Source organism: Nymphaea colorata, chromosome 3 (assembly GCF_008831285.2).
Source record: "Nymphaea colorata isolate Beijing-Zhang1983 chromosome 3, ASM883128v2, whole genome shotgun sequence".
Classification (NCBI taxonomy): Eukaryota; Viridiplantae; Streptophyta; class Magnoliopsida; order Nymphaeales; family Nymphaeaceae; genus Nymphaea; species Nymphaea colorata.
The window spans coordinates 6822206-6965860 of record NC_045140.1 but is presented as its reverse complement, the minus strand read 5'-3'; the positions used below and the strand labels follow the sequence as shown (position 1 = coordinate 6965860).

The 143655-nt window shown below is 38.5% G+C and overlaps 8 protein-coding genes and 1 long non-coding RNA gene across 18 annotated transcripts; 2 read left to right on the top strand and 7 right to left on the bottom strand.

Moving 5' to 3' along the window:
* Nucleotides 1-329: 329 nt before the first annotated feature.
* Nucleotides 330-1689, bottom strand: LOC116250707 (uncharacterized). The gene has a single exon (XM_031624549.2). The coding sequence runs from the start codon at nucleotides 1530-1532 to the stop codon at nucleotides 564-566; it is 969 nt and encodes a 322-aa protein (XP_031480409.1). The 5' UTR covers nucleotides 1533-1689; the 3' UTR covers nucleotides 330-563.
* Nucleotides 1690-10258: 8569 nt separating this feature from the next.
* Nucleotides 10259-16879, bottom strand: LOC116250708 (probable magnesium transporter NIPA3). Of its 3 annotated transcripts, XM_031624550.2 has the most exons (10): nucleotides 16543-16879; nucleotides 16133-16442; nucleotides 15845-15901; nucleotides 14534-14624; nucleotides 14283-14443; nucleotides 13818-13945; nucleotides 13583-13720; nucleotides 12524-12616; nucleotides 10747-10922; nucleotides 10260-10602 (listed from the first exon to the last, which is right to left on the bottom strand). In XM_031624550.2, exons 2-9 carry the CDS (start codon nucleotides 16257-16259, stop codon nucleotides 10779-10781), a joined length of 939 nt encoding a protein of 312 aa, XP_031480410.1. In that variant the 5' UTR covers nucleotides 16260-16442; nucleotides 16543-16879; the 3' UTR covers nucleotides 10260-10602; nucleotides 10747-10778. The 3 variants fall into 3 exon arrangements, with proteins under 3 accessions (XP_031480412.1, XP_049932904.1, XP_031480410.1); XM_031624552.2 differs by lacking the exon at nucleotides 13583-13720 and having other exon boundaries at nucleotides 10259-10602; XM_050076947.1 differs by lacking the exon at nucleotides 16543-16879 and having other exon boundaries at nucleotides 10259-10602; nucleotides 16133-16342.
* Nucleotides 16880-46793: 29914 nt separating this feature from the next.
* On the bottom strand, nucleotides 46794-64925 carry LOC116251304 (glutamyl-tRNA(Gln) amidotransferase subunit B, chloroplastic/mitochondrial-like). 5 transcript variants are annotated; one of them, XM_050076504.1, is made up of 12 exons: nucleotides 64369-64925; nucleotides 63577-63824; nucleotides 60759-61737; nucleotides 59846-60055; nucleotides 58571-58711; nucleotides 58274-58477; nucleotides 57993-58190; nucleotides 57779-57847; nucleotides 56514-56627; nucleotides 52945-54702; nucleotides 47317-52742; nucleotides 46794-47214 (listed from the first exon to the last, which is right to left on the bottom strand). In XM_050076504.1, exons 3-9 carry the CDS (start codon nucleotides 61356-61358, stop codon nucleotides 56622-56624), a joined length of 1428 nt encoding a protein of 475 aa, XP_049932461.1. In that variant the 5' UTR covers nucleotides 61359-61737; nucleotides 63577-63824; nucleotides 64369-64925; the 3' UTR covers nucleotides 46794-47214; nucleotides 47317-52742; nucleotides 52945-54702; nucleotides 56514-56621. The 5 variants fall into 5 exon arrangements, with proteins under 5 accessions (XP_049932461.1, XP_049932463.1, XP_049932460.1 ...); XM_050076506.1 differs by lacking the exon at nucleotides 63577-63824 and having other exon boundaries at nucleotides 47317-47433; nucleotides 60759-61706; XM_050076503.1 differs by lacking the exon at nucleotides 63577-63824 and having other exon boundaries at nucleotides 52945-53901; nucleotides 56572-56627; nucleotides 60759-61706.
* Nucleotides 64926-87720: 22795 nt separating this feature from the next.
* On the bottom strand, nucleotides 87721-94076 carry LOC116249821 (endoglucanase 12-like). The gene is made up of 5 exons (XM_031623105.2): nucleotides 93608-94076; nucleotides 91306-91613; nucleotides 90538-91135; nucleotides 89651-89823; nucleotides 87721-88305 (listed from the first exon to the last, which is right to left on the bottom strand). The coding sequence occupies exons 1-5, from the start codon at nucleotides 93996-93998 to the stop codon at nucleotides 87904-87906; spliced, it is 1872 nt and encodes a 623-aa protein (XP_031478965.1). The 5' UTR covers nucleotides 93999-94076; the 3' UTR covers nucleotides 87721-87903.
* A 7152-nt stretch (nucleotides 94077-101228) lies between these two features.
* On the top strand, nucleotides 101229-107306 carry LOC116251447 (nuclear transport factor 2-like). 2 transcript variants are annotated; one of them, XM_031625730.2, is made up of 10 exons: nucleotides 101229-101558; nucleotides 101831-101887; nucleotides 102017-102154; nucleotides 102562-102865; nucleotides 102946-103181; nucleotides 103280-103451; nucleotides 103548-103672; nucleotides 103768-103833; nucleotides 105900-105966; nucleotides 106516-107306. In XM_031625730.2, the coding sequence occupies exons 2-10, from the start codon at nucleotides 101840-101842 to the stop codon at nucleotides 106803-106805; spliced, it is 1446 nt and encodes a 481-aa protein (XP_031481590.1). In that variant the 5' UTR covers nucleotides 101229-101558; nucleotides 101831-101839; the 3' UTR covers nucleotides 106806-107306. The 2 variants fall into 2 exon arrangements, with proteins under 2 accessions (XP_031481590.1, XP_031481589.1); XM_031625729.2 differs by having other exon boundaries at nucleotides 101230-101474.
* Nucleotides 107307-108829: 1523 nt separating this feature from the next.
* Nucleotides 108830-115954, top strand: LOC116250079 (uncharacterized). Of its 3 annotated transcripts, none has more exons than XM_031623454.2 (9): nucleotides 108830-109725; nucleotides 110445-110511; nucleotides 111535-111563; nucleotides 111676-111881; nucleotides 113903-114021; nucleotides 114353-114457; nucleotides 114552-114627; nucleotides 114761-114914; nucleotides 115162-115954. In XM_031623454.2, exons 1-9 carry the CDS (start codon nucleotides 109534-109536, stop codon nucleotides 115318-115320), a joined length of 1107 nt encoding a protein of 368 aa, XP_031479314.1. In that variant the 5' UTR covers nucleotides 108830-109533; the 3' UTR covers nucleotides 115321-115954. The 3 variants fall into 3 exon arrangements, with proteins under 3 accessions (XP_031479314.1, XP_031479315.1, XP_031479316.1); XM_031623455.2 differs by having other exon boundaries at nucleotides 108831-109380; nucleotides 115162-115952; XM_031623456.2 differs by having other exon boundaries at nucleotides 109583-110326; nucleotides 115162-115952.
* A 3104-nt stretch (nucleotides 115955-119058) lies between these two features.
* LOC116250078 (ninja-family protein 5) lies at nucleotides 119059-120659 on the bottom strand. Its single transcript, XM_031623453.2, has 2 exons — nucleotides 119849-120659; nucleotides 119059-119739 (listed from the first exon to the last, which is right to left on the bottom strand). Exons 1-2 carry the CDS (start codon nucleotides 120495-120497, stop codon nucleotides 119261-119263), a joined length of 1128 nt encoding a protein of 375 aa, XP_031479313.1. The 5' UTR covers nucleotides 120498-120659; the 3' UTR covers nucleotides 119059-119260.
* Nucleotides 120660-122193: 1534 nt separating this feature from the next.
* LOC116251059 (uncharacterized) lies at nucleotides 122194-127068 on the bottom strand. Its single transcript, XM_031625126.2, has 6 exons — nucleotides 126667-127068; nucleotides 124794-124993; nucleotides 124070-124210; nucleotides 123350-123430; nucleotides 122493-122632; nucleotides 122194-122358 (listed from the first exon to the last, which is right to left on the bottom strand). Exons 1-6 carry the CDS (start codon nucleotides 126896-126898, stop codon nucleotides 122313-122315), a joined length of 840 nt encoding a protein of 279 aa, XP_031480986.1. The 5' UTR covers nucleotides 126899-127068; the 3' UTR covers nucleotides 122194-122312.
* Nucleotides 127069-136156: 9088 nt separating this feature from the next.
* LOC116251390 (uncharacterized) lies at nucleotides 136157-142670 on the bottom strand. Its single transcript, XR_004171659.2, has 4 exons — nucleotides 141125-142670; nucleotides 138680-138788; nucleotides 137049-137309; nucleotides 136157-136384 (listed from the first exon to the last, which is right to left on the bottom strand). It is a non-coding gene; the product is annotated as an uncharacterized LOC116251390 (long non-coding RNA).
* Between the last annotated feature and the right edge of the window lie 985 nt (nucleotides 142671-143655).

Sequence of the window (143655 nt, the reverse complement as noted above, 5' to 3'; positions counted from 1 at the left end):
TTCATGAATCACATATTAGAAGAACCAGTAAACCTACTAAGGTTGCACATGGCTTCATTCAGTCTTCCCTTTTCTTTGTTGGTGGATATGTAATGTGGCTTGAAGCAGACTCCCACCAGTTTATATCAGAAAACCTGCTCTTCAGAGTTCGTGTACAACCTTCATCTTCTTCTTTAGTTTGAAGAGTGGCTTCAGTCTTATCTCATGAGCAATGCGTGCACCTGTAGGCTGTAGCAGTACAAGGCCTTGGAACTAATGACATCAGTTCGGCTTGGGAACATTTTTTTACCCGTTGCATTTACCAAGAGACAATTCAATTCTCAGTTCACTTTCTTTCAAATCCTTGGATTCTGCAAAATCTTGTGATGAACTTCCGTTGTACAAAAAGTTTCTAAGAGGTACAAAGACAGCTACCTCAAGCTAAAGCGCAGGAAACAGAGAGAAAGGAGGTCCTCTTCTGATTTTCCGTCTTTCCGCAACAACAGATGGAAACAATAAAGAGGAACCCAAAAAAATATACAATGTGTGGAATTCAGTAGGATTAGGAAGAAAACTATGATCTCTCATGAATTCGATTTTTTACTACTTTTAGTTTTATGTACATTTTTGAAGAGGCCAAAACCCTTGAGGGTCTTAGAAAACTTGACCAGATTGGGCTTGCTCATTCCGAGGGACATCTTCCTGGTGGAAAATTTCAGGGCACTGAGGCAGCAGAATGGGGTCTCTGGTTCATCCTCCTCCTCCTCCTCCCTCTCGTGATCCCCACCGCAAGAAGACCTCCTGCTGCTTATCCTCCCAAAGCTGTAATCAGACGCAACGCTCCTCTTGGAATCCTCTCTGCTGATGCGTCCATGGCTGACCTCCCTCTCCAAGGCCTTGACTTTGCCCTTCCCACTCTCTTCATAGACCTCCCAGAGGAGGTCCATCCCCTCCCCATTGAACTCCTCCCCTAACCCAACAAACCCATCATCCACAATGAGCTTCCCCCCCAGCGTCTCCCTCCACTTGTTCTGCTTCTCCTCGTAGAGTTTGCAGGCGAGAGTCCTCTTCCACTCCCTCACTTTCTTCATGGACTTGGTCCCAACAAGGCTCGACCCCTTCGCCTCCTCTCCCCTGTCAGCGTAAGCTTCCGGATTGTACTCAAACGCGTTGTTGCTCCAGATGTCCAGCACATCCCAGAAGGACACCTCCACTTCTCCTCCCATCTGCTCCTTGAACAACTCGGCCAGCCTCACGATGGCGCCTACCAAGAAGCAGCGGCCGGTCGGGCACGCTGGAGTCTCCACTCTCGCCGGGATATCTTGCCGGAATTTGGCGTTCTCCAGCTGTGGGGAGACGGTGAGGAGCACTAGGAGGAGGAGGGTGGTGGAGAGGAGGAGCGGGCAGAGGAAGAGGAGGAGTCTGAGGAAGCAAGGAGTGAAGAAGAGGAGGTAGGCGGAGTAGAGGGGGTTGTTGCAGACGAGGGAGACGAAGGCTCGGAAGTCGGTGAGGAGTTGGGCCTCCATGAAGGCCTTCTTGGGCTCTTCCTCCATGCCTGCAACCCCTGATTCAACATCCAAGACAGTGGTGATGATTGTTCTGCAGTATTTATCTTGTTGGTAGCCCCAAGAATCTAGAAAGAGAGAGAGAGAGATTGGGGGGGTGAAATCTTGCGTGAATAAAGGGGGAAGGGGAGAGGGTGAGGATTGAGGAAGAGGGAGGCGTGGGGATTTTCACATGCTAACCACTCGACTGCAATCGATCTACTCTGCCGTCCTTTGCCTCTACAGCTGGGACCCACGGTCTTCCTATTTCATCATTTGGACCCCACAGGAGGGGATTTCGCAACAAGGAACTTTCGCATCGTTTGTTTTGTTTGTTTTCATTTCATTGACTAAGAACAGCGTGTGGGCCCCACTTCAGAAAAAGTTCCCTGAAAAAAGGATCCAGATCTCAAGTGATTACCATAGGTTTGCAGGGATCTTAATTCATTTATAAACGAGCCAATCGGGAGTTTAAATGTTTAACTCAATTCGGCTACATAATAAACTCTAAAATAATAATGAGATCATAGTTAAACAGCAACTAAATAAGTTAAACAAGTTAAAAGAAATAAGACATGCTTAATAGAAACAAATTAAAGGAGTCAAGGTTGAGCTCGATTCGAGCTCGAGCCTATTATGGAACTCGATTCGAGTTCAAGCTCAGCTTGAGCTTGAGTTTTTTGAGTCGAGTCGAGCTCCAACTAACCCACATCCCTACTCCCAAACTACGTATTTATGGATTTTCATGCTAAATCTGCAGTTGTGAAATCCACAATTTGACTTAAGATTAGTTTTGGATCCCAAGGTCGGTGGCCATAAAACGTATGTAGCCTTAGTTAGGTTGATGTGTGCTAAGAAAACTTTTGGTGAAAAGAACTTGCACTTTTATAACACATGTTCTTGAAAATATGTGTCAAAAATGTTGTATTTTTGTTTTAGGAAGTATAGTCCGAATAAGGATGTTGTTTCTAAACTTAACAACGAAGTATTAAGCATGATTATACTTCTTTTGTAAAGCAAAAGCATGGGATTCTTTATAATAAGCGTTCTGAGAACAGAATGTTCTTATCATTCCTCACTTTATAAGCATTAAAGGGAACCAACGTGTAATGGGATTTCCTATTCATTCAACATATTCAATCAAATCCAAAGTTTCTTTGTAATTAATGAGCTTGCTCTTCCTGAGAGGTAAACCTGTGACGAGCTCCTGCGTGTGGAATCGACTCATGCTTTTTATAGCGAAGGTTGATCTTGCAGCAGAATTAACACAAGGTACGCGTTCATGTCCTCTGCCATGACCAAAATGCTCCTATCCGAAAAAGAAAACCTCTTATTACAAGGATCCAAAAAAATTCAAGGGCAATTGTTAAAAAGACAAAAGTACCCCTCATACAGTCTGGTTCTCTGTTCTCTTTCACAAGCACGGGCGAAGTCAAGGAAGGGCCTGCAGGGTCCCCTGGAGCTCTCCCCTCAAAAAATCTTTTTTAAAAAAGTTACATGTAAATTTAAAAAAAAAATCAATTGTCTTATGTAAAAATTTTGAAAAATAACATTTCGGCCCTTATTAAAATTCAGAAACTTTAATTCGCCCTCCTCATGAAAAATTTCTCAACTACCAAAGCCTTTCGGTCTTGATGCAGTTTTCTCATGTTGCTAATTCAAATGAAAATCTGTTTATTATGTGTTTCATACCACTTAATAGGAAAGCTGAAGCCTATTCATTCACTCATCATACCAACCATTCGTTTGGTGCCTTAGTGATGCATCTACTGTAGTTCAATTAGTATATGAGTGTCTCTTTTAACAACAAAGAGCAGAGCGTTGATGCTCTAGCCTATGTCCTGTTTGTTGTACCAACTCTATTCAGGAACAAATTCCAAACTCTTTGTGAGACAAATTGAAAGGAAGAAATCAAATATAAACTACCAATTTCACCAAGCATCAAGGCTTTTTTCTTGTCTAAGATATGCTATCCTTTGTCTCCACAATACTCCAGCCTTGCCTTTCTTTACACGCCTAAACGTGCCGTAGCTTCCCTTTGTCTCATCTTCCTGTAACAAATGCTCTCCCTTGATTGAAGCTACAAGATATGAAACCATGTAGCTTCTTGCCTAGAGCGTTTGGCAAGACGACATGTGAATGCCACCAAGTTGACAGAATGTGAGGTTGATGACGGGTATGCTTCGCAACCGTAAGGGGCGGCCTCAAAGGGTAATGCAGACCCATCTGACCGCCTTGGTCAAGCCAACTCAAGCTGAGTTGATGGCCGCATCCAACCTAGCAGGGGCAGAGTAAAAAATTTTTTATTAAGAGAACCAAACTATAGTTTCAAAAATTACATGTAGATTTCCTTAGTCACAAATTTAAAGGGGGCTATGGCCCCTGCTGGCCTCTCTCTCTCTCTCTCTATATATATATATATATATATATATATATATATATATATATATGTGTGTGTCCATTATGTTTGTGAGCTAACGACTAATTGGTATAGTATTCGTCATGAACATTGTCATTGGTTTTTTTTTTTCAAAAAAAAAAAAGTTGTTGCGAAGGAGACTTTTCGTAGATAATGCCAAAGAGATGCACCTCGAGTATTGATCAACTCTTAACTATTTTCAATGAACTAAATACTTTGGCAATTTAACCCTTTAATCAGCAAGGTGACTAAGCTTTTCATAGCATTAGCATTCAAAATTATTACATGTACATTAAAAACTCTAAAATGTAATTAAATATACGGTCGATGCATTTCCAATTTTAGCTTTTTTTTTGGTATTTTACAATCAGGGGTAAAATACTGAAAGACGAACCGGCAAAATAACTCGCCAAATCTTTCATGTACATAGTTTTTTTTTTTTTTGCAATATATAAATCAAGGTCAAGATCCTATTTCCCCACAAATTCTGGTTGGAAATAACACCCACAGGAATTGAGCTGAAGACCAAACGCTCACCAACCTCACTACTACGCTATGCTCCTGGAAGCAAGTTACACTTGGAGAAACCATGTTCTGTTACTTTGGGAACTAGCAGAACAGTCGCCTTGTTATGCCTTTTCCAGAAAAAATGAATCAAACATACTCACAAAATGAATCAAACATACTCACTAGAGCTCCCACTGTCCCTGCAACCCAAACATATGCCACAAGAGATCCATACTGCACATGCGGCACATTCTGTTCCTAAGAACAAGACGATATGGTTCATTTCTGGAAACGGAAATCTAAGAGACCGTTGAAGCTATATCTGCAATATTTTTTTCATTATATTGGAATTGTATGTTCCTGTTTTTTTTTTCGTAGTTTTTGTGGTCGGGATTCCTCTTCATATATTAATATTGCACCATGCACGAGATATTCGTGAACCTGTAGAGGTTGGAAGCCTAGGCTTGTGGCCTTCTCTTTTTCTTCTTTTTATAAATTTAACTGCCGTGAGAATCTTCTCCTGTGCACAAACTATTAGTTTTCTTTTTTCCGTTTCTGAACAAGATGTGAATTGGAAAGCAAAGCTTGTAGCGAACTTTCTTTTGTCTTGAGCTGTCCATATGTCACCAAAGCTCTCTCTCTCTCTCTCTCTCTCTACTGTGAAAGAAATAAAAACTACAGTCGACGTAATTTTGAAGGAAACGAAAGCTGTTGATCCTTAGCTTGTATGCAAGACTTTATTGCATGCCCCAACTTATTTATAAAAAGTGCTCCACAGTCCCAAAAGGTCTTCCTTGTTTACAGTCATTGACTTCAAACATTTTCATATTGGGTCGAACACGCTTGCAGATGTTCGGAGTCTAATATGTGTTTTGCCAGAGCAGGGAACCTCCTTTCAATTCCATGGGATGGAGCATCTCCGCGGGGGGAGATGGGCCTTGGCTTCCATCCTCTTGCCTTGCATAAGTCAAAGAACTAGTATGTTTCTGATGCCAATCATATGGTTCTAAAAAAAAAATATTTACATATTTGTGCTTTCAACTATTTCTTGATTCGTATGTATTGGTGCCCATAAAGGTATAACATTCTATTATTTAGTTCCCCTCAGCCATTGGTTTGTTAAGTAGTTTTCGCATTATGAAATGAAATGTAATGCTGCAATATTGGCTATTTAAATTTTTTCTCGTTTGATTTCATGCAATGCATGCATGCATGTTTCACTATGTAAGAGCAGATGAATGTCACCAAATCAACGACATGTAACAAATTACTACAAGTATTGGGCGCTGCGGGGGGAGAAGAGAGAGAGAGAAAAATGAAATAAATTTTTGTCTCAAAGATATTCCAAACTCCTCATTTTTCTAATTAAATTTGCACAGTTTGTAATTAGCTTATATATGGGGTTAATCAAACCCGGTGCATGGTCATTTAATTGTTTTTTACTACTAGAAAAAATGTGCTAAGATTAATTGTTTTTATGATTAGATGTGTATCAGGTAGAAAATTAATAGCTCATTTGAAACTAAAAACTTGAACAACAGTTGAGTTTTTTACTAGAATCTACTTAAATCAGAACATATTTTGTAGTGACTAAGAAACGAATATGTTTATGTAGACGGATTAAGCCAAGGTCATGCAAAAAAAAAAAAAGGTCATGCAAAAAAAAAAAAAGGTCCTTTTAGATGTTGATTTTACAATATTTACTATCTACAAGTCTCTCGCTCTCACATTTTTCTTATAGTTAGGAGACTTCTTGTCCTCAAATTTTATTAAATATTTTCATTTTATCACTTTACTCTCACATCTTTTTTATTCAAAATATCTACTATCTACCAATCTCTCTCTCTCTCTCTCACATCTCTTTTGCTGGACATGGCTGCCTGTCGAGACAACACTCTTTTCTAGAACACGTATTGCCCATTTTGTCTTCCCACGAGCATAATCGAGCCTAGTCTGCCTAGGTCAAGCTTGACTCTTTTATTTTAGCAAGTCCATTTTTTTTTTTAACTCGAACTCAATTCATTTAATAAACGAGTTGAGCTTAGGCAAGCAAGTTCGACATCGGTGAAAATCCCTACCTTTTATGTGTTTGTTTGTGAGCCATTAAGCCATGCATGCAATGACAATTTATAATATTGAATAGCAGTGCCATCTCTCTCTCTTTCTTTCTCTTAGTTAGCTCAAAAAGTATAAATGCTTTTTATTATTCTTGAGAATATTATTTTATTTATTCAGTCCTGTTGGATGTGATATTATCAGATGGCTAAAATTTAAGGTTTTGTTTATAAAACACGGCCACTATATTGACATTAACGACCATTTATGCCGATAAATTTTTAAATTATAGCACTCCAGCAACTAATCAACAGAATTGACAAGGCAATATCATGTTACTCACATTGACCGCTTCAATGAACAATGATAGGACCATAAGTAACACGAAGTATAGAATAAAAAATAAACAAAGCAGTCAAAACTATCAAAATGAACCAGCTTGCCCCCAAAACAAATCCTGCCTTCGCCAATAGATGATGGAACTCAAACCACATCTCCCTCTCTCTCTCTCTTTCCCTCTCTCTTTCTCTCATTGTGTTTTAATTTTCTACTGCAATGTCAGGTTTGAGAAGTTTTCTTTGAAATTGATGTTGAAGCTCAACTAATTTGATGGTCCGAAGTTGTGAATCTCAATTGATCTTTCGAAGCATTTATCTGGAATTTGTAATTCAATATGACTACTTTAAAACATGAGATCTTTAAAACCGAAAGAAAAAAGACAAAAAAACAAAAGTATATATATGTTGAGTTGACTGAACAAGTAGTAGAAAAACTCGAAGCACTTGATGAATCAACAAATACAAGAGAAAGCCAACACTGGAGCTTTGTTTCGACGTACAGAGTTCTTCTGTTGACACTAGCAGTTCTCCTCAATCAGCAAGGGCAGGAAAGAAGATGGCTATGAGGTCCCTGCTGCTCTTTTTGACCAGCAACATGAACAACTGCTGCATCGCTTCTATATATTGTTCACAAATGAAACAGTTTCGCTGTTTAAACAGAAACGTTGCAGTGCGAGGAGGAGGAAAAGTGGGGGTGGGGAAGAAGAATAACTGGGTAGACAGGGGCGAGGGAGGAGCAGATTCACCTCTTTGACAGCAATGAGAAGTGAAGATGGTGGCAAACACTGGCGGCGGATGCCAATGAAGGCTAATGCTCTGGCAGTTGGGCGGACTGTGCCATTGTTTGGATGAAGGGTTTGAGCGGGAGGAAAAAAGGTTCGAGGAGGATAACAACCTGAATAAGTAAAACAGAAGGAACAAAAAAAAAAGCAATAAAGGAGCAAGAAACCATATCCACTTGCCAAAGAACCTTCATAATAGTTAGAATTTCCACTCAGATAGTTTGCAATATATGATGAAAAACAAAATACTCGCCATGAAAGAAGACATTATTGCAACTGATCCAAATTTGCTACTACACGATACCTAACCATGTATGCTAAAAACATCTATAATAACAACATAATATTTCATTCCTTGTGCTGAATTTACAAGGGAAGGCCCCCACAAATGGCGATAGATTATAACAAAAGGCTCAACTAATCTATTACTTACTCTTAAGAATGACAATCTAACTTATTTTGCTTATGTCTTATGCACATCCAAGACAAATATGAGATCAATTTTGTTAGATGTTACATGTACTTGTTATTGTCTTACTAAAAAAAAATCACAACTTCATGTCTGACATGTGCCAACAACAAGCATTTATAGGCCTTCATATGTAATTAGGTTAATAAGCATGCTTGCGTTAGACACAACATGTGAAGTTGACCTTAAATCCATGAACCAGTCTTGGTTATATACAATGCCATCTTTGCCACGTCTTGCACTGAATCTTTTGCCTTGTATGTGCTGTTGAACCCGTGCTAACATTTTAGTGTTGTTTGGTTTCATTTAGAACAGATTTGACAAATTGCACCTTTGCCTTTGTTCATCAATTTTCCCTTAAACTCCTTTGATTTATGTTGTTGTGTGTTTTGATTTTGATGTGGTTTCATTGCTTCATTTTGGTTCCCTTGATAATTCCTACTATAAGGAACAAAACCTCTTTCTTGAGAAAAAGAAGATTGGCCTCCTCTGCCACTTGTATTGTTATTGAAGCTTTGTCTATATATGTAAAAAGTAGCTAGTGTTGCAACTCGATATCATCATGGTTCAAGGCTCTCAACATCTTCTGGCTTTGTAATAGTGGGACTAATTCCTTATAAGACAGTAGCAGTGGCATCGGCTTTTGATCTAATGAAAGATTTGTACTTGCTTCAAGTCAATTCGACAACATAAAAAATTCCATATGATCATTAATTGGCTTTTGTATCGCCAATTTATCATAGATGTTTTAGGATGCCTTGATGTAATCTGCCATGGCCATCTTCATCCTCTTGTGCATTTGCAGCTTCGGCATGAGACTCTCTCTCTTGTGAAGCAAATGTGTATGCTTCTTCAAACCACTTGTGTTTTCCATAGAAGGAAATTCGTTTGGGGTGAGCGTTTTGGAGATAAAACTTTCTACAATGTCAATGGATAAGGGAACTTTTGGGCAAACAAACACACACTGTGCAGAAGAAGGTGTTCATGTGGATTCCCTGATCTACCCATCGGTGCTCTGATGCCATAAGGTTGTGTTTGTCACACCGTAGATCTGAGACCCACGGTGATCTAATTGTTTTAAGATCAACACACCCCCCACCCTACTCCCCCACCCAAAAAATCCAAATCTAACCTTTAAATCTATGGTTTTGAATATATAAAATCCATGCTAACTGAGGATCTCCCAAAACACATCTTCTTATACAGCCTCAGATCTAAGATCCAAGGCTATCAAATACAACCTAAAGGATTAAGGTTCCATAAAGTCTTAAGCTAACATTCAGGGTGCAGAATGCTGCAACCTACTCTGTGTAACATTTTGATTAACTCTAATAATATGGCTCAGGTAATGACCGATTCGAGCTCCTGCTTTATATCAAAAGTACTAGAACTCAGGTATGATCCAAATAGCACAAATTACTTAAACAAAAGGGCAGGAGGTGGACCAGATTAGTACAATGAATCAAGTGGATCGGTACGTAAGTCATGAAATAGAGGGTAGTTTCCAAGCCTTCTAAAGTTCCCATCGGGTCAGAGCTGCCACTCGGACCTGTATTACAGTGCAATCAGAGCCGTTTTTAAATTTGAGTCTTTGAAAAGAAAGACCAGGAGACTCGGATCCATGTAACATTCTTGTCTGCTCCAGTTTGAATTTGAACACTCGTCCAAAAACATAGAGCTCAATGGTCAGGTCAAAATCTAGTTCACCATTCAGATTCTGTGCAGCCACGTTTCAGGATCTAAATTGCAACTGGATTGTAAGGCAGTTAGGTTTAGACAATTTTGGTCCATTTCATCAGAATCCAAATCCAATTAGATCAGACCCAATAAATCCAACATCCACCGCTTCCTTAAAATATCATAAAGAAGGGAGTTATTCATGTTAACTGCATCTGCTCATACCATTTACACCTTTATATCAGAGCATTTTATACTGAAAACATCTTTGGCTGCTTTTAAACCATTTATAAGTGATGCCCCATAAATGAATAATATGAAAGTTGACAAATAGTTTTTAAGATTGAGTTTTAGATTAATTTGAACAGTTAGGTCAATGGTTCAAATTTTATCGGACATAACTTAGATAGTTGTGTGTATGCGTGTGTAGACATGCCAAATTTGCATTCAAAGTAAACTTGAGCTGCCATTTGATCCGGAAGGGAGATGCAAAGGTAAAAGATAATAGAAAAAAAGGCGTGAATCGATTGAAACCGAACATGCTGCAGTTCTCCCAAGGTAATAGGGATAGACTTCGATGCTGGACAAGGCCAGTATATACACAATTGTATACTTGTGGTATGCCCGATTATCCTTGTACAAGAACCTCCGCATGTTCTCCATGTTCTCTCTTTATCATGTTGGCCATCAAACTGTTGCAGCAATTGATCTCGACTTGGAGCAAAAAAATGAAGGCAGATCCATGCTGGTAAGTTGGCTGTGTGCTCAGAATTTCAATTACATTATGCATCAAGAGCATCCGCATCTGCAGCTCCAACTTTGTGAGTTTCACCTGTACGTCATGAACTGACCATCACAATACTGCAATTCACGCGTGACTGTGCACATTCATGTCTGTATGGGTGCACATATGTGTGTGTGTGTATGTGAGAGAGAGAGAGAGAGAGAGAGAGAGAGAGAGAGAGAGAAGCCTCACAGAAGGTAGTTTGATATTCCAACATCAGGCTGCTATGTGGATTCCAAGATTGCTGGGCTACTAGGCACACTTTCAAGCATGTCTTTTGTTTTGTGGAGGATGAAGATTCCAGAAAGAATTGTCATAAACCCACATAAAGTTGTCGCTATCTGTGACGCTTGCTGACCTGCCCAATCCTGGATTTCAACATCAGAGAAGAGTTAAATATTTGACTCATAAGAAAAAAAAATTGATATTTTTGGACTTCATGGAGAATGTCATGCAATATCACTTCATCAGCCAAGAGCAACTAGAGTTGTGACACACATAATGTGAATCAAAAGAGTATACTCTTATCTGAGGTTTGATATGAATCATAGTTGAAACGATAAATATCGTTCTCATAGGCGTCTTCCAGCATATGAGAAAAACTTTTCATGCACAGTCTTACCACTTTAATCTACAATATTGTTTCAGAATGCGATGATACAAATTGAGGGTCTTTCTTCTGCTATTTCAACAAAAGGTAAGCTGCGTATGGACTTCGTTTTGCATAGTATACTAAACTTTATTTTCTTAGTCATTGATGATCAAACTGAAGAACAGGAAGAAAGTGGTTCAGATAACTAAAGAATTGAAAAGTTGGCCATATTGGGCTGCCAAAGCAAGAGCCTAAGCTCATTGGTTTGAGAAACCATGACATTGTTTCAAGAGAATGATCACATTACTTGTACAAGTGATGGCACAGCACCATTTGAGTCTGCAAGCAATACGTACTAATGCTGACAGTGGTAAAAGAAAAACAGATAAAAGCTGCGAAGCCATGAAGAAATGAGTTTGCTGGGGCTCAAGAAATTTCAGATATCACGTGGATGCCTGGGGAACTAAAACTATGTAATGTCCAAAATAGACAGATAAATTGATGCTCCCAGTGATTTCTATGGTTTCCAGAATATTCAAATCCCTGTATAACTGCAAGCCACTTTAATTTTCCTTTTCTTGGGTAAGTATACAGATTATGATGGAAGCCTTTGCTTAAGATCAAGTGACTCAAATTTAGCTTACAATTCCATCACTTATTCCTTAACGTCAGGTGAGAGTGAAACCAAAGTAACAGTGACAGACTACAAGCCCATGAAGAGTCAAGCCCCTGGTAAACAAGCCAAACTAAATGAGCATGGCTCTTGGGGCTTGGCAGATCTTTGCAAAGAATTGAAGTTCACAAAATGCAAGGTAGGAGCCTGAGCTAGCTTATTTACCTTGGCCTTTTGTATCGTCTAAGCTTAGAATGGAATCCTTGGACCTTGGTTAGATGGACATCGTCCAGTCAGTTCAGCTAAACATGTTCTTGCTTGTCTATGCCTATTTGAACCCTAAGTTGAACAAAAGAAGCTGAAAGCAATTTCCATTATTATAATGCATGAATTGCTAAAAGTCAGCTGATAACAAGCAGTTAATTTTATAATGAATTTAATATTCTGTCTTAATTTTCTGCTTTAGTAGCAACCTTACAGCTGGCAAGTAATGATGAAAAAGATCGACCCTCTAATGTTTTTGGATACCACAATGAGAAGACATGCCTCTTTAATATTTGATTATTCATAAGTGCTTCAACTATCTTTGTGGCATAGAGGTCTCATCCCAAAGCTGTAATTGAAGTATTGAACTCTTAAACAGGCATACAGTAAATTCTTGAAGAAAGAGACTGCTCCAAACTCATAGTAAACTTGAAAACCAGTAAAGCATTGTAACTTCAGTATACGGATTTTTGTTAAACAAGGAATTCAAATGTTGTTACCTTAAACATGATCATGCTTGCAAGGATTGTAAAAGATGTGAACATGACATAGTAGACAGGAGATACAACAGAAGTGTTGAAGACGTCCAATGCCTACACCACCACATAGTCAATAAAAACGACAAACATAAGCTGTAGTTTAGGATAAATGTACAGAGATGGTAGATGTGGTATGTCATGAACTCCCAAGATTATGAAAGCATGAAGTATATATTCTACGAATAGGAAAGCATTTAGCAACATTGTCATTTTATCTCAGGATCTTACTACGTTGCCTTTGACACTGTTTTCACTTTGTGTTATCTTGTCAATCACCTTTGATTTTTTCATAATATCTATACCAGTCAACATGTGGCCAACCAAAAAAAAACAAAAGGAAAAAAAAGAACTCCCAATTACATGAATCTATAAAGTAGTCTCCATCATAATGAAGAAGTTTCTAAATGATGGCTACAAGGGATTCAGTGGAACGTATAATCAATTCTAGATCTTCCTCAAAGATGATATTACAAGCAAAATATGCAACATGCCCATAGCATATGAAATGGAAAGACCAAAAGTTGTAAACTCTATGTCCACTACAAAGTAGTGTCTGCTGTTGTTTCAGAGAAAAATGGTAAAAATGTAGTTTTATGAGAAAATTTATACTGCTTCAAAGTAAGATGTACATCTGTAAGTAGTCCAAAAGCTGGGACGTACAGGACCATTTGTAATTCATATTGAAAAAGGGCACCAAGCATGTTATTACATCCTAGAAGAAAAATAATGCCTCCAGAGTCACTAAAGTTGCTCATCAAGATTAACTGAATCACATTGGCAAATCTTCCAGATCAACTGCCTAAGACAATTCAATCAAGTTCCTAGCTTTTAACAACTAGGATAGCGACCCCAATTGCCAGTCATAACTTGGTCAAGTATGCTGCCTAGGTGAGTGCTAGTTGTGATCTACAGTTTACATATGACAGAAGGGGCATGACTTTGAGTTCATGTTATTACTTAGAAAATAATACAAGGCCAAAAGTCACAAACAGTTCCAGGGTTCCTAGTTCCATTTTTTACCTTGTTCAAATAGTTCATCTGCAAAACAACACAGAAAGCAACAACAAGTGCGAAAAACCATGTTTGAAAATAGATGAACTGATTCATTCCTGAAAAAGATAGTTTCAAAGCAATTGCCAACGCTTTCACGCTCATGACCTACAAACAATGAACAAAGGAAGAAAAATTACTCTTTCATGTAAAATATAATATTACATACTAAAAGAAGCTGCTACATCCACTAACAAAGACTTACTGTGAGAGAACCTGTGACAGAGCAAATCCCAATGTACACAAACATGTGTGTGTGTCCATACGTAGGTGCAAGTTTGAAAATGAGAAACACATCCAACCCTATCACTACAAGAGTGTAAATGATGAAACCTGCAACAAAAATTTTCAGCCCATCAAATAGTGAACACAGCACAAAGGAGAATCTACGATCAAGTAAGTACTTAGTTACTATGACCGAATCTCCCTAAATCTCATTTATATGTATGAGAGGGGAGGAAGTAAAATTGACCATTGAAACTAAACTACATTAATAAAATTTGCATTGCTTTCTCAACAAAAAGAACATGTAAACATATGTAATTTCTCACAAACTTCTGACACAGCTGTAAATGCAGATGAATAATTATGTTTCCTTCCATACAAAATGCCATGGAACTTGGAAGTAGACAGCACTATAAATCTATAGTTTGCATCAAATTCAACTTACCAGGTTCAGTAGCAAGATACCAAACTTGCTTCACAGACTCAATCTCTTTCTCTTGTGGAGCATGTAGGACGATGGTGACAGAACCAACAACACAGAGAAGACAACCAAGGATACCAAATGTTTGAAGCCTCTCCTTCAAGACGAAATGAGCCAATACTGAACTACATGTTTAGAACTTCCATAAGACAAAAATGAAAACAGAAAAACAGAAACATTGATTTGGGAATCTAGAAATATTTTTAAAAATGCACCTGACAATAATGCTTAATGCTCCCAGGGGTGTCACAAGAATGGCAGGAGCAAATGCATAAGCAGCAAAGTTAGCTACCTCACCAACAATCACTGCACAAGAATATGAATCAGAAATCCTTCCGGTGGAAGTAGAAGAAGAACATGGAATTGGAAAGTAGGAGAAAAAGTCTTTCAAATATTCAACTTTTATGTAAATTGAGCAGTCTTGGGAATACCAGGGGATGGTTTGGTTCATAAGATTAAAACAGAAAGCACTATGCATCTGCATGTATAGAAGCCTGCCTTGTAATTTAAGGGCTTTCCTCTGTTAGATCTAAGAATGCCCCATGAGTGTTTGCAGTTCCTTAGGAAAATGCTTGCAGTGTTACCCACAGTTTCAAATTTCATTCACGTATTTGCAATAATAAAAAATCAACTATTAAAAGTATGGTGCTTTTATTGGTAGTACCATAACTTCAAGGGTATCAAATAAAATATGAGCCAAAAGTCAAAGAATATATTATGCTATTTAAGATTATAATGGAGTCCTCCATTTAGTTAAGCATAACTGTTAAGAATATTCAATTCCAAATTGCATTCTAAGTTAGACATTGTTTCTATGATACTAAACTTCTATTCATCAGGTTCACGATGTGCAAACCCTTTTTGCCAATGCCTGGCAGCTGCCAGAGTTTATTGTCCCTCAAATCTTTCCTTCCATAAGTACCTTTATACGTATCCCACTCGATGTTCACCATTTTGCAAAAATGTTTGTATGCTACAACAGTGAACTTTTCTTCCATTTCAGAGACTTTGGCTGGGTCCTTGTGAACCATCATCTAAGAGTTGCTACACCCACAGAAAGAATTAGATAACTGATGCCCGATTCTCAACGTCCTTGGAGGGTTTTGTACATGTAACTTTTAGGATCCACCTGTTTAAATCATCCACAAGGTTTTCTGCAAGCCGTCAAGAACCACCCTATAGAATTTGCAATTTTCATGTAGTGTGCAATCAGAAGGGAAAGATCTAAAAAATTAAGTATTAAGCAAATATTTTCCATCAAAAGTTCACCTAATTCAGTATCTTCTCAGACCTAAATCCAGCAAATATTTACGTGTTCTCATCAAGCAAAACGTGATAACTGCTAAAGAGAGTCGAAGTTTACGAGTCTTGAAATATGGCAACACCAAAAGGAACAGTCATCATTAAAAATTTCACTTGAAATAATAATTAAAATGTAAAGGCTTCCAAATATTCTATCCGTAGTGCCACTTAAACGTATGCATCAGCACGAAGAACATAAAAAAGAAAAGTGTTATTCTTCTTACTAGCAATCATTCCAGCCCACCACAAGGGCTCCACGAGATAAGAAAATCCTCCTGATCCTGAAACGAAGCAAAACAAAGCAATGCTTCAAACATTGTCATCCGAAGGAAGAAAAAACAACCAACACGTAAAAATGTCTACTTCAGCTCCTAGATGATCCCCATCATCCAGAAAAATCTCGTTTCTCAAATATTTAGAAGGAAAAAGAAATCGTAAACAGAGAGAACAGAAATCTTTGCAGGAGGCATGATTTCAATATCAATAGCATAAAGAAAAACAGATGCACCAACCTGCTCTGAGTCCACTAGCTCCTGCCCTTTTGAGTCCCTTTTTCTTCACTATAAAGCTGGCTCCAATAAAAAAACTCGATGATAGAGCCAAGAGCAACCCTCTTACATTATCTGCAGACAGACCCATCACGATCTTGAAGGCCTTAGCTTTTCTCCAACACAATCTCTCCGAGAAGGTAGCGAAGAGGAAAACTGTACCACCAATCCAAACTCCCTATAGAACCCAGAACCCAAAGAAAACGAGAAAAAACGGCTCCCCGCTTCCTTAAAGCACCTCAAAACAGAGCAGGATTATGACTTTCGCCCTTGACTGTATGAGTTACAAAAAAAGAAACGTTACATGGCATTGAGAGAAGGAGAGGAAATGGGTTCATTCAAGGCAAGAAATAAAGAAGAAAAGCAATACCAACCAATCAGAAATCCCTATAGAGCCTGTCGACAAAGAGAAACAAGGGTCTCCTCGCTTCCCAGAAGCACCTTTAAACCAGAAACAGGCTCGTGTATCTGACCCTCTATTGCATGAGTTAGAACATGAACCGTTTCATGGGCATGCGTGAGACGCAGAGGGATGGAGGGAAGCAGAGGAGACGGGTTTCCTCGATGCAGGGGGTGGGTTTTGTTGTTGCTCACGAGGGCATGACGTTGGAGGAAAGTGGGACATCCATGGACGCTGCATCGATGCAAGACTGTATTTCCGTTACGTGGTGGTGATTGTTTTGAGGTTGGCCTCCGAACCCTGCGGGCTCCCTACAAAAAATGAACCCATGGAACGGATTAAAAAAAAAAGGAAAAATAGCAACTACAAATCAAAACGGAAAAGGTTCTTAGAAAATCATTTGACCTGTTTGATTCGACAAGTCACACGGACCCCCACACCTACCCTTTCTTATTTCTTATTTTTTGGGCTCTGTACAGAGATCCAGTTGTCGAATCGTCTGAGCTGCACCATCTCTGCGTCTATTCCATAGTTGGCAAAGGAAAATTCGACTCGAAAAGGCCAAAAAATCTGGACACGCACCGCCAAACTCATTTTTCCATAGGAACCGAAAAGAATTAATTGAGATAATCATTTTAAAATCTTACATATATAGAGGATACAGATTGCAGACGGTGAAAAGGATTGGGAAAGAAACCACCATAATTTTCTTATACTGAAACAAGACTAGTTTTGAAAAAACATGATTTTTTTACTCCTTTTTGAAAAGCAGTATCCCCACCATGAAGAATGGAGACTTTTATATAAGAAACTTGGTCAGGGTACGAAGTCCATTTCAAATCCCAGATTTTCGTATCATATGTTTTAGATCGCTTTTGTTTGACAAATAGAGGGAAGGAAGAAGGGAGGTGTCTGGTCTGACTTAATGTTCATGAAATAAGGATTCATCACCTGGTTTAAAATTTAAAAAAAAAAATGGTGTCGAACCTTCCCATCTATGCGAACTCATGGGAAATATCAGCATGTTATTACTAGAGTGACTTTTATCTATTCAATGATGACCCTTTTACTCGGCATCGTCGGATCACTAATGCTAACTTTCATTCTCGGGCGATAGGTGGGTCTTGCAATCAAGCTCATTTTTATCTTTGCACTTAGGGGCCAATCTTCGTTCGTTCCAATGAAACATTTGCATGCTTCTATTACCTTTTGAGAGGTCCATGCCTCATAGAAACTATCTGCTTAAGACTGTCGCTTGATCGGTAGGTATAACTCTGTCAAACGGTATCTCACTCGTGGCTGGAGCCTCTCAAAAAAGGTAGCCTTCTTCGCCTTACACCTAAGCTAGGCAAGAGAAGCTTGAATTTCCTGTTGAAATTTATACTTAAAATCCTTGGCGTAAGATCTTAAAATCCCAATTTTTACTCCAAAGTAAATGTCTTTTACAATAAAGTAGGACGGGCGTGGGCTGTACCAAGTATTGCATGATTTTACTTAGATCAAAGTACTAAGTACCATCTGGTCTCTCTTGGCGTGAGATGAAAGGGCTCAAGATTGGTGACCCGTTCCTGATTCCTGGTCGCTTCAAACTTCAAATACTGTGCCTATTGGGACCAGAATTCCATGTCCCACAAATTATTAGAGTACACATTATTTATTCAACCGCTGTGAAAAGCGTGGGTTCCATGTGGGTCTTGAGCCACTACTGCAAATGGTTCGGATACACTGAGATTCGGATCCAATTCAGATCCACTTAATCAAAATCTGAAACTCTCTATTAAATCAAATCGACCCATTTGCAACCTTACTTGCATCTCTGATCAACCGTGATAAAATTTCAAAGGGCACCAGTTTGAATCATATTCAGAAAAAAAGAAACATGTGTTATGCGTGATTTGTCAATAATGGCAAGAACGGAGCTGCTACGAGTTGGAGCATAACAAAGTGAAAAAGAATGAGAGAAGAGTGAAATGAAGGGTGGCTGTTATAATGCATTATTTTGAAAAATTTAGTTTGGTATCTAAGATTGTGAACAGTTTTGGAAGTAACTGTTAGGAGGCAGGTTGAGATTTGTCAGGCTCGAGCCAGATGTAGGAGTGGGTTCGGTCGTTACAGTGGTATTAGAGCACCGTTCAACACTCATTCTTAGGATCCCATACATGTGGACTCATGTTCACTAAGGAAGGTTAATCATAATGTCCTACTTTGAAAAGTTTAAATAATCTTAGGGGACTTATAAAGGGAACCTTGTTAGGTGGTTTTCTTAACATTTTTTAAGGACAGAAACTGTTAGAGAACATGTTGGGATCCAATCGAACGAGGGGCCTGAGCCCATGTTGGAATGGACTGATCATTACGGTTGTTGGTTTCATTGGTTGTCTTAATGACTTTATATACATCGCATTATATAGGTAGGGATGGAATTATCCAAACCCAAAGAATATTCTAATTAGACAGAACAAACGAAAGAGCTATACATCAAGGCACCAATGGGCGAAGCTTGGGTAAGAACTACATAACAGAATTGTTCAGCATATTCGCCGGATTTGGGGATTGCTTCTACAGAATTCTAAAGAATTTCTCATTTTTTTTTTCAATTACTCTTCAATTTTGCTTACATGATCAGCTACAGTTCTTGGAAACTGGCTTCTGCTGCAAGGACCAATGTTAACTAAATTGACGATTTAACAACTGAAGTTATTGAAATCAGAAAAAACAGAAGCCAGATTCCAAGAACTGCAGCAAACAAGTCGTTCTTGGTAGAATCGATCGAGTGCTCTTTTGCATCCTGCTAAGTGGATCAGCTTAGAGATTCAAGTTGGGAAAGGTCGTCAGTTCGACATCTGAGGCATAAACTACAAAGAATTCACAAAAACAGGTTGCTAATACGCACCAGCTTGGGGCGCAGCTATCACAAAAATAGTTTTTAGAAGCATTGGATACCTGATTCTTTAATTATTTGATGGCTGGAATTATGGAATTAGAAATATATTTCAAAATCTTTCTGATTCTATTTTGATGTGATATTTTCAAAAATTTATTTCTTAGTTTGATGAAAAAGAAATATATTTTCACTGAGATGCATTTGATTCTTGGTGTTAGTTTGCCTCCAATTGAATCCGTTTAGCTTTTTGCCCTCGGTCAATCGTGGGATGCATCTTGCCAGCCGTTTGGTTTTGGCTTTTTGCCTCAGCCAATCATCGGCGGCCACAAATTATTTTGGAGCAGAAAAAAAAGAATGTGGACAGAAAAGTTTTAAATATATTTTCGCTTGTTTGCTCCCTCTTGAAAAATGCTGACAATATCACAATAACATATAAGAAATAGTTTTCAAATATATTGGGATGTCAACAAATCTGATCAGATCCAATATTCGACTGAACCGCATCAAGGAAATGGTTTCTGTGGTCATAGAAAAATATTTGATATTGAATTAAGAAATTACATTGGATTTGTATTTGACAAATGACATCTAATCTAATTTGGATTTTGATTTGGACTTGTATTTAAGTAATTATCGCAGCCGATTCAGACTGGATATAGTTTTAAATAAGTCTCCTAAAACTTATATCAATATATTAAGAAAGTTGTATCTTAACATATACAATGCACCTTGGATTCAGTTTAGAAGTTGGATTCAGATTTGGATGTTAATTGTAATATTGGATTCTTATTATGGATTATTTTTTTTTGCAATTAAATCTAAATTAAATTCTACACATACAAACATCCAAAGATAAAACATATATAACAAAAAGTATTTCTCATTCGAATCGAATCCATTGACATCTACAAATGTAAGTAATAGACTGTTTACATATTTCCAAAAGTTTTAAGTGTCTTTTTGTGAAAAATCTAAAATCTTAGTAAAGAAAAACCTTTTAATAAATAACGGCTAGATGTGCAGCCCCAAAAGTGTAGCCAACTGGATGGGCAGCAGGTAGTAGGCGGCGGTGCCCACACTTTTCAAATGCCACAGGGATTGGCCTTGGGATTTTTTGGGGGTTTTATATTTTTGGCAAGCAATAAAGTCCTCTCAGCACACAAAGAAGACAACCAGGTTGGCGTATTGATACAACATCTCAGCCAATATGCATTGGCCTATCTGATAAGTTGTTGTTGAATTGAAGAGGAACTTGATGGTTTTATTCATGTCTCTGTGAAGGTTCAAATTGTGTTTCCTTCTACTAATATTGAAAAAGAAAAGAGCCGTTTTTCAATAATTTTCCTCTCATGTGCCAAAATAAGCTTTCCAGCTGTAGAGTTTTCACATCATTTTTTTAATATAAGAAAGGCGAAAAATTGGGAGCTTTACTAATGTGAAAAAAGACTATTCTCATTGGGCAACTATTTTGTTAGCAAAAACTTAGTAGATTTAGCCATCAGGGAATCTTCGAGATGAAGCAGGTCCTTACTTTGGCAAATGGGGAGTTTCTGTGGTCAGAAAGTATTACGTAGATAATAAACTCTAGTTTATAAGAAAAGAAACAGAAAGGAAAAAAAGGTGATGCTTATGAATGTGGGAAAACTCATGCACTGCCTTTTTCTCCAACTCTAGACAAAGTTGATCTCCTTCCCAAATCATATCTTTCTGCATGTATGGGGGCCTGCCCTAGTGCTTAGTAAGGACACCTATTGATATTAGGTGCTACCCATAAAACGCAGTGGCTTTACATGTTAGCCCATTAGTTTGTTATGGCCGATCAACCTTCGAAATTTGCAAGGCCAAAATATAAATATTCTCAAAACAAAACAAAATATTTTCATTCAGATAGAAGAGGGGCATATACAGCCAACTCTTGAAAGTATTTGGAAAGGCGAGGGCGTTCAGTGACATAGTTCTTAGCTTCATAATCGCAAGCACAATAGATATGCTAAAAATGGAACACAAATCCATTATTGAAACTGGCCTTTGTTATAGTCGTAATCCCCAAAAAAAATGCTTCAACAACAATAAAAGAGGGCAAACCACCACAAAACTGCTAAAAACGGAATCACATGGTTGCGAGCATAAGAACGAGTGTCCAACACCACTATTGCATCAATATACGTCAAGATATATGCTAAACAATGCAGAAAATAAGAGACACCAATTTACGTGGAAAACCCCCCAATAATGGGGTAAAAAAGCACGGGCAAGAGAGATATATATTTATACTTCAAAGAAGCAATACAACTACGTTGTTCTTTTTGCAGAGAATAGCATAAATCATTCTCAAGAATGAATGCAAAAGAAAACGACAAGAAAAGAAATTACCGTATGTTATTCTTTTCTTTCCCTTGTTTTCTTCACTTTCTCTCTCTACACTTGAACTCACACGGCTGCCCAAATCCACAACCGTGCCCTTCTTCCTCTTTCCTTCTTGTCTTCCTTCTCTCCTTCTCTTCTTTGCTCTCTTCTTCTCTTACTCCTCTTGCTGTGAGCAGCCACCCAAGAAGAAAACCTTTCTTTTTCTCCCAAAAGAAAAAACGAGAGAGAGAGACGTAAGAAAGGCGCACCATCGAGTGCCCTCCTTTCTCTCGCTCGTGACGGGTCAGGTCCTCTTTTAAGGCTGGACCCGACCTAACAAACTCCCCCTCCAGCCTCAAGAGATGGAACATACCTGTAAAATGAACAAATTAATACACTGCCTTAAAGGCAGTCATTCCAACTAAGTCTCTACATATGTCATGCTTATCTTTAGGTAGAGACTTCGTCATCATATTTGCAGGATTCTTTTTTGTATGTATCTTCTCTAACTGAATCAGTTTTTGCTCAAGTACATCATGAATCTAATGATATCTGACATCAATATGTTTGGTCCTTGAGTGGAACGCTGAATTCTTCACCAAGTGTATGACGTTTTGACTATTACAATGCAACACATAGGTCATCTGACTAAGGTCTATATCATGAAGAAAACCCTTCATCCACAACAACTCTTTACAAGCTTCAGTTGCTGCAATATATTCTGCCTCTGTGATGGAAAGAGCAACACACTTCTGCAACTTGGACTACCATGATACAACTCCCCCTGTAAAAGTAAAGACATAACCAGAAAGAGACTTTCTAGAGTTCAAGTCACCTGCCATATCTGCATCAACAAATCCTTGTATCTTTGGATTAGATTCACCAAAACATAAACAGTAATTGGAAGTATGTTTAAGATACCTTAGAAACCACTTCACTGCTGCCCAATGCTCCTTGCCTGGATTTGACAAAAACCTGCTGACTACACCAACTGCATAAGCCAAGTCTGGGCGTGTGCAAACCATTACATATATAAGACTCCCTACTGCAGAGACATAGGGTACATTTTTCATTCTTTCATTCTCATCTGCTGAGGATGGACATTGCTCATTTTCCAATTTAAAATGTGTTGCTAAAGGTGTACTTACTGTTTTGGCATCTTTCATGTTGAACTTGCTAAGCACCTTCTCAATGTATTTCTCTTGTAATAACCACAACTTCTTGGCCTTCTTATCACGAAAAATCCTCATGTCTAATAATTGTTGTATTGGCCCCAAGTCTTTCATATCAAAGAAATTGCTCATATCCTTCTTCAATTGACTAATCAATTGACAGTCATGTCCAACAATAAGCATGTCATCTACATATAATAATAAGATAATGAAGTTACCTGACGAGAACTCTCTGATGTAGACACAATGATCTACAGCTGACCTGCGATACCTTTGATTTATCATAAATGCATCAAATTTCTTGCACCACTATTTAAGTGCATGTTTAAGTCCATACAAGTTCTTCTTTAACTTACAAACCATGTGTTTCTTCCTGGCAACCACAAAACCTTCTGGCTTTGTCATGTAGATTTCTTCCTATAGATCTCCATGAAGAAAAATAGTTTTTACATCTAACTGTTCTAACTCCAAGTCTAGACATGCCACCAAACCAAGTATTATCCTGATATATGACATTTTAACAACAGGAGAAAAAATTTCATCAAAATCAATACCTCTTTCCTACTTGAAACCTTTCACCACTAACCGAGTTGTGTATCTCAACTTGCCTTGACCTTCATTTTTAAGCTTGTAGACCCACTTATTCTGCAACATTTTCTTACCTTTTGGTAGCTCTACCAAATCAAAAGTGTGATTCTTATACAAAGAATTCATCTCTTCCTACATAGCTTTAATTCTGGCTCTCCACTATCTGTAAACATAATATATTTATCAGTAGAATATCTAGTAGATGGTATACGTGTTCTTTTACCTCTTTCTAATTGCTCCTCAATTGGCTCTGAATGCGAAGGAAGCTCCCCCTCCAACTCATGCTCATGATCAGTTTGAATCTCCATATGACTGCCATCTGTATACTGCTCATCTGCCTCTCTTTCTTCTTCATCTACATCTTCATCAGTCTCACCATGCTCAGATGAAAGTTCTTCAGGTTCTGCATAGGTTGGCTCATGAACATCACTAGCATTCACACCTGATTGTTTGTCACTCATGACATCTTCAATCGTCTGATCCTCTCTGAATACAACATCACGACTCCTGTAGATTTTGTCATTCTTCGGATCTCATAACCTGTAACCAAATTCATCATCTGCATAACCAAGAAATATTAAAGGAATAGCTTTATCATCTAGTTTGGTTCTATGTCCTTTTGGTACATGCATAAAAGCTTTACAACAAAAAACTCTGAGGTGATCGTACTTAACCTCTTCATCTGACCAAACTTTCTGTGAAACATCTCCATCTAGAGGCACCGAAAGAGACCTGCTTATTAAATAACTGCAGTACGCATTGCCTCTGCCCAAAAATACTTTGGCAACTTAGAGCTAGATAGCAAACTTCTAACTCTCTCAATTATAGTTCTAGTCATCCTTTCTGCAACTCCATTATGTTGTGGAGTATAGGGAATTGTCTTTTAATGTCTAATATCATGTTTTAGACAATAATCTTGTAAAGAAAATGTTATGTACTCACCACCATTATCTGTACGCAGTCTCTTCATCTTCTTACCAGTTTCGCGCTCAATCGCTGCATGAAAAGTCATAAAGATACTACTTACTTCACTTTTGCTTTTTAGTGTAAACGCCTCCACCTTTCTAGATGCATCATCAATAAATGTGACAAAATAGGATGTTCCACCTTTAGATGTTACATTTATAGGTTCACATACATCTGAATAAACTAAATCTAATACATCTTTAGTTTCAGAAGAGCGCTTTTTCTGAAAGAAAATTCGATGCAACTTACCAACCAAACAATGATCACATGGAGATATTTGTGCACCATCTGCAATTCTTCTTGATGAACAAATCGATTCCTCTTTGACTCATGTGACCTAACCTCTTGTGCCACAAGTCTGACGAAGTACCACCAGTAACTGCATTGACATCCACACTACTGATCTGAGACTTCATCCCATACAAAGAGCCAAATCTGTCACCTCTAGCCAACACAAGTGCCCATTTTGTCAGTTTCCAACCTATTTGACCAAACGAAGTACAATATCCATCTTCACTTAGTTTTCCTACAGAAAACAGATTCATCCTAAGATTTGGAATATGTCTTACATCTCTCAAAGTCAACTTGCATCATGTGCTCGTCTCAATGTAAACATCTCATATCCCAACAATCATCGAAGTGTCACTGTTGCCAATGTGAACTACTCCAAAATTACCTGCTCTATAGGATAAGAACAACTCTCTACATGGTGTGGCATGATATGATGCCCCAGTATCTAAAATCCATGTATAATCACCATTTTGAACTGTAAGACAATCATTTTCTTCAGATAAAAATAATACTACCTCATCATCTGAAGCAACTGTAGTGTACTCTTTTGACTTCACATTCTCTTGACTCTTCTTTTTCTGTTCTTTTTCTTCTTTTCATTTTCTGCAATCAATCTTCTTGTGCCCTGGAATACCACAGTGAAAGCATTTACCTGTCATCTTGGGTCTTGATTTGGACCTAGAATTTGACCTGTCATGCCATTTGTTACGGTTCTTCTGTCTGCCCCTGTCTCCCATCACTAGCACTTGTGAGCTACCAGTACCAAGAGACTTTCTCCTTGTCTCTTCATTTAGAATGTTGCTCGTTACATGCTTCATCGTAAGCACACCATCTGGAGCGAAGTTGCTCAAAGAAACAACTAAAGTCTCCCAGCTGTCGAGAAGAGAACTGAGCAATAAGAGTGCCTGTAACTCATCATCTAATATCATTTTCATGGCTGACAACTGATTGATTATGCTCTGCACTTCATTCAGATGCTCTGACATTGGTTTTCTCTCTCTAAGTTTCAAATTTACTAATTGCTGAATCAAGAAAGCCTTGTTTCCAGCTGTTTTCTTCTCGTAAAGATCATGCAACTTCTACCATAACGACTTCGCGCTCGTCTCTGCGGATACCGAATGAAAAACACAGTCATCCAACCATTGTCTGATGGTGCCAATGGTTTTCCTGTCCAATAACTTCTATTTTTCATCTGTCATATTCGCTGGCTTCTGGTTCTCAATGGGTGCATATAGGTATTTATAATACAACAAATCTTTCATTTTAGCTTTCCATATGGTCCAATTGTTCCCATTTAGAGAGACCATCCTAGTGGGGGTCGACTCCATCATTCAATAAGAATGCCCATAACCAACCTGGCGCTAACCTGTCTATGACACCATTTTGTTATAGTCGTAATCCCCAAAAAGAATGCTTCAACAACAATAAAATAGGGCAAACCACCACAAAACTACTAAAAACGGAATTACAGGGCTGCGAGCATAAGAACGAGTTTCCAACACCACTATTGTAGCAATATACGTCAAGATATATGCTAAACAATGCAGAAAATAAGAGACTAATTTACGTGGAAAAACCCCCAATAATAGCGTAAAAAACCATAGACAAGAGAGATATATATTTATACTTCAAAGAGGCAATACAACTACGTTGTTCTTCTTACAGAGAATAGCATAAATCATTCTCAAGAATGAATGCACAAGAAAACGACAAGAAAAGAAATCACCGTATGTTCTTCTTTTCTTTCCCTTGTTTTCTTCACTTTCTCTCACTACACTTGAACCCACACAGCTGCCCAAATCCACAACCGTCCTCTTCTTCCTCTTTCATTCTTGCCTTCCTTCTCTCCTTCTCTTCTTTGCTCTCTTCTTCTCCTACTCCACTTGCTGTGAGCAGCCACCCAAGAAGAAAACCCTTCTTTCTTTTTCTCCCAAAAGAGAAAACGAGAGAGAGAGAGACGTAAGAGAGGGGCACCATCGAGTGCCCTCCTTTCTCCCGGCTGTCACTTAAGTGACAGGTCGGGTCGGGTCCTCTTTTGAGGCTGGACCCGACCCAACAGCCTTGCCCTGATGAAGCATGTGGGCCTATTTACAACTGATTGGACATATGTTCTACATACAGCCACAATAAATGATTAGCAAGTCTTCTTCAGAAATATGGGAGTACGAGTCAGATGAAGTCGAAAACAATTTCTTGGGGGAGAAGGAGAAGGAATGGCCTGGGCAAGAGGTTAGAAACCAGTCAACGATTGGAGATGGTCCTCGTTCTTAGGTGGAGACTGTAGAGGTTGAAGAAAAGCCAAATTTATCAGATTGCTTCATCTCAGAAGCAATGTTGATTGATGGTAACCCTGTGGTAAAAATTAGTCCCAAGGCCCATCAGAGATGAAATGCGATGATATTCTTGCGAGTAATATTTCAAAAGGCATATGCTTGTGGCCGTCAGACAAGACTCTTTCAGTCAATGGAGAATTTAGGAAGGATGGTAGTCCCTTGGCAGATCCAACTAATTATGTGGTCAAATGAAAACACATTCAAATGAGTAGTCAAGGAGATCAACTCGTGGGAATTAATAAGGAAGTAAGAGATCTGAAGATGAGGGAATCTGGCAGACCATGAGGTGCAAGGGTGTGAGAGTTTCCTCATATAGGAGACCAAGGAACCACCATGTACTGCATAGGCCTTGTTGGCTCTTGTTTGTGGCAAGTATGGGAAGGCTACTCACCTACGGTTGTCACAAGATTGAGGCACACACCTTCCTAATGGGTGCCCCGTATGCCAAAGAGATAAAGAATCAGATCATCATATTCTTATTGAGTGTAAGGTAATTAAATACATATGAAAATGGTATGTAATGAAGTTTGCAAAGAAGCGGATTTCCTGGTCCACCATTCATTAGGAGTTTCAGTTTTGGTGGAGCAATACGGGAACATGGCTGGTTAAAAAGTCATTGACAAGTGTACTTCCATTTTATATGTTAGCAGGTTTGGTGGTGTAGAAATAATTAGAAATGACTCTCCTAAACCAATTACTCTTATAACAAGCAAACTCTGCTAGGAGGCTAGTCCCAAATGATGTGAGTTGGAGGCATCATCTCATAGGTCTCTTAACTAGAAGGAAAAGTGTGCTAATCAATGGAGAGGGATAGCAAAGAACTGGGAGAGATTGGTTATCTTAAATCTTTACCCTATCATGATGGCTGCTTCACTATTAAATGAATGGGGAGAATTTGATGGGAGAATAGGTCTCTTAACTAGAAGGAAAAGTGTGCTAATCAATGGAGAGGGATAACAGAGAACTAGGAGAGATTGGTTATCTTAAATCTTTACCCTATCATGACGGCTGTTTCACTATTAAATGAATGGGAGAATTTGATGGGAGAAATGATATGGAGTAATTTTTTCAAGCAATTTATTACATTACCAAAATTTTTGTCCAGTATGAAAAGGAGTACTCCCTAATGAAAAAAACTTGTCTAGCATTGGTTTGGATGTGTCAAAAACTAAGATATTATTTGTTAGTTAGCGAGGTCAAGATACTATCTAAGCTAAATCCTCTTAAGTACATCTTGGAACAACCCTTCTTTAATGGGCACATCACCAAATGGCAAGTTTTGTTGATGCAATATGATCTTGAATATGTATCTCAGAAGTCAAGCAAAGGACAAGTAATCGTGGTTCAGTTAGCAGACTTTCCCCAATACGATGAAATAAAAAAGAACAACGAGTTTTTGGACGATCATGTACTAATGTTTGCATTCCCCAAAAATTTTATTTTGGTTTTTGGAGTGCTCCAGAAAAATGAGGTTTTATTTTGAAAATAAAAGAGAAATGGATTTACCCGTAGGTACGAGGATCGACCGTTCCCAGCGCCTTGGTAATCAATCCAAGGGCTATGGTTATTGTTGGTGCATTTCATTTTTGCTTAAACTTCTTTTTTATTCTATATACAGTGTAGTGTTTGAGAAAATGTTGAAGATTTAATGTTTCAAATTTTTGAGAAAGTTTTGAATAATCTTTTGAGGGTATAAAACATTTTGATTTGAAAAAATTTGAATTGAAAAATCTTTAAAAATATTTGGAAAACTTTGGAGATCACTTTTGAAATCACTTTAGTGTTCTCTTAAGACTTTAAGTAGGTCTGAAATTTTGCTTTAATTTGGTTACTACCTAGTTGGAACTTCATCTCATATTGCTTAAGTTCTTTGAAAAAGTGCATGTGGTCATAAATGATGTTGAGTGAGTGTGAATACATGAATGCATTAATCTTATATGATTAAAAGAAGATAATTCATACCTACCATAACATACATATAAGGTTTTTGTTTTTAAAATTGTCATAAATATTTTTACGAAAAAAGAAAAGTTTTTGAAAATATAATGAAGTTACAGACCATCAAGCATGAATCCAATATTGAGTCATTAATTGAGGTAAGTCGATAAATATGAAGATCTTGGAAGAAAAATATATTCAAAAGAATGGAAAGATGAAGACTTAATCACAAGAGAAATATGGAGAAAGAAAAAGAGAAAGAGATTTTGAAGATTACTAAATAAAAGATTTTAACATAGCGGGAGATACATATCTTGATATGTATGTATATATGTGTAAGCTTTTGAAAATGAAGTCTTAATTTAAATAGAGAGGAAAAGAAAACTCTTAAAAGAAAGATAGAAAGAAAGGTAGAGAAAGATGCACATCACATATACATATATATGAAAGTTTAAAAAGAAAAGGGTATTGATTTGAAAAGATATGGAGATTTTAGAGAAAGAGAAGATAACACATGTATATATATATATATATATAAATTCTTATGTATACGAAAATTTGAAAAATAAAATGTGGAAACGTAAAAAGAAAATAATGAAAAAAATCATGTGTACAGATACGTATATAACATGTATATACATATGTGTTTTCATGAGATTAAAAAATCAAGAAATAACTTAAAATATCCGACTTCAAGTTTTATGTAGGCCGGAGGGAGCTTGGGCTCATGTAAGAGCCTAAGCTAAGTCTCTAATGTTGCATTAAATAAGGTTCTTACTTTCAAGAATCTTTTGAAAAACATGATTTCAAATATTTTATGTACTAACATAAAATATATTATTTTGTTTGTTACAAGAGAATATGTTTATTCTACGGTTGGGTATGGAAAAAAATAAAACCACATAATAAGGCGCTCATTAGGGTTCATAATTGGTTAATGAAAAGGAAAGCTAAACACAAAATGACTTGAAAATGCATATTAACATGTACATATGCATGAGGGTTTTTGCGGGTTAGATAAGCCCCAACCTCAAGATTAACATAAGAATAAAGAGAAAATCCCAAACCATACTCTTATTTTCGCCATGCATTCACATATAAATAGAAAAAGTTATGTAACTATGCATGAATTATATTTCAAAAATAAAGCAACGTTCAAAAAAAAAGATAAAACATGCTTCAATCATAAAATGAAATGTCATCTCAACTTCTCATGCTCCCAGTGCACTCAAGAATAGCTTCTTGACTCCAAAAGAAAGATTTGAGAGCTATCTTATATGACCATAGAAAGATGAAAAAGAGAGAAAATAAGGGAAAGAAATGAAATGAGATATTGGTCACGTACTTCTAATGAGAATGATTTAAAAGAGGAACTCTTACTTCGAAAGATCTTAAAGCGGTCGTCGGTGACTAGGGGTACTGCCGAAAAAGCAGCGCCTTGAGAAGCAGCTAGGTACCCTGTAAGTTTAGCTCCTCTTTCACTCAGTTGTGCAACCAAGAAGGTAGCAGTCAATGTTCTTCAGTATACCACAAATAGTAGAGAGGATAGTGGATTTAGTTACGAAACAGGGACCAATATAGAGGATTAGTCAGCCGGAGGATGCTGGTATGATTCAGGCAAAGAGGGCGAGGTAGCAAGCTCCTCCCGACGCATGTCTCCTTGTTGTCGCGCTTGTTGATGCCAACAAGCAGGTACAACTTCCAGACACAACTGCTCCCTCCTCAGACCTCGAATTGGGGTGCGTCTGGCTTCGTTGGAAAGCTGAGGATGTTAGTTACCACGAATGATGGTTGATTCATCATGACAATGATGTAATCAGAACGCCCTCGGCCTGCGAATAGGTGCTGCTCACATGCTGCCCCTCAAGGCTGTTTGCCGAGCGACAGGGTGTTCTTTGCTGGCTCTGTGTTCTCTGGAGACAAGTCAAACAGACGTGAGCTATAGCTTCTTGGAAAGGTGGAAAAGTCAGTCACATTGTGGAACCAATGAAAGAGTGAAGCTGCACCGGGTATGGATGGCAAAGGCTGCGGAACAGGAACTGTTCCCGCTACTGTCGCCAATTCTGCAGACTGAACCTACCGAAAGGCAGGGTCTCTGTTGGATATCTACAAATTTTTGCCTGCTCGGATTCTGGCGTTCTACAGCTCATTGGAACTGACCGAGAGTCAGGAAGATAATGAGTTTATTCTTATGAATACTCAATGTCGGAATCCAAAGATATGGCCCGTTGAGTGGAGCTGTATTTTGCTGTTGTAGGAACAGAAGTCTGAGAAACAGGGGACTGGAAAACTTGTAATTTCGGCTGATCCAACGTCGGTTCTAATCGAGCTTGGGCTCGTTGGAACCACAACGAGCTAACGATACTGTTGGTGCAATCGCAGTGATTGGATGCTAGAGGTGACAGTGCCACCCAGTTGATCAATTGTTGTTTCTTCCTTCATGCGAACAGGGGAGGGTTTCTGCAAGAACCAGACCGGTAACGAGAGATTTACTAATTCCGACTAGTGAGAGCCACGGCATTGGTCAATCCTAGACTCGTCGTGACCGCAAGAGACCAAGGAACCAGTCTGAGCAATTGGAGGGCAAGAGACCACTAGAGCAAGCCACGGTGGATGAATCAACAGTGTTGTCAGAGGGTCGCTCGCCTGAGAAACAGAGGACTGTTTCGAGATGAAGATTGGAGTTGATTCTTGCTCAAATCAATCGAGGATTGTTTCAGGGGTTTGTAAATTCTATTAGCGATCGAAAACCCTCCATTTCTTCATCAATTGAAGGTTTAAATAGAGGAAAGATGCTCGTGGGCTGCTGCCTATGTACCATGTCCTGCTGCTGCATGCTTGTCTCCCACGCCGAAACCTCATGCAGCCCACTGGAAAACAAAATGTCAGGGGACAAGGGTGAGGAAGCATGCCCGACAGCAATGATCAGGTGAGGAAGCATGCCTGACAGCTCCCTGCGATGTCTGGTACCTTTTGTCGAAATCAGTCGCCTTAAAAAAGATGCACGCCTGATGCCCTGAAGTTGTTGTTCACCTATTGCTGTTTACTTCATTTTTGTTGTAGCCTCCACCTAATCAGTGGTGGTCAATCGTTGGTACAAAGGTGTAGCAGCTTGTTTGGAAATCATCACAGCTTCCAGTCGATCACCTGATGCCGCCCTCCTGAATCCCTTGCAGTTCGCCTGAAGCTGAGGCGTCAAGGGACAGGAGGTTGATGCCATTGTACGAGGGTTCTTTTGGTTGAACCAATTCAGCAGACCATTTAACGCAACTGACTCGGGTGTCTCGTCCCAGGTTTCCATAAAAAAACAAAGTGATATAGTACTAATAAGTTGAGTCTAGGTTTTAAATCAAAACGATAAGGGTCGTTTGCATAAAAATGTTATAAAAATGGTTTTTGTTACAAATAGGTGGTCGGCTTCGTTTTAAGGGACTCCGAACTCGTCCGAAATCCGATTTGGGTTCAATTGGTTGTTGACTCATTCCAGCGTGCGACTTAAGCTTAGAGACATGTTTTGGCGCAAGAATGAGACCTTAAAATAAAAAGAAGGTTCATGCATGAGAGGCGTTCATAAATTCAAATTTTGTCATTTCAAACTTGATTTTGAATTTTGGGTTTGAAATGCTTGACTTGGATCTGAACTTGGGTTTTAGATCTAATTTGGATCTGAGAATTGAATTTTGGATTTAAATCTCATATCTAAGTTGAGTTTTGTGTTTGGGTAAAAGAACATAGTCTTTCTGAAAAAATTTGGGGTGATTACAACTAAAATTGGAACTGATTCCGGTATGGAAGATGTTTTTTGATGGATCCAAGAATGTAATGGGAGCAACTATAGACATTCTACTTATCACTTCGGAAGATAAAATAATCTCGTACTCTTTGAAACTTGACTTTTTATGTCCCCATATTATAGCTGAATATGAAGTCCTCATATAAGGACTTCATTTTTTACTACGTTTTTAAATAAAAAGGGTGCATGTCTTCGGTGACTCTCAGCTTATCATCAATCAAGTGAACAGAGAATGGTAAGTTAAAGATGAAAAGTTGATGTCATATCAAGAGATTGCCACTACCTTGATCCGTCAGTTTGAAAAAGTACAACTAGCTAACATAAAAAGAGAAAACAACCCTATTGCGGATGACCTCGCAAGTTTATGTTCTACTATTTCTTTCTGAACCAACAAATCAATCCATTTTTCGAGATTGGAAGATCAGAACACCCTACGTTTGAAGCGGTGAAGCATGTTCATCATATCCAAGAGGAGAATACACCTTGGTATGACATCAAAAGATACATTGAAAGCGAAAAATCTCTGATTAGAATGCCCAAAAATAAACACAAAGCAATTCAACATATGCCAGCAAGGTACTTTATTCTTGCATGAGTGCTATATAGATGTGGATTTAGTACTAAATACTCTCGGTGCCTTTATGAAGATGAGACAAATGAAGTCATTGACGAATCACATCGAGGAGACTATGGGGACCTTGTTGGTCACCAAACCCTTACCAAGTAGATAATTCGAGTAGGATATTATTAGCATATTATGCAAAAAGATTGTTACCAATTCATCAAAAGATGTAAAAATGTCAATTGCATGCTCCAATAATCCATGCACCAGCGTCTCATGCTCCAATGATCCATGCACCAGCGTCTCACTTGCATTCTTTAACATCTCCTTGGTCGTTTTCTATGTGGGCATTTGACATAGTCGGACCCATATCTCTTGTAACTTCAAATGGCCGTAAGTATTTTCTTGCTGCAACGGATTATTTTACCATGTAGGTAAAAGTCATCATACTCATAACAGTAAAGGGGTGTCACGTAGTGTCCTTCATTTACAAAAAATCTTCTTTGTAGATTTGGAGTCTCCCATGGCATAGTATTTGATAACGGGACTCATTTTAAAAATGAAAAGATGAGGTAGTTGTGCAGCAAATACCATATCATGCATCATCATTTTTCAGCTCCTTATTACCTCCAAGGTAATAGGCAAAAAGAGACCACTAATAAGATTATAATCCGCATCATGGAACAGACCGTAGAACTGGAAGAAACTGGCATGAAAAGATGCATAAGGCTCTATGGTCATGTCACACCACAATGAGAACTCCAACAAATGCTACTCCAGCGGAGCTAGTCTATGGAACGGAAGTGGTTCTACCATTAGACGTACTAAAACATGCTTTGAAGTTCGCTTCTTTCATGGACCTCCCTCTAAATCAATATCACAAAGGAGGCTAATGTAGCTCGATTTGCTAAATAAAAAGAAGCTAAAAGCAGCTGAACACACTGAAGCCTATCGCCAAATGGTGGCTAGACAATTTGTCAAGTCAGTTATCGAGAGACATTTCAAAGTGAATGTCTTAGTCCTACGATTTGTGGTATACCTCAGAGATAACGACCACGTAGTAAGTTGGCACTAAATTGGGAAGACCCATATGTTAGTAAGGAAGCCTTTTCCCATAATTCATACTGATTGATTGATGTTGATGGAGTGGAACTTACTGAATCCATGTAGATAAGAGGTAAACTTGCAACGCAAAGCAGCCCATGCAGGTAAGGGGTAAACCTGCAATGCAAAGCAATCCACTCAGTAAGGAGTCAAACCTGAATTCAATCTTGCCCAACCCCACCCATGTAAGGGGTCAAACCCAAATTCAATCTAGCTCAACTAATCAGGTAAGGGGTTAAACCTGAAACTTTACTCCAAACACTGTTTGAAAAATCCAGGGTGTTTATCTTTATCACTAGGCACGGCTAGTGTCGGCTTAGTAACAAATAGGGGCATCTGTTATCACCCCAAATCTTTTCAAAAGACTGTATTTTATTTTTAGATCCTAGACCCAAAAGAAGTCTACGACTATTCGATCCCAAATGAATTTTTAACCCCTTTGTCTGAACCCAAACGCCAGATTTAAATAAAAAATCCAACTCTTGAATCTAAATAAGATCCAAAATCCAAGTCTAGACCTGAATTCATTATTTCAAACTCAAAACCCAAAACTGAAATCAAGACAACAAAATTTGAATTTATGAGCACCACGCGTGCATACACGGATCTTCCCTTTGTTTTAGGTTTCATTCTAATGTTAAAACATGTTTTTAAGCCTAGGTAGCATGCTAGAACGAATCCACGACCAATTGAACCCAATTCAGATTTAAAACAAGTCTTGAGTCACTTAAAACGAAGTTGACCACCCTTTTGTAACAAAAATCAATTTATAAACACATTTTAGATAAAGAATATATATATGTGTGTGTGTGTGTGTGTGTGTGTGTGTGTGTGTGTGTGTGTAGTTTTATGCTTTTTATATGAACATCCATTTTTATTTATTTTTTTACTCATTTTATCTTATTTTATCTCGTTTTATTTAATTTTATACTATTTTTTATGTTATTTTATTTTAAAAATAATATAATAAAAAAAACTAACCGCACGTCACACGACATGCAGTCATGCGACCGCGTGTCATATGACGTGCAAGCGATCTCGCGAGTCGCATTACGCGATCGTTTATCTCCATACGCAGCAGTGCATCGTGTGCAGTTTGGCACCATGTCGGGCACTGTTGCGAGCCTGAGCAGGGGCCTGTGACTATGTAGGCCCCATTTCTATGTCAAAAACCACCCCCAATGGGTGGTTTTAGTCCCTTTGGGTGGGCAGTAGCCCTGCCCACACCACGAATGGGTGTTTGCACGGCTAGTGGCCAATTCCACTTAGTCAAAACCTATTTAAAAAAAATTACTTCAAATTTGCATAAAAATGTTGTGAAAATAAAAAAAAATAGATTTTGAGTTTTCGCTCCAAAACTTCCTATAAATACTCTCACAATATTCTTTCTTGGGCATGAAGTAACTTTTGAGAAACCTCTAGTGCAATCTCACTTCAAGACTTAGAGTTTTCCCTAGCTCTCTTTCTCAATTTCTCTGTTCTTCTCTTTTTCTTCTCCAACCTTGGGGACAAGCTTCATCAAGTTTCAACTCTTCAAGGGAGCACAAAGAGATCCTTTAGAGGCATATCTTCACCACCTTGGAGTTTCATCCAAAGCAACCCTAAGATCATCTGAAGTAAGAGATTCACCTTCTAAATCATTCTCATTAGAGGTATGTAATCAAAATCTCATTCCATTTCTTTTTCTTACTTGCTCTCTTCTTTATCTCTGCATTGCCATATAAAATAGTTCTCAAATCTCCACTTCGGAGTCAAGAAGCTATTCTTGATGAACCGGGAGCATGAGAAGATGAGATAAGATTTCATTTTAGGATTGAAGTATGTTTTTGTTTTCTCTTGAATGTTACTTTGCTTTGAGATATTGTTCATACATGGCTGATTAATTTTTCCTATTTATATATGAATGCACGGTAAGAATGAGTGTTTAGTTTGGAGATCTCTTGAGTGCTTCGTTGCATTACTCCCCATTTTATGTGTGATTGATTTGCTTTCATTTCCAATGATAAAAGAAACATATTCCTTTGCAACAAACAAAATAATTATGTTTTATTTTCATATATTAAAATATTTAAAATCATGTTTTCAAAAGATTTTTGAAAGCAAGAACCCTCTCTAAAGATTCTGCAGAGACTTAGCTTAGGTTCTTACATGAGCCCAAGTTTCTCTCCGGCCTACATAAAAATTGAAGTCGGATATTTTAAGTCATTTCTTGATTTTTAATCTCATGAAGACACATACATATATACATGATATATACGTATATGTGCACATGATGATGTTCTTTATCCTTCTCTCTATCTTTCAGCGTTTTATTTTACAAATTTTCATATATACATGAATGCATATATATGTGTGTGTGTGTGTTCTATTTTCTATCTCTAGAATCTTTTATTTCTCTCTTCAAGTCAAATGTTTTCTCCTACAAAATATATGTATATATATGTGGGGGGGGGGGGGGGGGGGATATTTCTCTATTTCTTTTCCTCTAAATCTCTTTTTCTTCGAATCAATATCCATCTTTTATAAATTATCATATTTTATAAATTATCATATATGTGTATGTGTGATAGTATGTACATGTATATCATCTCTCTCTCTCTCTCCTTCAAAAACCTTCTTTTCCTCTCTATTTAAGTTAATATTTTATTTTCAAAAGCTTTCACATACATATGTGTACATATATGTATACATATACATATATACATGTATGTATATACATATAAAGATATGTACATCCCCTTTTTTTAAAAACCTTTTATTTAATGATCTTTGAAATTTCTTTCTCTCTCTTTCTCTCTCCTTTTCTATGAGAGTATTTCATCTTTTCCATCCTTTTGGATAGTTTTCTCTAAAGTTCTAAGGTTTTAACTTCTTATTGTCAACTTCACTATGACCAAAAATCAAGTAATGACCCTATTTTGAAATCATGTTTGATGGTCTACAACCTCATTCTATTTTCAAAAACTTTTTTCTTTTCATAACAATATTTATGACAATCTTATAAATAAAAAAAATAAGAAATTTAGATGTATGTGATTATAGGAATGCTTTTAGATGAATGATATGGTATGAATGAATTATTCTCTTCTAATCATATATGATAAATGTATTTATGCATTCACACCCACTTATGATTACAAGCACCTCTCCAAAAAAACTTAAGCAATATGAGATGAAGCTCTAACTAGGTAGTAACCAAATTAGAGCAAAACCTCAAACCTACTTAAAGTCTTATGAGAATACTAAATCCACTTCAAAAATGATTTTCCAAGCTTTCCAAATGATATTTGTAAAGATTTCTCAAAATTCAAGATTTTCTCAAATCAAAATGTTTTACACTCTCAAATGATTCTTCAAGAACTTTCTCAAAAGTTTGGAACATCAAATCTTCAACATTTTCTCAAACACAACACCACATTTAGAATGAAAATTTTGTTTAAACCAAAACAAAATGCATCAAGAATAAGCATAGCCCTTAAATTAGTTACCCCCGGTCAAGGCATCAGGAAAGGTTGATCCTCGTACCGACGAGCGAGTCCCTTTTTCTCTCATTTCAAAATAAAACTTTATTTTTTTGGAGCACTGCAAACTACCTCTCAATAAATAGTATAACTATGTCATTAAAATTTTGCAACTCAATGGGGTTCATGGTCTCTGCATACAAAGTACAACTTCCCCCTCAGCAATAAAACAAGGCTTAGTTTTTTTTTTGAAATGGTGAAATTTTGTAAAGAACATGGTTAGATGTGCCTTTAGGTCACCGTGCATGTCACACTTGATGAATTTTTAAGACAAATCTTCCATATCTTTGTCATCATAATAATCATCGCAAAAATCTTCATTCATATACTTCTTTTTCTCCCTAACTTTGGATTGAACCACCCTCATTTTGATTTCTATTTCCCCCATACTAAGTTCCAAAGGATCTAGTTGGTTATTTGTGGAGGTGGTATAGGCTATCAAGGTCTTTTGTTGAGTAAATGTTATAAACACATATGAAGGGACAGTCAAGGAGCGGGGGGCCCCATCTCCTTCAATCAATGAGTAAGTTAGTACAAGTTATAAACAAAATGACAAATGGAGCGAGGGGCCCCATCTCAGGAATATTGCATGACCATATGAAAAAACAGCCACCATGAAGTCCTTTAACATTATGTTGTCCTGAACTTCATCCTTCCTTCATTATTCTTGCAAACATCATTTCGAACATGCTAAACATTGTTGGATCAAATTTGTTTGATATTATCATGGCATTCCTCGCATCTGTTTGGCTAAGGCATCTCATTATGAACAACCAAAACATAGGTCAAAAGTTTTTGTTAAATGTAAAAAGCAACTTGTGAACATAGCAAAAAAGACAAGATATATTGTATCAAGATAAAGCAAGCCGACCAATCAGGATTAGAAATGAGTTGGATATAGAGACAATGAATGAAGAAACGACAAATGACATTTTATTTATAAATAGATGTAGAAACACTCTATTTTGGCCAAAAGTACAATAAAATGAAAATGACCAATCACTAAGAGAAAGAAAGCAAATAGTTTCCCACTGGACAACATAATCATGACTGACTCCAATGCCAAGGAACATAGATAACTCAACAAAAGATAGCCAACTGTAACGAGTTGTGGTATATATCCTAGATCAATAGGTGCCTCAAGTTCACAATATAATATGGATCACATAAACATATGCTCATGGGTCCGGCATTGACACTGTAAAAATTGGTGAATGCATCTCTATAGGTGGTACTCAATACTAAGGAAGGAACCTAATAATAAAAATGTCCTTTTGCAAGCATAAGTATACTGAGGTTGTTTCCAATCCCTGTCAAGTAAGTCTTAAAGGATCTAACTTTATGCAAATTTTTGAATCTAAGTAATAATACTAAACTGATGGAGATAGACCTTAAGTTCCACAAAAGGTACTAGCCTAGGAAACAATGTGATGAAAGAACTAATCCTAGAAAACATATATGCAGCTCTCAACTATAGTTAATTTTCTTACAGTTAATTCAGTCAAACCTCTAAAGACATGCTAAGGCTAGTATGACCACCAAAATCCTCTGACTATGTTAAGACCCCTTCTCCTGAACAATTGAAAAATCTGAAGGTCCACATACTATGTCTAATCTATGAATGTCCTAACATGTTGGAAGACGTGCAACAAACTAATATATGGTGATCTTCCCTTTGTGATGTGCCAAGTCTTGATCGCTGTCGTGTAGATCAATATGTCTCTCATGTGACAATTTAAAACTGCATCTCCAATGGATTGTCAGGGTTCCCAAAAGCTTGGAAAGATGAAGAATCTCTATGAACTCATGCAATAATATTGTGATCTCCATACCTGGGAACTTGAAGGTAAAAGACTGGGAATTCCAACACTCAGCTATTGCTTGTATAAGATGACCATCAACAATTTCCTTGCCTATCTCTAGCATTCATTGCAATCCACCCTTTGGCTTGTAGAAAGACATCTTGTTGAAGTTCTGTACTAGTTCATTAGTTCTGTACTAGTTCATTTTATTTTTAGACTTCGATAGTGGGTACATCAATGATGTAGCTAGGCACATGTAGCATTGAATGTGGGTGTCACTATCAATGATCTTCTACATATGCTTCAGCTATTTTTGTTCATCTGACCCAACAGACACACTGGTGTTGAGCTGATGGTAACTACATTGGTCAAGTGACTTCATGGTCGGCCCGATAGCATATTGAAAGATGGTTCTATGTTCATTATATAGAATAGAATCTCAAATTTGGTTTATATAATATCCACTTTTAGACATATACAGCTTAGGCAAGGTCAATCCTACCCATCATATCCATGAGTAGTTAAAGGTGCTGAAAAATAATTTGATTATCGTATTCCCAATGTTTGAGCTATTTGTATTGAACAAATATGTAGACTTGCTTCTCCATCGGCCTATACATAAGTGATGGTGGAGACTAGTGTCTTGATCAGAATATGGAGGGTGTCATTTTTCATAATGCCTCTATTGATAGATCCTCATTTTTGAATAATATGATATTGTTTTGATACAATATATATTCCCATTTGTCACTTTGGGCTGAATTTTGCTCTCTTTGGAGTGACCAAAGAATTAGGCCAGCTGAAGAGTGATTGTAGAGATTCAAAATCAAATACCTCATCCAATGGTAGAATCTCTTCTAAGGAAGTGGGATTGGTAGGGTGTGTTTGCTTTCTCTTATGCTTTGTTACTTCCTTATCTTTTTTGGTGAGCATTTTGAAGAACTCTATAGAAGTTTCCTTCTTGTTTTTGTTGGTCATCATGACCCAATGTTTAATTGAAATTTTGTCAGGTTGTATTTGACATTGATATTGTTTTCTTACCATGCTTGAGGAAGGGGTTGGTAGTTATTTCTGGCGATCCCAAAACTACCTTGATCGGTTCTTTGTCCACTGCACCTTGGACTATATTTTTCAATACCAAGTAGTCCTCATTGTCATGTTCTAGGGCTCGATGAAATTTGTAAAATTGATTTTTGTGCATTTCTATTACATGAGGAGAATTAGAGACTGTTGGTAAAGATAAAGTGCCTCTTTTCATCAGTTTGCTCATAATTTATTCATATGTTTGTTCTAGTATTGTAAATTTTGTGTCCTAACTCCAACCTGGATGTTTGTTATTGTTGTTGACATTTTTGCTATTATTGGCTCCTACTTTGTTCTAGGATTCTTTTTCTTTTGCATAATTAGTTTTTACTTTCTTGGTTGATGTTGCATTGGCAAATAAATTTTGTGGGAATAGATTGAGCATTGTTTTTCTTGACTTCTTTTTCGAGCTTGGCAAGTATCACTGCATCAAATGATCCTAGCTTTGATATAATCTACCATGTCTGGCAAGACCACAAATGATTTAATTGGAGTGTTTGAAATCAAAATCCTTAGGGTTTGACAAAGGCTATTAGTGATTAGTCCCAAATAATGGGACTGAGAGATTGGATCCTTCATTTTTTTCAAGTTGATTTAGATCTTTGGCTGAGATCACATGTTTTTTTCCCGTTCTTCTGCCTGAAATTGTACATAGTAGTGACTCTTGGCATGGTTTCTATATTTTGGATGAACTGTTCTATGAATATATTAGTTAACTTGTCAACAAATTTTAGCTCTACTGGATGCATGTGATTCTCGCACCATTGTGCTACTATGCCTTCCAAGCTCCTCAAGAAGTAGCAAAAAAATTCACAATCGTTGTTGTGGAGCTTGTAACATTGCGCAAAGAACATGGCGAAATGAGCCTTGGGGTCTCCTTTGACCGTCAAACTTTATATCATAAGTTTTTTCAATAGATTCTTGGTATATTTGTCATTTTGTATGCTTTTATAGAAGTCTTCTTATGTGAATCTTCTTTCGTTCTTGCCCTTAAGTTGAACGACATACAGTTCTTTCCCAACTTCTTGTGTTTGATTTTTAAATATTCTTCCTTTTTCTTCCTGTTCTTGAGGGTCTTTTTATCTTTTTTCATGACTCATTTCTGTAGTACTATTGTCAGAAATTTAGTTGTTGATGAACAAAGATGCTTTATTCTTATTCCTTTGCTTTTTCTAATTGGCTTTCGCTTGTTCTTTGTTTAATTTTAGCAGGAATTTGCAATACCTCTTGTATTCATCCTGGTCTGGATCAAGAGTATTTGCTTCAGAACTAGAAATTGGAGGTAAATCTTCATTATTGTCCTCAAGATTGGTTTATTGTTTAGCTTCCATTTCTATATTTTTCCTTCTCTGATTCTTATTTTTCACCATAAAAAGGATATTCACCTTAATTAAAGAACAAAAGGAGTTGAGATTTTTGAAGAATGAGCTGATGACAAATATCATTTGAGATAGACAAATGCTTGATTTGATATTGCATAATCAAAATGTGACAATATTGCTTGTGATGGCCCAATTGATTACAATGTTTTTTGTTAAATGGGCAGATATCTTTCCTCCATTTGGCAAAGTCAAACCCATGACTGAACCAATGACAAGATAGATATGAGCAAAAGATACCTCCAAAGTTGTTGGGTTAGGGTGTATGTTTCAGATCACACCAAAATTTCTAACTCATGCTTTACGATGACTCCTTGTGATTGGATTTCATGAGTTTGTCACTATCGTTGTGAAAACAAAGACACCACTCTTGGATGATATTCCATTGTGAAATATAGCCTCAGAAGTAGGCAATCCTTCTGTGAGTTGTAACTGTATCTATCAAAAAATATCATCTGGGACTTTTTTGATAGTCTAAGCAGACAATAATGCATGTCCTAGGACTCTTGCATATAGCATTATTTTAGAAAAATAGTTTTGGGATCTTAACATATCTAAATTGTTGGTATATCATGATTGTCGTACTTGTATAGACTTCTCCATGATTGTTTATGGTTTGAGGGTTCTCAATTTCTCTTGGTTCACTGAACAATATACTGAGAATTATTGTCTATTTCGGTACTAATGGGAAGACTTTTAAGTCCAAGTAGGTGGTCAAGTTGTAAGGATATATATATATATTTTAGACCGATTCCTAGAAATAGCTCAGCAACATGATGACCTTGATTGGTGGAGGAATTATTTTAAAAAATTGAATGCACAAATATATAATTCTATTACATACATTCCTAAGAGACAGATTTGAAAGGTTAAAGATCACACATTAGTTTCATACGAACTTTAAATTGAGGAGCTTAAGAGCCACATGAATCTAAGTTAGCTTGTTATATACATTTCATGAATCAGGTAGGCTTGAGCTAAGGCTAAGCTTACCCCTATTTCTCATTAAATCCAAATTTTTAAAGGTAGGACCTAGGCTGAGCCCTAGGCCTGAACCAAGTTTTTCAAAAACTAAACCTAACCCAGGCTCAATCTATGTTATGCTGCTTGAACCCACCTAGCCGAGCTCAAGGTAGGTCTAGGTCCATGTTATTTTCAAATCTTCATTTCATATTTTTTATCTAAATCATATATCCAAGTCTTATTTCTGTGTCTAGATCTCACATCCAGGTCTCAAATCTGATCTATCTTTAAAATTCTAGATTCATTATTCTCATTTCACATCCTAGATACCAAATCATAATCCAAACTCTAATGCCATATCCAGGTCTATCTTTTAGAATTTTCCTTGGATATAAACCAGATCTAGGTTTTAGTGTCAAATCTATATCTAGGATCCGTATGTGAGCTTAATGAATATTACATCTCAAAAATATACCATGATTTTCTCAGCCCATGCTTCATGTCAATGCATATTACATCTCAAAAATATACCATGATTTTCTCAGCCCATGCTTAATGTCAATTCATACATAAGCATTTGAAACATACCAAATTCTTTATTGATTGCTTCAATGTAGAAGGAATCCAAATCAAAATCTATATGTGGCTGGAACAAACATTTTTCTGATTTATGTCAAGTTTTAAAATAGGGTTTGAAAGTATGTTTTCTCCTCTTCATATTCTCATTTTGTTCATTTTCCGTACTTAATGTCAATCTCAATACTTAATCGATCAACACTTCTCCATGCATGTGTGGCTTTTCACATAATCAAATTTAAAGTCTAGACGAGATTGCAGAGAGCAAAATTGATTGAAAATATGCTTTTAACCTATGGTTTGGAGTGTCGCAGAGGACAGAGAGTACCCAAAAGTTTAGTCATGTATCACAAATCCCAAGGAGGTTTGCCCCCTTCCCTCTCCTATAAATAGGGCTCCTCCATCCCCTTTGGCACTTGCACACTTTGAACTATTCCTTGAGGAGACCAAAAAGTTGACAAAATTTTATCTGGGCACTCAAAAAAAGGGGGTTTAGCTCAAAACAAGTTAATTTTTTAAAAGTCTTGGTTTGGACTGTATTAGCACTCAATATAGACCCAACCAGACTTAGTGTAGGGTTTGTGGGAGCGGGCTAAGCCAAGGCACCAGCTTTAGGTAATTTCTGTTTTCATCTTTATTCTTTTCTTATTTGCAATTTAGTTGTTTTTTTATGTATGTGTAGTTTAGCTTTTGTTTTTAACGTGATTAGTTTGCTTTTTGCTTATAGCATGTCTAGTTTCTTTTTGTTTATAGCATGTTTAGTTTAGTTTATTTCTTGCTTAATTTAGGATAGGCATAAGGGTCAAGCATGCCCCTCTTTTCCTTGTCTTTTTCTTTTAATTTTATGTTTTTACTTAAGTAGTTTTCCTTAGAGTATGCATATAGGATATAGCTCCCTTTCATGTTTTCTGTAATCATACATAGTTGAGCAGAAACTAGCTCTCTTGCTATGTCACATGGATGCAAGGTGCGAGTGCGGCTTGTGGGATGTGGCAAGTTAAAAAATAAATGGATGCAAGTGCGGCAAGAGTATATAAAAGTTTGCTTTTAATTTTTAATGAAGGTTACTTTAATTCATTAAAAATTCTAAATTTTATTGAATAAAATAATAAAAGGATGAGAACCCTGATTGTTCTTCTCAAAGGACAGCCAATGGTCTGGGTTGCCCTTGAAAAAAGACGACCAGGTCTATAAGCTTCATTAAGAAAAATGTAAGATGTAGACCAATAAAAGTTGAGGTGCCTTCCAACTGACATCAGGTCTATTATCCTTTCATAAGGACTTTCTCCCTTAAAAAGAGAGAGAGAGAGAGAGGAAAAGATGGGAAAAGAAAAATGAAAAAATGAAAGAAAAAAAGAGTGGGTGTGGTCAACAACACCCGACTCAGTCAAATTCTGCTCTGTAAAAATAACTAAAGTTCAAGAAAGGAGAAGCAAACATGATCCCTAGAATTAGGAGAAAACCTGGTCCCTGGAGTCACAAGTGTTTTTGGCAATTCCTAGTTGAGGTCATCGTCGATATTTTGTTTCCCCAAAAAGTAGTTTCCTCATGAACTTCTTGGGAGTATTCAAAAATTGTACAAAAATAATATCTGAAAAATTAAATAAATGTTGAAAAAAGCTTTCTTCCGCCTTTCTTCCTGTCTGTGTCTTTGTTCTCCTTCTTCCTTTCTTCTTTCTGTGTTTCTTTCTTTCCTCTTCTTTTACTTTTTCCTTTCTTTCTTTCCAACTTTCTTCGTGCCTTTTTTCCTCCGATCTTTCCTTTTCTTTCTTAGTTCCATCCTTTTCTTCCTTCCTATTTTCCCGCCTTCTTGTATTAATTTCAAATGATTTTTTGGAAGAGGAAACATCAACATACTATTTCCTAAATCAAGTACAAAATCATTTTTGAAAAAAGAACTTCGAAAACGAAACATCGAGATATTATTTTCTTATTTGACTTAAAAAAATGCTTCAAAACAAAAATATTTTGATATTAACGTGCCAATTATGTAATAGCAATCTTTGGAAAATATCACAATATATTCCTTAATAATACTCGCTATAAAACATGACATTTGGATATCACCAATATTTGTTGATGTTATGAAAACATTTTGACCTTCATAATGAGCAAATATTATTACACGAAGATCTGCCAGAAAAATGGACAGATTCAAATGTGAATGTTTGCAAGCTCAAAGTGGTCTCCAAAATTGGCTCTATTACATGAGAATGTTTGCCCAACTTCACACCGAAATGAAACAGAATTTTATCCATATCTTCGTATCAAAATTAAAGAGTATTAATCTCCAAACTGAATATTCACTAGTTTTCCAACAATTTTAAGAGATTGCACATAGAATGTTATGCTCCCAAAAGATACTGAAGTACATCAAATGGCAATTCATCAAAATAACAAGTTATAAGTATCTATTTTGGAAAACTATTTAATGCAGGTGCATAACTTTTAAATTTACTCCTAAAATTTTTTAGTTGCAGCCATTAACCACATCCATGCCAAGATAAAAACTTCTGATCATGACCAACTACATCATAAACCAGTTTTTTCAAATACAGCTATATAACTGTAAATGGTAACCATCACCTTTACTCAAGTTTTACTTGCCCTTCAACAATATAGAACCATTCACATTATTCCATAACCAGCCTACGTATTGCCATTAACCGATCCAGCTAGTCTCTCTAAGGCTGTTGCATATTCTGTGGCTTTCATGCCACTGCTCATTGGGCTGGAGAAAATAGCAAGAAAATTCAACCTAACCCTGTTCCAGTCAACCTGCTTCTTTATCCAGGGGACCAATGGTGCAGTCTTCTCAAGAAAGGCACTATTATTCAGACTAAGCATGAAAAATTCAGGAAAGAAAAGCCAGTTTCTGGTCAAAGAAATCCTGTCACAAGTCAAAAATCAAGAAAAGCATAAGCAATCCATAACGCACTCATGTAGATTTCAAAACAACGAACTGGAAGAGGTTACTCTGATGCTTGCTTACACAGTGCATGTGCAAGTTCAAACTCAACCCAACCAGACCGAGTAAACCTAGTTTAGTGTATCAGAACTTTTCTTTTACTATCAATATTGATAGAAAAAACAAGCTATATTTTTCAACCTTTTTATTTATAAATTATCATCCTGAAGAATAATACAGATCATCAAGCACATGACATCCTGACAGCTCACATGCTTGTACATTTGACCTGGCTACTACTCAGCACACATACCAGCTGCAAACTTGTAGCTGAATGAGAAGGACATGGAAAGGCATTAATTTTTGGCATTTAGTTTCCCCAAAAGAATCTGGTTTAGGAGAGCAGGGTTGGCTTTCCCTTTTGACTCCTTCATCACCTGAAAGAGGAACATAATAACAAGTTCAGGAACCATATCAACTTAAGTACCAAGAACACAGCTAGTGCCACATCTCAAATGACCAGTTCGTAGAATACCCACCTGACCAGCAAAAAATCCTTGCAATTTCGTCTTGCCTCCATGATATTGTTCAAGCTGCTTAGGGTTTGCTGCTAACACTTTATCCACCATCACTTCAATTTTTGAAGGATCTACTATCTGTGTTAATAACTCGAAGTGCTTGTTAGGTTACAGGTTTGACAAAATAATGGCAATGCAAAAATGTAAACATCAAATCTTTTAACTCAGCAATTGTGCAAAGCATTTTAAGGTCAATCGAAATGGAAACAGAAAAAGCTACAACTTTCCATCTTAGTGGCATTAAAGATTGATGCAACCCTGATCTTACCAGGATGATATCCATGCCTCAATCGTAAGTAAACAACATGAAGTCTACATAAATATGAACTCCCAACTTGCAGCTCAAAACTGATCTAACATTAGCAAACACAGGTTAAACTCAGACAGTTTCATTTTCATTAAATGATCTGCCTACACAATAGCTGAAGATCCTTGCTGAAGTTTTTCCATGCAAATGCATGCTAAAGGTCTTTTTCTTGACCGAACTCAAAGCCATTTCTCTTTTTGAAGTGGAATTCTTATGGCGACAATGAAAAGGTTCAGAACAGTAGGGAAAAAAAGCAAAATCAAAATTAAAATAGAGGGAAAAGTACTTTTTTCAGGATATTTATTTAAGGAGAAGCAAATTCTTTCTCTTTTCTACTAAGACTGTATAAGTAGGAGAAACAAATTCAGAAGTTCCATTCTATATATCCAAGTTCAACATGAAAAAAATTTCAAGAACTTTATATTGGAGGATATATTAAATCCTTTTGCAATAAATTCCACTAGTAAGTTCACTGACAACAGCACCAAACAATCATGCAAGCTCAATTAGGGTCATAGACTTGGATCTACTAAAATAAAGAAGTTGGATAAAAAAATAAAAAGAAATTGATTGCTCCACAGGTGTCAGTTTTTGGTATATCAGTCTTGATATTCACCGCAGTTCAGCCTTGCAGAAAATAAGGAAGAAGAAGACAAGATGAGAGAAGGGAGATGACTGCGATAACTACACGCAGTCTAAACCCTATTATTATCTCACGTTAGATACAAGGCCAAAATAATAAACCAAATGGTACACGAAATTACTTCATATGCCATTAATGAAACATAAAGGCACGTGAGAAATAAAACACCTATTCCTGATGGGTTTGGGTCTGGACCAAGATCCAAACCCATCTGGTCATCCTTTAACATCATCCCTCAAGTTGTGCATGTTCCTTTTATCATGCACAACTTGCTCTTGAGAAACCAAAATTGATGACTAGTTAAACCCTTTGTAAGCAAATCAACAACTTGATTATCAGTGTGAATGGAACATGGCTCAATCTCTTTATCCTCAACCTTTTGACGAATGAAGTGATGATCAATCTCAATGTGCTTTGTCCTACTATGAAGAATAGGATTAAAAGCTATGTTGATGACACTTTGATTGTCACACAATGAGGAGGATCAAATAATAGGCTCTCCTAATTCGCCCAGTAAATTTCTCACCCATGTAGTTTTAGTGGTCCCTACTGCCACAGACCTATAGTCAGCTTCCATACTAGATCGAGTTATGGCCTTTTGTTTGTGACTACTCCAAGTAACGAGATTTCTTCCAATAAAAACACAATAGCCTGAAACTGATCTTCACTCATCTGGATCTCCTGCCCAGTTTGCATTTGTGTAAGTAATTAATTCATGCCTTTTACAAGAAGAATCACTCTTGCAATAGACAAGGCTATCTCCAATTGTGCCTTTCAAATACCTTAAGATTCGTTTAACAACATTCATATGACTGTTTCTAGGAGCACGCATAAATTGTGACACTTGATTCACAAAATATACAATATCTGGCCGAGCGAATGTAAGATGTTGTAACATGCCAATAATACTGCAACACCTTGTAGGATCATGATATAGATTCCCTTTCTCTGGGCTCAACTTTTGATTTAATACACTAGGACTACTAACAGGTTTGGAATCTATCCAGAGTGTATTTCAGTTGTGTCAATGTCAAAGTATCTTGTTGTCGGTCAAGCTCCACACCAAGAAAATATCTAAACTCTCCTAAAACTTTCACTTTAAAACTCTTCATCAAAAAAATCTTTACTTCACAAATATGGCTGTCACAATTTCTAGTGATGACAATATCATCAACATATATGAGAAGCCAAGTAAAGATGTTCTTGCTTTGATAAATAAAAAGAGAATGGTCAAGAGTACTTCTATGGAAACCAGATTGTTGAATTTGTTGAGAAAAACTATCAAACCATGATCGAGAAACTTGCTTTAAACCATAAAGGGACTTGCGAAGCCTACATACCCAATTTGCAACGTCTTTCTCTGCATACCCTAGCAGTTGTTTCATGTATACCTCTTCTTTCAAGTCTCCATGGAAGAATGCATTTTTAACATCCAGTTGGCTAAGCTTCCAACCATGATCAACTGCCAATGAGATGATGATGCGAATTGTGTCCATTTTTATCACTGGACTGAATGTCTCATCATAGTCTTGTCAAAATTATTGTGTAAAACCCTTAGCTACCAATCTCGCTTTGTACCTACCAATACTTCCATCTGGTTTGTGTTTGACTTTATAAACCCACTTGGAGCCGACTACATTCTTCCCTTGAGGCCTTGGAACAATTTCCCAAGACTTGCACTCATAGAGTGCCTCCATCTCTTCATTCATAGCTTCTACCCATTCACGAGTTTTGGAGGCTTGATTGTAACAAACAGATTCTTCATGTTTAGTAGTTTGTGCCATGAACAACTGAAAATCCAGAGAAAAATTTTTACAACTAACCCAACAATCAATGGGATGACGATGCACTCTAATCTTCTTATAGGCTCTTTGATTCCTTCATGACTTGTGTCCCGATCTCTTCTATGATAGACAAAACAGAACAACCATTGAGGAGCAGCTTGTTCCACATAAGAACCATCATTCGGCTTGGGTAGATCTAAATCATAGTCATAGATAATGGTTTGGTGTTTTAAACGGCAAGGTTTTCTCGGGTATAATAAAAAAAGAGAAAAAATATGGTAAATTTTTAAAAATTTAAAAAAACTAAAAATAGAGAAATAATAAAAAGTGAGAAACTAATAACACAAACATCAAAAGATAAGCACTAGTGTTGTACGTATCATACGATACGTATCGTCTCGTTTAAATTTACGATACGATACACCACTTGTATCACAAACGGGTGGTGTATCGTACGTGTATCACATGTATCGTGCGATACATAGCCTGTATCGTACGATATAGGGCGATACACACCATATTGCACAATACATGTCTATTTTGAAAAATATGGGGTTCAAAGTTCAAACCACCTTTTTTCAAACTAATTTTTAAAACTTGCCTCCCACTTCATTTTTGAACATATCTAATAGTTGAAGAAGGGGGAGATTGTGGCAATTTTCAAAAGGAATAATCAGTTTCACTATGAAATCGTCAATTTGAGGGCAGATTTATGCACGGATGTTTGATTCTTTTTTAGATAAAGAGGGTTTATATCTTCTACAAAAGATGAAAATGAGAATGAGATGATAAAGATTATGAATGAAGCTGTTTTCATTTGTTATTTACATTAACATTGAACAATTTTGTCTTGTGATGTGATGTATAGTGTACATAAAACTTGGTTTTTGATGCGTTATGGATCTTATGACTTACTTATGTGTTATTAATGTAGATTATCTTATAAATTATATTTCTTGACGGCTTTGTTTATGTTGTGTTGCTATACGATATTATGACCACTTATTAATGTTTGTGAAGTAACTTCATACCTACAATAAGCCTGCTATTATGTACAACATTAAAAAAACATAATTTTTATTTTTCTTAATTTATCTGATTTTTCTCTATTTTTTGAATTAAAAAATAAATTTAAAATACACATACGGTACATTACGATACGACGTATCTATTGGCCTGACCAATACGACTTACAATATGCTTCTTACAACATTGATAAGTACATTTGCAACAATAAAAAATAGAAAATGAAAAAAACTGTTTGCCATTAAAAAAATAAAAAATGAAAAAAAAAGTGAAAAAGCGCAAAAAAACGCATTAACGATTTTTTTTTCATTTTTAATGTTTTAAAAAAAATGTGTTTTTTAAGTTTTAAAATTTATCGCATTTTTTTTTAAAAAAAAAACATGTTTTTTGTGACTGTGATCTAAATTATAACTATCACTATATTTGAACGGTTTCTGACTGCGCATTTACAAGAGGACAAGATGATGTGCATGACTTCTCCACAAAAGTTCTGAATTCAACCACAGGTGGTAGATTTACTTCTGCAGCGAGATTGAATCAATGGGGTGACATTTCTTGTCAAACTCATATTCATCAAATACCACATTCTGTGAAGTTCGTATTCTCTTACTATTAGGATCATAACATCTATATCCCTTATACTCATCGGATATCCGACAAACTTGGACTTCAAAACTTTATCCTGAAACTGATTTCTCAAGAAGAATGCATGTGAACATAACAAACACAACCAAACACACAAAGGTCATTATTCGGAGGATGTTGACCATAAAGAACATAATGAGACTTATTTTCCAAAATACTCATGGGAAGTTGATTTATGATGTGGACAGCAGTATGAAAAGCCTCCGTCCAAAGGCTGGTTGGTACATTGATATCATGCGTCATGCTCAAAGCTGTCTCTACAATATGTTGGTGTTTTCGCTCCGCTATCCCATTTTATTGAGGAGTATGAGGGCAAAATATTTGTCTAGTTAACCCATTATTTCGAAGATATTCAGTAAAATTTTGGGAGAGGTATTCTCTTCCACCATCACACTGAAAATGCACAATATTAGACAAATATTTATTTTGAATTAGGGCGTAAAAGTCTTGGAAAAGTTTGAAAACTTCAAATTTATGCTTCATAGAATGTATCCAAGTATAAGGCAAGAAGGCATCGACAAAAAAAACATAGTAATGGCTGCCAAACAAGGAAGGAATTGGAGCAGGTGCCCATACATCAGAATGAATACTCTCAAAAGGTTTAAAATCTCTCTTATTCAAAATATGAAATGGAAGAACATGACTCGTCATTCTTGCAAAGTTGACAACTTGAACACTTAGTGACTTCTAAGGCAGACTCTAAACTAGACCTTGGAATAAGATCATCTGCAATAAGTTTCTCAATAAAATTCTGACTACAATGACCCAAACTATTATGCCATAAATCAAGCTTATTACATTGAAACAAATTCAAGACATCTAGACTCTGAACCTACAGTTCAGAAGATCAAGTAGAGACTAGAGAAGGAATTATTGAGCCAATCGAAGAAGTGACTATGGCCGAGGATACCGGAGCTTCCTTGAAAACGTACATATTCCCTTGTTTCTTTCCCTTAGCAAACATCTTCTTTGGTCGAAGGTCCTTGACATACACATAAGAGGGAGCAGAAAAATATGTATCATTACAAGTTTAGACACTTGGGGAAAGTAAAACACTGGACAAGGATAACGAAGAATTTGACGCGGAATTTTTGTGTTTCTAGTATGAGTAATGGAATGATATGATCCATCTCCTGTGACAATATATCCTCTTTCAAAATAAAGAAATCAGTTAGACAATTTACCTGCATCTCCAATGATGTGTGTAGCAGCCCCATAGTCTATGTACCATTGTCCTTGATCATTTTGCTTGAAATGCATCCTTGAAAGAGCTGTCATAAGTATTTACTGCACATCATTAGGCACAGATTTAGCTGACCTTGTGTCGTCAACATTCCTCCTTGCTTGTTCTCTTGTTTGTATGTCTTTCCCGTATTTTTCAGATTGTACCAACAATATGCCTTTACATGACCTTTCTTGTTGCATAAGAAATAGGTGAGAATTCTCTTGTGATTCTCGGTTCCTAGAGGGATAATAGGAGTTGGTAAAATTCCTCTGCCACCCTGACCAAAATGGCCATGCCCTCGTCCTCCTCGGTAACCTCCACCTCCACAACCATATCCACATCTACTGTCAGTCATTAGCCCACTGTGAGAACCTTCATCATTAATCTCGGAGATTTGTTTTCTACTCAACTCATGTTGAAGAAGTTTAGCCTTGGGTTCTTCAAAACTAGGAAGAATAGGAAAAACTTCTAAAGTAGTACAAAACATATCATACTTTGGGCCTAGCCCACTCAGATCTGTTGAACCTTGTCACGGTCTGAAACTGCATTCCCAATCACGACAAGCTGATTTGTGATCCCCTTCATTTGAACCAAATATTCGATGAAGGTTTTGATCAATCCTTGAGATTTTGAAATTCTCGCTTTAATTGTAGAACTCACGCCTCTGAAACCTGAGAATATTTGTTTAGAAGTATGTCCCACAACTCTGCTGCACTAAGATCATCAAAAATAGTAGCAATCACTTCATATGAAAGGGTGGAAGTGATATATGCTACAAGAGATTGGTCACTCCTCATCCACTTAACATAGTTTGGATTCCGCTCTGTTGTGATAGATGACTCTCCTTTATCATTCTTCACTTCCTGAAAGCGGGGCAAGGGAAGTTCCATCTACATGCCCAAACAGATCATGGCTCCTTATAAAAGGAACTATTTGTCATTTCCAGGTCAGATAATTGGTATGGGTAAGCTTTTGGGAAACAAGTTGGGTCAAGAAACTAGAAGAAATGCCATTGTTAGAAGTAGAATCCATGAATAAACGGGAAGGAAAACTTTCTTATGTCGTCAACCAGAATGCTGCAAGAAAGACAATCATTCGCCCTTTTTTTTTTTCCTGAAGGGCCTTATTGAGTCCCTGCTATGCACATAATAGAATCCCTGCTATGCAGAGAACTAAGACCGTGTGAAACAGATAAGAAATTAATGACACAATGAATATTTAATTCTACTGAAAAACATGAGATGGAATTCTATAACCAAACTAAAAACAAGGCAGAACATGCGCCGATTTGATTCTAATATAGGCTGAAGAAAATATGGCAGAGAATAGAATGAATAATAAATAAAAACGTTTAACACTTCTTAGAGCACATCTTAATTATTTCAACACAGCTCTATAGACAGATTCAACTCTGTTTTAGGCTGAAGAAAAGGAGAGCAGAAAATAGGAGGAAGAAAAGGACGTTCAGCACCCTTTCTTGTTTCTTTTAAACACGTCCTGATAATTCACCACTATTCTATGCTTGACGAACGACTATAACGCAAAGAATAAACCAGATGGAGTAGAGAAAAACACAGATAGAAAGGACAGAGAGAGAGGGACAAAAGATAAAGAGTAGGAAGAATAGAAGAGATGGGGAATAAGAGATGTCTTTCCTGAAAAACTCAGATCAGATCTGACTTGGCAATCTTTCTGGAGGAGTCACCAAACCCATGCTCTGATACCATGTCAGTTTTTTGGTATATCAGTCTTGATATTCACCGCAGTTCAATCTTGCAGAAAATAAGGAAGAAGAAGACAAGAGTAGAGAAGGGAGATGACTATGCTAACTGCATGCAGTCTCAACCCTAAAATTTTATTATCTCATGTTAGATACAAGGCCAGAATAATAAAACAAAAGGGTACACCAAATTACTTTATATGCCATTAATGAAACATAAAGGCACCTGAGAAATAAAAAACCTATTCCTGACGGATTTGGGTCTGGACCAAGATCCAAACCTGTCTAGTCATCCTTTAACAAGAAGGACTTAAAGAGAGTTATTCTCAACATCTCCGACAGGTAAAACAATCTTTCCAATGCACCAAAATTTCTCAAAATGTAGCAGATGCTCAAAATCATCAACAGCGATCAATGGTAAAATTTCAAACTCAAAAAAATGTTTTTAGTGTTCATAAAAGGAACATGTTCACATTTTAAATATAAAAAAGAAAAAAACCAGTTCAAAATTCAGGAAAATACTTCTTCACCCCAAGATGTTACTTATAAAAAGATGGTGGCTTGCTACACAGGAGCAACAGTCTCGACCATCATGTTGCAGCAAAATCCCCATGAAAGCAATCATAAGGAATATGAAGTAATTGTTGTTATATACAATGTTTTAAAACCCAGTGACTCAGGACTCGACTTGGCTGTTCTCGATTCGTGACCCAGCAAGTCAAGTCGGTGACTCGGACCGGGTAATGTAAATTTTTTTTTTTTAAACAATATACAAGTTGTCCTTTAAACATAAAAGTTTGTAAAATGACTTAATTCCACTTATATTATTAAAAAAAAAAGTCAAACTAACATAAAGTGAAGTCACAACTAAGTTCATCCTCCATGAATTGTTGCCAATCTAGCATGTCGAATGCAAAGATTGTTGTAATTTAGCATGTTGAATGCAAAAACATTAAGAAAACTCAATCAATTTCGTCCATATTGCTTGATTTTTAACAAACTGAACTTGTATCTTTAATAAAGTAACAAACAAAACTTATATTTTAACATGTATCAACTATAAAAACAATAAAACAAGCCGAGTCACTCAAGTCACCGGTTGACTGGGCAAGTTTTTAAATGTTGGTTATAGACACATTCTTCCACATGAAAGTGACAAGGTGGATAGAATATCTGAAGAATTTGGAATCATTGAGAACTAACACACGTGGTAATGTTGAAATGGTTCAACGTGACATTAAAGAATTGTCAGAAACAGTTCCGGCATAGATGTAAATTATAAGCTATGTAACACGGGTACTGCTCCAAAGGAGCAGTACCAGTACCGTACCAGTACGGGTACGGGTACGGCCTGGGTGCGGTGTTGACCATGTCGGGTACGGTCAAAGTACCCGAGGTCGAACCCGACCATTTTCAAACTCGGTCAAAGTTGACCGAGTCCAAAATGGTCCATTGCACGTTTAAAAAACCATTTTTTCCCTCTCTCTCGCACGATGCCTTTGCCCTCTTGCCTCACCCCTCTCGTCCCTTGCCTTCTCGCCCCTTTCACCCCTCTTGCCTTTCTCATCCTCTCACCTCTCCCCCCCTTGCCCCTCTCATTCCTCGCCTTTTCGCCCCTTGGAACTCCCAAATGACAGAATTTTTGTCTTGAAATTCTTAGTATCTACAAATTTTGGATCATGATTTAATGATTTATGAATATGCTATTTTGTTTGTAATTTTATATATATATATATATATATATATATATGTGTGTGTGTGTGTGTGTGTGTGTGTGTGTGTGTGTGTGTGTGTGTGTACCGCCGTACCCCTGCACTCAAGTTTTTGGAAAATGATTCGTACCCGTACCGGCACCCGCACCCGTACCTATGTGACATAGATTATAAGGAGATGAATGCAACCGAAACCATGTGTCTTCATACCTGAAAATAATAAGGAATGGGTGGAGTTTTGTCAAATGAAGACCTTTTCAAATTTCACCATGACATTCACCATATGATATCAAAAGCATGAAGCACAAAAATTTATAATACATTCATAACTAAAGTGGTTCTTTTCTTAGAGGTCCTAGCATTCATTATATTGACATTGACCCTGTCGTCTAGCAGTTCAGGACATCTCTCTTTCAAGGAGGCAGCAGGGTTTCGACTTCCCCTGGGGTTAGTAGGGTACAACAAAAGAAAAGTTGACCATGAATTATCAATAAACCGACAATTGATTCTTCCTAGGTCAACGACTAAGCAGTTAATGGGGACAGACTGTAAATTCATTGGTGATATGCCTATGCTGGTTCAAATCCAGCTCGGCCCAAGAATTCACTGATCCTTTGAGGATGATGTACCTAATCTATACTCCAAAAATACATGATGATATGAAGGAATAAAGAGTCAACTTGATTCTATTTGTTCCTCCATGTTCTGATGTTTTTAACAACATAGATCTATGAATTCTTTTAAGCCAATCCGAGAAATAAAATGAAAAGATGAAAAAGAAAAGAGCCCTTGTTCATTCAAAGTCAATGTGGCAATAACCACAGGTCGTTTTGCTATTTATCCATCTTCTCTTCTTTCTATGTAGATGTGTATATCAATATATCCATCACAGGCATCGACATATGGGTGTACTCACAACCAAAATCAAGGACGAAAAATTGGGACTCCCCTCATTGTGATTTTTTTCTTACAATTTTATGGGTAAAAATCTGTATGGCAGGAAAAAATGTTGGATTAAATAAATAGTGCTTGTTTTAGGATAACCTCTTCATGGAAGGGAGGTCAACTTGTGTTTGAAAAACACCCTTATTCTTTATCAAACTTTATTATCATCTGCATCGCAATTGTAACCATAAAATCAAATAATTCAATGTTGAGTACAACTGAAAAAAGAAAAGAGTTTTCTTAGGCAAAACTACAAACATTGGCTAGATTTACCAAAAAACACAAGCATACATGTAAAAAATATTAAAACACAAGCAAAATGTGACAAGTTTCAGATTTACTAAAAAACACATGCATACATGTAAAAAATTATTAAAACTAATCAATGAAATGACCACAATGAAATGGGCACTTGCCTGAACAAGGTCCTTCTCTTCAATCAATGCCTTCACTTTTCCACCTTTTGCTATCAATTCAAACAGTATCTATAAAAAATGCACAAGCATCAGTGAGTTATAAGGCCTGCCCAGGCACTAGAATTTTGACACGTTTTGATGGGAAATACGAAATATCAACAAGTTGAATAAAGTTGATTGCAGTCAAAAGAATGAGAAAGCCTCTTTCACAGACCTCCTTGCCAATCTTGCCACTAATTGTTCCACCTTTAATGGAAGCTATAAGTTCAGCTAGTTCATGAGGTGTTAATTTGATCTCATTTATTGATAACTTTTCGTTTTTCAAATAGGCAGCAATATCACCCATGATCCAGTTAGCAGCTAGCTTGATATCAGCACCATTTGTGATAGTTGCATCAAAAAAGTCAGCAACCTGAGATGTGGCGTCAAAATTGGAAAAGGTCACAAGAGATTCACAAAGAAATCCAAAATAGATTACAGGTCAGCGACAGTTACATTATCATCATTTGCCAGGAACAAAACGTCTTGCATGGTCAAACCCAGTTGCTCATATCGCCTCCTCTTTGTATCTGGAAGTTCTGGAAGTCCAGACCGAAGAATATGCACATAATCCTCAGTGATTACAACATCTGGAAGGTCTGGCTCAGGAAAATATCTATAATCTGCAAGTCCTTCCTTTGTTCTCATAATTACTGTTCTCTGGATAAGAAAATTTGAGATGTAGGAAAGATAGATCTCAGAAAAACTATTAAAGAAAAATAAAAATGCATTAAGTAGACCTCAAATCCTGACCTGAGATCCTTCTTCCCAGAGTCGAGTTTCTTGTATTATTTGATTTTCTTGGCCCTCATTGTAAAGGGAAATTTGCCTAGAAATCTCAAAGTCAATTGCCCTTTGCATTGCTGAGAATGAATTCATATTTTTAATTTCTACCTATACGAAGGAAGATTGAGCATCATTAAAATTCATAATAACAAGAAGGAAACAACTAGTCCTTTTCCTGAAAATAAAAGACTGCTTCTACGAAATATCACACTATTATGCCAAGGCAAACAGAGACCATGTGAATAAAGATTGTCGGCCTGGTTAACATATTTCAGAAGAAAATACCAGGTCTATGTCTGAATACTCTAACATACAACAACCAGCATCTCTGAAGACTCTAACATACAACAACCAGCTAAAACTATGGAGGGAATTTCAAAAATAACACAAATTCAAAATGGGACTGGGTGATAGAGAAATAGCGGCTTCACAATGTTGCGAAGCAAAATTGATGACGACAACTCGTGAACTATCTCATCAAATCTTTCAAGGAGCAATCATAATCAGTTGAAGGACATGACATTACTGGTGCTGATGTAACTGCTATGGCTTCACGATGACATGGAGAATTTCACAAATAACACAAATTCAAAATGGGACTGGGTGATAGAGAAATAGCGGCTCTACAATGGTACAAAGCAAAATTCATGATAACAGCTTGTGAACTATCTCACAAAATTTTTTGAGGAGCTATCATAGTCAGTTGAAGGACATGACATTACTGGTGCTCATGTAACTGCTATGGCTTTGTGATGACGAGAACGTGAGATTTTCCAGCCTTCGCAACTATAAAAATGTAGAACTTGAAACTTCAGAATCTGAAGAACAGTAAAATCAAAATAAAACAACTTTGGCAACCATAAAAATAATCAAAGAAGGCAGAACTTTAACATTGAAGCCCTTAAATTTTACAGTTTTTTGGGGGATGCACATCTAACTATTTCATTGCACGAAATGGAGTGCAACCCAAGGGGGCTAAATGTTGATCGATCTACAAATATAATTGAAATAGAACAAATCACTAGAGATTTCAATATCTACTTTGGAAAACCATACTATGCACATGCTTTATATTTCAAAGAGCCCAGAAAACATGTTTCTGAGAAAGAACAAAATCATGATCTGAACCATGGTGTTGGAATAACCAAGAAGATTTCAAGAGTTCTTGCCATGAACTCTCCATTCCATATTCTGTACATAAGATTATATGAATAGCATGATAATGAAAGACCTCTCATTCACCTTTGTTCCAAATTTGGCCTGTCCTTTTGGTCGTACAGACACATTCACGTCACAGCGCAATGAACCTTCCTGCATATTGCCATTGCTAACTCCAATATAGCGGACCAATCTCTGTATTTCTGCTGCATATTCTGCAGCCTCCAAACCACTCCTCATGTCAGGCTCAGATACAATCTCAAGCAAAGGCACCCCAGCTCTGTTCAGGTCCACCTGAACCCAAAACATATAAAATCTTTCTCAGCAAGACTCAAGGATTGCCATCCATTCATATAGAAAATGCAAGATTAGATATATCTACAAGTCACCAGACTACCACCCAGTAGCAGCTTAAAATGCTAACAATTAAATGCAGACCAGAAGCAACAACTTATCTTCAGGAAAAATATATTGAATAATTATGCTCATTAATACATCTTTCATAATGGGAGGCAATAAAAAATGTTAAAATAAATATATGTGAAACTAACCTATGTAAGCGACCCACATAAAAAGATAAGTTTATCAAAAATGACATCTAAAGGTGAACAATAAAAAAAATAACCATGTCTATCAAATGGCAAATTCTCCCACCTAAAAGGACATAAAACATAATAACAATTATAAAACTCATGCTTCCCTACATAAGGTTTCAATTTGTAAAATTCACACCATACTACGATAGTCACCACCCCAAAGCCAATAAATTGATAGCCACGAAATAAAAAGAAAACCATATTTCGAGATAAAATCAGAAGCTACATTTTTAAGCAAAAGCAGCCATCCAAAATTGAATCTTAGTACGAATTAAATCTACTTGCAAATGCAACAACTAAGATTGATAAAAAGAGCTTTAGATGACAAGGGAAACCTTAGAACTCAATAACAGTATAAAGCAACTACAAAATAGCTTTCACAAAGTTTGATTGACCATAACCTGTGAATAGCCTCCACTGGCAGCATGAATTAACTTCCCTGCATCCTCTTCCATATGAACTCTGGTGATACCAAACCTCCTGTGCCCCCCTCCAAACTCAACTGGCAGGTCCACATCAAGGTACCCATGGCTAGCAATTGGAACATCAAACTGAGAGATTTGGTAACCTTTTGGCAAGTCAGGATAAAAATACTGCTTCCGATCAAATTTGGACCTCAGAGACAGTTTACAATTGAGAGCAAGGCCTAATTTGACAGCAAACTCAATGACCTTAGAGTTGAGAACAGGGAGGCAGCCGGGAAGCCCCATGCAGACAGGGCAGATGTGGGTGTTGGGTACTGAACCATAGTGGTAGGGGCAGCTGCAGAAGGCTTTGGTGAGGGTAGAGAGCTGGACGTGGGTCTCTATACCAATGATGGCCTCATAGTTTTCTTGTTGAAGGGATTTCGACAAGGTGGTGCTATGGGTTTGGCTAGAAGAAGCAGAAGCAGAAGCAGAGGAAGCTCTTCTTGCAAGGTAGGGAACAAATGGGGCTTGAGATATAGGGAAGGAGCTAGGAAACTTGGGTGGCACTCTAAAAAAGATAGAAACATAAGCCATTACTAGGGCTGCAGATTATGGATGGAAAGTGGGATAGACAAGGCAACAAAGGGACAGCAACCTTTGACCTTTAGGCCAGTATCCTACAGCTAGTGCACAGAGATAAAGGGAGAGAGACCTTGGTTTGCTGGGTTGACAAGACTGCAAAAGCTGTAAACTGGAACAATGTCAGACAGGACAAACAAGTCTCGCGGAAGCGAGGAGATCAGATTGGATCTGCGTTATGGATGAGGAGAGGTAATACTCATGAAACATTTTATTGTCTGTTTCAAGTTAAAGATACCACCAAGTTACAATAAGCCATGACTGCCAATAAGAGCTCAGTTGTCGCTTAAGAAGTGGGAGAACCTGTATTCAAGAGAGGGAGGCTGGTAAACTGCTGCACATGACAAATGGAATATTCAAAAACCATCAACCCAGGATGATCTCTTTATCAAAGATTCAAAGGGCAGGCCAAATTTACACCTTGTTAAAAAAAAACTCATTAGACTAAACTAGGCCATTTTCCCATGGCCCATCTGAATATATGATATAATTTCATTCCAAGAACCAAAGAAATTCTAACTAAAAGTGACTCATAAGATGAAGCAAACTCACTATCAAGCTATCACAAAAGATAAAGCACTTAAGGCCCACATTTTCTCATTATTTTCAGGTGTTCAAACGAATTTAGACATTGGACATTGTCTTTTTAACTTACAAATAATTTGACAGAAGCACTCCTCTTCTTTCCATGAATATTATACATCTCTCGCATGATATGTGAAATATATGACAAAGATGGACTGCTTCAGATCAAATTTTTCGATTATATATATAATATATTTGCTATTAGATGGAAAGAGACAGAGAGATTGGTCACTTTGGCTATCCAGAGTCACCCAGATCACTCATGAGAATCGTTCGATCTATCATGGTAGACGGTTGAGGATAAAACAAGGAGAAAAAAGTGTGAACTAATTTTAGTGCCTAGTACCAATTTAGTGACTGTTTTCTAACAACAAATTTTAAAATTTTAACCATCTGGAAAGATCTAAGACACAGCAACATTTAAACTCCCCCATATATCTGACTCGAAAAATAAATTTGAAGATTATGAGTGCAAGCCTTGCTATTAGTTCACTGATGAAGGCACAACTTGGTCATGATTGTGAAACTGGGGTTCTTGGGTGGCAAAATTAGAGTGGCAGAACATCGATAGTGCTAATGCTTCTGCTGGCATTTATATCATTATTCCCCTTTTCATCGTAGGAAAATTCCAATCTGAGAAAAGAATTCATAGCTGATTGCCTGTTTTTGGTTTTTCTGTTTCCAATATTATGAAGCCATCTCGAGTATGCAGGCTCAACATATTCTGATTTTCCACATTGTTGAAACAGTATATTGGACATCAAGGAGCAGATTCACACCTCTAGTCACAGGTATTCTTCATATAAGAAAAATAATCACCATTACAGTGTTTAAATTGGCCAGACGCTCGTAAGACGTCATTCACCATATTCGTTTAGCTTGAGAGGGTCATCATCCAAAAATTAATAAGGATCAACTCACTTTCTGTAGAAACCGAAATTTGCTTCCAATGGCGAAACTGATGACATTCATTTCTTCACAGATTCAAAAAAGGTTTTGGAAAGTCGAATTTTTACGACCATGAAGCAACCAACTAATCTGTCTTAACTTTTATGAGGCACTGAAGGGCTTCAGCAGAACCGACTCAAACCCATAAGGGTTTGCTCGGGACTTTATACAAACAGATTGCATACGCAATCCCAATTTTTACTTTCTACCTTTTTTTTCTCTCAAAAGAACTTCAATTGATTGGAACTCTCACGTGGCAATCAAGAGTAGCGAACTATTCGATGAAGTCAAGTTGATGTATTTGTTACAAATAAAATGTCATATAATTCTCCATATTTGTCACTTATTCTCTTCAATGGATCACCATTGCTGGTGAAAACATCGAATTGTCCCAAAATTATCTGGACTTCTTTTGAGAATGACAGCTGAAAAACATGGTAGTATCTTGTCTAAGTGACCAGGGCAACGATGTCATTACCAGGGCTCTACAAGTGGAATGGAAGACGTTGCAGATGACAAAGGGCGAACCAGACATACGAAGATGACAATGGTGAAACAGGGCGCGGGCGGGGAGATAGAGATAGAGATAGAGATAGATAGATAGATAGATAGAGAGAGAGAGAGAGAGAGAGAGAGGCACCTGCAATGAACCACCTCTTCACAATGACGGCATTGTGAGAAGCCAGACACTATCTTCTTCACAAGCAGCCAAGCTTGCCAAACAGTGATAGAATCCTCCTAGCTCGGGTGAAACTAATGTTGTATGGGAGAATATGTATCAAGGAAATTTTCAGGTAAACTGGTCTGTGCAGCAAATTTATCCACTCAGATTTTTCTACATACTTTACATACTAAAAGGTCGTAGTGTGAACAACGTTCTCCAATTACCTGAAAGAAGTTTTGATTGCCATTAGATAACTAAATGGAATTGAGAATAAGATCAGGATCCATACAAAGATACAATGGACGCAAGGCAGAACAAGTCCTTTCTGAACCCGTTTGTTGCAGCCTCCAAATAAGAAACGGGAATTGGGCGACTAAAACAATCGTCACAAGGAAAGAAACCTAGGCCGTTCCATTGCAAGTTGCGAATGTCAGGGAAATGAAAAGAAAACCTCCCAAGTGTAATTAGAGGACGAATAGTGGAACAGGGCAGATGTTGCTAATCCCAACATGGGTAAATTTAGATACTTGAATATGCAGAAAAAATCACAACACCGCCCCTTAAGCATCATGAATCTCAGAAGGAAAATCAATCAGGAACAGATGAACTATGTCTACCACTACCAACTTGATTCAGACAAGCATCGCAAACACAATTGGGTACATTGGAATCTTGATCGAGAAAAAGATTGGGTGTTTTCTTCAGAGATCAATAATTCATCAAGTGAGAAAATGATAACGAAAAAAAATGAGGGGAAGGGGCATTTACGAGTATCCTTCATTCTTGAGCTCCCTCACCACATTAAGGAGACCCTTTTCCTTGATCGACTTCAACGCCGACCTCAACACGGAGGCTCGCCAGTGTTGCTCGAGGGTTTTTCAGAAGGCTTCCGAGGCACTTATTTTTGGGATTGGACTCCGGAAGAGTTGAAAAGGAGAGCTGCTGCAGTCAGGATCATCTACTTCAGTGGATAGAGCGGCCGGAACAGGAGAGTGAGAGGGCGACAGAGACGACGAGGAGAGGAAGAGAGTGAGAGGGCGAGATGGACGATGGGGGGAGCAGGAGAGTGAGAGGGCCAGAGAGGCGACGAGGGGAGCAGGAGAATGAGAGGGCGAGAGAGGCGACGAGGGGAGCAGGAGAATGAGAGGGCGAGGGCGAGAGGTTTTCGTGCGCAGGCAGGAACGAGGCGACAAGGGAGGCAGCAGCGGCAGAGGGAGGCGATGCGTGGGTGCAACGGTAAAAAAAAATATACCCTTTAGCGGTGGAAACATATTTCCGAAAAAAAAAAATCGAATTGCGTTTACACAATTAACCGTACTACAAATTTTAGCTGGGTTTGTGGTTTCAGGTTGGAGTGAGATGGAGAGGTTGAGATTACCGTGATCCTTTCTCCGGCAGAGTGAGAATGGAGGAGAATGCTAGTGCTCTTCAGTCTTCATGCCGTGGAGAGTGCAGTTCAGGCACTAGGGAGGGATTTCCACGTCACGTTTGACACAGACGCCTTCCCATGGCCGGCGACCCTGCATATTGTTTTTGTTCATGTGGTTTGTTTGGTATTGCTTTCATTTTAAGCATGCTGCCGAAGGTTACCCGATGGTTGGTGCCATTGGCATCATTGAATCTGATTATTCTGAATAGCATTACGTAATAGTTCTTTTATGTGCTTCTCAAAATCCTTATAGCCTGGAACTGATCATCTATCCAAATTGCACTATCTATAACGCAAAAAGACACACACATACATATGCTCTTTCATTTTTTTAAAGGTTGAAGAGGGTGAACCTGGTCTTAAACTTCCCAAGAAGGTTGTCCTTCTTCAAGTTTCTACTGGGTTGAGAAGATTTTCCCTTCAGAGTCTGAACTTCCTTTCATATGTTGAAAGAGAGGGGAGAACAAAGGTGGACCATTGCTCTGTTGGCAACAAAGACGCGAAAGTTGCGGGGATTTGGTAAGGAAACAATACAAAGGCCACCATCGTTTCCCCATCCTCCTGCATCAGGCCAGCTCTCTCTCTCTCTCTCTCTGATGTTCCTCCTCTCAACCGTAGGCAAAATTTCCAAGCATCATGACTTCAAAATCCCAGTACGCATCTCCATGCATGGAAAATTCAACGACCACTTTGCTTGTGGCCGTTGGGTTTGACAATAGGAAGTTGAGTCGATGTTAAGAGAAAGGGAAGAATTGTTGGAGAAACTGAATTTGGGGCTTCGTAACACAAGAGATTCTGAATTCCAGCCATCGCTATTGGAGAGTAAGAAGATGATTGAGAAGCTGGAGAGGGAAATTCAAATAGCGAAAGCATCCAAGGACGGAGCCTTTGAATTGATGGAGTCATTAACAAAGCAACTTGAGGAAACAAAGATGTCTCTTGAAGAAACGAAGCTTCAAATATCTTCTCTACGGGAGAAGATGCAAGCAAGGGAGGCATCAGTTAGGCATGAAGATACGCATAGAAGTGTCAAGAAAGGCAAGATTGGTCTTCATGACATGGGTGAAACCATTGAATTACTCAAATTGGAGTTCAAAAATGCAGAGAAAGATCTTACACTCGCACGAGAGCCAGAGGAGTTGGACATTTCAAACATGAAGGATCTTGCAAAAGAAGCAAGCTCGCTGCCTGATGAGCTGCAGTCGGTGAAGAAAGCGGAAGAGAAGGGCAAGTAGGCTCTGGGTGATCTAGCAATTGCAGTCAAAGGAGTCACGATGGAAGCTAATCAAGCGAAGGACGAACTTCTATCAGCTCAAGCAGAATTGGAGAACTTAAAGGCTGAAGCAGAGCGCTGCAAGAGAAACGTCAGCACAGAAGACGTTCTTCAGTTAGAATTAGAGAAAGCAAGCAAATAAATTGAACGATTGAAAGAGACCGCTAAAAGAGCGCTAAGTCAGAAGGAGAGGATGTTGTTATATTTCGAATGATGAAGAAATCGGGTTTATTAACTGCATTAAGATATCAAAAAAGGAGATTGTGATCAAGGAAGAGTTGAACAATGAATTAAGGATTTATCTGGGGATATCCGGAAGAAGAAGCAAGAGAAACAGAAAACACAAGACCAGAAACGTTGACACATGGACTCTATGAAACAAACAAAGGCAGTTCTGTAAGGGAATCATTGGAGCTTGTCAGCATCGTGAATTTGCAGCTCAGGGGTAGATGATCGAAGGTTGAGAGGGAGTTGGAGGTAAAAAATGATTCAAACAAATATCTGAGGAAACAGTGAAGCGACAGAAATTGAGGAAGTCGAGCGATTGACAAGGATGTTGTGGAAGCCGCATCAGCAAAAACCCCTTTTGAGAAGGGAAGTTCGTCAAGCGAAAGAGATCACAAATTTTCTGAGAACAAAACAAGGTCACCCGATGAATCTGAATATGAGAGGGCATCGATTGATCAACACACAGTAGCATCTTAAGAAAGACGTCATTGGTCTTCATCAAACTGTTCCTACCAAAGGAAAGACTATTGGATGCAAAGCTATGAACCACATGCATCTCTCTCATCTCTTGCTCGCTCTCCCTCAACAATCTATTCTCAACACGGCAGCTACTGAAACTGAATGCAGGGGTCATGTGCTAGAAGCCAATGGAGCCGCTGGTGATAAAGGAGGTGAATGTAGCGCCCCCTCAGCAATGGGAGGTCTAAATCAAGATCACTTGCCGCACCGACATCACCTTCTCGACTCTTCCTTTCACTTTGAATTTTGAACCATAAACAAACTAAGATTCTGCAGACAAAAATTCACGGTTCATACCAACTATTGACTGGAAACGTACAAGTCTAGACAACAGGCACAGTGAGCACCAACAACGTAGATAACATGGAATGAAAGATATGATTGGATCTCAATGATAAGAACGCTGTAAAATATATATATAGTGAGCGTAGATAACATGGAATGAAAGATATGATTGGATCTCAATGATAAGAACGCTGTAAAATATATATATATATATATATATATATATATATATATATATATATATATATATATATATTCAGCTTCGAACATTTGCTTTTCCATGTTGTTAATAATAAAAGAAATGGCCTCAAGATAATTTGTTCAATGCAGTTGCAATAAAATAGTGCGGCGACCTCCAAGCAAGAAAAATACATTTATACAGTGGTTGAACAAGAAATTTTGGACTATGCCCCTCCAAAAATAAAATATTGCTCTAAAACATATACGCATAGAGAGGGATATTTCCACCACTGTTTAGATATATTTTTCGTGCTTGGATGCTTTGAAATGGGTGAACCCTTTCCTTTGTAAAACCCACTTCCACATCCAAATGAGCTGGTCATGAGCTGATAGTAGATTTAGAGCTCAAATATCAGGGAACAATACTTTTACATCCAAATAAGATAGTAGATTCTGAGCTTTGAACTTTTCTCCTTGCAAAACCCAGTTATAGATCCAAAATGACTTGTAAGATTTTTTGTCTGCTCTCAAAAACCTAACGTGGTCCATCTCCTTGGAACCGGTCATACTCCGAAAGCTTTGGCTCGTTGGTCTTAGATCTCAAAGCATTTCTAACATTTACAACCTCATCATGCAACTGCTATGCTGCCTCGAGATACTTGGGAATTCGTAAATACTTCTTGCAAGATTTATCAATTCAATATGAAGACCCGCCCATATAAATCTGTTTTTCCACTAGGGGCGGTTGAAAATTGTTTTTCCTATACTGATCTTGTGAAACCTACTTAGGGGGCAAGGCTGGGGGCAGCTTCCTCCATCTTAATTCCTATTCTTAACATCATGGAATCACTCCGTGATCATGATGCTTCGCACCAATTGGGCCATCCTTCCGCCGCTCGCCAATTGGGCCATAAATCCACTGAGGCATATTAAACTATATGAATTTGGATAGCATCTCTTCGTGATGATGACTATTATGTACTTGTTATAACTTACCTTTGGAAATTAATCATCTTATTCACCAGCATTTTCATGTTCACATCCATGTGTGGATGCAGGGTCGAATGCGCGATGAGTGCTTCAGAATTCACACATTGGAACCTCTGTACAAAGCATGAAGAAAAAAGATTGGATTCACCTGCTTAGCTTCCTAGTAAACAGTGTGCCTAAGGATAGGGGCCGGTCTGTGGTTCCGTTTTCAAACACGGGCTAACATTCATCTCTTGGATTTAAGTGAAATTTGGATGTAAATTAAATTAAAGCTACCAGATTAGTATCAGTGTGCAAACATACCTTGTGCCTTCCATCCAACCAGGGAAATGGTCATAATAAGTGCTGCTCTCAATTACTGTATGTTGGGTGTATGATCAAGACTAGTATATCCCCTCTTTTTTCTCCAATCAACGTCTCTCCCATGGTAAGTGTTAGGCCAGCAAACTTTGCTCTGTCCACAAATGTACATGAAGATTAATTCACAAACTACCTTACAGGCCCAGTTGTTGTTGTATGTACATACAACAAAAGTAACTGCAGTAACTTTTGTACCTTTGACGGCTAAGTTGTTTCATGGCATACCTTTCAGCCTTCATTGATCCGAAGTTACTCCAATCTCTTGGTCATGAGCTGCAACTCAATTCTATGTCAAGATTCGAGCTTCCAGCAAGTGTTTAACCCATTGGAAATGCCAATATCAAACCAGTTTCGGTTGCCTGCAACATATGCTTTAAACTACAACAAACATTATGCATTAAACCACAACAAACATAAAAATAAAAGGCATTATTTCGTTTTCAGTACATCAACAACACATTCCAAAGGATGCCTTCGACCAACTCAACAACCTCCTTTGGTTGTATTAAGTATTTTGTTTTTTCTAGAAATGTTGTCATTGAATGGTGAATGGCATCAGAGGTTCTTGCTTCGCCAACCACAACATGCATGGGCAGGCAACCAAGTTCACCCAGAATGTTAGGATCAAGTTCACGAATTCATGCAATAGTGCCCAACCTCTGCATAAAATGCTTGCTACATCAAGTGTTGGGAATTATTCTTGAAGAAAAAAAAAAGTATCACTGTTCACCTTCTAGTTCATGATCATGGCCCTTACCTGCAACAACAACAATTGGATAAGAATATCAAAAAATTCAAGACCAATAACAAATCTAAAAACAAGCTTTCCACGACATTCTGAAATAAGCCTTAGCTGTCTCATTTTCACGCCTAAAGAACTTACATTCTGATATAATTTTAGACCAACCTCAACCCACTTTCTCCTCCAATGTAGGTAAAACATCTCGGTTATGGGAAGGGGAAGAACTAGATTAAAAGCAATAGCCTCAATCGACGGAGAGCAGGTCGAACAGCTAGCCTTAAATGAGTGAAACAACATAAATAACATCAATGAGAAAAGATTCAATAATATCATATTTTTTCTCCAATGCACGATCTGATTTATAAATCAGGATAAACAAACACATATAAAATATTCATTAACTCTCAACTAACATGACACAAGAAGAAACAAGAAAGAACTGAATACTAACCTTGACCAAATTTATGAAAGACCCACTAGTCAAAGCAAAGGCATGGGTGGGTAGTTGGTGATGATGAAGAATAATTCCACCCCATTTTGCAAAACCATGTATTTCAAGCCAAGACAAATATTAGATGAAGCCAAGAACAAAACTCATGCAACTTCAAAGGATACATCTTTTCAAAAATGTCACAGTTCAAAGTTGATCGGTTCTTTTGAAAACACATAAGAGATCTAACATGATAGCCTCAACCCTAAGTCTACGTTATGTAATTGAAAAACATGTTGAAGACACTCAGTTAAGATGGAATAATGGGAAGGGTTCCCAAATGATCTACCTCTCAAATGGAAAATTTGTCACATTCAGCATAAGTGGACTAGGTTTGAGGAGTTTCATGACTTCAACTATTCCATGAACAACAGACTAGTGGTTTGTTAATGAAATGACAAACACCTTACAAGACCAAAGGGGATTGGTTAGTTCCTCTTATGCCTAAAAAACCTTGAAACATAACAAGAGATGTCAAGTTTTTACTTTGAAATAGTTCAAAATTATCAATTTAACCCATAAGCTTGAGTGCTCGTGTTATGAAAATAATATGTCATTCATTTACCGATAGTACCATACAAACATTAGGATTCATTTCGCATCAATGTTGTCGAACCTCCAAAAGGGATATCTTTCAATTTCCAAAATGTGAACATAAAGGAATCATCCTCGACATCTTAGGTAATCAAAAAGAGGAGCAGATATTGACCCCAAAATCGCACATCCACGAAAGATTGTCACATTCAATTCCTGCGAGTTCAGCCTTCATGTCTTTCATCTTTTGGCAAACATCTTTTTTTTCCCTACTTTTTTTTTGTTTTCCTTTCTTTGGCATTCTACTTTTTGCCTTTTAGATTTTTTTTCTTCAAGCCGACCTTCACCTTTAAGGGAATACCTCACCACCTCAAAGGCTACTACGAAGCGCCACCACTTTGGTAGTTATGTGTAGCTTTGTCACGTGTCCAACCTACTTCACCTTACGGGTTTTCGATGAGCCAAAGATTAATGAGTCATTATCTTCGCGAAATAGACATAAATCAGCTTTATGCCTACCCGGTACTCTTGATTACTGACTTAGAGGAACAACCACACAAGCCTCGAGCCCATCTCTCAACCCTCATTTTGCTACCTGCCAAGATCTTACAGAGCATTGTCGCTTCTCTCTTAGTATATTTCATGTTAAATCCTTGTAAATGTTTGAACACCAGAGTCAATAGCATTTCCTAGTCTCGACTTTCTCAGCTTCATAGGAGTTTTCCTTACTGTTCAAATCCAGGATTTTTCAGCTTTCCTCTTCCATTGATTGACAACAAAAACTTGAAATTTCCTCCTACTGAGGAAGATACTAAGAGTAAAGCAAAGACATATCGTTGTGAGAGAAGACATTTTTAAAATGTTTTTAGACAAAATTAAATAAAAAAAATCTTTTAAAAAAGTTCTTGACATCAAATGGTATATCACCAAGAGGAATGAACTCTACTTCCTAAAGAGACGGGTGAATGCAAAACAAGTTGCGTAGCCTAGGTAGAAGAACAAACTTCACCAACTTTCCCATAAAAGTATGATATTCTACAAAAAATGGTGGTTTAAAGGTGACGAGTTCTCATAAATGTATAAATGTTAGGTCATCAATTGATTGAAAGTTTTGCAAGAGGTTTTAAGTTAAGCTCTTCTCTTTCCTTGAATGAAGCCCAGGATAAACCAGTCCTATGCAGTGGCTTTTGTAAAATCATTAGAGAAATGATAATGACAGCTACGAGATTGGACACTGTTAGACTTTGAATGTAAGGTTGCTGCAGAAAGTGAAAGTAAAAAGTGTTCGGATATAGAACAAAGGCAGACTTTTCGAGTTCTCACAGGTTCATAAATCTGGGTTAAAAAGGCATGACAATGTAAAGAGATGATACCAAAACTAAGGATTTTTTTACTATACAGAAGTAGAGGATTTTAGAAAACCAAAATTCAGAATTTTTTGAACAATATTGGCATTTGTTTTGTATTTTTTTTATTCTGCCCAGTTTCTATACAATGTAGAACAGAATTCTCAAAAACAATGTTTCCTAATTAAACTATCAAAGATAGTAAAAATCACAAAAAATTCAGAAAACTATAATCACATGCAAGAAGATCAAAACGCAAAATGGTTGCACACAAGATGAATATACAACACTCCAAGTACACAGGGCAAGAATAGTACAAATAAAAGAAAATGTAAAGTACATTAGCAAAGAAATCAAACAATTGTCATTCTATAGAATTTATAGAAAACAAATTTCCTCTTCAAAGAACAAAGAAACTCACTTCTTGTAATGGACCATGAACCTTCATCATATTCCCAAAGGTTACTATGAAAATTAATTGGGGCTGCATTAAGGGGAAACATTTTTTGACAATAAGACTGTCTTAGACAAGTGCAATCCACCAATGAAGAAAGAAAGGAAGAAGAAAATGAAAAAAATGCATACCAGACAATGACTGCAAAAGCCTTTCTACAACAATGTGCTGTTTCATTGAGCCTTCCCTTTCCCACGACAAATTTGACCAGCCATCAACAAAATTAGGTCACAAGTCATAACTGCAAATACAAGAAAAGCAGAATTATAGGAAAGATCTAAATATGGTCCTCAAATTCTTCCCTAATATCTTCAACATGGCTTGTAGACTCAAAATTGATGATGGTAACATCCCACTTCAAACTTTGGAAAAGATTATTCCTCCGACGCAAAGAGCTCCAAACTTTGAACCATAAACAAACTAAGATTCTGCAGACAAAAATTCACAGTTCATACCAACTATTGATGCAAACGTACAAGTCTAGACAACAGGTACTAGACAACAGGCACAGTGAGCACCAACGTAGATAACATGGATAACTTGGACATGCAAATTAGTTACATGAATCACAAAGTGTCATACCAACAAATCAATAAATTTTTTACATGTCCATTTGCAAACAATATTATTCTATCATTGACAAGGGACAGACATATAAAAAGAGTTTGGCACCATCTAGCTCCCTCCTCACACCCTCAAACTATCCATTCGCAATTTTTTTCAAGATAGGCAACAACTTATCAACCGTCTGTCTATCTCTCTCTCTCTCTCGCCCTCTCTAAGGAGTGCTTGTTGTCAAAGACATTAAGGAATTCTTGCACTACATATGACTGCTTTCTATGTCTATTTTCCATTAACTAATAAAATTTAAAATACGTCTCTCCAACTCCCTGAGCTGTTACATCCAAATCATCTAAGTAGCTTTGCCAATCCAAGATCAAAGTCATAGACTAACAGCATGCTTGGAGGGTCTGAGGTGATCTACTTGATTACCTCTATGAATCAACTGGATAAGAGAGGATTAATCAAAAACATTAAGTTATCAATGCATTTCAACAACAGTTTTTTAACTGATGACCATGCTTTCAAATTTCAATGCCAGCTTGGGTATTAATATGTTTCCTTTCTAACTACGTTGCCAAAAGAGAAAATTGAGAAATTTCCTTTTTGGGGCTACATTTTGCCTGCAACCTGAAAAGTCCAAATTCGGTAATGTTTAATAACTGTCACACCTATTCATTCAATTGCCATTAATTATTGAATTTGATACAGGCAGCTGCGGTAAATCACAGTGTCAAGCTGCCGACAGTAATAAAATAAGGACACATTTTCCCTCTCCTAATGGTTAAATGGTGCTCAACTTACCTACTAGACAGCAATATGAATGGAAAATCCCCATAAGTTGCCGACACAATATTGAGAAATTGTACGCATTGGAAAACCGATGGCCAAAAGACAATGGTAACAACTACCCCTGCTCTCAGTAACAGTTTCCATACACGTAAAATCGTCATTGGAATATCTTTTTGGCATTTCTGTAAAACAAAAAACAGACACAGTTCTTTTAAAGGTATTGATTTCAAAGGTTTCATGTGTACAAGGTTGTTGGAGAGGAGTAAAGAACTTGGGCCTTGTCATTGTCCCAGATCATAACCATTAGCTCCAAAAATCAAGAACTCGGAAGGAAATTTTAGAAAAATGTGGACCAGTTTGGGCCTTTAGGATCTTGAATGTAAGAAAATATTGCATTTAAATATATGCCCCTCTTTGCATTTATGAGCCCGTTGAAAATTATGCATAGTGTCACTTTTAGGAAAGCAAGCTTAAACATCGGAAAATATTGGCCTAAAGGTCAGGTTTAGTTAAACAACAGGGAATAATTGTGGAAACAATTGCTGGATGAGGGGATAAGACTATGGGGATGGATGGATTTGAGAAATACGCCTGAACCATGAAACTTTTCACGAGCAAAAGGCAAGTACTATATCAAACGTACCACAACTTCCTTTAGCATAATTCCTGAGAATTTCAACTTGAGCTTTGTAAGTGCAGGTATTTGTGTGCAGAAGAGATGTTCAGCTCTGATATGACAAGTCCCTCCCTCTTGATGATAATATAAGGCACTAAGGCCTAAAAAACTCACAGATCTGAATTGAATAGTGAAACTATAATGAATGATACTTAAAAGTCGTTTAAAATGACACAGAGAAGAATCACCAACATATACTAAAAGAAAAACAAAAAGATACAACTTTTTGAAGGAGGGAGCAGTATGAGACCTGACCATAGCTTGGTCAGACTCTTTGACCAAGCTGATCTTGCACAATAATAAAAATTAGAAAAATACAATTACAAAAGGAATAAAAATGCCTACATATAATTACTTATATAGTCATATGTATATATATGTGAGACTACGGTGATATACGCACTTGTGCATATAGCTTTATAGATCATACACATACACATATAAATTGCATATACACAAAGAACCCTCTAATAGCTAGTGCCCCCACATGCCTTTTGTCCATTTTCTGCATTTAGATGTTTTTTTCAGAATAAACCTATTACCATTTCCTCCTAACTTTTTTTGAAACCACAAAAAAAAAAAAACCCTAAATAAAACCTCTAGTGTGCAACTCAACCAACCACAAGGTTGAGCCACAAACATCCAACAGTAGGCTGGAAAGACCAATAATACCTGAAGCACTTGAATCTGACACCCCAACTATAACCACAGCCGTCTAACATTACTTACAAGGCTAAAAAGCCATGCTTACAACATAAGATCAACACATTAATTGATCACTAAAGGTAAAAGGTAATCACATAAGTGAATATATGCATGCCCTTGTGTACAAGTATATTGTCATTGTACTTAGAGGTTTACAATTCATAACTTAATCCTAAATCCCTAGTTTCACTCACGAGGGTTGATAGACTACATTAGATCATATAACAACATATATCTAAATCAATTCCAGGCTCACATTTCAAAGTCCAACTAAGGCTCCTATAAAATATGTTGAAGTGTCACGTAATTAGTCTCCTATCAAATTCCAATATAAATCTATTCTTTTCTGAAATATCACCAGGCAAAAACTTAAATTATATGTGTATCTGAAATACTATTTCTGCATCCTAAGCGTACATACGAAAGGTCTAAGACAAGTCAAAAGATTGATCACTATCACTTTTTTGATGCATGGTAGAATAGAAGGTTAAGTCCGGCACTATGGTGTTGGAAGCATCTTAACGGTGGCATCATCAGAAAACCTTGAAAGTTAAAACCCTTCAAGCAACCCCTACCAACCCCTCTCGGATGCATGACAATAAAGTAAACTACCCCAGTTCTAAGTTTGTAACGTTTGAGGCTTTGATGCGCATCTCAGGGAATGATTGTTGGATATGACTCGCTGGCTGCCGACAACCAGTGGTAGATGGCGCCGGCCTGAAAATAACGAACAGAACCCAAGACCACAAATTTGAAGGCCCACCACAAATAATCAAGAAGCCGGGCTCAAGAGAGAGAGAGAGAGAGAGAGAGAGAGAGAGAGAGAGAGAGATTCCGGGCTTCGGGAAATTTGGGATCACACGGATCGATGTCAAGATCCTCTTCATGCGATCGTCGCCGCCCTCGATCGCCATTGTGAACTAATAGCATAGGTTGAAGCATTAAAAAGAAAAACAGAGTGTACATACACACTGACATTTCATCAACCAATTTGAGGGCTACCACGTTGAAGAGAACAAATTGTAACAGTTGATGGGGATTGCTTATTTCTTCTTGGATTTTGGTGAAAAAGGTTGTACTTTTGTTTTGTTTGCTTCTTATCTACTGCCCACCTCTTATCAAACATGTGAATTGGGTAGTTTGACTTCTACCTCCGTTTACATTCCCTCATCGCTCAAGAGACTTGCATCGCAGCATAAAGAAAACTATTATAGTTTGTATATATTTAAAGAAAACAAAAATGCTGGTGTAAATAGGATTTTATAAATGAGCTTAGTCTACAGTTTCATATTTGTATGAATTTTTAACACGCACACACGCACACACACACACACAGAGTCACCAAAATCATAAGAAAGGTAAAACATGCCCATTCTTGTCTTCAACAAAATCATCAACTAAATTTCTCCCAAAAAAAAAAAACGTGATATGCAAAATCCAACATAATACCTTCACATTGAGTTGGGCACAATGGTGAGTTCAAATATTCCAAGCTTCAGGATCAACTACGGTCTGTAGGCTGTGCACTACCATGTACCAAACTGATCAAACATTGAAAACAGAGTGGTAATACCAGAACTGAGTGTGTGTGTTAAGACAAACAGGTAGGACTAAAGTTTGTTATGATGCGACAAAATCAGTAGATCAAAACACACCAAACTCATAATTAGTCCTAATTATTCCGAACAGAGGAATTGGATAACCAGAAGATGTGCGTCACCGTACACAACCCAGAAAAGCTTATACTCTACCTTGGCTTATATACTTTTATTTGAAAGCTGATCTAAGCAGCGGTTGTTACTTGTTAGTATCTGTCCTGCCAAAGCCAATTTTCTTTTCTGGGCTTTTGAAAAAAAAAAAAAAACAGAGGCATTCACAGGCGATCTTCGTTGCCTCCTGGAGAGATTACCATTTTACGTAAAAGCACACGGAATTGCCAAAACCCATGCATGTGGTATACAGTTTTTGTCTATTTTTTGTATGTTGCTGTACAGAATTTTGTTGGAATAAATTTTTGGAGGCGATTCCTCTAAGAGGGTCCTTGCTTCAGCATATTCTCTGTGTTATACCTACTTCATTCTCTTCTCCAGTTTTTTTTTTCCTTTTGGGGTTTCAGAAATCCACATTCAATGCTATACTCTGTTGTGATGGGGATGTGGCGGCTTTGACAAGAACTCGAAATTCAAAGCCGTGATCTAACTTACATGGCCTGCCTATGAGCTTCGACATACTTTTAGGTATCACTGCAGGTGATTATATTAACCGTAACTTATGAAGGTCAATCAAACTGCGATTTATCACCAACATTTTTTTCGCAAAAGTTACTTGTGACATGACAGATTATGAGCCAATCGATCGAAATGGTCAAATTGTCAACTGTAGTACTCAAAACGAATTGAAGCTATTGGCCTTTCCGATAGAGCAATTGTGTTTGATTCACCATCTGCTAGGCCCACGGGATGCTCTCTGCTCTCGAGTCTTCTAGCTGGGCTTCTGCCTAAAGCAAGAAAGTATTCAAACCATTAGTCCCCCTCTATCTATAGAGGAGTATTGAGGTCTTCACACTTCGCTGGTTAAAGGATTTCAGAGAGTAAAGGGGAGCACACACATGAAAAATGCACAAGAGATTTTTACATGAGACCTACATTCATGAAGCTTTCTCAGTTATTTTATTCTTTCTCTCTTGATTGTTACAGACTTTACATTCTGTTTTTATACATTCTAAATAGTCATGGAAAGCACCAACGCCTTTTTCAACGTTAAAAGCTTTTCATTTTCTATTGGATCCACTATTAAATTTAATAAGGGAAGATTCATGTGTGTCATGGTAGGCTTCCTTACTTGACATTGAGCCTTATTTAGAAGCTTCAACTTCTTTCTACTTTGAAGAGAACCGTTGGACCTTCATTTTCGTTAACACCCATCATCAAGCTCATTGTGTCATTGATACAGTTGAGCTTGGTAACATTTAATTTTGGTACAATTACACCATGTGACTGCTTTAATAAAGGTTTTGTCAACATATCGGCAATCTGGTCCTTGGTTGAAATATATTGAATAGATAATTCTCCTTTTGTGAGCTTGTCTCTAATGAAATGAAGATCAATTTCAATATGCTTGCATCGAGAATGATATACTAGATGTGATACTAGATATGAAGATCCAACATTATCGCTAAAGAATTGGCTGCCTTGATGATTTTATTCCAAGTTTCACAACAAGAATTGAATCCAAATAATGTTTAGCTGTTGTGCTTCAAATGGCCTATATTCTGCTTTTGTGCTAGATCAGGGGACTCTATTTTGTTTCTTAGAACTTCATGAGACTAGGCTTTCTCCAAGAAAAACAGTGCATCCACTTGCATATTTTTCTATTTGGGCAACCGGCCTAGTTGGCATTACTATATGTTGAGATGTTCATATTCATGCAAGACTTTAGGCACAATCCATACTCAAAAGTCTGCTTTAGGTACCGCAAAATTCTTTTTGCTACTGCCGAATGGATGTCAGTGGGATTATGCATATACTAACAAACTTTATTAGCTGCAAAAGGGATATCTTGTCTTGTCATTGTAGCATCTTGCAGTGCTCCAAAAATGCTTCTGTATAGATTTGGATCATGGAAAGTAAATCCTGACTGTGCTGTCAAAGGAGGTGTATCAACCATGGTAGTGGATGTAGTTTTAGCTCCTACCATTTTTGCTTTCTTGAGTAACTCCAAAACATATTTTTGCTAAGATAAAATTAGACCATGTGATGTGTTCTTCACTTTAATCCCCAAAAAATAATGTAGATTGCTTAAGTCTTTGATTGTAAACTCTGATCTGAACGATTATATAAGTTTTTGAATATGTGAATTAGAACTCCTTGTCACTATGATATCATCTATGTAGATGAGGACATACATCACCACATTTGTTTCTCTATAGATAAATAATGAAGTGGCTGTTTTGGCTCCATGAAGTCCCATCTTAAGAAGAAGCATTTGGGTGAGAAAAATAGACTCTTAGGGCTTGTTTTAAGCCATAGAGAGCTTTATGTAATTTGCATACATGATTATGATAATTCTTGTCTTCAAATGCTGGTGGGTGACCCATATATACCTCTTCTTTCAACATACCATGAAGAAAAGCATTTTGGACGTCCAGTGAATTAATTTTCCACTTGTAACTCAAAGAAATAGTGAAAACTATTCTAATAGTTGTGGGTTTGACTAATGGACTAAACGTTTCATTGTAGTCAATCTCTTCTCCTTGACTATACCCTTTGGCTGCGAGTCTGACCCTATATCTTTCAATATAACCATTTACTTTTCTATTAACTTTGAACACTCATTTGCATCCAACAATATGTTTGGCATTAGCAATAGGGACAAGACTCAAAGTTTGGTTGTTGAAAATAGCTAAGTACTCATTTTTCATGGCCTCTTTCCAATGATCGCTAGCAAGGGCTTCTTGGAGAGTATTGGGTTTAATGTCAATAGTTGGACTGAGTGATGCAGATAGTATCAAGGGATCTCTTGTTGTAACATGGGTCTAATACTTTGCGTATTTGGTATTGGGTTTTACAATACCAACTTGAGATAGAGTTGTCATCCTATGTGTTCTAATAGGTTTGATTGTAGGTTGAATGGTTTTAGGCGCAATATCACTTTGGTGATCCTTGGTTGGAGTTTGGTTGACTAAGGGACTAGGGTGGTCTTGACTCTTATCTTGGTGGGACTCACTTGATGTTCTTCTATCACACTTCTATGATCTATGGTTCCACTAGCTTGAATTATATTGGGAACAACAAAGGGAACAAGTGGTGGTGGCTAATTACTAGAAACATGAGAAACATCTTGCTTTTCTTCCTTAAAGGGAAACATTGTTTAATAAAACAACATGACGTGAAATAAATATTTTCTTATTCTTTAAATTCATGCAACAGTAGCCCTTGTATTGAGGAGCATATCCAAGAAACATGCATCTTTCAGATCTAAAATCAAGCTTGTGATTCACATATAGTCACAAATAAGGATAGCATTCACAACAAAAAAACTTTAAGAAAATTATAATATGGGGTTCTTTGAAAAAGTTTATCCAATGGTGAAGAGTAGTCGATGAACTTTGGTGTGCATGAGATTAATAAGGTAAACAGTAGAACTAAAATCATGAAACCAATAATTTTTAGGAACACTTGCTTCAGCTAACAAAGATCACCAGTTTCAACAATATGCAGCCTTTCAGCATTTCCATTTTGTTTAGGGATGTGTGAGCAGCTCTTTTGGTGTCATATACCATTCTCATACAACAAGGCTTGTAAGCTAACATATTCTTCACCCCTTTCAGAATGTAGATACTTGATCTTGTGCCTTGTATGGCTTTCAGCAAGAGCTTTGAACGATTTGAAAGCAAATTTAACATCAGATTTTAACTTAAGCAAATAAGTCCATATGTACCTGGAAAAAGCATCAACGAAAATGACATAATAACAATAACCATTTGTACTCGTGATTGAGCAGAACCCCAGACATCAAAGTACACAATCTTAAGAGGTCTTTGTGCCTTGTAAGACATAGTATGAAAAGGAAGTTTATGGCTTTTTGTCTTATGACAAGCCTCACACAAAGAAGTAGTAAATAAGTCATTATAACATAAATCAAAATTATGTAGACCACACCTAACTATAGCAAAATCTGGATGGCCAAGTCTTTTGTGTCAAGTCTCCAATGGTGCCTTCTCGCTACTCGTGGCCTCTTTATTCTTGTTGGCAAAATTAATTTTGTAAAGGCCATTATGGCTGGTTCCTTGCTGCTGCACCTTCCTAGACTGATCCATGATGTAGCACACGTTAGGATGGAAATTAATATAGATATTATTGTCTCTACAAATGTTTTGTACAGAAACCAATTTTTTATTTGTGCTTGGAACATGCAAAATATCACTTAAAATCAAATCATTAGAGAGCATGGTTGAACAACAAAGAAGGCTCTTGATGCGAGCCAAACTCTGTCCCAGCCGACGATGGCCGAGTGAGTGGCTGAGGCCAGGCCAACGGCTCGTAACCAAGGCGTAAGCCTAGGCAATGCATGCCGAAAGCCGGCTGCCGAGCAAAAAATGTCAAGGCCAAAGGAAGGCGCGGCCCATCGCGAGGCCGAAGGAGGGCGCAAGCCGAAGAAAAGAAGTGCCGAACTGGCCGACAAGGCCAAAGCACACTCGGCCAGGAGAGGCCGAGTAAAGGAACATAATGAGAAGATCTCCCACGGCTCGAGGAGACCAGATGTAGCAAAGAAGAATTTGAGCTTAGGGAGGTTAACAGAGTACTTGGAGGTGCTACAGTAGGCGGAGCACCAAGCAACCAAGTACGGGCAGAGCATAGACAAACTTGAAGATGGGCACAGCACAGAGAAAGGACATAGATCCGATAGAGGTAAAGTCGAACCTAGTGTCGAGTCCTAACCCAAGTCAAACGGGGAAGTCTAGGCCCGAACCTAGACAAGTTACCCCTCGAGCTCACAAGGCCCGAGTCAAACTCGAACTCTCAGAAGTCTCGTCTCTTTTGCTTTGGTTTCTTGGCTTTAGTTGAGTCGTTTTGTTGTAAGTCTTTAGTGTCTCGGTTCATTCCTAGAACCAGTTCTAAGTGAGCTATATAAGCTCGTATGTAAGTTGTTTTCATTATGCAAAGTTGAATAGAAGAAGAAAGTTTGGTTCCTTGACTCTCTTCCCCGTGTGGGAATTTCTTTCTTCCTCTCGGCCCTTCATGGTGGTGACCAAAACAACAGCCTGTGGCTCTGGATGCTGAATCAAAGGCTGAATTTGTGCAAGGAGGCTGCCAGAATTCCTCCATTGTTGTATTCATCCTACACTCAATCCCCTAGCAGACTGCTTACCTTCTTCACGGTGCAATTTTTTCAATCCCGGAAGAGATTAGATGTTGGAAGAAGATCAAGGGAAGAGTTGGAGAAGATCGGTCTGTGGTTATGACCAACTAGTACTCAAGTAGAGACATCCGGCTGTTTGGAAATCAGGTTGGTATGCAAAGCATCTCTCGGTCCCTTCCTTCTCGAGCAGAACTTGAGGCTTGCAGAAATCGACCCTAGTAAGCTTCTTTACCTCTGCCAAAATTAGAGGAAAGGTTGCTGGAAAGGAAGATAGAAGCCACGGTCCTTGGACTATCTCTCACGATGACAAGCTTGAGGCGTTCATCGGAATTCACCGGTAGAAGGCCGGTCGAATTGCATTGAACACATCTGCGAATCAGCTTGAGAACTTGTCCACGACAACACCAATCGCCTCAATTTCAATTCTCAGATTGGTGTCTGAGTAAAGGAGATTCATCTCTGCTAGCCAACTTCCAATCCATGCAAAAAAAACCCACACTCGGCTAGGCAGAATCGAGGCAGAAAATTGGGTGGAAGTTTCAGATCAATTCTGAGCAAAATCCAGGCAGTTTTCACTCTCTCATTTGTTCAGTTAGGATCGCCCAGATCCTGGCTATCATCTGTCCAAGTTTCATCAAATTCGGACAAGAATCGAGTGAGATCCACCCTTCGGATGGAAATCACTTGCTGCCGCCGGAATTCTTCAATGCTGCCTCATGTCCGGCGAAACCCGATCGGTGCTCATCATTTGCGGGTATCCCTCAATTGCCCTTGGTATATTAATTACATAATCAAAGTTTGGTTTTATTACAAGGGGCAATTCAGTCTTTTGATCTTCCATCGAGTAAACACGAGAGGGCGAGCTGCCGAGCGTTACACCTTCGCTCGTCACCTTTCTTACCTCTTCCGCACCCTCTCATTAAAACGAGAGTTACAAAACTCTCAAGCACCATCAATCTCAGCCATCCATTGAACCACATGTCACCATCAAAAGCCCCAAGGCCACTCGCATATCACAACCTCCAAAGCAGGAAAGGAAGAATGAAGGTAAGTACCTCTAACTTACGCCAAGTGTCCCTTACCTCCACCCGTTGGACTCTCATCTTCCTCATAACCGTCCCTAAAACCAACCCACTAGCTTGAGCTTTGATTCTCAACTCGCCACTTAGCCTTTCCTTCATCATTACCCTCCAAACGCACATTACTCCAACTCCGTTGTGAATTAATTCACATTTACCTCACGCAAGACCCTTAGCTTCCTCTCTAGGTGTAACCGACCCATCTTCATCATTAACCATTCCCTCGTGTATTAACCCAAGCCATTACCAATTAACTCTCATTACTGCCCACCATAGACGCCATCATTTGAGCCATCCCTTAGGCTTTCCCAAGCCTAACCACCCCTAAACTTAGCCCAATTGACCAATCCTTGACCTACCCGAGCTCACTCCTCTCATACCGAGCTCATCCATTTCACCCGAAGACCTTAGCTAGGCTATCCACCTCCAAGCTCTAGACCGAGCTTTCATTCCCCAACCAGGCATCCATCATCTGAAGATCGGCCATCGTATGTGCTCAACTGTTCGTGATCCACTGCTCGAGATGGCGGTTCATGATCAACTTCTAGGTAACGCAACCTCAAGGCAGACGACACCTTTCCAGGCGTCAAACATTGTTGTATCACGTAATCAAAGGCATCAACCAGCTCTGGAGACGCTCTAGGCGACCTCGGCCAGGCGGGCCGAGCACTTTCTTCATTCGTTGCTGCGATGTCCGAGGGCAGCGCCTCGCTGTCGGGATTCACTCGGATCTACCCCTGCTGCTAGGCCGACTTCCTATCGGCCTAGTAAGTCTCTAAACATCCTATAGAACGGGGATTTGGGTGTTCATTGCTTTACAAACCAGGCTCATGCCTTAACATCCGTCGGCAGTTCCTCTGAGGCTCTCGGCCAAGGACACGTCTGCAGGATCGCTTGACCACCTACGGGCAGAGTGTGGTTTGGTCGTTCCCTAGGCATGTATGTGAATGGTTTGTTATGGTTGGATTGAGTGAGTTGTGAGAGTTCAAATGTATCACGCTTGATTTGTAAGGCCTTGAACTCTTAGCTTTGTAGTAGGTAGTAGACCTTGGGTGGGACAATCCTCACTTGTATCTTTACCCCGGGTTGATTTTGAGCTGGGTTCCTGTCCGGCGGGGTTGTTTTTGTAATTCCATCTTGTCTTTGCTTGAGTCTACGGCTCCCTCGAGAGATCTTGGGGAGGGGTCGACACTGGGTCATCGATTTTGCCGACGCCGGGTCTAGGGTCCCACCAGCTCTCTTATAGATTTACTAAGCTCAAATCCAAGCTTGAGTTCTTGTTTAGGACTGTTTGATTTAGAGAACAAGCTAAGAGAAGCTTCAGCCACCAAGGCCGACCATAAGGTATGTGTGATTCTTGCTTGTTCTTCATTTATCTTCGCTTCTTGTTATTTATTTTCAAGCTCAATGTCCATGGGAAAGTTTCACCTTTGTTCTTATTTATAGCTGGGAATGATGTCCAGCTAGAAAAAACACAATCAACTATACATTTGAATGCATGATGCATGTACAAGCTGGTTTTTCTGAAAGAAAAACCATGAATCAAATTTTAAAAAGGGCCCCAAGACCAAACAGTCAGCCTAAATCAATTTCAAGCTCCCCACCATGAGTAAATCCCATGGTGAGTGAGTGATTTATATTTGTTACAATATATATAATTTAAATTCCTATTAGGGATGGACGCAATCTCTTGAATGTGATTCACTTGTATGGCAAAACTATAAGCAAACAAGCTTGAACATTCTCTTGGTTACTTCAATTTTAAGTCATTGTGAGCTCATGCATTCATGATTCAATTGATTAGGAACTTGTTTTCAATCTTCTTAGGTAAAAAACCAAGCTATAAACCATCATGGTTCATAAGCTAAGTGGTCCATCTTCAATTTGTCCATTTTGAGAGGCGATATATATATATCCTCTTATTAAAAGTCATTTCTATTTTAAAGTTAGGTTGGAACACGTTTTCAAACTGATTTTTTTTTTAATAAAAAACCTTTATTTTGTTCTTCGTAGTTCAAAACTACAAGACCGTCAACACTCATCTCAAAACTTTGTCAATTCCAGCAATACATGCGCAAAATGCATGCATATTGCTGAAATCAGACCATGCTTTCACAAAATTTAGCTTAAAACCATAAAGTTTAAAGCTACAACAATGATATTTTTCAGCCACTAAGTGGCTATTTTTATAGAATTAGAAAAAGTTTTAATCTCATTCTAATTGGCATCCTAAAAGCATTTTTAAGAGCTGCTGGTTTCATTCATAAATTTTCATATTTGCATGGGATTAATCAATGTCCTAAAATGTTGCAAAATCATAGCTGAGAATCCAACTTTCATTTCTCCAAATAAGAAGATCCAATATGTTGAAATCATCCAAAGAATGGATGAATTCCATCATGTAAAATTTGAAATTAAACTTGGTTTAAGAATAGCAAGCTTCTAAAAATCCAAAGTATGAACATTCCTCTTGTTGACTTAGATGCTTGACTTAGCAAGAAAAGTAAAGCAAATTTTCAATAATTTATTATCATTTTTCAAGAATCAAACTTTGTTAGAATCAATATTTCTGATTTTCAGCCATTTAAATGAGTAGAAAATCTGATTTTATAGTAATTTTGAGACAAATTGGGTGTTATCCATGTCTTTCATATATTTTAAAGATTGATTTTAACTTTCTTTACATGATGTTCTATTATTTTAAAAATTTAATTCAAGTCTCAAACTTGTGGACTGCACCTCTAACTCTTGTGTTTAATAATAAGTTAAGCATATATAGAAAGAGTTTTACTTTTTAATTAAAAAAAATCAATATGAGTCTGTATAAAACATTAATTGAATTTTCATGTTGAATGAATGTGGAGAGATTGTGAGAAATGGAAGAATGAGTGTATCATATAATTTCATTTCTTTTCATGCATCAATACAAACTCACTCAAATTGCATTACTAGCACCTTTTTTAGAAATTAAGTGATTCAATTTTAAGTTGTAGAAAATGACCAAATCATATTGCAGCAAGAGTTTGGAGTTCTCACTTAGTTTCAAAAGAAAACACAAACGTCATATCCTAATTTGACCAAAATAAGTTTGAAAACAACATGTTTTCTAATATCTTAGAATCTTCATAAAAAAAGTGAATTTTACTTGCCCACAACTCTTTTCTAACAAGAAAACTCATTTGAAATCAAGTTTGTATCTCTTAGATCTAATCATGAGATTTGGCGAAAAGAGACTTCAAAAATCAATTCAATTTACTAAGTTAACTTAGCCATTAAAAAAAAAAAACTGATTACATGCTGATTTCAATTTCCATTCAAAATCATGAGATGATCTTAAGTTTGCGACAAAGAACTAGATCTCCATCTCCAAAATCTCGATTTTTTCATCCAAATTTACAATGTTGTCAAATTAACAATTCAATTTTTAAAGCTGTATATCAAAGCCACGATGTCTATTTATTTCAAACCAGTCCCATTTAACTCAAGTTGAATCATTTTCAACCAAAACAAAGGTCATCAATTCAAACCATTCTCAACATCTTTGCCAATTTTTAAATCCAATCCAAATGGCACATTTTCAGCCAAAACAATAGGCCCCAATTGGAACATTGTTCAACTTTTCAATTTTTATCTAAAGAATTTATTCAAATTCTCTTAAACAAGTTGAATTTTCAAATAACTTGTTAAAACAAGGTAATTTTCCAAACAACTTGTCTCAATTTTACTCATATTCATCCAAAACAAGTTCAAATTACTTATTTAAAACCAAGTTTAAAAATGACTTCTAATTTCAATTTCAACCTTTTATGCACAAGCATATAGGATTGCATCAATCAAATAACTTACAGAAGATGCGAAAAAAAATCATTAATCCTTGGTCTGATTACTCCTGTTAAAAACAGTAAAAATGGTTGGACCTCGTACCCACAGACGGATCTCTTTTTCTTGAAATTTTTCTCAAAATCTAATTTGAAATTGTGCTAATTCACATCAATGCCTCCGAGGACAGGGAGAGATGCGAACACCTAAATTGACTAAACATCATTTATAAGGCGACCCAGTAACACCGAGATCGAGTTGCGTGCACAGCACAAGAGAAATTGGCTAAACATCATTTATAAGGCGACCCAGTAACACCGAGATCGAGTTGCGTGCACAGCACAAGAGGAATTGGCTAAACATCATTTATAAGGCGACCCAGTAACACTGAGATCGAGCTGCGTGCACAGGAGTGTGCACATAACAAATATATGCATTCAAGAAAAAAGCAGGGGGTTGAAGTATTTTAGAATTTTTTATAAGATATGTACATTTTAAACTTTTAAGATTTTCATAATCCCCCTTTTCTTGGTTCTAAAAATCTCTTGGTCATTACACAGATGTGCGTGCACACAGGTGTGCAAGTAACCAGTTTCGAGTAACACCACTAACTAATTATTTATTCTTTCTACCAGTCTCATAACAATCATGTTATTGACCTTATTTATTTCATTATAAAATACTGATCAACTTTTAGCATTTAACAAGAGAAAGAAATATGTAGGCGTGGAGAAAAACAAAATCAGATTATAAAAGACGAATTTAAATTTATGTTAGCTGTTTTAGATTCATCGTGCTTGTAAAGGAGAAAAAAGAATGGCTCATGCATTGATGTTTATTATGGTACAAAAAGCAAACAATCGTAAGTGTAATTTGAAATGGAAAAGGTGGGAACCGGATGATTCCCTGCTTCTTACAACTATTGACAGAAGGAACTGCTAGGACAGTATGATCATCTCAGCACTGTAACTAATGCCTTTCTATGGTTTCCATGCAGGGGGTGGAGGTGGGGATGGTGGGTAAAGTGGTGTCACGGCTGAGAAGATGTTGTTGCGGTCGACGCCTCCGGCGGTGCTGCCGGAGAGAGCGGCAAGTGCGGCAACAAGGCCTGCATTGCCGGCGAGAGTGGGCTCCGTGTAGTTGTAGTTGCTGCGGACATCGTCGAAGCCGTCAAAGCGGTCTGGTCCTCCAACCATCGCACCCGTGATGATGTTGGGGTTGGGGTTTGGAGAGTCTTCCCACCGCCAACCGCCGCCACATCCATACTTTCTGCCGTCCCAGGGGATGGAAGCTGCACGGTGGTGGACGTGCTTCGGGTAGTTGGAGCCCCACCCTACTATGTAGCTCATGTTTTTTGGATTGGAACCCATTATGTAGTCCATCTACGCATGAATGAGAGATATCAATATATTTGATTTGAATCATACATTTAATTAGATGTCAATATATTTGATTTGAATCATACATTTAATTAGATATCAATATATCTGATTTGAATCATATAGAATCATTCTTAAAAGAAATAGGATATAGAAAAAAATTGTAACATCCAATTAAAAAATTGGATCAGATTTGGATTTAAATATGCACAAATATTTGACGGATTGGATCAGATTTAGTTTTAATAAAAGATCTTACAATCAACGTTCTCACATCTTGAAAATTGACCGAATTCAGTCCAAAGTTAGGATTCGGATTTGAATATGAACGTAAAAATTGGTTTCATATAGGGTTCAGATAGTGAAATCAGATTTTGGATTCAGATGTGACTTTGCTTCAATCATATTTGAATATGGAGTACATGAATATCCAAAAAGGTTGATATGGTTAGGAGTATATCCGATTTGAATTTGATCTGTTGACATCCTAAGCATCATCAGCTTCAAGAATTATTTGCATACATTATTCATGACCGGAAATATATTATTCATGACCGAAAGTGAAACCACATGTGGGCTTGTGTGGGCATTTGCCAGCACGGCAGCAGAATTACTTTGCTTACATGTTGGTGGACGCCAAACCTTTGCATATTTATAATATATAAGGTGTCCTTCAAGCATTTTGCTATCTATTTAAAGGTTTCAAGAACTTACGAATTAGTGCCCGACAAATATTCCTGCCACTCTAAGGCCTGATATGGATCCCCGGTTACATGTGAATTTCGAGTATTATCGTTAATGTCGGGCCTGGATTCAGTCACGAAAACACAAGGCTAAAACTTAGTAAAATGTATTTTTTCATGAAAATAAGTTGTAAGGATGTCATCTTCACGTCTGGTACCCTTAATATGTAGGTTCGTTCTCACAAGTTAGAGAAAGGTTTGAAATGTATGCATGCGACTTTAAAAATCCTAAATAACATATCTAAACAGCATACAAATCTGAAATATATACTTTTAAAATCATATAATCTTTTTAAATATCACGTCTGATCAAGTTGACTTTAGTTTGTGAGGAGGAAAAAAAAAAAAAGACACTCGTATATAATTCTTTTGTGGTTTAGTTTTCAAAAGCATCCCCACATTTCTAATAGTCAGATCAGATCTGAATTGGACATAGAATTGCACTGCTTTAAAAAAAAAAAAAAAAAACAACAACATTCAATTAAAAAAAAAAAGATCGGAAATAAGAAAAAAAAATGAGTTCTAATTGGATTGGGTTTTAAATTTGTGTTCAAATGTCTTAGGTACCAGGGAAGGCAATAAAATAAAATAAAATGGTTGGGTACCTGAGAAGTAGCGAAATCTCGAAGCACCTGCAAGGGGAAGAAATAAGGGCCACAGTACCAGCCAGGGACGCCCACGGCCTGTAGATAGTCGCTGTATATGGCGGCCAAGAACGCTGCGTTCACCACGTACTGAAGGGGTTCTGGCTGCCCGTGGTTCAGCTCGATCATCCCACCTGCGTATCTCAAAACCAGAGTCACACAATATATATGCATTAAAAATATATATATGTATATATATGAAGAAAATTAGGAGATTGTGTTGCTTGCAAATGGATGTGCACCAAAAAAAAATGAATGGGGTTGAAGTGTTTTAAAAAAATTTGATAAAAAAAATGTAGATCTTAGACTTTCAATTTTTTTATAGTTCTTTTTTTGTCCTTTTAAAAGCCTTTTTTTAATTTATCAAAAGTATTTTGGTCATTACAGCACAAAAGTATGTACATAACCTGAAGATGAGAGTATTTTGAGAATTTTTAAAATTTTTTATACTTCTAATTTTTTTTACTATGCTTCTTTGTCTTTGTAGCAACTTTCTTCTTAAGCATAGTCACAGAAAACATGTTTTTTTAAAAAAAAAAAACACGAATTGTTTAAAACTTAAAAAAAACATGTCTTTTTTAAATGTTAAAAATAAAAAAACGTGTTTTTAACATGCTTTTGTTGGTGTTTTTTTTATTTTTTTAGTTTTTTAATGTCAAACAGTTTTTTTTTCATTTCTATTTTTTTATTTTATTTTTCTGCAGTTTTGGTTTTTTAAAACTTTTAAAAATTTACCATTTTTTTCAAGTTCACCCTATTGTGAGACGTTATGTTCGCATTCGGTTTTTGTTACCAAAATTCAGATCATTTCGCAAACGCATAACCGGATCGGCGGAGGAAAAGCATACCTTTGGTAAAATTGAAGACTTGAAATTGTTGCAAGTAAGAGCAGAGCGTGAGGGCCGTCTGTTTCTGGTACGCCTGAAGCATCTCCTCATAGGGGTAGCCCGGGTTCAGGAACAACCTGTACCTGGACAGCAGCACCTCGACCGCCGGTATCTTGTTGTCCCAGCTCAGCACGCCGAGGTCCGGCACATTCATCAGCGCCATCGCGTTCCTGGCCATCGCCGCGTCCGTCACCAGCGCCAGGTACGAGACGTTGCCCGTCGCGTAGTAGAGCCAGGCCCCGCCCCACATGTACTCGTCGAAGTAGCTGGTGGAGTTGTAGAACATGTCGATCGCCGGGTTGCCTCTGCTGTAAGTGGCTCGCCTTCCACGGTCGCGGGCAAAGTCGAAGACGGTAGCGGCGGCAGCCACCAGCCTCTTGGAATAGGCGGCGTCGTCCTTGAACACGATGGATGCGGCTGCCAGCGCTGCCGCCATCTCCCCCGCCAAATCCGGTCCGGCGACCGTTTTCTGGACGGGCCGGGGGTAGTCCATGTCCTCCGGTCTCTCCCAGCAGTAGTGATCATCCGGAGTCCTGGTTCCATCCACGGCGGTACCCACCTGCCACATACACGTCCACCGTTTAACATGTCCATACACCCAGTTGGGACTGACATCCCTTTAGCCGTATTTGGCCGGAATCTCGATCAGTGGGCCGGCCGGAAACTTCTTCTCTATGAAAAGGAACAGTCTAAAAGAAAAAGAGAAGAATGAGAGAGAGATGATTTCACCTGGCTGTAGATATGGTCTATGGTAGAGGCGGAGGAGTTGAAGGTGAGGAGCATGTAGTCGGTGCCCCATTTGATGAGCTCTCTGATGTGATCATACTCTCCCATGGCTTTGTACTTTTGAGGGTACTCCACGGCGCTCCAGGAGAGCATCGTCATGGCGAAGGCCATCGGAAAACCGAACTTTATGTTGTCTCCGGCGTCATAGTACCCTCCCACCAGCCCTCCCTTCACGTCCGGCAGCCCCGACCCGTCCTGTAGTCCCGAGTCACCCCTCCACGGTATCGGATTCTCCTTCGGCAGTTTCCCGGCTGCAGGTTAATTATGATAATTAGTTGTTTGACGATAAAATATCTCGAACAGGAAGAGGAAGGGTTGAAGGAGTTGAGATGTTAGAGCCAGCCAATATTGTATATTGATCGATCGATCGATTGATTGGGTAAGTTAGTTTTATAAGATTTTTCTTCCCCCTTAACATGAAATAAAAGATAAAGACACGTTAGAAACTTTTCTTAGATGAATTGTGAGAAGGGTTTTAATTGATTTTCCAAAATTTGTATGACCATAAATTTCTAAGTCGTAAATACACAAATAAAAGATATGAGGATAGTAGTGTTAATAATAATGATAATATTATTGTTTTTATGAAAACATATTGGATCAAAGTAAGGTTGGGTACTCGGCTCGTGATGGGACATCAGCATTTTAACCTGTGGGCCGACCCATTAAAAATTTTACCGGGTTGGGCTGCGTATCGGAGGCTCCACTCAGCCTAATACACAATTTTAGACTCTACTTCTCAGCAATTTTTGTTTCTCTCACTCTCTCATCTTCCTAGTCATCTTTATAACCCACCACAGATTTATGAGATAGTAAAAAAAAATACTCGATAATTCTTAATAAAGTTGGACATCTAAACAAACATGACGCGAGACCCAACCCAATAAATAAGTGGATTTTGCTGAGCCTTCGGTTAGCCTGGTCATGTTTGATGTTTGGTCCTGTATAAGTCTGGGCATCGAGCTTGCCTGAAACCTGAAACTCAGGTTTGGGTTTGGCCCGACTATTAAAATCAGAGCTCGAGCCTGGGTCAAACCAAAATCCAAATCAATTATATTAAAAAATATATTTTTAATATAAAATAATATATATATATATATAATTAATTATAATAAAATATTATATATATATATATATAAATTAATACAATAAATATTAAACAATTATTGAACCTGCTCGGGCTTATTGGGCCCACCCAGGCCTAACCCGATGCCCCCTTGTTTCAAGCTTGGGCCTGAGTCAAGCCGGGTACCGGGTGCCGAGCCCTGTATTAAAGTAAAACATTGTAAACAAACACATATAAAAACCACAAAGTGAAAACATGTTTAATTCAGGTAATTTTTTTTTTCTTTGTACATCGAAATGAAATAAACATCTTCAATTTACATTGCTTCCTACCTGACACACCAACCATTTTGCGTGTTCATTTTTGTAAATTTCAATCATATATATGGTTAATTACAAAGTATTAAAATTTATAAGACTAAGAAAATAATTCCAATGAGATATAGGTTTATAATTAGGACGTTAAAGTTTTTAGTTTTAAATTCTCAGATTGTAAGATGTATTTTATATATGGAATTTTCAAAATCTTTCATTTTGTATTTTCATATTTTTTTGCAATAAAGAATCTATCTATAACTATAAGACTTAACGATAATAAAATAAAGACTAATATATATATATATACTGTGAAGACTATTCCGAACAAGCACTTATATACTCAAGACTATTCACGACGAGCATTGTATTTGACTCGCTTAATACTTATAAATGCTTCTTTTAAAAGATAAAAAGTCAATGACTTGAATTGCAGAATAGCACGCACACTCTGCCGCCGCTTCCGCATTCTTCTGACCGGACGCCAAAACACAGAGGCTTGTTTTCCGAGATGGGGGAGTTGACGTCCGGACCGCTTGTCAGTTCATCTATCACCAACAGACTCAGAACGTCATCGCCATTGGCCTTCATCGTCGGTACTCTCAACTGACGTGTTTGAACGCGAGATCGCAGTTCCGGCGACCAGTAAAATTTTCGATGGGAACCGATAAATCAGTGGCATGAATTTTTCATGCGTTAACTCAACGAATTAAGGCTGTTTCCGCACAAAGAATTCGTTTCGTAAAACTCTTCACGACACCAGACAGAAAAAAGTAAAACGGAAAAAATGGTCGCTTCGACATCCGGACGATGATCGGATCAGTCGCCGGAGATGCCCGAGAGAGATGGGGGGTGGTGGACTTACATTTCTGAGCGTCGAAGAAGAGGAGAGCCTTGTGGAGAGCGAGGGTGTAGCGATCTGGGGGAGGAGGAGGGTCGTTCTTCTTGGGGATGCTCTTGGCGATGACTATGGGAAGACCGATGACCACGGCGGCGATGGCGATGGACCAGAGCGTCCACTTGAAGACCTTGCGGCTACAGACGACGCAGCCCAGATCAACGTACTGCTTCCTCTTCTTCCTCTGGTCGGGAGGCCCCAAGAGCCAGCTCTGCTGCGTCTCGTCCAGGTCGTGGCGGCGGGAGGGGGAGAGCGCCGCCCGGTCGACGTCGTCCACGCCTCTCCTCCATCTCCCATCGTCCGCCGCCGCCTCTTCGTTGATCTCGAACGACCCGCCCCAGTGGTTTGCAGAATGCATTCCCTCCCTCTCTCTCTCTCTTCCCAATGAAATTGTCTTCTCCTCTCTTTCTAGTTCATGGCTAAATCGACTTCGTCTTTGTTCTCCCTCTTGTATTTATAAAGAAATTGAGTTACCTTCTTCTTCCTTCCTTCCTCCGCGTGTTCTTTACTTTCTGAAGCTTCTTCTCTGCTACGACTTGTGTGCTCCCCAGTGCACGCCGGGGCCATAACGCGTTTACCGGTCATTATATTTTTGGAAATTACCAAAAACTGACTCAGGAACTTTTGGAAATAATATAAGACCGGCTCTTACTTTTTGTATATTGTTAAAGGCACACTTATAGAAATTCTTTTTCATCAATTAAACTCTTCCTCATCACTAAATTATGGTCGAGTTAATGAGACAATTAATGACAGGAAAACTTTCAGCTCAAAAATAAATCGACATGATTATTGGTATTAGCCTCTTGTTTTTATGCTAAATAATGTGAGTCCATTGCTAAATATATCCAAATTAGTAGTTCTACATTATCAAAACAAATCAGTTGAACCTTATTATGATATGTTGCTAACCAACTTAATTTAGAAATGAACATATACTCAATATAGATATCTACTTATTTAAAACTAAAATTGGATCCATATCAGTTCAGGTAGTTACTTAAAGGTATCCAAATCCAATTTAATGTCATTTCTAAACTATGAATTTGATTCAATTTCTTCATGATGCTAAATTTTTCTTCATATCCGACCTTTTCCATGTATATATTTCAATGAGAAAGTAAATATATAGAAGTGTATTTGCAAAGTACCTTTTTGTAATTATACACGCGCATATCAACACTACCATTTCATCGAATGAAAATATACAAAGTTGTGAGTGCTTTTCGCAATATTGAAGAAGTTAGTTATATTTTTTACCGTCACAAGAGAGTAGAAGCTTTCCCACTGGGTTGAGTATCTTTGGAGCTTCTCCTCTGAATCTTTTTTCTTTTTGAATCGGTAAGAGAGGTTAGGCAGAGCAAACCTATATTAGTCAACACGAAGATCTACAGGATACAAAATAATCAATATTTCCATGTACGTCTCTCTTTCAATTTCGTTCTTATGAAGTTTATGTTTGTTTATTTATATATGTTTTAACTTCTTGCTGACCTAATATGACAATTAGCTGTTTCCAGCAAAAAATTGAAAAGTGGGAGAGAGGGAGACAGAGCAATAAATTTCATATTTATAGGCATTATAAACTTTTATTAAGTTTAAATCATATTGACTATGATTAAATAATTCAATATAGTTAGTAACTCAAACATCAATATGTTTTCGTCATATCGCCAATAAATTTAGCAACTTTTTGTAATTTTTTTCTTTGAGAAGTATTTGTATGGCCCTCTGTTATACCTTTTTTAGTTTTCATTTTGAGGCCTTCTTCTGTAAATTCATCGGGAGAAAAGTAATACCAAATCGCCAATTTGACTATATATAAACTTAAAAACTAATTAATGACAGTTAAAACAAATGCCAAAAAGAGGTTTGTTGTTAATTCTGTCATTGTTTATTGAGTTAGAAAATTTTCAGAAAACGACTCTTCTTTTAATTTTTGACGGGAAGATGCGAGGTGTTTGGAGGACCCTTTTCCGGCTCAGGGTTTAGGTAGACTGGAGAACTCCATCCCCTGTTGTTGACTGCACAAGAAGACCACAGCTTCGCCGCCGCTCGTCGTCGTCGTCACGCCGTGTTTCACTCGTAGAATAGCGCCTGGCCAGAAGCGCTTTCCACCAGAAAATGATTTCCGGAGATAAATGCTTCCGATTTTTTTTTTTTTTTGGATCCAATCCACCTTTTACCCAATTAGATCTAGTAATCAGATCCAGACTCAGATTTAGACCCTGTTTTTTGAAACCCGACTAGTTAATTTGAACTCAAAGATGCGCAAAAAATAACGACATTCACCTTTTTTTTTTTCTTATAAAGAGGATTTTTCTTTTTTAATAATGAAACTTTCATATGAGCCAGAGGGTTATATCACTCTCCTCAGGCAAGTGCGGAAGCCTCCCTTGTTCTTCCCTTTGCATCCGTTGTTCTTCCTCAAGGAATTGAATATAAAATAAATAACTGAAAATTTTTAGTTTGGCTGCATTTAGAATTTGGTTTAGTTTGGCCTGAACTCGAATCCAACCCACAAAACATAGCTCAAGCACATAACTGACTCGAATCCAACCCACAAAACACAGCTCCTCGAATCCAACCCACAAAACACAGCTCAAACACATAGCTGAACTCAGGCAGTGAGTCAAGGAGACAGGGACAGCGGCCAGCGGGTGGCGGTCCGGTGGCATCGTGGCGGTGGGTAGAAGTCAGGGACTCAGGGCAGCAGCCGGCGAGCTCCGGGCTGCGTTTTTCAAAATCAAAATTGAAAATCCCCCTTCAGCTTTCAAAAGAGGGCAACAATGCCGACAAAGATAAAGGGGGTTGCGGGCTGGGTTTTGTGAATTGGATTTAGGTTTAGATCTATGGAGGCTAAACTAAACCCGGGTCCAAATGTCATAGGGGCCAAACTAAAAATTTTCAATTATTTTAATCTATTTTGGAACCACGGTCCCTACGGGCCCCCTTGGTTCTGATTGTAAGGTTATGTTCTTTTTTTCAATAAATGAAACTTGTAGGTAAACAAGAGCCAAAGTCAGTGAGGTTGCGGTCATGCTTCAACTTACATGTATGACCCACCTTCCTCATTTATTATTTTTAATAAATGAAACTTGTTAAATAAATAGTAGACATGTTTTATCGCGTTGTTACGTTTTCTGGTGGATGTTGATGTATCATCCTCAAGCCATATATAGTTTTGGGTGTGAGTCGGAGCTGCACTCATATTCAGTGCGTACCTGACTCGATGCGACTTGGGTGCAGCAGTAAAATAGAAGAGTCCCGTGACTTAGCTCTCTAGTTAATTTTCATTTCGAAAGATTCAATTATAAAACTTTAGGAAATCTTGAAAATACAACTCAAAATAGGCCATTTTACCATCTATTATATTATGTTCTGCAGAATTTTATGTTTCCTATCCTATATTTATGGCTCTGCCTAACCCAAGTCTGAGTTAATTTTGTTCAACCAACACAAAACTAATTATTATCTTATGTAGGAAGTTTCCATGCCAAATTTTAGCCGAAACATAAAAGAGGCGAAAGCTCCTCCCTCTTTACCATGTTAAAGTTGACGAAAAATCTGTTTTGACAGGAAATTGCAGAAATTTGTGACAGAAGCTAGTTCCAACTTTTGATTCAATGAACTAACGAATCACCCATAGCAAACCTTCAGATTTTACAGAGCGACAATTGAAGAACTTGACTTGTTGAGTTCCAGATTTTCAGGTTTTGATTTTCTGCAACCATAAAACTGCAAAAAAAAAAAAAAACTAGAAAATCATTCAAACAAGGGACCAAAACAAATTAGATTCCAACAAAATTTGATGGGAACTAACTAGACACGTGAAAGAAACCAGCGGCTTTTATGGTTCACCAATACGACTGATAGATTGACATATATAGTTTTCCAAAGTTCAGCAAAAATATAGAGTCTTCTCAAAAACAGATTTTTGCTTGAACTAAAGATATCTCAAAAATTTGGATCACATTGATTACCATATAACACTATGATAAATGGTTCTAACATACATGAAGATCGAATCAACTTAATCATCAATTGTCATAACTTGTAGATTCATGAAAACAAATATAAACATATTATTCATGAAGGAAATGAAACATATCTGTGTTGGCCAAGAATGAAATCCACATCCATAAGAACATATTCTCCTCTTAATGGCTAAATTAAGAACATGCATACACATGAAACGATAAAATTCTAAAATATAATGTTATGAACCGAGTGTTTTGAAAGGTAGTTACTCCATATAGGTGATTGCCACCTCTCTATTCAACTAAGGTCCATGATATAATATGAACATCTTATAGGCTTTGAGGGAAACACTCATCTAAAAAAACGAGTTGTTTATCCTTAGCCATGTTCTACATTATAACAAGAATACAATAGTAAACAAAACAAATAAGACATAGTATCCATGGAGAACTCCAACACATGCACAAGGCTGAAATATAAAGAGAGGGAGAGAGAGAGAGGTGGACAGCCTACCTCTTTCCTTCTTCTCCTATTTCTTTTTTCTTGTTTCTCCTTGGTTGGGCATTCGAGGTGGTCTTTCTAGGGAAGGTGGCAACCTTAGGGAGAGAGAAAGATGAGAGGATAGAAAAGAATGGAGGAGGCAAGAACCAGTCCACTTGGCCTCATAGTGGCACCTTTAATCTCAAGATCAACACTACTCCTCGATACTATCAGAATGGCACCCTCTAAGAATCAAACTGAGGACATGGCTACAACATGCCACCAACCCAACAGTTGCACTACCCATCAAGAGAGAAAGAGAGGGAGAAGTCGGCAAACACCCTCCCCCACCCGCGGCCTCCCTCCTTTCTATTTATGATGGGTGGAGAGAGAGCTAAGGAAAGAGGATGCCTTTCCTCCTTGGTGAGATGAAGGTAAAAGTCAGGTTTTGGAAAAAGACAAATTTTAGTTTTTAAAAAATGACCAAAACTGATCCAAGGATTGAGATTAGTCATGTGCCATGTGGCATGATTTGATGACTTTGGATCTTGATACATTGATCTATACATAGATCCAGTCTAAGATCTAGAACATGATCTGAAATGGAGATTTGGGTCTAGGATGGATCTTGGATTAAGATTTGATATTGAATTATGGATATAGATTGCGAATCTAGATTTGGAATAAGAGGGGTGTCTCCTACTAGGCTTAGTTGACTAGGTGAGTTTAGCCTTCGTTTAGTTGATTGAGCTAGGTCAAACTGAGTCTGGTTTGGATGACTGGGTTTAGTTTGATCGTGTTTGGTTAAACTGAAATTAGTTTTGAGTAGAATTGAGTCTAATTGACTAAGCACAATCAAACTGAGACTGGTTTTAATGGAAACAAACTCAATTGACCAAACCTGGTCAAATTGGGAATGGTTTCAGATATTAGGCTCTAGTTTGCTGAGTTAGAAATTAGACCAGGTTCAGGTCAGGGTGAGACCTACGCTCAGTCTAGGTTGATTTATTTTAGGCAGGTCAAAATGACTTGAATTTGAACTTGACTGGGTCAAGGTTGCAAACTAGATTTAGTGAGTTGGGCTAAATTTTGTGTTGATTGAAATGGGTTCACATGCTTGCAACACTCTAAATCACGTAGGTATTGGAAAACTAAGCTAGGTGGGCTAAACTTGGCAAGTCCTAGTAGTTTCAAGATCTAGGTTTATTACAAAGCTATTCTCAGTGACGGTTTCAAAACACAAGGATAAAAGTCAAATGTTGTAGGTTTAGAATTGGAGTTTATGCACCCCTCCAAAGTTATATATGGCAAGTTTCAAACATTTGAGGTTTTCAAGGCCTATCAGGAGTATTTCAAGCAGGGGCGAAGCCAGGATTTTTCGCAAGGGCGGGCCAAATGGGGACTGGGTTTTGTGGATTGGATTTGGGTAGGGCCAAACTAAACTTATATTTAAAAAATACATGGAGACAAAAAAAAATCAATTTTTACACTAGATTTTTAAAAAAAATTTCGTTGGGGTCGGGCCATGGCCTAGGAATGATTTCAAGTAGGTTCTAGGAAACTAAGTTCAATGGATACCACCAAGTTGAAATTAGGTAGTTTTGGTAGACATGACCAGGTGTGATCATTGGAGCTATATTTGACAGTTTTAGTGAAGTTAGGATATACTAGCCATACTAAAGATATTTTTGATGATTTTGAGGAACCTGTTTGAAAATTTTTTCTACTTGAAAGATTTTGAAAACAAATGTTTCAACTCAAAATCATGTGGCCACTTATCTTAACCTAAAAATATGCCCCATTGTAAGGGCAATAATGGGAATGTCGAGATCATGAGATAAGTCTAGCCATCAAAGAATGCATGCATAGTCTAACACATAGAAATGCATGTACATAAAAGAGATACACACATGGTTCAAGGAAAAAGTAACTTTATTATTAAAAGGCTTGAAGAGGGGGCCCCCATCCCTACAATGCATGGGAGAGAACAAAAAACAAAGTAATAACAAGTTCAACTTAGGCTTCAACATTTTTTTCAGGTATTGCCCCTTCCATTAGAAGCTCTTTGTCTACAATTTTGATGTGCTTGAGGGGAATGCAGTCTTCAGTGTTGTGGCTAAGACTCCTGTGAAATTTGTAGAATTGATCCATGTACTTTCTCTTCATCTTAGGGAGGATCTACTACTTTTGAGAGTTTACAAAGGTTCTCGTATAATAGAAGCTTCTCCTTGCTTTGTTTTATGGGAGTAAAATTTCTTCTGGTGTTCACCTTAGGTATTTTCTACTCCCTTTGGGACAACTTTGTCTTGTTATTCTTGTTTTTCCCGTGCTTGTGCTTGCACTTGTTTTCTTGTATCTTGCTCTAATATCTGCTTTGTGTTGTGTTGACTTGAGCCGAAGATAATGCATGGACTTCGGATTTGGCCAACTTCTTGTTGTTGTCCTTCTTATGGTAGCTTTCACCAGTTTCTACTTTGACATAGCCAACTTGAAGGCTCTCTCTATTACTCTGCTTTCTTGACTAAATAATAGAAGGTGTCATACTAATGTTGTATGATGTTGGTACCTGATATGTTCTTGGAAAACACCAAGAATCATAGTAAGGCCATGGTCCTCTGCCATCCTTTCACTACTTACAGGATTTTCAATGCTGAATATAATCTCAGGCTTATTCTCTAGTTTCTTGTTGTATTCCTATGAGAATATCCATAATTGGGACTTCAGAACAATTGGATGTGTACTTGTCAATAAAGCCGTTTACAAACTCATCAAAGTCCTTCAGTCTAGAAGGGTCTATATGCTTTAGATACCACTGTGACGCCTCCCCCTTCAAGCTCCTAAGCTCCTTGGGAAGCATATAAATTGGGCGTTGTCAGTGTAATGTAAACAAACATTATTGTAAGTCAACTTAAATTTGTTTTTTTTTTTCTTTTCCTTTGTGTAATGTAAACAAACATGATTTTAACAATTTATTTTCTTTATTTTCCTTTTTATATAAACAAATTTTATAATTATTCCTTCACTTTCCCGTCTATTCCCTTCAATCTGTTCCCTCCATCCAAACAGAGCTTAGTGTAAAAGAACTTAAACTAGTCCAGCACGAGCTCGACCCAGCCTATCCAAAGTCGAGATCGAGCCGACCTCCCCGAAGCAGAGCAAGATTTGAGTTGAGTGTAGGAGCTGGTCGAGTCGGTGTACGTTCGTACTCTCCCGCTCCCTCGCCGTCGCTCCGTCTTCTTCCTCCCCCCTCAGATCGATCCCTCTAGAACTCGCCCCTCTCTTCGACGCAGACGGTTGGTGAGTAAGAGAGGACTAGGGTAGAAGTACCGCCGCCGCCGCCGCCACTAAGAAAGCCTTCTGCACGCTACCCCTGGTTAGGCTCTTCCTCCTACCTACCTCGCTTTTCCGTCTTCTTCTTATTCTCGTTCTCCTTCCCGGCTCGCTCGATCTCGATCAGGTTTGTGTCTATCGAATTTGTTTTCATTCTTTTCTCCAGTATTTGGTTTGGATGGTCGGCGATTCCTCGGTTCTCGTGGCTTGGGTCGCGGTTGTATCGTCCTTTTGTTGTTTCTTGGATCTGTGGTCGGTCGATTAATGCTGGGATAGGTGTTTTAGAGTTTTCGGGCGAGGCGGTTTTACGTTTTTCGGGCTCTCACGAGCTGCGTATCTTTAGGGTATGATTTTGCGGGCTTTGATTTGTTGCTGCTCTGACTTTTGTTCGTTCTTTAGGGTATTGGGATGGCTTCTGAGCAGGCTGCGGCTGGATCCTGCCCCACGGCTCAAGTGGTATGCGATTCTGTGGTCCCTCCTCTTTTTTCAGTTTCTGTGTGGCATGTTGTTTCGTTCTGTTTCTGCTGAACCTTTTCGTGTTTTATGTTTTTTTGGTGATGGTTGGGTGTCTGGAATGATTGTCAGGTCGGAAATGCCTTTGTGCACCAGTACTACCATATCCTGCATCAATCGCCGAACCTGGTTTTCCGGTTCTACCAGGATTCGAGCAAGCTCGGGCGTCCTGGTGCGGATGGAGGGATGAGTATCGTCACCACAACTCAAGTAAGTTGTTAATAGAAACGACTTCTTTTGTGTTGGATCTGCTGTTCGTGGACCTTCGCTTTTTCTCTGCCTTGTTATATCTTTCTAATATTCGACTTCTGTTGTACCGTATTTCTTTAATTTTCGTGGATGGAGTTTTTTTGGGTGCCTTGTATTCACTTATCTTTCTCGAAATTGTACTCGTCTACTGAAATTATGTTGTTTGGAGGCTCTCGTTCACAATGTTATACGAAACTTTTCTTCTATATGTTAATTCAAATAAAACGCTTCCATATATTGAAACCCACTGTGTTGTCTACTAACATGGGTGGGTAGCTTTCAGCAAGCTTCTAAGTTCTAATAATATAAGCGTCTGTCGTTGCGTTGTGTTCATGGGTCCTGACTTTGGCGCGTTGGGGAGTGGACAGGAAATCAACGAAAAGATACTCTCAATGGATTACAGTGGTCTCAAGGCAGAGATAAAGACTGTGGATGCTCAGGACTCCCTCAATGGGGGTGTTCTTGTGCTTGTGAGTGGAGAACTCATCTCAAAGGACAATGTCAAAAGGAATTTCACTCAGTCCTTCTTTCTTGCACCTCAAGACAGAGGATACTATGTTTTAAATGACATCTTTAGGTATGTCGAAGAGATAGGGCACCCAGTGGTAAACAATGGAGTGGCCAACAACGTGAATGAAGAGGTTCATGAAGAACTGCCTACACGTGAGCAAGGTTTGTGATCGTCATGCTTCTGCTTCATTTATCATAGATTGTGTTCACGTGATGTAGTATGTTCCTTTTTTTGTATGCAGAGCCTGCTCCTATTGAGGAGAGTCACGTGGTGGACCAAGCTGCTCATATGTCTGAAGAGGATCATAACGGGGAAGAAGTCTACAATCCTTCGGATGATGAGGAAGGTTCAGTTGTGGACGAGGAACCTGTGGTTGAGGAGGTGGTTGATGAACATAACAGTGGACAACAGCATCCAACTGATTCAACATCTTCTTCAGCCCTAGAAGAAGCTCCTAAGAAGTCATATGCATCAATTGTAAGATTTCTATCATGCTAAACAAAGTTTCCATCTTTCTGAGATGTTCTCTGAAGAGGCAGAACATTGAGGTACCGGTTAACATTATCATTGTATAGGTAAAGGTCATGAAGGAAAGCTCTGCCCTTTCACCTTCCCCAGCATCCTCTCCTGCCAAGCCTCTAGCTCCAGAGAGACAATTGGTACCAACGCCATCAGCGGCTCCCATTGTGGAGACGTCAGTGTCCAGTTTAAGTGCTGTTGAGAACAGCAGCGTCCAAGAGGCTGAAGGTTTTGCATCAACTATCACGTCCTTAATATTATTAGAATGGAGACACAGCTTTCATTTATTTTTTCAATTTTTTTTATATTTCTTGTTGTATGCAGCTGCTGACGGGCACTCGATATACATAAAGGGTTTGCCTTTCAATGCTACTCCTTCTCAACTCGAGGAAGAATTTAGGAGGTTTGGTCCTATTAAGAGTGGTGGTGTTCAAGTCAGGAGCAACAAGGTTTGTCCTAAATGAGAACTTGGTTGTGAATTATAATCGATTTCCCAATCTGTTCAATGAACAAAATATGTCTTGTTTTCTTAACCTGTGTGCAGCAACAAGGATTCTGCTTTGGATTTGTGGAGTTTGAATCCTCAAGTTCCGTCCAAAGTGCAATAGAGGTGAATATCCTGGGTCAAACTTACGGCTATCCTGTTAAATGTATATGAACCTCAGTTTTTTCCTTTCTTTTGTCCTTGTTTATCTGGTTGGATTTTGAAGTTTTTAACTAGTCATATCACCCTGGCATTAGTGATAGAAAATGTGGATCTATCAAATTGCAGAAGAAGACGAATTCAGGCATTTAGTCACAAAAAACGCGTTTTTTTCAAAAAAAAAAAACGAAAAATTAAATTGCCGTTTAAAACTTTTCAAAAAATGTGTTTTTTTTTGCATTTTTTTTCGTTTTTTAAATGCGAAATTTTTTTTTTCATTTTCTATTTTTTATTTGTTGCAAATCTACTTATCTTTTGATGTTTGTGTTATTAGTTTCTCATTATTTTATTTTCCCTCCATTTTTAGTTTTTTTAAATGTTTAAAAATTTACCGTATTTTTTCCTTTTTTTCAGGTTTGCCATATTATAGCTGAGAAAAACATCGCCATTTAAAACTTTGAAACGTTATTTGTGACCATGGTTTTAGTGTTACTAATCATTTTGTCAGTCAAATCCAAATTGAATTTGAACAATTTCTACAGGGTTTTTTTGTTCTTTATTTGGATCAAAGTATAAGTAAATTGTATCTCACATTAAGAAACATAGCATCGAGTTATGTTTTGAATCAGATTCAATTGCAATTTGTTTGCCACCCTCAATGCTCATGTTCATAAAAGCATTTCATGCTTGACTGACTGGTCCAATTGCATGCAAATAACCCAAAATTGAGTCCATCTCACAATGAAAATTGGGGACACTTTTGTCTTATTCAAAAAGCTTTTGTCACTAAACTTCTCTTTGGATAACTTGAATCAAATTAAAGCATCAATTTGTCAATGAGTGTAAAAGGAGTCTGAATATGAATGTAATCTATCTGCTTGGGTGCATATGACAACAATGTTTGGTGGTATTTGAAAATGATGGAGTAGGGGCCCCACCTGAGAAATTTTTTGAGTAAATTTTGAGGTTGTTTTCAGTTTCCAGGCCATGTGTATCTGTGTGTTTGTTTCTATCACTATATATATATATATATATATAAAGTAGTCGCAAAACTGCTTTTTTTTTTAAAAAAAATGTTTAAAACGCGAGAAATAACTCAAGCTGTTTACAACTTAAAAAAAACCCTGTTTTTCTAAAGCGCCAAAATGAAAAAATGCTTTTGTTTGCGTTTTCTTCATTTTAAATGTTCTTTCACGCTTTTTTTATGCCAAACTGCTTGTTCATTTTGTAATTTTTATTTGTTGCATATTTACTTATTTTTTGATGTTGGTGTTATTAGTTTTTTACTTATTTTATTTTTCCCAAATTTGTAGGATTTTTTAATTTTTTTAAAAATTTGCCGTAGTTTTCCCTTTTTTCCCGTTTTTTTCAAGCTCGCCGTATTATACCTGAGAAAATTCTCGCTGTTTAAAACGTGAGAACGTTTTTTGTGATTATGATATATATATATATATATATATATATATATATATATATGTTGATGACAACATGAAGGTCTTAAGCAAACAGATCATATCTTTGTTGTTGATATTTGTAAAATTCAAACTAATAAACTAAGATACCAAAAATATGTTTCTCATGTCCGAACCGGATTCAACAACTGCACCTGTATTTACCCTGTCAACACCGGTGCAGTGCTCATTTTCATGTCCATGCAAAACAGATTTTCACATAGATTTTGTAGGTAGAGTCATTCTGTTTGTGTGTGTGTGTGTGTATATATACACCACACAGCAAAATATACATCTCACGGCAAAAATATATTTTGGCAGCTATTATTTGTTAAATCAATCTTTTGGGCCTTTATTGAATTTGAGAAATCTGGAATTGCTATTGTTGGTTGGCTTAAAGATATCAATGTTGGAAATAATAGCTCCGCTGATCTTCAAAAACCACAAGCACGGTAAATGATTTTGTAATTTGTAATAGGAACTTATTAGAAATATATTTTAAACAAGGAGAGGAAATATGTATAACCTTTCTCCAGTTGTCAGTGTTCTGATTTCAGGTGGTTAATCTTTATGGTGTTGCAGGCTTCACCGCTAACTATTGGTGGCCGTCAAGCTTATGTTGAAGAAAAAAGGCCATCTAGTTCTCGAGGCAAGTGATGACTAAACTGGGTTTATGTCTGTTATTATAGTGCAGTTTATATGTCGTACTTTCATGCATGTCTGTCAAAATGTTGCCATCACCCTCACCAATAGAGTGAGCCCTGCCTTGAAAGGTAGCTGATGGGTTTCTTATGTACGGTTAGCTGCTAAGGTGAACAAGTTTTTGCAGGGGCATAATATTATTGCTTAGATGCCTTCCTCTTGTCTATTTACCCTTCCTGAATGCTGATTTTGCAACAAACTGATTGTCTGCACTCAAAGAATCTCTCATCATGAGAGTTTTGAGTTTTCGCTTCTAGTTAGGTAGCTCTGATTCCTCAAATTCATGTTAGGGCAACCACAAATGCACTTTTTGATTTTGATATGAAAAATTATCAGATGGTGCGGTTGCAACATCTGAGCAACTCAGATCAATATCAATAGGCCTTGATGTTTTGCAGCAGTGGTTTTACCTGGACCAATTGTTTCTAGATCTATCGGTCCTAGAATCCTATGGAGAAAGTCATTATTAATTAGGCTATTTGTGACCATGATGCAGTTGCCCGAGGCCGCTTTCCCAGCGGCAGGGGTGGATTCCGCAATGATGGATTGAGAGGAGCGCGGGGCAACTATGGTGGTGGAAGGAGCTATGGCAGGGGGGATTTCAACTACCGATCAGACTTTGCATATAGGACTGGTCAAGAAGGCTCTTCAAACCGTGGTGGTGAGAGTGGATATCAGAGGGTCGACCATGCAGGGAATGGAGGCAGCCGAGTGAACCGTGCGGGTAGCTTCAACATGAATGGGCCCACGAAGGCTGTTGCTCCCAGAGTGCCAGCCCCTGCTTGAGAAGTATCAAGTCACTGCTGTTCGGGACATTGTTGGGGTAACTGAAGCGTGTGATTCTTGAAGCAAGTTGAACGTGGAATATTACGGGAGATATCCCAGAGGTAGAGTCAAGCCTTAGCCCATCCTCCTGTTGGAGTTTCGGGGCGATTTCGGTTAATTTTTGGAGTAGTTGTACCCTTTAGCATAGGATGGCTAAGCGGGTCTCAGATTTTGATCCTCGGTTTGTGTTCTCGTTCATTTTGTCTTTCTGAGGTGGAATGCCTTGGGTGGTTATTAGTTTTTGGAGAGTAGATAGAATCCTTCTGCTTTTTTGCCTTCCTTTTTCTTCCTTCCCCTGCATTTTGTGTAGCTAGGAGAAGGAAACGTGATGGAGGATGTTCTTCTAATGTGATGGTAACGGTTCTCTACAGAATGATCAATACATCCTTATAATGATCAATACATTCTTATACTTTTCTGAATAACTGGTAATTACAATTCTTTGTTCTTTAATAATTTCAATGATCTCTTTCGTGATTGCAAATTTCACCCTTCTAGTTCTTGTAAATGCTGTTTTGCTTTATCCTCACTACCATACGCAGCTTTTCTTAAAAATGTTCTTTTTGTTCTTCCACATGTTGGAGCAACAATCAAAGGAATGAAATGGATTGATATAAAATTCATATACCGTTCAGGAAATTATGTTTGTATTAAGGAATGCTGAATACCAAATATTAGCTTATATCTGTCACGATCAAGTGCTCTTAATTGTTGTCTGATATCGTCTTTTATACCCTTCCAGATAGAAATGATGTAAGAGTTGCCGGTAACTTTGCAAAGAGCCTTACCAAAGTGACCTGCCTTTGGTTATAGAAGTTATACCAAGGGAGGGAGGGAGGGAAAGGAAAGGAAAGGAAAGGAAAAAAAAAGAGGTGATACAAAGTTTGTTTGGATAGAAAGGAAAGAAAAAGAAATGTCTTTGTTTGGTTTGGACTATATAAAAGAAATGGAAGGATAGAATTTATAATATTTTACAATAATACTTTTAAAATTCAAAATAATACCTCTAAAATCCAAAATGTTTAAAAAATTAAGAGGTTTTTAAAAGAAAAGACACGATCGAAAGAACAAAACCAAAATAATATGTTATAATAGCACACTAACAACGTCCTAATACGTGCTTATTAGGAATAACAACAACATATTAGGAATAACAACAACATAAACACACATGCTCAAGTTTCATGATCAACCTATTCAAAGAGAAACCAACCGAAACCACAAGTAGACGACGGTGGGAAGGAAAATAGAAGTTCACTTACAATAACGCGACGAAGTGAGCAGCAACCAAAATCAGAAAAACACAACAACTAAAAACGGAAAAAGGCAGCAACGAAAAACTCACCATGTTTCAGATGGCGTTGGAACAAGGTGTCGTTTGGTGTTGGAATAGGGTGTCGCAGCAGGTGTGCCCTGTTTCTCATGGAGGGGAAGGAGGCAACAGTCGTGCTTTTTGATTTAAAAAAAAAAAAAAAAAAAAGACTCGTTGTATTGAACCAGGTCTCGACTTCCTAGGGATGCCACCTTAGGCCTACGAATACAGATCAAGGACCAAGTTACCTTTGGAAACAAATCTGATGCAATTAAGCATTCCATGGTTCAAAATACTTGGGCACAAACGATGGATTGGATGTTACTGAATCAATCAATGGATCCATTAGTTGAGAGACCGGAAATGGCAATATGATCCCGCTATCAGTCTGATTTGCTTCAATCCTGTCCTAACTCCAATTACAAGGCCCAAGAAAGATTGGCACCGTTGCAAGTAAATATGGGACCTTGTCTTCACGCGCATGATGTGAATTGACGCTGGAACATTTATCTTCCCAGGTATAGATGCAAGGATTGAAAAAAAAACAAGGAAAAGTTTTTCTACGTCAAGATTAGGAGGTAAGCTTTTCCAAAGGACTTTGAGCCAGCCTGAGCTCAGCCCAGCCCAAATGCCTGCCTTAACGAGAAGATAAGGTTTCGCTCTTCCCTTCCCGGCCTTTGAAGTTTGATAGGGAGAGCACGCCTTTTTGTTTTCTGACCGCCAGCCCAGCCCAATGCCTGGGCCCGAGCCCGAGCCCGGCCCGATATCCTGAGGTCGGGCCCATCGGCCCCGGCCGGCCCGACGCCCGCCGGCATGGACCTCCCTCCCTCCCCTACCCGCTCCTTCCCCTTCCTCCCGTACCCGCTCCTTCCTCCCTCCCCTCTTGACCCTGACCCACCCAACGCCATCCCCGACGAGGAAGCCCTAAAAGCAAGATTGTGCGTTATATGTTTGCCGACTTCCTCCCCCGACGAAAATGGCACTTCCCGTCGTCCTGCACCTGCAATCGTCTGGCCTTGCAGTCCTCAGCAGGAATCCCAAAGCTAGATAGTCTGCGACGGCGAGAGAGAGACAAGACGAGATGATGTGCGTATCGCCTCTGCCTCTGCCTCTCCATGGTTAGCCGTCGAGAGTTCACTTCTGTCTCAGAAGAATGCCCATCGGCAGCTGCTGCTCGTCCTCCTCTGATCAGGGTTTCAATGAGACGGGAACATGCTGGAAGAGGTGAGTTAACGGGCCGGATCGGGCCCGGCCGGGCCGACCCGGGCTGCGTCATCTGGCCCGGCCCGGGACCCGGTTTTCCGGTGGATTCTGACTACCATTTCGTGGTGACTCGTTGAGTCCCCGCTGTGTGCGTGTGGAGAGAGAGAGAGAGAGATGTTGTTGCTTGATAGAGAGGCCTTGAACTTCATCTTCTCTCGAGGTTTCTGGAGAATGTCTCTGCTGTGGACTTTCTCTCTCTTGGGTTCCTACCTGAAGCTCGTAATCGATGGCGTCAGTGGAAAGACCATCACTTTCCCTCGTCTTCACCCAGACGCCTCGACCAGGCCTGTTTGCATCATCACCGGCGTAAAGCTCTTTTTGTCTTATTTTCTCTTTTTCTGCCTATTTTTCATCACCACTGTGATGGTGGTAAAGATGAATTTCGAGCCGATGTGCAGACCATACCGAAAGCCAATCCCGTCTCTTCTTCTTTCCACTTACAGAAATTGTCCAACAGAGAGAAAGCAGTCATAAAAAGTTTATACCAACATGTACTGGTGAATCGACATAGGCCAGTTTTTCCATTTTTTTTCTTTTTTTGGGTTTTTCCTTTGTTCACGTTTGATCCATATTCGATCATTTCTCCTTTGTGTTTGTTGGGTTGCTTATTAATCCAGTGCCACAGAACAAAATAGCTCTTTTGATCGCAAACTTAGTTCTTTACAAAGGGAATTACGGTGATTAGTATGGGTTTAATTCTATTTGCAGATAATATTCACGCTGCAAATGCATGCTACTGTTTCTTTTTCCCTGCTTTTGGGGTCTGTACTAACGCTGATATCATAGAGCCACACCCCAAGAAACTTGTCCAGTTTATATTAAAACCATCAGACACCGATGTAAATGACAAGCATGAAACCGTTCAAAACGACGTAGCCATGTTACTGCTTGGTGACATCAGATGTTGGTAATTCCATCTGTTTGTGTTCTCATGAGCATTCACTTGATATGGTCCTTTTTTTTTCTATTTTTTGGACTTCATTTTAAATTCAGATATCTGTCTTAATGGTATCTTCTTCATGCAGGCTACATCTGGTTTGGGTGAAGCAGCTGTGAAATGTTTACTTGATGAAGGTTTCTATGTCATTCTAGGTAGGATGTATAGGTAATACTGCTTAAGTTCCTAAAAGTGTAATAATAGAATTGGTGCTCTTTCTGTGCCTTTTATATTTTCCACTCACGTTGTATTTGAAGAAATCCGTAATTGAGAAACCTTATAGATATTTTTTGGGTTACATTGTCTAGTTTCTGGCGAATATTGGTTGTTGTACCTGAGAACCTGATTTTCATTTTTGTCTTGCTTAACTACACTATCTAGGAGGTCTCAAGCCTTGCATTGTGATGTCCCCAATGAATCGTCTTGCTTCCTAAACAGGACTAAAGTATAAAATTCTATATGGCCAAAGTGCATGGTGAGGATAACTGTATGTTAAATTTTACTCTCCTAGACAAGAACAGATTTTGAGAATGGAGCTTTCCCTTGTCAAATTCCTGCTGTAAGCTGGAATCACATATTCACCCATTTAGTGACAGTGCACTGAATTGTTTGGAAGGTTCTTAATAGTAGCCTAATTTTTCTAACCTTTTGCTTTTTATCCTTCAGGAATTTAATTGACTGTTAAGATTTCTGTCCTTCTATGATCTATCACAAGAGGTTCCATCAATTTCTGCATAGCCAGTGTGTTCTTTTGAATTAAAGGGCTCTGATATTTGTTAGGTTTTTTTAGGTGCATGATCAAATGATAGTACCTTTTTTTATTTAGTAATCTGTACCTTTTTTCCAATTAGAAGTTTTTCGCCCCCAGCTCTGTGAAAGTTTATCACAGCTTGCTGTCAACTTACCAACAGTAGTTATGCAAGTCCATCAGGCTCTGATGGATCGCGTTAAACTGGTTTAATATAAATACGACTCTATTGAAGCTAGATATATGCATGGTATTACTCTTTGCCAGCTTATATAATTGCTTTTCACTTGTTGGGGCTGCTCTATTACATATTCAAGTAGTAACATAGAGGACATAAGTGCTGGCTTTTTGCAGATGTTATCTTTTTTGTTTTCACTTTTTATACATCTTCCTAGTTTCTGAAGTTTGTCTGATATTGTTTGATTGACAGCTGGACGATCCTCTGGCTTGCTGTCTAAGGTAAAATGCCAAATTCTGTTCTCAAACCTTTTGAAAATGGCATTCTGTCCATATGTTGTGTTGGCTATTGATTACTATTTTGCCATCCTTATGATGCATCTTGCAAAAAAAGACTGTTGAAGAGCTTGGGCAGAAGGGAAATGTTCTTCTGAAAGAATTTGTGGTTGACTTGGCATCTTTGGATTCCATGCTGAAGTTCAAAGAAAGTGTTCAACAGTGGCTTATAGATTCTGGCCTCCATCCCTCCATCCAGCTTCTGATTAACAATGCAGGGATTCTTGCAACATCACAGTCATACACAATTGATGGCTATGATAGGTAATTTACCATTTTCTTTTTCAATTTTATTTTATTTTATTTTAATTGGCTTTAGGTAACGCTTCTTGTCATTGGTCGGTACTCACTGCACATAAACATGGGGAGGTTGCTGCAAACTTGTTCACTGATCTATAATGGAGTTGCATCTATGTTAGACTAGTTCTTCGTACAACCATACATTATCTTTACTTGCCTAAGCAGCATTGGTGGGTTAATAAAACTATTGATGATTTTAGTGTGGATGATGGATATCCTAGTGGTTCTTTGGGAGGGCTTATAGCAAATGATTCTTGTGGGCACCTGTACTACTTATCAAATTGCTGCTCAGGCATCTAATTCCAATTTTCTCATCATCTGATTCCTGTTTTATTTTATGATATTTCCACAAAACTATATTATATTTCTAATGCAAGGGTTAAGACATGTAATTGTTGAGCTAGCAGGAAAGTATCAGAATAAACATTTCTGGAAATATGGAGAAGAAATTCTAAGTTGGCCATACCAATGATTCCTCTTTTTCATGTAATTTTGAATCTCATCTCTTCTCATGTGAACAAACTGATGTATCCATTTGCTAGGTGGCATTCATGTCTAGAAACTGCGCAAAGTGATGAGGAAGGTTTTCTGGTTCCTTCCAAGAGCACAGAAACTACTTTTGAGTTCTTAGAGTGATTTGTGAAGTCAGACAATGTAATACTTGAGCATATGATTTTCACAAATCCTCTGCAACCTAGTCAAATCATGAATAGGCATTATCTTTACGTATTTGTATTCTGGTTAACTATTATTTCAAACAGGATGAGAATAGTATATGAGAGCATTGAGTGACTTCTGCCTTTGGTCGATGTGCTAAGTTGCTAACCATGGGATTTTCTGATTTGAAATATTAGTGTATGATTCACCTAAAGAACGGTTTACTGTGAGCCATTTTATGTCCATAATGCAAGAGTGCCTTTGATTAATTATCCCTAATAATTGTGTGCCACTGCTTTTCTCTTTATGGTTGATTGGTCAAACTTTGGCAAGCTACTGATCTAGCCTGTTTGCAGGTGCAGAGCCAAGAATATTTTTCTTACAAGGGGCAAAATATGTTTTCCAGGGGCCGAACTACAGTTTCTGAAGCTTTTATAGGGGCCAAATTAAAGTTTCTAAAGATTACAACCATTTGCTTTCAAAATCTGAGGAGGGGGAGGGGAGGATGACCATGCGCTCTGCCAGCCCCCCTTGCCTCTGGCACCTGCCTGTTTGGGTCCATCCTTTTCCATCAAATGGCTTGCCAGTCCATTCCATTATAGGTACCGTGTCATGTCATGAAAGCTATTCCCTGACTTTTTTTCCAAGGTAGCAAATGAAACAAACCACTGTCACAAATACATGAGATTTCCAAAATCTCGTGATGTTTATGAGAAAAACAAGTAAAACAAAATATTGGGAAAACTCATGAGATTTGAAAATCTTAACAAAAATAAATATCTCACTATTTTTTTATATTTTTCACTTTTTTATTAGTTTTTCATTTATTTTATTCTTTTATAATTTTTATGATTTTTTATTTTTTAAAATTAGACGAGATTTTCCCCGAGAACAATATCTGTGACAATGAAATAAACCTGGATGCCTGGACTGGGCATGGCTGCTTTCTCAACTGCATTGGACCGGCCTTAGTTCTAGACTTGTAGTCGATGAGCTCACAAATGACAATTCGGCCATGGTTCTTCATCAGGTGCTGATTATCTATTAGTTTTACAGGCCACACATGGCTAGCCTGTTTGTTTGCTCCTGCAGGAAGCCCACAAATATCTGCATACAGTAGACCTTTCTTTAGCATCCATCGTATTACTAAATTTCACCCTAGTATGGATTATTGTGCTTAACCTTTTATTAAGGTAAACCTTGAAAATGTAGTGATAAATCAATTGAAAAAACTATAGCAATTGCAGTGACTTTTATTTGTATGTCATTGCAGAAGTTTCAGTTAATTTTTCATTTGATACCACTTTGGTGTGATTTTCTGTCCGCAGGATGATTGGAACCAACTATTTTGGTGCCTTTTCTCTTACCAATCTCCTTCTACCACTACTCAGAAACAGTTATCAGCCTTCTCGAATAGTCAATGTGACGTCGTTTACACATCGATCCAGTGAGCTAGCCTTTAACCCCCATCTTTGTAATCCCATTTTACAGCAAATAATAATGGACTGCATTCTTTCCGGAAATTTGTCTTACATGCTTGCTTATCTGATCTGTAGAAATTAAACATGTGTTCCAGTTAATATGAAATCAAGAATTTGGGTTCATAGTAGGTCTAACGATTGTTTATTGATTAATTATGCTTTGACATAATAGTTCTTTAGGGTATAATGCCAGTTTTCCCTAGCATAAATATTGGAAATGAAAGAAATAATTGCAGTCCCTCAGCATTGTATGTTATTTTCTTTCATGAGCTTACCCACTCTATGCTTCATCTGCAGTATCTGAAATAATTATCAGTGAGAAAACGTTGACAGTTGGAGACATGCGAACTTTCACTTGTTCAAATGGGTATCCCTTTGCTCGCATTTACGAATATTCTAAGTGTAAGCCAGTAATGCCTGAAAATTTTATCTTATCAAACATATTCAGTTACCACGCATTTTGATGGCTAATGTCAGTAATGCCGTAAATTCTCAGTATGCTTGCTTATGTTCTCCTATGAGCTCCATCGACAACTTTGCCTCTCAGACCCCTTGCATCATGTCTCAGTAACGTATGTTTTCTTTGACTAGTCACTGGACTAGTATTTCTACATATGTTCAATTTGGTAACACGTTCAAGTTAGTGTCTTTGTTGAGTGAATGATTTTTTTATGCTCTGCATCCATGGGTGTTATCAACTGTCAGGGCTGCAGATCCTGGGGTGGTGAAAACAGGCATCATGCGTGAAGTTCCATTTTCCATCTCTCGAATGGCTTACAAAGTACTAGATCTTGCTGGCCTTCTGCAGTCCCCTGAAATGGGGGTCAGTTCCATCATTGATGCAGCTCTAGCACCTCCTGTGAGTTTGGCTTTCCTTTTACTGGCTAACATTACAGATCAAATTTATTTTTTGTGAACTAGTGAAGATGCAACAACCCCGTCCACAACTGCATGCTAGGGTAACACACATCATAGCAGAATCCAAATGTTGCTTCATTTCATGTGTTTCCAAACTCCGATTTGCTGCTGCCTATATATATGAATCAGTTGTTTTTTCAAGTTGGTCATTAATGCGTACTGATGGCTCGAGGTTGTTGGTTAACTAGGATGCTTCGGGTCGGTACTTTTTTGGTGGAGGCGGTAGGACGACCAAATCATCTGCTCTTTCATATAACAAGGAGTTTTCTGAGCAACTATGGACATGTTCCAATAAGCTCCTACACCAAAAATTATCTGGACCGGATCACCATTTCACAGCACAGTAAGAACCTAGTTCCTGCTGATCACCTTGATCCCCATGTGCCACCTTTTATCCTCATGTATTTAAAGCAAAAGCAGTCACCAGTGCCTGTTTTCGAGTTACTTAAGATTGCATAAAATGGTGGACCCAGAAGCCCAGTGAACGGAGGGAGCCATCTTAGCATCAGACAGTTAGACAACCTTCTTTATGTGGATTCTGCTTTATGGCAACACCGCATTTCTTGACCCCTTTGATGCTTTGTGTACATGAGAGACCTTTGATTGGGAACCATACCAGCGGTATTGAGGTTCTGGCCTTCAGTGGGGTTCCTCTTTGTTAAATAGGGAATGCTTTTTCATGATTGTCGTGGGGCCACAAAGGCAGGACAAAGAGTACCCACTTCTATCATTATTTAATTCCTGTCAAATTTGTTTTATTATTTCTGTCTCATTGTGAAACAGATCTTTCGTTGGGTAAACATTTCTGTAGTTGGATGTCTAAGTTTGTTTGATGTACGTATGTGCACCAATTGGGTGTATATATGTCTGTTTCTGCGGACTTCCCAATGTTCACATGTAAAGTGTTTTCTGTGCTAAATAACACAATGAATAGATGGTACATTCAGAATCGGTGTTTTTTCCCGCAAAACTAAAACTTTTTGTGAATGGCATATGTTATTGGACGAAATAGAAAGTTTCAGAATATTGGCAGTGTTTTTAGGCCGTGAACGTGCAGTTCGGATGTGTGGTCGAGAGCAGGTAGCAGGAATTTGGACCCACTTCACCAGAAAATGAGGGTTGCAGATGACCATGAGAGCTTCTTCATTTACTGCCCGTGGTTTAACTAGAAAGATCTTTCTTCATAGGTTTGTAACTGAATGCGTTTAAGCTAAGCTTGAAAGATACAGTAAAAATTGGGCGACAGATGCGAGTTCCTGACCTTTTATAGTAATGATGAATATTCATGGCCTCCTCTTATGCATGGGAGCAGAGAACCATTTATATAAAGTTGAACGAGACGGGCGAGCAACTCTTGCAGAAAGTGGTCCATCTCTGTTTGGTTCAAGCACCTTGGAGTCTGTCCAAGCGCCAAATGTTGGTCATGTACTACCAAAAAAAAAAAAAATGGAACGAATACCAATCTCCCACCCAATCGATGCACCTTCTTTGGCTTGTGTTTGTGTTTTCCTATGATGGGGAAGAGTTTCTTGAATACGTCAAGCGTGCCGACACAAGATATTTATGCTTACCATGCTCTTTTCTGGTTACCTCTCAGTGTGAAACCACTAGTACCCCTCTCCTGCCCACCAGGTAAAGTTTTCCGGTGACCAAAAAGACAGTGTAGATGTTGAACTACAGCAGACCTCCACGCCACCAACTTGCAGGTTTTAGATAAATCCATACCATAATAAGTTGTCATTCACACGGTGAGTGAAATTATTTTCACAAGTCAGCTTACCTTCATGTTAGATGGACGAAAATGTGTCCTCTAAAATTGGAAGGTGGATATGGGCTGTGAATGCAGGAAGTCGACAAAGCCCACCAAGAATTCCTGGCTTATAGAGCGATTACCCAAGAGAACCCTCGGGCGAATTATGTCCAAGAGAGGGACAGCAAGAGTGGAAAAAGCATGTCGGATGGCTGGAAGAACACCATCAAAGCATGGAAGCCTATTCAAATTTCTGTGTAGTGGAAAGTGCATGAAGGCAGGAAGGTCAAATTCTGGAGGTATAATTAGGCTGGGCCCCTTCTTGCAAATAGTGTTCCGAGTTCTCACTTTCAACTTGTTGAAGTCACTTTACACCTCACTACATATGAGATTTTGCAGGAACAGGGGCATGTAGTAGAGAACTTTCTCAAGGAGATACGGGTTGATGTTAGTCTCCCTTGCCTTGTTGACAGCCTGATGAATTGGCATCGGTGGATAGTGCTACCCAACCTATCAACAGACACACAATGTGCGAGCACATCAGAAGTAAAAGTCAATCTTGTAAAATGGAAGAGATTGGCATGAAGGGGTTCGGCTTCCCTCATGCGTCTTGGACCTTATATATTGGTCTAGAAAATAAATTGCCAGTTGACTCGAAGTTGCAGGAAATGGGCTTCAGTCTAGCTTATCGATGTTATCTTTGTAATGCCCAGCCAGAGGACCCCAAGGATATGGAAAAGGGTAGAAGCAGTTTGGCTGTTGGAGGCAAATTCCCCCAAACCTTCTCCAAAGCATGAAATGGTGGCATCAACAGAGATTCTGTAACAAGACGCTTGATAAATGCTGAAAGTACTGCTTCCATCTACTGATTTGGTTTAGATGGAAGCTGAGGTACAATAGAAGACATAATGAAGAAGAGAAAATTAAAAGAAGTGAAGGGCGTGGATCGGATGTGAAGAACATACCCTTAGCCTAAAACGGAGGAAGATGGACAAAATCATAGTTTAAAACTGGTGTGATTGGCATTATGTGGGGGACATGGCGTTGGCCTGAAGGAACGATTTTTAATATTTCATGATTCTTAATATTCACATTGTGACCTGGTTCAAGAATATGAAAGTGGGTGTTGAATGTCTTGCTAGATATGAGGAAGGAGTGCTCAGTCTAGGAGTTGCTGGATGATCGAACAGATCAGCTGGAGATAGTGAAGACTGGGTCCTTGTAAAATGCCTAAAGATGATGCGGGTAAGGATTAAAAGTGCAGTTCGAGTCGCCTGCGACCTGAATGGATTCCAGCTTCTGTAGGGCATCTGTTTTTCAGCATTTTTGTGATGAAAGATTGGCCTGCTGCTGAAGTCGGACATTTGCATGATCTAATTTCTGAAAACCCAGGTTTTAGACTGCTGCGGAGGAAGCAAAAGAGGCTGGAATCCCTTTGATGAGGGACATGTATAGAATCAGGATCAGACAGGATCCCATATTTTTTCTTGTAGATATCCATATCTTCGTTGAATAAAGATAGGGGCCATATCCCCAGCAGCTGTTCTCTTATATTCCAAGGATGAAAATGAAAAGCTTTACAACTTGGTGCAACTTGATTTTATTTTTGCTGCTAAGATGAACAGGTATAATTCCCATGGTATCCCTACTCGATTCAGTTACTCTGTGGAGAAGTGCAGTTCAATTCTACCATCTTGAGTGAGAACCACAGCAATTGAAACGGATAAAAAAGAGACCACATAACGAGAAGTGAGGAACTGTGTCAACAAATGCTGTGAAGAAGACAGGAAGGATATGTTCATTGATAAGCAGAGGATAATATTAAGTGAAAATAGTAAACTAATCAGACAATAACATGAAAATAAGTAAATATAATAGGGTCAAACCAAGAAATTAATGTATTAGTAAAATATATTATACATTAGTATGAAAATCATAAAATGCAGTGCAGAAGTGGGAATGAAGCAGCAAAAGGAGAAAAGGAAAGAACGGATTAGAAAGCCAAAAAGAAATTAAGAGGGAGGTGAATTGCTCATCACAAAGGAGACAAGCTTCCACAATAGAAGGCACTTTATCCAAGTTCTCCTTGTCAAGACAATCCTAGTTGATAACTTCACCCAACTCCCCACTTCCACCATATTTTCTCTCCAGTTACAGGTGGAACAGAGATACACTCTTGCTGCAGAAAGAACGAATAACAAAAGACTCGAAACCAATTCAGCCAGCTAATAGATTTAGGGTTGGGTAATGTTGCATGTAAAAGACGAGGAGGATTCCTTAATGAGAAAAAGAGAACAAGACGAACAGAAAACAGAGGAGAAGAAGAAGGAGAATGTAAGAGAAGTTCAGGAAATTTTTAATTCATATACAGTTAGTAGTGTCCCGCTTAACACCCAGATGGCAGCCCCCACCATGATTCAGAAAACAACCCTTCCAAAATGCACAGGCAGAAAAAGAGCTCTCCAACATGAAGACAGCAATTGCAGAGCAAAATAAGCAGGGAAAAAGAAAAGGAAAATGAAGAACAACAGTGTATGTCAGTCAGCAGAGGAAGGAACGACGATTATATGGCGCAGGGGGTGGACGGTATCGGTGCCTCCGGCATGCTTAATGAACTCAGCCGGCGAGAAAGAGGCACCATGGCAGACGCACATGATGCTCACCTCGCTCTTGGTGTACCGGTACAGGAAGCCCGTAATGGTCTTCCCGTTTGGGCCGTCGCCGGTGGTCGATACACAAGGCATTTGCGGCAAGCTTGGCTCCTTCCGCCCCTTCTCCCCTTCTTCCCGCATTGCCGGCACGGATCGTCCACGCGGCTTCTCGTTACCATCAGAAGTAACCCTTTCACAGTTCTCCGCTGCCGCCGGCGATCCGTTCAGCTGCGCAGCGGATGCGTTGACGTCGGCATTGTCGACAGCTTCCGACCGAGCTTGAGACGAGACACTACCCTGCCTGAGCTGCTGGGATGGAGGATTGCTCGAATGGCTCTGGCTTCTCGACTCGCCGGTGCTCCCTCCTACTCAATCAAAACAAGCAGAAAAAAAAAAGGGGCGAAAAAAATGAGCTCCGGTCCAGTAAATCAACAAGAATCTCCAAGAATCTTGAAGAGGATCTCTCGAATTCACCTCCGCTCTTGGAGTCAGAAGCCGCAGAGGAGCGGCACCCGCCTGAAACAGACGAAGATGGCGGCCCTGGCCGCATACTAGCGCCAGCAGCAGCTTCAGAGGGAAACGACCTGTATGGTACCGGCAAAAACAGGGCATCGCTCCTCGCATCAGACTTGGGGGCAAGAATAGGAGACGGAGAAGAAGCAGGCCAGCAAGGCACCACATAAGGAAACGAGCAACCGGGTGCCACCGGAATATACTGAACCTTGTCCCCATTCTGCACCACATACTGCATCATCGGAAGCGCCGGAAAGCCGCTCGGCGTGCACCCCTCCCTCTTAATCCCCCCGCCTTCTCCGGCCGCTGCTCCCTCCCCCGTCTCTTCTCCTCCCCTCGCCCTCTTCCCGTCCCTCGCCTTCATCGCTCCCCGCTTCTCCTCGCGCTTCCGCCGAGCCGCCTGCCGCCTGAGGGCGTGCAGCTCCTTCCTCCGCCGCTGCTCCATCAACTCCTCCGCCTCCTCCTTGCTCTCACCGCACACCTCCGCGTCGTTCCGCCGGCCGCAGAAGAAACCGTCGCCCCCTTTCTTCCCGTCCCCGGGTTGCATGAAGCCGCCACCGATGGACAGCCCCAACCTCAGCTCCACGTCCTCCCCAACGCTCTCTCCCATCTCCCCACCAAAAAACAGAAAACACCCAAAAGCAAAACCCCAAAAATAAGAGTGCGCCCGAAAGAAAATCAACACCCTCCTCCTCCCCCTCCCCTTTCTCCTTCCGCCATGATTCCCATCACCCTCACTGCAACAGAACAGACGCAAGAGAAGAAGAACAGAAAAAAGGATTTTTCCGAAAACATAAATAAAATAAAAAAATAAATAGAAAAAGGGGAAAGTTCTCCAAGTGGGGGAGAGGGGACGAGTTTCCCGTAACCGTACGGGATGAGGGTGGGGAGTCCCACCACGTGGCGCGACTAGGAGCACCCGAGGGTGCCACGTAGTCGAGGGCGCGTGCTTCGCGGGGACGCTAATTGAGATCAAGGCCACCTAATGACGGAGCTAATTATAGTTTAGATGTGTCGTATTTATCTGCGATATTTTCATTCGTTGGAATTTATCCGCAGGGCCGAGATTATCGGTGGCAGGTCCGAGTCATCCACGTGGTACGTGCTGCCTCTGCAAAATTGGACCACGTGAGGCGGAGGTTACGTGGTGGGGAAATTTAAAAGGTAAGGTGCCACGTGGTGCGATTTGGAGAGACCTGACGGGCGAGTTGGTCGACCCTACTTTTCTTTTTACACGTGGCCTTACTCTTTAGAGTGCTCGCCACGTTTGAGGCTTTGAAGAGGAGCGCCGGATTCGGTTCTTCGGGTCCGGACGGGGCCTAACCTGTCCGTATATTTGGTCATGTGAGCTTCTTCATCTTTGTTTTTGAAGGAAATGGATGGAGGATGGAGGTGGGTCATAGGGGGAGATTTCAACATGAAAAAGCAAATCAGATTCGCATTTTAGAAATGACATTTTATTGGCTTTGGATTCAGTTTTAAATATATAGCTGCTGATCAGTTATTGGATTCATATTAAATTTTAAATAAATAGCTCATCAGTTTCAGATTCAAATTCAGATTTAATTTTAAATAAATGTATATCCGCTTCAAATATATAATAAGAAGGTTCGGATTCAGAGTGTATTTAAAAGTTAGATTTGGATGCGACATGAACTTCTTCTCTTTATTCACATTCAAATCAGAATTTAGATCCAAATATGTGAAGATCTCATACATTGGATTGGTAAGTGTTTATCTAATTCATATTTGAGGCGTTTCGACATCCCTGCTGCGTGTTCTGATGAACTCTATAGTCTATAATACTTTGAGGCATAACCTTTTCCTCCACCATTCAAGCACGCCCTTGGTCGTTGATTGACATTGAAATCCGCCAACAAACTATGTTTTTAAGTCTTTAAAATATCAACTTTTGTGCAAAAGAAAAAGGAAAAATCTGTGGCTTATTCTCAACAGAATTTGAAGAACCAAGCTGAATCCATTAGTAGATTGAAGAAGACTTCAGTTTATTCTCCTGAGCACGTCAACAGTCTGATTTGACTGACAAAGTTTGAGAGCATTCTAGAGGGGGAAAAAGAATTAGCGCCATCCACGCTGTAGGACCACAGGAGGAACCAAATTTTCTACTGCAAAAAACGAACATTGTCTACTTGAAACCAACTTCTACTCTAAAAGCCAGCACATGTAACTCTTCTGTCCTTCTGAAAGGAAGAGCTTTACGAGTCTGTTAGTTTTATCCCGCAATTTGTTCTTAGTTTGCAGCCATCTTCTTTTTTTACTCGGACCGAAAGAATAGAACCAAGGAAGAAAGGGCAAAGAAACAAGCTATTTGATCATAAACATGGTCACATCGACATTTGAGAATTTTTTGTCTAAATTACTTCAAACCATCTTCAGTCTTCAGTTCATCACTCGTGGCTTCATATTAAACCATCGAGGGGAGCCTCATCAACAACTGCCCATCTATGACACTGTATAGCAGAAAAGGAAAACATGTGTAAGCAATTTAGTTGAAGACTGAAGTAATAAGCAATTAAGTGATAGCCATTGGGAAGAAAAAGAAAGCATGTGCTAAGGTCTTCCCCGAAGTGGTCAGAAAATTCACCTTTTAACGTAATAGTAGCAGAAATCAGCAAGAATAGCTGTCTGGACAATCTCTGCTATGACAACCATAGGCCCCCACAAGTACCAGAAATAGTACCCGCTTCCTGCAAGTAGGAGATAGGCGGGACCATATTCGATGACCTGAAAAATGAAAGCAAAATTAAATATCAATGATCGATATATGAGAACCTGGAAAATGAAAGGGGAAGTCGATATCAATGATCGAAATCTGACAGAAAAATTTTGGCCGTATGCAGTCACTCTCATTCATAAATTTATGTATGAATTAGCACTCCTAAGTTCTAACCTTTTCAGTAAGTTGAATTTTAAATGTACAAATGTTTAAACATGGTTTCACGTTCATTTGAATGGTTGAAAAAAGGAACATCCAGTGGGTTAGTACTACTGGTGTTCTCAAGTTAGCTGGGTTACGTTGTGAGCAAGAATATATAGGCCACACCAGCGCCCATATTATGAGTTTTCTCAGAAACAGAAGGCAGTCTTAACTTTTTTTTTTTAACTAGCTAAGTGAGATCATAGTTCCACTTAATTGCTCCTAAACTGTTAGATCGTGAATAATATTCTATTTTTAAATCATCATCATAATATACAAGAGCCACTTCTTTTCACAGGTCAATATACTGCAAATGGCACTATGGCAGAAGTCAAATTGAATGACATATCAGCCTTATGCGTTAATGATTTTTTAAATAACAAACAGGCATTTTTGTTATCATCACATGGTTTCTTTCCCAGTACAAAAATGTAGATGACCAAAACAACACATGCTTAAGCCAGTGATAAGGGTGTCCCTACAAAAGCGGTCCTCATTTGTCATATAAGCAAGAAATAACTTACCCTAAGGATCCAGTGAGCACAACCCAGAAATCTGGCTACACCCAATGCAAAAACATAATGAGCAGTAAATGGTTCGACCATCTGAAAGAGCATTTCAAAAGCAATGTCAGTAATTTAATTTACCAAAAATAACATGATCCACTACAAATAAGTGCATAAACAGAGATGATCTCATCCGAATAGCCAAATGAACCAAGTCGTATTAGTTAGATCAGGCAAGGAAGTAAGGCAGCTCAACGGATGCCATTCAGATGTGGAGTCTGATAACCCTGCAAAGCATTTCAAGGAGTACTGAGGGGTTGAAATTTTCACCTATTCTCTTACACCCCAAAATCAAACAGGCGTGACAATCTTCAGAAAAGGTTCACCCAAGAGGGTTGAAACTTGAAAGAATGTTGGCTCCAAGGGGGTCCAGCTGTTCTTCCAGAAGTGTTCTTCCTACTGTGCATCAGGAAATATAATACAACCCCACATATATTTCACGCCATCAGATGCCCCCCAAAAGACATCATAATGCAAAGGACTAATACTCCTGTTAGGCTGCTATACAATCACATGCAGGTGTAGGCCAAACAATATTAGAGAACAAAAAGTTATAAAGTATGAACCTCTATCCTTCCCAAACCATAACCCGGATAATATGTGATGCATCAATCCAACTGTCCAATTGGTTACAATAGATTGGAACAGAACAAGGTTAGTTTACATTGTGGTATGTACCTTTGCATTTTGCATCAGGCGCAACTGAGGCAAGACAGAAACTGATTCCAGATAGACGCAAAAGGCCCAAATGATTCTGTACAAAATGGAATGCCTTGTATGTGGGTGCACAAATACAGCAAGCAATGTAGCAGGAACAACCTATAGGAGGAAGGCGTTCATCAGAAAAGCAACTATCAGCAAGAAACTTTTCACCTATTAATATTAGCATTTTTCCACAGAAATTAGGAACAGGACATCGAAGCATGTAATGACTCATCAATATCGATTTCCAGCAGGTCAGAATAACTAAAATTGTCAAAGACCATGTAAAATTGAAGTTCAGGCTGGATCAAGTAGCAAAACTGAAAGAATGCCTGCACCACTCCTGATTAATAGAAAAGGTAAATTATCAAACAATAACTGTCACATGGGACTCAGGCTATCCTCATCCATATTGAATCAACCCCTATGATTTTGCTCAGTTTTCAATTAAATATGAGAAAAAAATAAAGTAATTTGGGTAACTTGGATTTGGTCCCATGCCAAGATTGCATTATAGCTCGAGTTTTGTATAGTTGAGGACAATAAGAAATCAGATACAGAGCCAGCCAACAAAAAATGGACAGGAATAACGGACGTTATGATAGTGACCAGATAGGTCTTAAGCACATTCCAACAATTAATTCATCACACAGGCTGATTTAACCAAGCACGCATATCAGAAAGAACTTAAGTACTTAACTGTGTAGTACAAGGGCATGCTGTCTAATTCTTTGATGTAGGTGGACTTTAGTTTGAATCTCATCATATAGATAATCCAAAGTGTTGAAATGAGAGTTGCACCATCAAGAACAGTGTGAATGTCATTTTCCATGGCAAAACTACACACCAATCTTGCAGCCAGGAATATAGCAGTGAGCTCCTGTGATTTCAGTGAAAGACCTGAAAATGGAAAGAATAAGAGAACCACAGGAAAAATTATAAGACATGCTCAATAAACAGTGAGCATTTCATCCTTCCATGAATGTGAAAATCTCAATAGGTTTATTTTAGTTCAAAAATAAATTGCTGTGAAGTTAATAAGGAAGAAGAACAACCCTTTTACCTAAAAAAAACGGAAAGAGATACTTGGTTTAAGGTGCAAAGGTTGCATCACAAATTGTGCAATAGAATTCACTGTCCATGATTGAAAATGAAGATCTAAATGGAGTTTATACAAGGTGTATTTTCATACAGTGAGGTAATGTTTGGGCTGATGTGGACCAAATTTGGAGCCCTGAAGTGTATTTGGTCAAGTTAGAAGCCTCCGATAGGAGTTAGTGGCTTAATGCCATGAGCTAGTTTGTTTAAGACTGATATCACGTTGTTAATTGCTTCATCATTCAACAAAAATCAAAGATTAATATCAACTACACCACAAGGTAACAAACAGATTAGAATGAATGCTTGCAGAACTCAGAATGGGGAAAAGAAGAAAAAACAACGCCATAGATGACATAGTAAGACTTATCTTGGAGATGACCAAGTACTAACAACCAAAAGAGAAGGGAGAATTGAGCTTGTACAGTAGACAGTGCTTTGGGCTAACAAACCAATCCCCATTTTATACCCATTTCAGAAACCACCAGGATGTCGGCTCATAGAACAAGCACAACCAAGAGGCGACAATCAACGTCGACATACATGATATTTGAGAAGTAAACAATAAGGACCACTGCAGTCCCAAGTGAAATTAGCATAACATTTGACAAATTCCATGCTAAAGGTGAGATTGTGACGGAGAATAGGAAACCATCATTGTGTCCTGAGGGTCTCAAGCAACACTCTGTTAGCAAGCAAGACTAAGCAACTACAGTTCTTCCCCATCCAATGATTGATCAGATACTGTATCAATCCAATTAAGTAAGTCTTCCAAGAGATCGATGCGGTTCTTTGGAATTACGCTTTAGCATACGAAAAGATATATATAGATTTGAATGCAGCATGCAGCTAGCTACTGTCGCCACCATGTTACAGAAGAAAACTGGATCTTGAAACGAAGTGACAGAAAGAGAGACACAGATTCTTGTGGGGCGGGTGGGGGTGGAGATACCTGGTCCAGTTGATTTAAATTTCAGAGTCACAGTTCCACCCCTAACAATATCAGACTACAAGGTGAAAGCCCTTTTGACTTTAGAACTTCCATCTTGAGCAAGCATGACAAAACTCTGGCCCAAAAGGGGCTAAAATGACGTCGAAATAAAAGCCCTGCGGTCTACTGGCCAGAGCTCCTCCAAGTTGGGCTAACAAACAAAAACCATATGAAGCAAAACTTAGACCTCGAAATGATGTGCTATAGACATCAATTCAGCAGAAGCACCTCTGGTAAATGAGTCGTAGCACAAACAAGAAGAAACAACACAGCTATCCCAACAGGACGGCCAATAAAGCAATTCATCTTCTATCACCCAAATTTTTCCCACCCTAACATACAGAATTGATCACCACAACGACAAGACAGCCCACAGAAACCCGAAAAGGCTTGAAAAAAGCTAAATCCACGAACAATTTATCCTCCAATTGAAACAAAACAGCACTAAGAGGGAGCAGGAAAAGATGGACGAAATCAAACAAACCTGAACAAGTCTTTAAGGTCAGGAGCTTATATGCAAGGATCATGATCCCAACCACATGAATGGCTTCCGATGCAACAAAGAAATGATTGTGATCTTTCACCAGAAGCCGCAGAAACAGAAGAATAGCCACCACGGTGGTTACACCCAGAAAAATGTTGACTTTGATGGACTGCTTCCTAACCCAGCTGAACAGGACGTTCACCGGGTTCCTTGAGCTCCTCCTCCTCCCCATTAGGCCCTCCCCACAAGCAGAACCACCACCAACACAGGAAAAAAACCACAGGGAGAGAAGAAGATGAAGAAGAAGAAGAAGGGGAAGAGAGAAAGCACACGAAGATCCCGTCCACTAAAGATCCCCGAAACGGAACCTACACACAGATTTTTCCAATGCGGTTTCCCATTTAATGCCTCCAATCAAAGTTTGACACGCCGTGGAGGTTTTGTATGCAGCACCATTATTGACCGTTCTTGACGGCGATCGCCCGGTTTCCGAGTCTGAAACCGCACCGGTTCGATATGGTTGGAGACTCGGTTTCGGTTCTTGGACCCAGTTGGTCAGGTGACCGACTGGACCCAGTTTGGTGGATCAAAAGTTGACTTGGCCCGGACATGGGTCAAGTCAACCAGAGTAGTTTACTACTTGGATTAAGAACTTAGTGGTTGAATCTCCTCATGATCCTCCACACTTAAAGTTGGTCAGTATGGGCCACCTACCTGCAACTTCACTACAAAAAATATTTTTTTTTATATGATCAGATGCTCTGAAATTGTAGAACATGTTATTAAAATCGGTTTGTGCAAACCAATTTGATTCTATACTTAATTCGAGCGTGCTGTGTGTTGATTTTTTAAAATTTTGTTTGACGTAATTTTCCTATTGGAAAACTATTTTAAAATGTTTTTATTTGTTTTTTATAAATGTTTTTTTTATTACTTTTTACCAATTCAGCGAAACCGATTCGATCACTGAACCTCTTCTGACCATACTCTCTTTTTTTTTTAAAATATTTTTTGTCGTAATTTTCTTATTTGAAAACTATTTTTTACTTTTTTTATAAATGTTTTTTTACCAATTCAGCGAACCCGAGTCGGTCATTGGACCTGTTCTGGCCATACTTGTAGCAATGAAATTGCATCTCTTCACGAAAAATCTGCTTAAGTTAGTTGATTCTAATTGAATTGGTTGCAGATTAGTTCGATTTAAGAATTGGTTTGTTAAACTAAAATCAAATCGGTGGCAAAAAGATTTGATTAGGGCGCCCGATTCGGGGGTACCACGTGTCAAATTCTAGCTAATTTTTAATATACTTTAACACTTTTCTTTTTTATTATTTTCACACATTTTTTCATCTACTTTTTTCCTGAAATTACCTTTTAATACGTTTGGCTGATTCACCTAATTGGTGAATCGGCTCGGTAGCCTCGCCGATTCATGTTCACAAGCCGTTTTTTATGGCAAGGGTGTCACGTACCGTGAACTATTTATTTATTTTTTTTATAGAATTTGTGGTGTTTTTCAATTTTGAGTTTAGTTTTTATTATATTTTCTCCATGTTTTTCTAAAATTAATATAACGATTAATTTTCCAGATTCTGTACTGATTCAACTGAATGATGTTTGATTCACCAAACCAACCCATTTGATTCAATTCTGGTTTTTATAGGACGCGGTCAAGCCTTGGGAATCTAATAGCAATATCTGTTCAAACAGCCGAAAGCTGGTTGAGTAAAACTTGGTTTGCTATTAAGAAGCATATTATTTTCCTAAATATGAAGAAGATACACTCCAGGTTTATAATCCAAACTTATGAGATCATGAGAAATTAAAAAAAAAAAAATTGTTTTGAGGTCAAGGGCCTTTGCACCGCATAGACTGTCATGTAAAAGTCACGTCATCGATTTGATTTTCATAAGTGCTACTCTCTTAAACTGTAAACGATATAATTGCTCGATACTTTAAGTTGACGGGTGTACGGAATCCCACCTATTGTCCGATGCACTTCGAGGGGAGGGAGTTCTTGACCTCTTTTTGGGACAGTGGGTTGTCAACCTCCTTCTCACCCGAAAGAAAAAGGTTCGTCCAAGATTCAAAGCCAGCCCCCTCTCCCCTTCATCTGCCACTAAGGTCGCCTTTGTTTCACTGCAGATCTGAGATCCGTGGTGATCTTAGATACCATATCCATAGACTGCCAATTTGTTGATTGTCCACATTCTCGTGAGAGGGCTGGAATGGGTTGGAAAAACAGAATGCGGCCAGGCGCACACGTGACTTGTACCACTGCATGCCATGGCCAGCCTCTCATTAAAATTAAATGTCAGCATATATATATATATATATATATATATATATATATATATATATATATATATATATATATATATATTGAAATCAGCTGGTTATGGTAGCTGAATGTATTTTCTTTTGCATGCATTACTAACATGTTATAAAAAAAACCATATCTTTTTTTATCCATGGAGGCATATTGCATCCAATCTAGGGTTCAGTGATTTTCACATAAACGAAGACTACTCGCCAAAAGTCACTTCACTAACATAAAACATGTCAATCTTACTATACTGAAACTAATACGATATTTATCAATTAGCAGAATGTTGAATTGATCTTTGTGAAAAGGAAATGACCGAGCCGCTTAGCCTTTTCTCTGGCAGTTTCAGTCGCATAGACAAATGTAAAATTCAGACAGATTAAGGCACAATGGAGAGATGGTGGTGGGGAGAAGGTTCACAAAATTGGTGAAGCAAAGGAAAGGCAACTAAAGTGAGTGTCTTTGAGCAAGTTTTTCAATTCTTAGTGACTAGACAGGGCTCTTTGTCTAAACTTAGATGCATCTTTTGTTGCTTTTGCGATGCCAAATTATGGAGAAAGAATGGCTGCCCAAAGAAGCATCACAGATTCACAGGGATGCAGAGAAGCACAATCAAGCTGAAAAGGTGAGTCTCACTATACCAAGTGCATCATTAGTTTCATGTTAATTGGCAAAATATATTTTGTGGTTGCCTCTTCCGGAGAACTGATGCTGGGGGGGTTGTCCCGAAATTTATTGACAAAAAATGGGAGAGTATTTACAACAAAAATGGGATCTGTGAGATCCTAACAATTTACAAAATATCCTTGTATGGCCTCCAGTCTAGGGACGGCTGATGCCATACCTTGAAAATAGTGGCATACTGTCACCTCTTTTAAGAAGATGAACACCTCGGGAGCAGGGTCATCTCTAATGAAAACCAGATTGTTACACAGTCGACTTGCAATTGGCAAAATCTGCTGTAATGAATCATCTCTGAAGCACTTGCAGCAGCGGCTGATGAAAAACCCATTATTGTAAATGGCTTTGATGTTGCTTGCATTCCTATCAATTTCTTGGACTGCTATAAGACTTTGCTGAAGAACCCAAGCTTCATCAGTGGCTTTGGCTGCATCACTCCAGCAGGCGATACCAAAGATATAACGCCCACTACTCTCCCTAACTAGAGCAGCCACATCCCACTATCCTTGTTTTGGCAAACTGCAATGTGAATATTATGGAAAGTTCCATGTTCCCACCACCAACCTCCCCAAGGGAGCCCAACCTGTAACCACGTTTGGATAGCTTGTCTATCACCCTGCTTCCAATCTCAAGAGATCATAAAGTCACTGCAGTAGCTCCATAGTGCCTTACCACTATAGTTCATAGCAACTTTTTCCCCATGCTTGCAATTGTTGCGCCATTTCCAAATGTGCCAAAAGATTATGTGTAGCAAATTTTTCCAGCACTTGAAGATGACTTTATTTTTAAATTTGCGAAAGGTCTACCATACGAGCGCATCTTTAACCGTTAGTGGATGGAAATTACTCTGCCTGAACTTCTTGATAACTAACTCCCACAGGCTTTTAGCTTCTTTGCAATGGAGGAAGACATGGTTGATAACTTTTTGAGCCCTTTTGCAAATATAACATCTGGAAGCAAGGTAGAGTCCATGCTTCTGAGCTCTAGCATCAACATGAAGGCGACCTTCAACTACCAGGTAGGTCGTCCATGCAGCACAGGGAGGTGCTCCAACATTCCACATGGCATTCCTCCACTGCTGAGCGGGACTACTATCTCATAGCATGTCCCAGATATGATGTCTTGAAAGCAGTCAGGAACCACAGTCCACCCATTCGAGTATATCTTGTCGACGATCCTCAAGCATCGAGAGGTGCATGGGAATGCTCATACAGTCAAGGAACATATGGACATAGGTTTCTTGATCGGCAAACAACTCCTTAATAGTGCAGTTCATGGTATCCTAAATTAGCAGCCAACTAGTAGGTGAGATCATATTGGAGATGACACTATTCCACCGGTCGCGCCAAAATTTAACTCTTGAACCATTGTTGACTCTCCAATGAACTTGAGATTCAATTAACTGCCAACATTTAATCACCCGCTTCCATAAGCTAGATTCGCTCCTACTTAGTTTGTACTACCACATACTCTTTTTGGTTAGATACTTGGCCCTGACGAGATCAATCCAGAGTGAGTCCTGCGTGATAGCTTTGACCCTGAGAAAGCATAAATTAGCCTTATTGATATCCACCATGCGCCGAAGCCCTACTCCACCCTCCACCTTTGGTTTGCAAAGAGCATTCCAACTGATAAGGTGTGCCCCTTTGGCCTCCAGATCATCCCCCCAAATGAAACCCGAACACAACTTTTCAATTTGGTTGCACGTGGACAAAGGAATCCACAAGGCCATCATTCAATAGCTAGGGATAGATGTCAGAACATGTTTAACCAAGTAGAGTCTTCCAGCATAAGAAAGCAGATTCTGCTTCCAGCTTGCCAATTTCTGATTAATTTTCATCACCATGTACTCACATTAGCTCCCTGCGATGGCCTGGTCTTGAAGAGGCAGACTCAGATGCATAACGGGCAAAATACCTCTTTTCCAGCCCGTGATAGCACATAGTCTGCTACACTCTAAGTCAAAAAGATTAAAGAAATACACAGAGGTCTTGTTGGGATTAACTTTGAGTCCTGAACAAGCCTCAAACTAGAAGAAACAATCTCTAAGACCTAGAAAGAACTTTTTCATGCCTTCAATGAAAACAAAGACATCATTAGCATAGAAGGAGGAATGAATTGAGCTTAGAGCGCTAACCTTAGGGCCACGGATCTTACCCAATTGCAGATAAGCCAACATACTGCGATTAAGAATTTCCATCATAACGATGAACAGGTAGGGGGACAGGGAGTCTCCTTGCTGCAACCCCCTTGTGGTGAAGAACCAGGATCCTTCCTTACCATTAATGAGCAGTGCAGAGGTCACAGTAGAAACAATAGTCATAATACGTCTAGTCCAGTTGGAGCAAAAGCCTAGCAGTATAAGGCTATTCTCCATGAAGCGCCAATTCACTCTATCATATGCCTTGCTAAGGTCGATTTTAACGCACACAGCTTTAGACTTACTGTGAACAAGAGAATGAACCACCTCTTGACTGAGAATGCTATTGCAAAGAGATATAGGCCGCCTGATTCCGATGAAGGATGCGACACCAAATGGGTCTCATGCGTAAAACCATAATACGAGTGAGGAATTTAAGAATGCTATTGCAAAGAGATATAGGCCGAAACTTGTCCATAGTCCATGCACCCTCTTTTTTGAGAAGAAGAACAATGTGTGTTTTGTTGATTCCTTTTACCATGCGCCCGGACTGGAAAAACTCCTTAACTGCGAGGCTCATATCGGGCCCAATGATGGACCAGTATGATTGATAAAAGTGATTGTTAAAACCATCTGGTCCAGCAGCTGAATCCTTATTCGCCCTTAATAATGCCCATTGTATTTCCTCATCGCGAATATGACTCACTAAAAGCTCATCATCTTCTTCAATCACCCTCAGACCTGTACAAACATTTAAAAGAATGAGCCCTAAACCTGCATTGTTAGTCAACAGGTCTTTGAAGTAAGTGGTGCAAGACGCAAAAATTTCATCCATGTCAGAAAGAACTCTCTCTCCATCCATGATAATGCGGATATGGTTTCTCCGTTGTCTGCCTGTTGAATTAGAATCGCCCTCCTTCATCCACCTCACATGAGCCTTTTGCCTCAGTCGCTCTTCATCCATCTTGATAAGCTTAAGGAGAGTGAGGCGGAGCTTAATCTCATGAGAGGATGCCGACAAATCGCCCCTATCCATAAGGTTCTGGGCCACTCCTACCTGCAGTCTGAGTCTCTCAATAATTCTGACCAGATCATTGGGGCCTTGCTTAGACCACTCCCGAAGCTTGTCTCTAACAAGTTGAAGTTTAGAAACAAGCCTAACCATGGGGCAGCCAGCAACATGATGGGACCAACAGTCTGCAATGAGTTTGGTGCATTGAGGAAATTGTTCCCAGTAATTGAAGTAACGGAAAACCAATTTGCCACAGGTGAAGATATGGTTTCTCTCAACCGCCATAACTATAACACTATGGTCAAAAGAAGTGCGAGGAAGAATCCGAAGACTGAAATTCCACTCTCGGCCGTCCCACCAGTCATGGGAGACAAAGCAGTGATCAATCAAATCGCCTAAGCATACACTGAGCTTACATAGGCTAGAAAGCTCCTCATTAAGCTCATCATATTGGAACCTACAGATGCGGAAATCCGGATTGAGGTACACCCCTAAAACAGAGAAAGTTCTGTCAGAACTTATGTGCTTCACCTCGATAGAAATCCAATGAGCTTGCACTTTAGAAGTCTGGACCTGCATCTTGTCAGCATCCCACAAAAGCCAAATCCAGGCATTGGCCATTAAGATGAATTTTAGAAACAGAGAGATATCTGCTAAATTTCAAACTGAGTTTTGTCACAAGCAGTCTCATTCAATTTTGTGTCAATGAGGACTGCAATATCTGGGTGAGCAAGCTAAAAAATTAACTGGAGGTCAAGCTGGGCAGTGGCACTGGCCAGCCCGTGAGCGTTCCAAGCAAGGAACCTCATTGCATCCCAGCAAGAGCGCTACACTCCCTACTACACCCCACCAGCTCTTCATTGGTAGGGTTGTTATCCTTAGCATCCAATTGGATTTTCTTCTCTTCTTTGTATAAAGGTAAACTCATATCCTTATCACCCAGATCTTCAGAAGTTGGGGAGGCTCTGGCTTCAACTGCACCAAAGCTAGAGTGATCTGAGGACTGAGGAAGGATCAGGCCTTCACCAGAGCAAGAGACATATAGATCAGCGAGGAGCTTCTCTGACTGTGTATGGCTGTTGGGTCTCTTTTTAAACGAGCTGGTAGATTTGCTTTTCAACTGGTGTTTCTTCTCCATTGAAGTTTTCCGATGAGACACCAAAACATCGATTGGGAGATCAGATGTCTCATCTATAGCCATAGAGTCGGCACTTTGCTCGCCTTGAAGGATACTTGCACTAGTCGCCCCTTTTGTTATGGCAGGATTCACCTCTTTACTACAAACCCTGTCATGTCCCACCACTTCAGGACAAGCCTCATTGGCCTGCATTGATTTCCTCCTCACACTCTCAGGGATAGGAGCAGAGCTAGTCCCTCCCTCCTAAGCATTAACACCCTCCTCCCTCTTAGGCACACTATGAAGTGCTGAAAATCTGTTTGCCTGATTAGCTGGACCAGCCGTTTTGTTCAGGAAAAAAGAACGGCGTTTGGGGCTTTTAACAGCCATCCAAGCCTTCCCATCTTCTACATCAACAGTATATGTAGTGGGGGACTGCTTCAAATCATCACAAGCAAAGGTGAAGTGGGATGTCACACCACATTTAAGGCAATATCTCACCTTCGACTCATACTCAATACTTTGCACCAGGGCGACCCCTTCTTCAAACGAGACCATGACTTCATTCACTGGATGAAAACCCAGTGGAACCTCAAGGAGCACACGCACAAAACCCAAACTAGCAACCTCCTTTGTGAAAGCTTCAGCTTCGGCGAACATCTGTCCCATCATTCTGGCTAGCCTATGAAATATACCATTCCTCCATTGCTCAGGCAGCAGATCATGGAGGCGCACCCAAATGCGGACTCTACTGGATGATTCCAGTTCTAATGGCATACCAGGTCTCCATCGATGGGCAACCAGAACCCGCCCCCCAACTTTCCAGCGACCAGGAGCAAGAATCATTTGCAAATCAGCTTCAATTGAGGCCCTAACCAGGAACAATCCTTTACCTACAGATGAAAACTTGATCGAACAGAGCCCAACCCAAAGAGCATGAAGGGAAGAAAAAAGAAAACCATAGTCTAACCTGTTGCTAGAGCGACCACCTGAAAGCGTTGCAATAGCTGTAAATCGGAAAGGGGCTTTGAGCTGCTTGTGCGCTGATTTGGGGACGAACAACGCCTTATTGCCATCCACCTTTCGGATTTCAACTTCATTAAGATAGTCTTCATCATGGAACTTTTCCCCTTCAACAATGGATGCCCAAGAGGGCCCCTTAGGTGCAGACGCCTTTTTGTTAAGCGCAGCTGGTTGCACGACACCATCTCCTCTTTCTTCCATAACACTGCAGATCATCTGCGCATCTGCTGCCATTACCGAACCTTCCCAATATGCCGGCCACCAGAGGAGCACCGGTTGGATACCAGGGGAGAACGAACCTCAGAGTCTCTCTCTCCTAGAGATTGCGCAGGGTCCCAAGAGCTTCGTGTCCAGAGAGTACTCCTCTTGTTAGCTGTAAGTTATTTGCTTGATTTTGTGGTTGCCTCTTGAAACATTGTAACTAGAAAGACAATTATTTTTTTCTTATGTTTTCTCATTAAAGACCTTGCAGTCTAATTACTGATAGAAACACAACCAATATTGGCTGTGTATGTGGCAACTGTTGGATCCTATCCATTTGGTTGTTGGATGCAGAGTTGTACGTTGTTTTTTTTCTATTAAATGCTATAGCATGGTGAAATGCATGGACATCAAAAGCATTAGTATAGATTGGCTTTACTGGCCAGCCCAGTTTCACCACAAAATGCTATAATGAGGCCAAAAACAACAGTGATGATTGCAACAATGGAAATGCTGCTATGGAATCGAAATAGCAGTGACAAAAGTCACCGGTATAGGACTGTTTTCCTGTAACCTTTGACAAATAGTTGTGGGCACCTTTATAAAAGTAAAGAAAAATTGGTGGGCTGATCTCGGCTAGCATTCACGTCTCATTTCATGTTCATGATAGAGAACAAAAGTGGTCACATCCACCCATCATTTCTTGTCTATCGTTGTTTAAAAAAAGAAGAAGAAGAGAATAAAATAAGCCCACGACGGCGTGTAACTGCATTACAGCTTCTTCTAATCTATTCTTACGTCCAAAATTGATGGAACTACTGACAAAAGGCGGAAGCACAAAATATAACTATACATTACATATAAAACAGCAACAATCACATACTTTCCCATTTGATATTTAGCCTGCCCGTTTCAAGCACATGGCATAGCCATCGCATAAAGTTCATGTACGCTTTTCCCACATACCTTCAAACTGTTTTGCTTATTGAACTTCCTACATATACATCTATACCTTAACATCAAGAGTTATATAAACCAAGTGCATATAACATTACATCAACATATTCATACACAATATTCAACAGTTAGACTCAAATATAACATTAGAACATTAGCAATGGTACATCATCATAATTTAGTATGGCAGCTGTGAATCTATGAAATCTGCTCCTTCCTCAGCTTGATAAGTGCTGTCACAAAACTGAAAAAAAGTTTGACCTGCATTAGAAGTTTAAATCATCACAAATCTGTTAAGATTTTCAACCTAATGTTCATCAAATTTATATTATATTTTATTCAAGAAAAAAAATAGAAGGGTAAATTTACTTCGGTCATTTACGTGTAACAAAAAATCTACCTTTAATCAACGTCATGGAGGACTTGTGGTTTTAAATAGAGACTGAGTGAAAACAAAAAAATTCATGAGATACTAAATGTATGGTTAGCAAATTTTCTGTTGAGGGGCAATGACCCAGATCTCATTGGGCTACCTCATATAACTGGACCTAAGTTCACCCAAGTTTCAATAGTAAATTAACATTTTAAAGGGTGGGCTCTGTGGGTCATACACTCCATGGAAACCCCACTGCCTCTGCCCATGCTTCTAAGCCTTTTTCAAAACAAAATATAGGAAATGTGCATTAGAGGGATATATGCCCCTCAAAGCAAAGATTGTCCACCCACCTTTTCATGTTATTTTTAGAATCAAATTCTAAACATGTTAATATTTGCTGATTCAACATTCCATTTTTGTCATAAGGATAAAACTTATTGGTATTTTTAGTAGTATCAAAAACCAAGAAGTTACTTGTGTTTTCTAAACGATCTTTAATTAAAAGCCAACCAGTTTTTAATGATTAAGTTGAATGGAGCGATTCAATACCGCATCAGCTGATTTTACTCCTTGCGGAAACTGCAAATGACTGTGATGCCCAAGGGTTTTCTCTCTTTGTGTCTGGCCTTCCTTAGTTCCTCCTCTTCTTTTGTTCACATGACTAAAGGCTAGAGCAGGACTGCGGAATGCTAGCATCTGTGCGCCTCTGGTTCGACGTCATCATGTGGTAGCCAGCAACGGCAAAGTCCGCCACTGTTTTGTTGACCGGCACCGGAAAAGGTGTGTTTAGCTTTCCTGTTTATGTCATCCCTGCTCTAGGACATGATTAGAAAACAATAACTTTTTGGCACAATTTAAAATCTAATGGTCATTATGATAAAATTTTGAATTATAAAACCAATAAAATGAGATGGAAATCAATGTAACAGCTACCTTCTACATGATTTAAGCAACACAAGCAATAACATGAATCTAATTTCTACTATCACAGTGGGAACCCAGAGGCTGAAATCTAATGATGCTTAGCTGCCTGCTCATAACTACTATCTTGCTCAGCTGAAAAAGAAAAAGTTCAAAGGATGAGACCTAATGACTCAACGAGCACTACATTATAAACTGATAATCGTTGAAAACAAATACAAACTACAATAATTAAGAGATATCTTGACATATGCAACTTTCAAGCATAATGAACTTTCTCATGTAACTTTCTTGCTTAAGTTCACTCTATCACCTCAAAAAAGACTTGCTCTCCACTTGAGGTCCCACACTTGAAGGACTTGGTCTTTCATGGAATCTTGCAACTAGTGACTACCTTTTTTGTTCTTTTTTTTTTATAGAAGACTTGCTCCTCACCCTTTGTAGGCTATTCTTGGTCACCACCATTAGGCAGCCCTTTGCGGCTAGTCACGATAGAGACTTGCTGAAAAGTTTTATTAACACTCTCATAAACTTGTCATTTCCATTTTATAACAAGCAAATAAGTAACTATCTCATAACTAGATATTTAAAATACTGTTGTGCTAACAATCTATTTCATACTAAAACATAACCATCAATTCTATAGCAGTTTAAGCAAACCAGCACACATGCTTTAAAGAAGTTATACTAAAATCTGCTCACCGAACAACAAAACACTATTTAGTATGTTCTTCGGGCACACCCTTGGGTACATTTTCGTGATCCAACCCACCTAAACAAATAGATAATAAAGGCAATTAGCATTATTCATGAAGGACCATAACCTATGTCTCTTACACGACCAGCAGCCTCACCAACTATAACTCATCAAACATGCTGCCCAAACAAGGACAACTCATACACGATTTTGAAAACCCCCTTCTTATCCTCAATTAACCTTGATTAGGACCCAACAAGAACCCATACAGCTGCAGCCTTATTGAAGAATAACACAAAATTTGAATTTCTTTCTTTTCTCAGCATTCTACACTCAATAATTCATTCTCAACATCCATTCTTGGATTTAGAGAAACAGCCCTCAAAAGCTCAACCGTATATCCCCTTCAATCCTCTAAAGACATGACATATCAATCCCATCATAAATCACATGCTAAAACTGACAAGAATCAGATTCCTCTATCAGAAATTAACAAGCAGACATTTAAACCTCGAATATGTACATCTACTTGAACCAAAATTTGAAATTTAAATTACCTTACCTTCTCTATCATTCTTCTCTTCCTCTATTTCTCAATATCTCGTCTGCCCCCTTTTTTCCTCATCTATTCTCTCGTTCTTCAGCTTTTTCTCTTCCCTTCTCTCGTTTTCCTAAAAGAAAGAGGAGAACATAGCTCATGTGATAAAACCCTCCCCTCTTTGAGTTTTACAAAATTGACCCATAAAGAAAGAATTCTTTGAGTTCTAAACAGCTTCTTTTTAAAACTTACGGGCGTAACAATTCTTCCCCTCTACAAGAAATTTCATCTACAAAATTTAGCTTACAAAGCACATACAGGTATCTGCATCTCATCTTATCTTCTCATTCCCAAGTGGCATCTTGTTCTGACATGTTGGACCATTGTATTTTTACAAGTGATACAGTTTTTTCTTGAATTATAAAATCTTTCTATTTCATAATGTCTATCGATTTCACTACATATGTCAGATCCTCATTTAACTTTATTGGTTATTCTTTAAGCATATGTGTAGGATCATAAATAGATTTTCTCAACATCGATACATAAAACCGTTAACATCCTCAAATTTTTTTTTGGTTTTAGAGTGCTCCAGAAAAATGAGTTTTGTTTTGGAAATGAGAGAAAGAGACTCGCTCGTTAGTACGAGAATCGACCGTTCTCGGCACCTTTACAGGGGGTAATCAATCCAAGGGCTATGATTATGCTTGATATATTTCATTTTGGCTTAAACATTTTTTTCATTCTATATGTGGTGTAATGTTTGAGAAAATATTGAAAGTTTGATGTTTTAAACTTTTGAAAAAGTTCTTGAAAAATTGTTTGAGGATGTAAAACATTTTGAGGAAAGTTTGAATTGAGAAATCTTTATAAATATCATCTACAAAGCTTGGAAAATCATTTTGAAGTCATTTTAGTGTTCTCTTAAGACTATGTATGTTTGAGATTTTGTTTTAATTCGGTTATTACTTAGTTAGAGTTTCATCTTATCTTGCTTAAGTTCTTTGGAATGGTACTTGTGATTATAAGCGATATTAATTGAGTGTGAATGCATGAATGCATTGATCCTATATAATTAGAAGAGAATAAAACATTCCTACCATAACATTCATCTAAATGCATTCTTACCATAACATTCATCTAAAAGCATTCTTACCATAACATACATCTAAGATTTTTGTTTTCATAATTATCATAAATATTTTTATAAAGATGGAGAAGTTTTTGAAAATGGATTGGGATTATAGACTATCAAGCATGAATCCAATATTGGGTCATTACTTGAGTTTTGGTCTTGGTGAAGTTGGTAAATGAAAATGATCTTGGAAGAAAAATATGTTCAAAAGAATGGAAAAGACAAAGACTTAATCACAAGATAAATATGGAGAAAGAGAAAGGGAAAGATATTTTGAAGATCACTAAATGAACGATTTTAAAAGAGGGAGAGATACGTATCTTTATATGTATGTACATATGTATAAGCTTTTGAAAATGGAATCTTAATTTAAATAGAGAGGAAAAGAAAACTCTTAAAAGGAAGAAAGAAAGAAAGAAAGATAGAGAATGATGCACATATACAGGTACATACTACATACTATCACATATACACATATATGAAATTTTAAAAGGAAAATGATATTGATTTGAAGAGACATAAAGATTTTAGAGAGAGAAAATAGAACACATATATATATATGAATTCTTTTGTATATGAAAATTTACAAAATAAAATGTGGAAATGTAAGAGAATGATGAAGAAAATCATCATGTGCACATATACATATATAACATGTATATACATATGTGTCTTTATTAGATTGAAAATCAAGAAATAACTTAAAATACCCGACTTCAACTTTTATGTAGGCCGGAGGGGAGCTTGGGCTCATGTAAGAGCCTAAGTTAAGTCTCCATAAAGAAGGTTCTTTCGAAAATATTTTGGAAAGCATGATTTTATATTAACATAAAATATTATTATCTTGTTTGTTGCAAGGGAATATCTTCCACCGTTGGGTATGAAAGGAAATCAAACCACATGATAAAGTGTTCATTAAGGTTCCTAATTAGGTGTTAAAAAGGAAACTAAACGCAATAATGACATAAAGATCCATATTAGCATGTACATCTTCGTGAGGGTTTTTTCAAGTTGAACAAATCTCAACCTCAAAAATTAACATAAGAATAAAGATAAAATCTCAAGCCGCACTGTCATTCTTGCTGCGCATTCATATATAAATAAGAAAAATTAAGCAACTATGCATGAACAATATCTTAAAACAAAGCGACATTCAAGCAAAAGAGAGAACATACTTCAATCATAAAATGAAATATCATCTCATGCTCCCGGTGCACTCAAGAATAGATTTTTTACTCTAAAAGAGAGATTTGAGAGCTATCTCATATAGCGATGGGGAGATGAAGAATAAATGAAATAAGGAAAAGAAATGAAATGAGAAATTAGTCACGTACCTCTAATGAGAATGATTTAGAAGCGGAACTCTTACTTCGGACGATCTTAGGGCGGTCATCGGTGACTAGGGATATTGCTAGAAAAGCAGCGCCTTGAGAAGCAGCAGGGTACACCGTAAGTTCAGCTCCTCTTCCTCTCAATTGTGCAACCAAGAATACAACAGTTAATGCTCTTCAACAGGGCACAAATCAGTTGGAAAAGTGGCAGATTTGATTACCAGACACAGACCAATACAGAGGATTGGTCAACTGAAAGATGCTGGAATGATTCAGCCACCAAGACCCACGAGGCTTTGGTTCTCGCCTGAGACAGCCACAGATCGGGTGCTGCTTCCATGAACTGATGCGGTTGATTCAGATGTCAGAATCAGACGTGCCTGGGCTCGTTGGAAAGGTGGAGAAGTTAGGAATGTAATGGAACTAGCGAGAGAGTGAACCGGTGACTGAAGCAGCTGGCAAAGGCCGCAAAACAGAGACTGTTCCTGCGGCTGTCGCAGCTTCACAGGCTGGGTCTATCGAGAGAGAGAGCCTGCTTTGCAGATCTACAGATTTCTGCTCTCAGCTCGGATGTGTATGTGTTATGGCTTGTTGGAACAGTGCGGGAGTCAGAAAGATGAAAAGCCTACTCTAGTAATTATCCAATATCAGGATCCGAAGATATGGCATTTTTGAACATAGTTGTATTTTGCAGTGGCAGGGACAATAGTTACAAAAATAGGGGACTGAAAAACTTGCGATTCCGACTGACTCCGACCACTTCTCCAGTCGAGCTCCAGCGTGTTGGAATCGTAACACTTCGATGATTCAGACTGTGCAATTTTACAGTAATTGGTAATTGGAGGTGACAACGCCACCTTGTTGAACAGCTGTTGTTCCCTCCTTCATGCGAACAGGGGAGGGTTACTGTAGGGGTTAGACTGGCGGCAGGAGTTTTGTTGATTTCGACTGGCGGAAGTCATGGTACCAGTTGAGCATGGGCTCCTTTGAAACTGCAGGAGGCAAATGATCTGGTCTGAGCTTTGGGAGGGTGAAAGACTACTGAAGTAACAAGCGGTGGGCGTTTAAACAGATCTACTAGAGAGTCTTCTCGCCAGGAAATAGAGAGTTGTTTCCAAATGAAGGACAGAGTCGATTGGTGCTAAAATCGATCATGGATTGCTATGGTGATCCTTAGTTTTTCAAGGTAGATCGAAAAGCGCCTCAATTTACAATCGACAATGGGTTTTATAGAAGAAGAAAGGTCTGGCTCACGTGCTGCCTGTCCGACCAAATGATGGTTGCTGCCCACGCCATGTGTCAGAGATCCACACTACCTTCCGGTGGTGGTCTGCGGCTACTCACTGGTCTCCCACACCTTTTGTTGGAAATCTCCAAAGCCACCTGCTGCTGCATGCCTGAAGCTCGTGCAGCCCATTGGAAGACGAGCGTCGAGGGACAGGGGCTGTCGTACGCCAACTCCTGTTGCTGCTGGTGTGTCGTTGGGACTCTGCCCCTTGCAGTGGTGGCCAGGCGAGAATGCATGCCCAACAACTCCCTGTGAGGTCGCCTGCCGTCTCCTGTCGGTACCTCGTGCAGACGCTGGAAGTAGTAGAGACGGTGGAAGCATGTTGCATGCCATCTTCCTTGCGCGTGGGAGTTGAACGGTCGACCTGGTTCAGTCGGTCGTCCCATGTCGTTGACTCGGTGGTTTCATTCTGGTTCACCAAGAAACCGGGTGATACAAAAATGTAAATGGGTCGAGTTAAGGTTTATTCCCGACCCATTTACACTGATCCAACCCAAAAGAAGTGTGGGTTTGGGTTCTGGATTTAACTCTTACGTCTAAGGTTGAGTTTTGAATTCGTGTTTGGGTAGAAAGACATGGGTTTGAAGATTCACTTTGGATAGACCAAGCGCTAACTTGTTTTGGGTCCAGGATTTAAATCCGAATAATAAAATATTGATTTCTTTTTTGGAAAAATTTGAGGTGTTAACAAAAACACATCATGAGTTTTATTGAGTTCGACAAGCAACTGTAATCGATAGCCAACAACTCTAATTTTAAAATGTCATGTGGTCCAATATCTCTTGGACTGAGTTTAGCACCCTACCCAAATCTAACTACTCCTTTCCAAGGTGACACCTTGAGAAGAACTTTGTCTCCCACTTCCAATTGAAGGTCTCTGCGCCGTTTGTCTGCATAGTTTTTTCCTTGCTTCTAAGCTACCTTCATATTTTGCATGATTTATCTGTAGTAATCTGTACGAGTTCTGGCGCTAGGAGTTTCATTTCACCTACTTCATCCCAACATACTGGTGTCTGGCATTTTCTACCATAAAGTGCCTCACATGGAAACTACGGTTATATGCAAATTCTACTGGAGATAGGTATACATCCCATGAGCCTTGAGACTCTAATACACAGACATAACATATGCTCTAGTGTTTGAATCGTTATTTTTTATTGCCATTTTGTTTGTGGATGGAAGGTTGTATTGAACCTCAATTTAGTTCCCATGGCTACATGCAAACAAGGCCAAAATTCAGAAGTGA

Excerpts from the sequence above, each read along its gene's own strand:
- LOC116250707 (XM_031624549.2), bottom strand. The coding sequence starts at position 1,532 with ATGGAGGAAGAGCCCAAGAAGGCCTTCATGGAGGCCCAACTCCTCACC.
- LOC116250708 (XM_031624550.2), bottom strand. The coding sequence starts at position 16,259 with ATGGGTCTGTCTGCAGATAATGTAAGAGGGTTGCTCTTGGCTCTATCA. Across the intron at positions 13,946-14,282 it reads GTATCTTGCTACTGAACCTG|GTTTCATCATTTACACTCTT; the intron begins GTAAGTTGAATT and ends TTTTTGTTGCAG. Across the intron at positions 10,923-12,523 it reads CAAGCATGATCATGTTTAAG|GATTGGGCAGGTCAGCAAGC; the intron begins GTAACAACATTT and ends GTTGAAATCCAG.
- LOC116251304 (XM_050076504.1), bottom strand. The coding sequence starts at position 61,358 with ATGGCTTATGTTTCTATCTTTTTTAGAGTGCCACCCAAGTTTCCTAGC. Across the intron at positions 58,478-58,570 it reads TCTGGGAAGAAGGATCTCAG|AGAACAGTAATTATGAGAAC; the intron begins GTCAGGATTTGA and ends TTTCTTATCCAG. Across the intron at positions 58,191-58,273 it reads TCCTGGCAAATGATGATAAT|GTTGCTGACTTTTTTGATGC; the intron begins GTAACTGTCGCT and ends GCCACATCTCAG.
- LOC116249821 (XM_031623105.2), bottom strand. The coding sequence starts at position 93,998 with ATGCATTCTGCAAACCACTGGGGCGGGTCGTTCGAGATCAACGAAGAG. Across the intron at positions 91,614-93,607 it reads CTTCTTCGACGCTCAGAAAT|CCGGGAAACTGCCGAAGGAG; the intron begins GTAAGTCCACCA and ends ATTAACCTGCAG. Across the intron at positions 88,306-89,650 it reads GAGATTTCGCTACTTCTCAG|ATGGACTACATAATGGGTTC; the intron begins GTACCCAACCAT and ends ATTCATGCGTAG.
- LOC116251447 (XM_031625730.2), top strand. The coding sequence starts at position 101,840 with ATGGCTTCTGAGCAGGCTGCGGCTGGATCCTGCCCCACGGCTCAAGTG. Across the intron at positions 101,888-102,016 it reads CCTGCCCCACGGCTCAAGTG|GTCGGAAATGCCTTTGTGCA; the intron begins GTATGCGATTCT and ends AATGATTGTCAG. Across the intron at positions 103,452-103,547 it reads CAGCGTCCAAGAGGCTGAAG|CTGCTGACGGGCACTCGATA; the intron begins GTTTTGCATCAA and ends TGTTGTATGCAG.
- LOC116250079 (XM_031623454.2), top strand. The coding sequence starts at position 109,534 with ATGTTGTTGCTTGATAGAGAGGCCTTGAACTTCATCTTCTCTCGAGGT. Across the intron at positions 109,726-110,444 it reads CTGTTTGCATCATCACCGGC|GCTACATCTGGTTTGGGTGA; the intron begins GTAAAGCTCTTT and ends TTCTTCATGCAG. Across the intron at positions 114,458-114,551 it reads CATTTACGAATATTCTAAGT|TATGCTTGCTTATGTTCTCC; the intron begins GTAAGCCAGTAA and ends GTAAATTCTCAG.
- LOC116250078 (XM_031623453.2), bottom strand. The coding sequence starts at position 120,497 with ATGGGAGAGAGCGTTGGGGAGGACGTGGAGCTGAGGTTGGGGCTGTCC. Across the intron at positions 119,740-119,848 it reads TTCTGACTCCAAGAGCGGAG|GAGGGAGCACCGGCGAGTCG; the intron begins GTGAATTCGAGA and ends TTGATTGAGTAG.
- LOC116251059 (XM_031625126.2), bottom strand. The coding sequence starts at position 126,898 with ATGGGGAGGAGGAGGAGCTCAAGGAACCCGGTGAACGTCCTGTTCAGC. Across the intron at positions 123,431-124,069 it reads GCCTGATGCAAAATGCAAAG|ATGGTCGAACCATTTACTGC; the intron begins GTACATACCACA and ends ATGCTCTTTCAG. Across the intron at positions 122,633-123,349 it reads GTGCTCACTGGATCCTTAGG|GTCATCGAATATGGTCCCGC; the intron begins GTAAGTTATTTC and ends TTCATTTTTCAG.